This window comes from Sinohyriopsis cumingii, chromosome 14 (assembly GCF_028554795.1).
Source record: "Sinohyriopsis cumingii isolate HCF-2022 chromosome 14, ASM2855479v2, whole genome shotgun sequence".
NCBI classification, from domain to species: Eukaryota; Metazoa; Mollusca; class Bivalvia; order Unionida; family Unionidae; genus Sinohyriopsis; species Sinohyriopsis cumingii.
In genome coordinates, this window is record NC_142974.1 from 12,896,480 (window position 1) to 13,040,658 (window position 144,179).

A 144,179-nucleotide genomic window follows, 5' to 3' on the forward strand; every position below is an offset into this window, starting at 1 on the left:
TCTTTTCCATTCTGTCGTGTCGTTCTTGTTGGCATAGGTTCGTCCCACCACGATGCCACGGGCTAAACACATCTGGTCATGAGGATTGTGAATTTGGACAAGACTACGCTTAATGCTGCGAAGCTCGTTCACCAATAACATCTTTTTGCGTCCTGTCCCTTGAGGAAGAGAGACGTGGGCCATTTTCAGTGTGGCTTTACCATCGATGATGTCAAACTGGTCATTAGATTGTTGTACGTGTTGAATCTTGTCCATGATTTTGGAAGGGGTTAGTTCTGCAGGTCTGCTAAACTCGATCCAAACAGGGGATTTCAAACCGTCGTGATCTATGGATAGTGTCAAGCAATCGTCTTCTTTAGGTTGACATTGTCGCTTGAGTGCGGTGAGCAAAGAATCCCACATCTCGGTGATGAACCCTTCTGCTTTCTCCAAGGGTACGTCGGTCTTGAAATCTTTAAACTTCACCGTGTAGGTGTAAGCCGTGGTTCTAAATTTTCTAGAGGAGCGCTTTTCCGTCTCTCGAATGGAATAGTATTTTTCAGGGTTGACTAAGGGTGACGAACTTGGTTTAGAGGTTTCAAATTCTGGTTCACTCATGTCCTCTTCAAAATCACTGGCATGAATCTGTGCCAAGATTTCAGCCCTGGTACGAGGCGATAGATCACGTTTCTGCCTCTTACTTTCTTCTTCTTCTTTCTTCTCGAATGAATGGGATCGTTTCATCTTGAGTGCAAAACGTCAAATGACTCAAGTTTAAACACCATAGACTAATTTATAGTCTTGGCAAACCAGCGTATATAAAAAGGGTGTGTGTCTTGTCCTTTCACTATTCATTTCACTCTCAAGCTGAGCACAACGATGGAAGAGACTACCCAGATGGAACGTTTCGTCAGAGCTTTGCGAGGGGTCATTAGAAAATTCTCTTCAGACCAGCCGACAGACTACTCTCCTTCCTTTCGAGATAAAAGTCAAGATACTTGCTATATCTGTCAGAAGAAAGGGCATTGGTCTTCAGAGTGTCCAGACCGTCAAAAAAGAACAAAAACAGGGGCTAAAAAAGACAAAAGTCAAGATACCTCTTATTATTGTAAAGAAAAAGGACATTGGTCTCCAGATTGCCCAAAAAAGAAACAAGAGGAATCAGAAGAAAAGAAGGATTCTTCAAAAGAAGAGAGGGATTCTTCGGAAGAAGAGAGGGATTCTTCAGAGGAAGAAGAGGAAGAAAGAAGACAATTCTATTTAAAAGAGGCAAAGAAACAGGAGAAGAAAAGAAGAAGGGAAGAAAATGAGGAAAAAACGGTGAAGAAATTCAAAAAACAGAGAGACTAAATAATGAAAAAGAAGAAGTGTACGAACTTTTTAAAGTGTTCTGTGGTGATATGTGAATTGGATTGTAAAAAAATGGATAAAAGAATACATGAATGATATAAGGTAAGTGTCTTTGAGTTTTGATTTTAAAATAAGAAGCTACACTCACGCACTCATACACAGACACGTACTATAAGGGTAAAATGGGTGGGTTTATTTTTGAGTTATTGGCAAAATGAAATTGTATTTCTTTTCGAGAAATGAGGGTGGCCCTGAAAAGGGCCTTTTTTTCTTTATGGTGTAGGAGTGAGTTTAACCAATCAACTTTAACTGCCTTAAGCCTTTGCCACGGCCAAGGCCTACTTCTGATGATTGGGTTGAAATCACTAAGGGTGGTACGACAGGCTTAGTCACAGGGTTGGCGTGTTTAGCTCGGGAAGGTCGTATTCTCTTTGGTCGTGATAAAGAAGTCTGATACATTTGTTTCAGACTTCTTAACTCCGCTAAAATGTCCAACAGTACCGTAGCCGTTTGATTTTCACCCTCTTGTTTCTTTGCTGCTACTTCTTCTTGCTGTTGTTTTTTTCTTACCTCTTCTTGTTGCTGTTGCTGTTGCTGTAGGAGAAAAGCTTGTTCCGCTTCCTTTTGTCGTTGCATAAATTTCTCCAATTCTTCTTTCTGTCTCTGTCTAAAATTCCACAAAATCCCAATTTACCTCTTCTGAAAGTAAGTTCGGGTTCCCTTGGGCAGTCTCCCCTGCTGGTGCACCCCAATGGATCGTTTTCTGAGTTTCCGTCATGTTGAATCACTGTCGCATAGATTGACTGCACACAAGCGCTAGCGAATCTATATAGACCAACTAACGTCACAGACTACTCTCTTCGGATTGGATGCGGGCTGACTGAATTTTGTAACGCGTGTTTGGATTGGTGAATGAACTCAATCCGTTTCAATCCTGCCTCTACCTATAAATAAGCGCAGTTCAGTGCATTGATTCACCTGTTCTCGTCGCTTCAAGATGTGGACCGATGTGCAATCTTCTACGCTTGTGTCTTCCATGATGTTCCGGACGGACATACCCATGTATGTCCGATCCAAGTGGGCCGTTGTCCACAGGACAAACACCAGCCTGTGGATACGTAGGATCTACGTAGAAAGACAAGGATGCCTGAAAAGAGTGCTGATTTACGGACCAACAGTGAGACGTAGCCTAAGGACAAGAAGAAGACCAATGCGGTACCATTTATGTTAATGAATACATTAACATAAACCCAAAGGCCCTTTTCAGGGCCAGCCATATTTCTCGAAAAGAGATAGCCTTTCCATTGCCTACCCTTTTTTTAAATTTAAATTTAAATTTAAATTTAAAAAAACTTTAAAAAAAAAAAAAATCCCAAAAGCCCAAACTCTATTCCCCATGTTAATTTCCCTTGTCCCTAGACAGACCCAAACTCTATGTTAAATTCCCATTGTCCCTAAAGTGGCCCAGCGTTTTTCTCCATGTTAAATTTCCATTGTACGTATATTGTCCCACGATTTTTCTCCATGTTAAATCCCCTTGTACGTATATTGACCCACGATTTATTGCCATGTTAAATTTCCATTGTACGTATATTGTCCCAGGGGTCTCCGTAATGCTAATTCCCATTGTACGTATAGTATCCCACTTAACTACTATCGCGCAGCTGTCCAAGAGTCTACAAAGGTCACACCAAATTTGTTGATGCTTGGTATGGAAATGACCGTTACACTCGATATTCAATTTGGACGGCCACCATATACATATTCTCGAAATACCTTGGTTGAAAAGCTTTCGAAAACAATGCGTTCAGCTCATCAATTTGCAAGGAACCACCTTAACCAAAGTATGTTAGGTCATAAGAGATTCTACGACAGTCGATTGAAATGGGAACAGTTCAAACCAGGTGATTTGGTTTGGGTTTACACTCCCCAAAGGAAAACATGACTTTCAAGTAAATTGCAGTCTTGGTGGAAGGGACCATTTCAAGTTGTTAAAAAGACTCTTTGATGTGACATACCGCGTAAAGTGTAGGGGCAAATCGCAATTGATTCACGTAGACAGGATTATATCCTGTAAAGTCCGAGATAACAACGATATTGGGGATATGCGTCAAAGTGATGATAATGTCGATGAGCATGACAATGCTAGCTATACTAATCTCGATGATACATCCAGAAATAAGAATCTACCTTGGCCGTACCCTATGGAAAGTACCGCCTCGGAACACCCGTTACCAACGACCCAGAGTGGACGCCTAAGGCGATGCCCGAGCTGGTGGAAGGAATATACGTTTTAGATAGAAACTTTAATTTCAAAATTCGTATAAGTTACTCTAAACTTCAGCTGTGGAAATTTAAAAAGTAAAAAATGCTGAAAGTGAATACCATTAAGCTAAAATAGGACTTATCTTAAATATTCGGCTGGATATACAGTGTGTGACTATACATTTATAACTCTTGAATTGTACAATAGAGCTTGCTTATGCCAAACAAAAAAGAACTTGAATCGCATCGATTTTTCTTTTATAATATCTAGTCTTATGGAATATATTTTGAAGCTTTAAAAAAAAAAAAACTAAATATATTGCAGTTTTAGAGTGAGGACACACTTAGTCGGAGGCATGGGTAATTTGTAGCAAGGTATCTTTGCTGACTTTGTAAATAGTTCCCAAAACTAGCCTGTTAAGTGATAGAGGTCACACAAGGTCAGTCTAATTGTCTAATGGTACCGTAAAATGGAGAGACGATCTGAAAATTACACAGGCTGGCTGGTGCGTGTTCCTTAGGCAGTGATCTTGTTATAGGCTTCAGATGTAAGGTTAATGACCTTGTGATCTTGGAAAAGATTGTAATATGTCACTGTCAGGAAAAGTTATAGGAAGGATAGAAAAATCTGAGAAAATCTAGAAGTCAGGTTAGTATAACAGAGTACATTGAAAGATCTAGACCGGGTTGAATGCTAAACAATGCAACCGATGATGCAAATTTCGCGATGAATTCATCTTTGAAGATATTTTATAATAAAATATGATTTATTATGATTTGGACACAGTGGAAAGTTCAGTAATGAGAAACAAAAGCAGATAATATCCAGACGAGTCCACGAGACTTTATCTGGTTTGCATGCAATCAGGGAACCAGACTATATTTTAGCCTACATTTTTTTTTTTAGTAGTCTGGTTCTCGGAGCTCTCTATATTCTATTACTCTCTTCATAACGAAGATGACTAGTTCAGAGGTCAGGGAACCAGACTACAGTTTTAGTTCAACCGGATAGTCTTCGGCTATTTTTGTGAGACAAAAATATGATTGACCTCAAAGTTTCGAATGACCAAAGTTTACAGCTGGAAAGCCACGAAGAGTGCTCACTAACCAAGTATTACAATATTTTTCAGGTAGATCCTTTAATTGCTTGGCATTTATTGAACACGTGTTTCAAATTGTATCTGTTGATATGTGTTGCTTTTGACAGTTGACGATATGAATACATTTCTGGGGGAAGGTGAGTACTAGTTTGGTTCATGATCTCTGCCTAAGAATTGGTTTCGGAAAAAGAAATGTATTATGATCTACTTTCCAGATTTATAGAACAACTGATTCTCAGTGTCCTACTTCTTGCATCCTTTGTAACTGAACCTTTTTCCAGTTGATTAAATTTACAATTTATTCATTCATATGGTTTGTATGTATGGTGTTGTGTTGTGTTTTTAGTATTTTTTAATGATTTTTGTTTTATTTTGTTACATGTACTTTATTCATGATCATATATATACATGTAGGTCAAGAGTTCCCAGTTCATTTAATAAAAAGAAATAAAAAAATGAAATTTGGCTTGAAATTAGTGATAAAACAGTTTGCAATAGTGGAGCATTTTATATACAATGATATAATTTGATAATACAGATTAGTTATTTGACTGTTGTTTTTTTTTCTTCTTCTTTCTGAAAACCACATTGGATTATAGTATCTGCACACTTTCCTGTTTGTTTGTACCCCCCTACAGATTTAAAAGCATCAAGGATATAAAAAAATGCATGAACCTTAGTCATTTGATTCATTGATTTATAATTTGTAACCTGATTGCTGCCAGGGGTCTCTTATTTTATCAAATTATTGGTGTTTCAATGCAAACAGAAGCTCCCAGTGTAAACAGTCAGTCAGACTGCTCACTGTCCATTATACACTTGTTCAAAGAAATTGATTCCAAAATGTATAGAATTATTCAATATTGGTAAACTACTCACATTTATTGCTTGAAACACAGTCAGGCCCAAGCAGATATGGTGACCATGTTGCTAAAGAAACTCCTGTTGATTCAAAATGCCAACAAGTTGATGGGATGGTGTGATAATGCTATAGAACAAAATAGTTGGGATAATTGTACATGAGGACTTCAACAATCTCTCGTCTTGACTGCATACTTTTCTTCTCCAGTATACTGATTTCAGAAGACCTTTACAGCAAAAACACAGCAAAATAAATAAACATGATTTTTGTATTCAGTACCCAAATGAAAGACCTAGTGTGTGTGTATATATTGTAAAAATGGAATTTTCATCAGATACAGCCACCATACCTAGCAGTTTTAAGAAATATTTAAAACTGCTTTTTTTTAATCATCCTAGTTAATGTTCTAATAAATTTAAATTTACTAAACACAGTATCAGTCTTGCATTGTGAAGCATATATTTATCTGAGCCTTAAATACCCATACTACCCACTTAATTGAGCCAACTGTATAACCCGATTCCCATGACATTTTATGCTAAAACATGGGGCATCCTCATATTTAAAAGCCCACCTGTTTGAACTACATGTAACCTACCATATTTACATGGTTGAGAGGGTTGACACTTATGTAATGTGTTTTTAGGTCCTAATCTGGGGAAGGGGGGCCAATGAATGTGATCCTAGAAAATTGATGTCATCCAATTGAGAATATTTTTGTGTGAGCCTATGGAAACATGACTGGAAATTCAAATTTGAATGAAAGATTTATTTTCCTTGAAGCATTTAATATATTTACAAACAAAATATGGTTGGCAGGTTTATTACATTCATATTTCATCACCACACACAAAGATATCTGCACAAACTGCAGCTGTTTAAATATAAAAAAGTTTATGTCTTTAAAATCCATAAAAATAGAGACATGCAGTCTTTGCTCCTGCCATTAGATTATATGGGGATTTGATGTTATAAAATGTTTTTCAGCATGGAAAATGATCTCTCAGGATTGCTATTACAGTATCAAGTATGCAATGGCCATCCCAGCTTGATTTTTAAATCTTGGTTTTCTTGAAAGTACATTACAAACTCTCTTAAAGACATGGTCAAAATAGTGTCACCTTCCTTGTCATCAATCATTCATCAATCAGAACACAGCATTTGTTACTGTGGCATAATTCAAATACTTGGTGCAAATGCATTATTCATGATATTTGCTGTTTGTGTCCATTTGCATCTGGATTTCTGATCAATATCGCTATCCAGGATCATTTCCTTACACAAGTCTAAAAATAATCTGCAACAGAAAATGGCAGATTGTGCCTTTCACTAAAATTGCATAAAAGTTCTTCAGCACTAGTGACATCAACTGTCGAATACCTCATGCAAGCGTCTTTTAAGGTCTCTGCTCCATTCGTATGGAAGCGCCTTTTAACGCCTGCTGTAAATATCAGCTATTTTTAGCTTGTTTTTGTAGCGCCACCTTCGGGGAAATCCCCCTATTAGATACTACATTCATTTTTGCAAATGACAATTACGTTAGATCACATGGTCACTGTTTATGCACTGGTCGATATCTGCTGTTTAAAGTAACTGGGTCATAATCTCCACTCTCCTAAATGGCAGCCGCGGCCGCAGATTTCATTCAGTACTTACAAAGTTTTCACAGTTAGAATTACATATATGAAAGATTCAGTAACTTAGGTAAAGGCTCTGATAGTGATGTAGGCAGCTATTAGTTTTTATAAATTATCAAACTCAGATGACTTAGTGATGTAGACGCAGGCAAAAAACTTGTATATATTTCGAGTATGAGAAATTGCAGCTATGGTTGGTCACGCTGCCTCACTGATATGATGGTGAATGAGTTCTCTCAAGATTTTAAAGCAGATAAAAAATTCTTCTGTGAAAAATAATTTTACGGCTATAACTATTGGACTTTGCTCTTAAATTTTTCCACATATAATAGATGTGTACCAAAAATGTAAAATGGTTAAAATTGATGTTAAACGTAACATATACTACATTGCTTAACAGTTCACAGGCAGGCCTATGTGTATGCGGTCGACTAGGTAAAGGTGTTCTATTTATAGTGCGCTGTCCTTTGTCACTATGCTCTATGAGGTAAAGGGTTAAACATTCGTTACTGTTAGAACAATGCTCTGCATTAGTGCATTGTCCTGATGCTTGGTGGTGTTGGTATGGTGATGGATTTTGCACACTCCAGAATGACTGATGTTGATATGGTGTGTTTACAGTGCAAAGAATGCAGTTTAGTTCAAAATATCATACTCCATCTTGGATTTCTTAAATTAATTTTTGTTAGACTCTGTTTGCATGACATATGGCTCATCCATCTCTGGGTCACAGATGCAATTGTGACTTTTTGCCTTTATAAATGAATCACACTTGTAGACTGTTTCAACTACATGTACATGTTTTGTGTTTTAGACTGTATATCATGTAAATATGGAGCATAATCTGACTTCCAAGAAATGCTGCCATAGATCACAAACTTGCCAGTATTCTCTGGTAAAGATGGGTTAAGCATTCCAGTTGCAGACAATTTTTTGCTATAACTTTTCTCATTGATTTACCTAACTTCAAACTAATTAGATTGCTTCACATATGCAAATGATTCTGATAAACTATTTCACATCAGTTCTCTGAGAGGCTGCCTCACAGCATTGTTCAAAGGACTTAACGTGACATCACCCTAGGTACTGTCATTCAGTTAAATAACCTGTGAAATGGTGGTTGTTTATCTCAGACAGCATTATCATTTAATTGCCTCTGACAATCAGCTGTATAAATTGCCACATGTGCTCTAAGCAGGACTTTTTATGATTATACACATTACAGGTTGCAGGCATGTGTTATGGTGGTCAGGAAAGCTCTCACTCTGTTTCAGTCTCTTATTTTGTCAATGCGAAGATTACTGATTATCATAATGTTTATAAGCATGGTAGTTAAAAATAAATTTTCAAATGGCAGCTCATGTTATGGCCAGAATGGAACTAAATACTTCTTAACCACCATAGTTTAGATACATGAACTTTTACTACAAAAAGGGTATTTCTTGGGTCCCATGTTATGAGTCTCAGACCTGCATAAAGTTAGAAGAATTTAATTGGAACATTCTGTTCCTCCAGAGGATATAGCATTGGCTTGTTCTCACTTATAATGCTGAAATCCAAAGGAAAAATGGTATTAAAAGATCTATGCAAGAAAAACCAATTAAGCAAATTACCCAGAAGTAGTGATGAGCATAATCCTTGCTTTGCAATAATTATCATATATCATGTATTTTGTACTGCTGTAAAGGGTAGAAGGAAGGTGCATTTGATCGAAGTGAAATCTCACCACTTATCTTCCTAAACAGTATATAACTTTTATTCAGAAGTTTTGGCACCATTTTATATATACAGAAAATATAAGTACAGAAGTATTGGCATCATTTTATGTATACAGAAAACATAGCTATAGAAGTATTGGCATCATTTTATCTATACAGACAGTATAAGTACAGACAAACATTATAGATATAGATATTAGAGTTGGGTACAACAAACAATACAGCAGTATTTCTGAGCATGCTGCCATACATGCCACATTGTTCAGCTATTATATGAAGGACCAGCAATTCTGGGGCAAGGGCCAGGTACATGTTTAATTTCCGACGACAAGTAGGTTGGTCTTACTGATTTAAAAACAGCACCATATTATGTCCATGATATTATCTGCAAAAAATATTAATTGTCTTGAGATAAATGATATTTAAGATCATAATAAAATAATAGCTGCCCTCCCTGAAAATGAAATGGCCAACACCTTAAAGCAGATGAAATTGTTATGTGTATGTTAATTGTTATGTGTAAGTTGTTATGTGTATGTTAATTGTTTCTTTATGATATAATCTAAAAACTGAATGAAGCAGGATGATTAAGCGTACACTATAGCTGATATTGTGATAAACATCATGTTGGCCTTCGACTGTTGGTAAAAATAAAAGTGTTGAAACTGATATAATAGGCAGAGAAACTTTAAGTGAGATGCTGACATCTGTGCAAGATATTTTTCAGCAAAGGTCATTAACATAAAGCATAATGTACTTCCATGACTAATGAGAAAATATTTATTGGATTTGAGAAATTACCTAACAAACAGTTTACTTATGTCAGCTTAGCACATTAACATACACTAGTAAATAACTAACACATGACATTATAAAGAATATCTATGTTATATCTGTGTTAAAGATATATGAATTCAGAGGACAGTCAAACACTATAGATAAGGATATAGGAAGTTATAGTACAGTGAAACATGGTTCATCTCAAAGTGGTAGTTATGAGCAGGTGGTTCTTAAACAAAGGTAAACTTAAAATTGGTTTAGGATACTAATGGAACTTTAGGTCGGTATGCATAGATGGTGGTTACTTGCGCAGGTTTGACTGTAATTGCTGTTATTTAAATTGCATGTAACTTAATCAAATGGATTATTGAATAACACTGGACAACAAATTTTTACAAAAGTCATGTTACTGAAATAAAATTAGTCAATTCTTATCAATTTTTATGTGCTGAACACGAATATGACAGTCAAATTGCAAAATTGGCTCTAGTTTTTTTGTAATCTGCAAGAAATTAATGTTTACATAACGAAATGCATTCCAATAGTAAAAGGTCAACTGTAATAGCCTACCTATAAAAAATCAAGTCATTGACTACATCTTAGATTTCTTCGCCTGTCTCTTGTACAGCTGTTCGGGAGCATCTCTGAGGAGTGTCCAGCAGTAGTCAGCCAGCATTGTAGTGGACCATTTTCCCTGGTATCTTTGTTCCATTGTTGCGATATCTTGATGAAAACGTTCGCCGTGTTCATCACTAACAATACCACAGTTGCTAGGAAAGAAATCCAAATGGGAATGAAGGAAGTGAATCTTTAGAGACATATTGCAGCCAAGTTTCTTATACTTCATCAACATGTCTTCTACTAGTTCCTTATAGTTTTCTGCCCTAACATTTCCGAGGAAGTTTGTAGAAACTAGGCGAAAAGCATTCCATGCTTGTTTCGCGTCACCTTCCAGCAAGTTGTTGAACCGGTCATCTTTGAAAAGCTCTCGAATCTGAGGACCCACAAAAACTCCCTCTTTAATCTTTGCTTCGCTGAGTCGAGGGAATTTTTCATGCAGGTATCGGAATGCTGGCAAAGTCCGGTCAATGGCTTTCACGAAGTTCTTCATCAAACCTAGTTTGATGTGAAGGGGTGGTAGCAAGATTTTCTGAGCCTCAACCAGAGCTGGGTGTTGGATATTCTTCTCTCCAATGGCTACATTCTGCCTGTGAGTCCATTCCTTCCTCATGTAGTGCATTTCCCTTGCTCGGCTATCCCACTCGCATAAGAAACACATGTATTTTGTATATCCTTGCTGCAGTCCCATTAAAAGGGCAACTACCTTCAAATCACCACAGAGGTGCCAGCTGTACTTGTTATACTCAATGGAATTCAGTAGCTGCCTTAAGTTATCGTATGTCTCTTTCATGTGGACAGCATACGTTACTGGAATAGATGGAAGAATGTTTCCATTGTGCAAAAGCACAGCCTTGAGACTCAGTTTCGAAGAGTCCACAAATAGTCTCCATTCTTGTGGGTCATGAGTGATTTTTAAAGCATTCATGAGGCCCTCAATATCGGAACAGAATATCAGATTACTTTCCTTTCTGAAGAAAGGCTCCAATTGCTGGTGGCGCTTTCGATATGCAGTAATTGTGACATCTTCTTCTAGAAGATTCCATTGTTGGAGTCTTGATCCTAGCAATTCTGCCTTGTTCTTTGATAAGTCCAAATCACGAATCAGGTCATTTAGTTCTTCCTGTGTTATTCTGTGTGGGGTTGATGATGCACCACAGTGAAAATCTGGATCACTGCATGCTGATGGACCAGGAGAAGAACAGGTCGACTCACCTTTGTCTTCGTCAGATGAATCAAGAAAATATTCTGCTGGAGGTTCTGGAATAGGAAGTCCCTCACCATGTGGAACTGGTCTCAATGCAGACGGAATGTTTGGGTAGACTATTCTCGACTTCTTTCGCTTCGTTATTCCGCCGGAAAGAGGAGGAACCAAGCAGAAGTAACAGTCATTTAGGTGGTTGCTTGGCTCTCTCCACACCATTGGGACTGCAAACGGCATTGATGACCTTTTGCAATTCAACCACTGTGAAAGCTGTGTTGTACATGTAGCACAGCATATATGCGGAGCCCAAGGCTTGTCTTGGTCACCAACCTTGCATCCGAAGTAAAGATGATATGCCTTCTTCACTTGAGAATTGATACTTTTCTTCTGGTTGGCAAATGTCACTTCCCCACAAATATAGCAAAAATTGTCCGCGGTATTAACACACTTTCGAGGCATTACTGTTCTTTATTGTACGTAAATGGATAAAATAATAAGTTTTATGTAACAGTAGCTTGAACTGTCTCGCACAACGTCTAAAATATTTTAAATGCTGAACCTATCTGATTGGGCTTTATATAGTACACTGCTTACGTCAGCTTCAGCAGCCGCCTGGCATTAGTATAATAGGCCTACACATGTATAGTACACTGCTGACGTCAACTTACTTCAGCAGCCGCATGGCATTAGTATTGCATTGCATCAGAAAATGATGCAATCAACTGTGGATGATGTGAGCATGATGGTATTATGCAATGTTACATCATTATTCCGGATGTTGCTGCAGTCCTACTGTAGAAATTTACACAGTGAAACATAGAAAATGAGGTATATGAATATCTTCAAAACGAGAGCCAATACAAATTTTTCACGGTTATATTCGTGTTCAGCACACCAAAATACTACAGATTAAGGCCTTTTCAAGTCAGTAATGATTTCACTGTTGACCAGTGTAATTGGAACTACTACAAATCGTAAAGCATTTAAAGTCAAAGATAAAAGATACATTTAAATTTGTAATATTTAATGCCCTTCTTTTCAGGAAGAAAGATGATTTCAGTCAAGATTTGGCCAAGAAACAGCCTTTTGTTTGGACGGAGAATTTTGGGAAACCTAACACAGAATGGTTTGTTACATCATCATTTTTGTATGTGCTCAACTATGAATATTAAAGGGATTGTTAACCTTGCACAGAATGTCCATTATTTGATTGTTATTGTTGTTGAGTTTAATACCATTCTTCAGCACTTGATAGGTTATACATGGTGACCAGTATAAATGGTGGAGGAAGAACCTGATAAAGCCCTGGTAAGAGTCACCTACCCATTGGAAGCTATGTGCAAACTTTCTCACATACTCACATTGGCCAAACCGGAGACTAGAATCCATGAGGACATTTCTGGGGTGAATTGGATCTTTCTTTGTTTTGATTAATTGAATATCACTTTCCAGATTTGATTGCTATTGTTCATGTTTAGGCAAAGAAAGTATGTGTGTTTCTGGTTGGCCAACAGTCCCCATTTTCCTTACCAATCCTAGCTAACCCCCCCAGAAAAATGCAAAAACTTTCAGAAAAATAAAAAAGACCTGATTTGTGGATTATAATATATATATAATGCTTAAAATGAACTAACTGCATACCCTAATTTTAAAATCAGTGCAATAGGAAACACTGTTTTTCGTTTGGCCTTAATGTTTGATTGTACCATGTTTATAACCCACACATCAATCCATCATCTTTTCAACACAGCATTGCTGGCTACACCCATTGCCTTGCAAGTTAATCTATTTATGCTATCAGTGAATCAAGACTTCGACTTTTGTCTCTAAATTTGTTTTTTTTTCTGGATGGATTAATTCTGATGTTACCTTTATTTATTCATTAGTGCATATATTCCATATTTACCTAATGCTTGATCAGTACTGCTAATTCCTACACAGGACAAGGAAGCATGGTATTACCAAACTGTGTAATACTTATAATACATTAGAAGTTACTCTTAAATTTATGGCTATGTAAAATGAACAAAAGAAATAAATATTACCTTAGTTATTTTGGCATTTCATATGTTAATACATGTATGCATGATCTTCAAATTTAAATGTGAATATTTTAGGATAGATGTAAATCTTTACTGCTATATTTAACTATCTGAGATGAAATGAATGCAGTATTTTAGCAAGAACTGTGGATAAAGAATAAATGCAGATATGTTCAGTAATTGTGGGTATTTTCCTTTTTGAGCCCTGTTGAATTTTGAACTGATCCTCATGCACAGGCCTGTAGAGAGACTGCATTTTGTTGCTAGGAGGGGTGGTCTCTGAAGATAGGTTTTACTGTATAACATGATCCCACCAGAAGTAGATCAGTGGAATCTAAATATTTCTTACTTCAGTAACTGGGTGAAGGTTTGCCTGCAAGTCACTTATTGGGCATCTGTTGGTTGCAGTCATGCAACTTTGTGTATTGCATGCATAATGGTCAGTACAACCATCCTGGCAAAAGTTGGTAATTTTTTTTGGGGGGGGTGGGGGTGGCAGGGCATTTGTATTCTGTGAACACATTTATAACTCATGTTGCTCAGAGGCCACCTTAGGTTATAAAAATGGCATTTTGACCATCATGTCGCCACTTGATATTAAAATAATGGCTTTTTGACTATCAAGCAGAATCTGTTGTTTGTTATCTTCATTTTACCTGAACTCCCTTCTTCACTAATGGGACTTTCACATGGTCGAGCAGTTTCAGGCACTCCCTTTTACAGGTCAGTTGCACATCTCACTTCAGTCTGTGTGAGTTTGAGTCTCAGCTTCTTCTTGTTGTAGTTTTTAACGCCATTTCCAGCACACAATATGCTATACATGGCGGCCAGTATTAATGGTGGAGGAAGAACCCAGGAAAACCCCGGAAAGAACCACCGACCCACGAGAAGCTGCTGGCAAGCTTTCTGACATACCCCATTGGCCGAATCCGAGACTTGAACCCACGCAGACAGAGGTGAGATGGCAGTGATCTGTTCATGTCTTGGATTCGGCCATTGGGGTATGTGAGAAAGCTTGCCAGTATGGATTTATACAAACTAATTAAAGAGGAACATATCATTCATTGTACATTAGTATTTATGCAAACTAATTAAAGAGGAACATATCATTCATTGTACATATGGATTTATACAAACTCAATAAAGACGAACATATCATTCATTGTACATTAGTATTTATGCAAACTAATTAAAGAGGAACATATCATTTTGTTTTACATATGGATTTATACAAACTCAATAAAGACGAACATATCATTCATTGTACATTAGTATTTATGCAAACTAATTAAAGAGGAACATATCATTCATTGTACATATGGATTTATACAAACTCAATAAAGACGAACATATCATTCATTGTACATTAGTATTTATGCAAACTAATTAAAGAGGAACATATCATTTTGTTTTACATATGGATTTATACAAACTAATTAAAGAGGAACATATCATTCATTGTACATTAGTATTTATGCAAACTAATTAAAGAGGAACATATCATTCATTGTACATTAGGATTTATACAAACTCAATAAAGACGAACATATCATTCATTGTACATTAGTATTTATGCAAACTAATTAAAGAGGAACATATCATTTTGTTTTACATATGGATTTATACAAACTCAATAAAGACGAACATATCATTCATTGTACATTAGTATTTATGCAAACTAATTAAAGAGGAACATATCATTCATTGTACATATGGATTTATACAAACTCAATAAAGACGAACATATCATTCATTGTACATTAGTATTTATGCAAACTAATTAAAGAGGAACATATCATTCATTGTACATATGGATTTATACAAACTCAATAAAGACAAACATATCATTCATTGTACATTAGGATTTATACAAACTAATTAAAGAGGAACATGTCATTCATTGTTCTAGCATGGGGAAGTCAAATGTTTGAAAACATTTATTTCACACAGCTTTTATAATTGTAATCCTTAAGTATAAATCTGGCTGCACACTTGTAGACTATTTCAATTTTGTGGCCTAATTTTTTTGCCATGGCTGTCAAACAGACAAGCGTTGTTTCAGTTGTGGTTGAACATTATACAGCATGCTTGCACTCTTTACTTCAGTTTTCTGTATTAGCAGTTTTTATTTTTTTAATAGAATTTGAGTGCCATTTTTGTCAATTTGAGTGCCATTTTTGTCAATTTGAGTGCCATTTTTGTCTATTGGCACCTATTATTAGTCAGTTTTCAGCTTCTTCTTCTGAAAAGAATTACATGAGAAAGATAAACGTATGACTGTACCATGACCATACTATACACATAGAAACCTTGCATAAGAACAATAGGTTTTTTTAAGTAATTTAAGTCTGCACTCTACCATCACTAAAATTAGAAAAAACAGTAAATATACACATACCAGAGACCTGAAATAGTTGCCAGAAAAATGAGCTCAAATAAGGACTTGATCATATATTAAACTGTGTTATTAGACATAAATGAGGACTTAATGATATAAAACTGTATTATTAGACATAAATTAGGACTTAATGATATAAAACTGTATTATTAGACATAAATGAGGACTTAATGGTATAACACTGTATCATTAGACATAAATGAGGACTTAATGATATAAAACTGTATTATTAGACATAAATGAGGACTTAATCATATTAAACTGTATCATTAGACATAAATGAGGACTTAATCATATAAAACTGTATCATTAGACATAAATGAGGACTTAATCATATAAAACTGTATCATTAGACATAAATGAGGACATAATAATTTTATGTAACAGTTTATTGTTAGACATATGTGGATGGTGCCAGTCACTTTAGCATTCTATATTTCTGAGTTATTAAGTAAAGAATAATTACATAGCTTCCTTAATGTTAAGTGTGGCATAAAACAATGTCACAGGCTGAAATTCCATTGTAAGGTTAACTAAAAGAAAAACTAACCTTTTGTTAGTAAATAATCCATGAGATAACTATACAATAGTATACAGGGTCTATTCTAGGATGCATGATTGTAAGATTTATATTAATTTTTAAACAAAATTTACACCAAAGGTTTTATTTTATAATTTGAACTAAATGTGCAGAAATCATGCATACTAATTGAAAGCCCGAGTGTTTTGTTTTTCAGAAATGCCCTTAGATTTGGAAAATCCCCCAGTTGCACATGTAAGCGGGAGATTTCCCCGCAATGCACACTTTTTCATCATATATTATGCCCTGACTATAGGGAAAATAGCAGTAAAAGATTCCTAATACAGAATTAACACATTTTTAATTTAATAATGAAGTGTATTAATATTTTCATGTGTACGTACATACATACATATATACATACATGCATACATACATACATACATACACGCATGCATGCACACACACACACACACACATACATACATGCATGCATGTTTATACATACATACATATATACATACATACATACATACATACATACACACACACATCCATACATACAGCATGCATGTATACAGTTTGCCACTATCTGTCTCAGTAGATGGTAAATCTTGATCATCTAGTGCAGCATTTTCATATAAAAACCATTTTTATATTTCAGGAACTTGTTTATCATACTCAAGCACAGGACCAAACTCTCAGGAGATGGAATATGCATTTGAGGTAAACACTATGTTGTCTTATCTTTGTTGCAGTACATGAGGCAAGTGAGTCTGAATTGAATTTAATCTGCACATAAAATGCGACTTTAGAATAAGATGGGGTCATTATGCAATACTGCTTGATGCATATGAAAGGTATTTAAACTTTGTGAAGCGCATGCCAGTATTAGCATCAAATCAATTCCATGCCAATGAGAGGCAGTGTTGAGGGTCGAAAGGCTAGCTAGCAATGGCTGGATGACAGGCCTGCCAACCCTTTTAAGTTTGTCGTAAGTCTTATGTAAATGACCCATAAAATACAGACTTTGAGATTAAAAGCAAAAATTCATTAGTTCATTAACAGTGATTTGCATAGGCAGCAATGGGGACTCAATAAATATGTATGTAAGATTTATGAGATAATGAATCCATTACATATCAGATTACCACAGTGAGCAGAATAATATAACAATCATTTTCCCATTCTGTTCCATGTGTAAGACCTTCAGAATGGTCCTTACATTCTGTTCACCCTCGTAACTTAACATGTAACGCTTTTAGTACATACTGATACACTCTAGAAGTTTTTTGGTCAGTAGAGCCATTTTTATTCAAGAACAGTCTAAGACCGCTGTCATAAATAATGTTGTAAACAGAGTTGTTGTATTCATAAATGCATTATGTCATGTTAGGTATATTTAATTTTTATTACTTGTTGAATTTTCTTAGTGATTATATGGTTCATACATCTGTATTTTGTATGTGACTTTGTCCACAATCAAGTTCATAGTGTACCTAACTAGGGACATTTATTTTGTAAACAATAAAATAAAGTTAAAAGTTTCTCTTTGAGTGTGGATTTAGTAATCTGATCATTAGTAATGTAAACATATTCACCTAAATTTGAGTTAAAAGATAGCTTTAATTCTGATCTTAGAATCTTCTACAAAGGAAAATTCCATTAAGTGACAGAGTATTTCCAAAATACAGTAATTGTGATGTAGGTCAAGTGGGGGGTATATAATCTTGCTTATTTGAAAATTTACTCATTCTCGATGTAACATCTGTAGCAGAAATCAATTTTATTGTTGTTTTCATTTTTTCATTGGGTTGATTTATGTTTTCAAGAAATTATTCTCTGGAATTACAAAGTGCTCATCAATAATAATCTTGGACTGGAACATTAATTTGGAATTATAATGAATTCAGATAAGAACATTTTGGATTATATTATTGTGATAGATCAAAAGATTCTTTGCACATCATCACACTACAGGCAACTGGCACATTTGGACACTGCAGGCATATCAACACATTCTGTATTGGAACTTATTTGGAATACCATTGGAATTCAGTTAAGACTTTATACATTTGAACTTCGAAAAGAACATTTAGGACTGTTTGGGATTTAAGTCACAATACTGCAAGACTTTTCACTTAGTTGCAAGGGAAATAAATTATTTCTTTTATTTTACAAAAGTTATCTATTTTGTGCTCTTTTCTGTTATTTGGTTTAAAACCACTTGTATGTTGAAGAACATGCCACTACACAGTAAAATCTCAGATTTACAAGTGGAGTAAAGACTGAGCTATACTGCACTGATGGGTAATAAACATACTTGATTTCTGACCCATATCGGAGTTATACCACAGTGATGGGTAATAGACATAATTGCTTTATGACCCATGTCTGCATTATACCAAAGTGATGGGTAATAGACATACCATTCTATTTTCTGACCCTGACCCATGTCTGAGTTATACCACAGTGATGGGTAATAGACATACCATTCTATTTTCTGACCCTGACCCATGTCTGAGTTATACCACAGTGATGGGTAATAGACATACCATTCTATTTTCTGACCCTGACCCATGTCTGAGTTATACCACAGTGATGGGTAATAGACATACCATTCTATTTTCTGACCCTGACCCATGTCTGAGTTATACCACAGTGATGGGTAATATACATAATTGCTTTATGACCCATGTCTGAGTTATACCACATTGATGTGTAATAGGCATGCCGTAACTCTTTTATGACCCATACCTGAGTTATACCACACTGATAGGTAATAGACATAATTGCTTTATGACCCATGCTGTTACCACTTGCAGTAAGTCCATTTGTGATGTAGCAGTATTTCACAAACTGGTCAAGTAAAACCAACTACAGATGTTGAGCTGAGTGAAAGTTCAATGTGAAATTGCAGTATAGACATGACATTTGATAGATATAGTGAGCAGAGTGAAAGTTCAATGTGAAATTGCAGTATTGACATGAGATTTGATGGACATGGTGGGCAGAGTGAAAGTTCAACGTGAAATTGCAGTATGGACATGCGATTTGATGGACATGGTTGGCCGAGTGAAAGTTCAATGTGAAATTGCAGTATTGACATGAGATTTGATGGACATAGTGAACAGAGTGAAAGTTCAACGTGAAATTGCAGTGTGGACATGCGATTTGATGGACATAGTAAGCAGAGTGAAAGTTCAATGTGAAATTGCAGTATAGACATGAGATTTGATGGACATGGTGAGCAGAGTGAAAGTTCAACGTGAAATTGCAGTATGGACATGCGATTTGATGGACATAGTGACCCGAGTGAAAGTTCAATGTGAAATTGCAGAATAGACATGAGATTTGATGGACATGGTGAGCCAAGTGAAAGTTCAATGTGAAATTGCAGTATAGACATGACATTTGATAGACATAATTCACTGAAATACACTCAGCAATGCTGTCCATCAACTTGAGTGAAATAAGGATGATGTGGATACTGTGTAATATCTTGGAAAATTGTGGATTCAACATTTACATTCTGCTCCATCTTTACTCCACATTCATGTGGATTGTCTAAGTAAGAGAAAGGTGTGAAAACATCCATGTGGAATATCTAAGTAAGAGAAAGGTCCACAAACAGCCATGCAGAATATCTAAGTAAGAGAAAGGTATGAAAACAGCCATGTGGAATATCTAAGTAAGAGAAAGGTGTGAAAAAAAAACCATGTGGAATATCAAAGTAAGAGAAAGGTATGAAAACATCCATGTGTAATGTCTAAGTAAGAGAAAGGTGTGAAAACAGCCATGTGGAATATCTAAGTAAGAGAAAGGTGTTAAAACAGCCATGTGGAATATCTAAGTAAGAGAAAGGTATGAAAACAGCCATGTGGAATATCTAAATAAGGGAAAGGTGTGAAAACAGCCATGTGGAATATCTAAGTAAGAGAAAGGTGTGAAAACATCCATGTGTAATGTCTAAGTAAGAGAAAGGTGTGAAAACAGCCATGTGGAATATCTAAATAAGAGAAAGGTGTGAAAACAGCCATGTGGAATATCTAAGTAAGATAAAGGTGTGTAAACATCCATGTGTAATGTCTAAGTAAGAGAAAGGTGTGAAAACAGCCATGTGGAATATCTAAATAAGAGAAAGGTGTGAAAACAACCATGTGGAATATGTAAGTAAGAGAAAGGTGTTAAAACAGCCATGTGGAATGTCTAAGTAAGAGAAAGGTGTGAAAACACTCCTGTGGATTGTCTAAGTAAGAGAAAGGTGTGAAAACAGCCATGTGGAATATCTAAGTAAGAGAAAGGTGTGAAAACATCCATGTGGAATATCTAAGCAAGAGAAAGGTGTGAAAACAGCCATGTGGAATATCTAAATAAGAGAAAGGTGTGAAAACAGCCATGTGGAATATCTTAAGTAAGAGAAAGGTATGAAAACAGCCATGTGGAATATCTAAGTAAGAAAAAGGTATGAAAACAGCCATGTGGAATATCTAAGTAAGAGAAAGGTATGAAAACAGCCATGTGGAATATCAGAATAAGAGAAAGGTGTGAAAACGTCCATGTGCAATATCTAAATAAGAGAAAGGTATGAAAACAGCCATGTGGAATATCTAAGTAAGAGAAAGGTGTGAAAACAGCCATGTGGAATGTCTAAGTAAAAAAAAAGGTGTCAAAACAGCCATGTGGAATATCTAAATAAGAGAAAGGTGTGAAAACAGCCATGTGGAATATCTAAGTAAGAGAAAGGTGTGAAAACAGCCATGTGGAATATCTAAGTAAGAGAAAGGTATGAAAACAGCCATGTGGAATATCTAAGTAAGAGAAAGGTATGAAAACAGCCATGTGGAATATCTAAGTAAGAAAAAGGTATGAAAACAGCCATATGGAATATCTAAGTAAGAGAAAGGTATGAAAACAGCCATGTGGAATATCAGAATAAGAGAAAGGTGTGAAAACGTCCATGTGCAATATCTAAATAAGAGAAAGGTATGAAAACAGCCATGTGGAATGTCTAAGTAAGAGAAAGGTGTGAAAACAGCCATGTGGAATGTCTAAGTAAAAAAAAGGTGTCAAAACAGCCATGTGGAATATCTAAGTAAGAGAAAAGTATGAAAACAGCCATGTGGAATATCTAAGTAAGAGAAAGGTCCACAAACAGCCATGTAGAATATCTAAGTAAGAGAAAGGTATGAAAACAGCTATGTGGAATATCTAAGTAAGAGAAAGTTCCACAAACAGCCATGTAGAATATCTAAGTAAGAGAAAGGTATGAAAACAGCCATGTGGAATATCTAAGTAAGAGAAAGGTCCTAAAACAGCCATGTAGAATATATAAGTAAGAGAAAGGTGGGAAAACAGCCATGTGGAATATCTAAGTAAGAGAAGGGTCCACAAACAGCCATGTAGAATATCTAAGTAAGAGAAAAGTATGAAAACAGCCATGTGGAATATCTAAGTAAGAGAAAGGTCCACAAACAGCCATGTAGAATATCTAAGTAAGAGAAAGGTGGGAAAACAGCTATGTGGAATATCTAAGTAAGAGAAAGGTGTGAAAACAACCATGTGGAATGTCTAAGTAAAAAAAAGGTATGAAAACAGCCATGTGGAATATGTAAGTAAGGGAAAGGTCAGAAAACAGTCATGTAGAATATCTAAGTAAGAGATGTATGAAAACAGCCATGTGGAATATGTAAGTAAGAGAAAGGTCAGAAAACAGCCATGTAGAATGTCTAAGTAAGAGAAAGGTATGAAAACAGCCATGTGGAATATCTAAGCAAGAGAAAGGTGGGAAAACAACCATGTGGAATATCTAAGTAAGAGAAAGGTGTGAAAACAGCCATGTTGCATGTCTAAATAAGAAAAGAGCTGTAATTTGGTTTTATACCACACCTTTTAAATTATGATGCTGAATTATTATACATCAGACAACTGCATGTAGTATTTGTTTCAATATTTTTCAGATGGCATGCTCCAATATTCGCTATGGACCTGGTGTTACGAAAGAGGTTGGAATGGTAAGAATATAACATAAGAATAACATTTGGTAGAAGTAATTACAGGGTATTCTTTGATTTTGCTTTGTTGTACTCATGAACAGTAGTGGATAACCTTTACATTAATATAGCTTACACATATATATTTTTGCATAAATGCTTTTTGTTTTCAGGCTAATACGAAATAGTATAAGAAATTACACCACCATGGTATTGTTATATGCAACCAATCATGCTAAATTGAAATTTATTTCATATTTCCCAAAACAGACCTCATTTGGAATCTTAGCTCAAAATATAAAGTTATAAACATTGATATTTGCTTTGCATGTGTTCTGTTTGTGAATTTAAATGTGTTCATTAATTAATAAACAATAAAATAGTATATCAAGGACAAAGTGAGTAGCCCTCAGTTTGAAAATGAACAAGCAAGCTTTGAATTAAAATATGCAGCTGGAACAATTTACACACAAATTACCCTAGATAGGAATTTAGGAAAAGCATTGGGATTCATGTTGTCACCATCTTTTTAATTCACTTGAAGAAATATGGAATATCATAACTTTTATTTTCGTAATGGCACTATAAAAAATGCTTTATATTTTGACATGTTTACATATTCCATATTGATGAGAAAACTGCTGATGTCCAAATGTTGCAAATTTGGAATACATGCTATTTTTCAATGTTAAATTTTGATTGCTCCTTGTATAATATTTGAAGGTTTTTGTGGGTACAAACATAAATATATAATAATGAGACCCCTCTAAATCCAGAAAAGGTAATATTACTCCTTAGAAATGCATAATTCAAAATACCATGAGCATAGTTGGTAGCAATAGAAAAACCCATTTCCAACCAAGCTGGCTTTCACAACTGGTCTATGCCTGATGTTTGGAAGGTGACAGTGATGTTTGTATGTGTAATGCAGTTAGAATGTGTGTAAGGGAAAAAGTAGAGGCTGTTGAAAATTAGCTGGATGAGAACAGGACTATTATATATAGTGTATTGTGTATTAATTGAGACTGTATACAAATGAGGGCCTAATGATAATATTGGGTAAATTAAATCTCTTTAATGGATTATTTGCTTGGCAGTGTGAAGGATGACATTGCAGTGTAAATTTCTTTATCACTTGCAGGTATTTGTCTTTTTAGTAATGTATTAATTTTCACTTTATCAGAAGCATACCTTGATGGATGAAAACATCATTGGCTTGCATGCAAGGGTTCAAAACCAGATCATTTACTTGGGAGCAAGATGGAGACTAACAACATCTTCAGTTACAGTCTTGTATGTCAGAAGTAAGGACTAGCTACCTGGATAAATATCCCATTCTCAGTAATTGGACAGTGTCCTGTCAGTCAAGATGGCAATATTCCTTTGTGACTGGACTTGGCCATATGACTCTGATTGCATGGTTCACAACCATAGTCGATGATACAGCATTAGCCGCCAGGCAAACGAACTTGTCCAGTTCCATAACTGACATAGTGTATGATGCCCATTTTAGTGGCTCAGTACTCAAGAACTCAGTTCATAAACCCAGTTATATATGGATCAGTCTAACCTGCTTAGTGCTGCCAGACACTTTATCCAGAGGATGTCCAGTATATATAGGCATGCCCATGGATCAAACTGACCTGTACCTTTAGGCACTTCTGGCATACAATATCCATTTTTGGTGCTTTGTTTTTCAAGAGATGTCTTTTCACTCATCCTGAATCCTTTGCTGCCCAAAATGACGTTACCTAACTTATAACATGCTGCAATTATAGTAAGCTGCCATCCTTAATATTCCTCTCCAACAACTTCGCAGGTAGCACAAGGGACATCGTATTCATTACCTTAATCCAAAAACAACAGAAACTCTCAATTTTAATGTTATTAGATCTTATTATGAGGAGTGAAGCTCGTATATCACCTGTCTGGTCTATAGTTCCAACATCAGGTGATTATTGACTATTGAAGTTGATTTAACAGTCTGACAAAGTTACTAACATTATGGGCTACATACATCGTTGGTCCCAATTATGTAAGGGTGTCTTTTTTGCAGATACCTTTTCTCAGTGTATTGTCAGCAGTTCTACAAGCCCCACACACCAGTTTTCCATTTTGATACCCACTTCATAAACATACTAAGACCATGGCTGTAACAGTAGCTATGAACATACAAAATGTGGAACGAGAAGCATTGCTCTCTACCTCCACCTTTCTTAAGACCATTGTAGGCCAATCTACGATCACAACCTTAATCATCTAATCTCCTCTTAATGATCAGATTGATGGAATTTCAATAAGCCACCATCCATACTTTCCATCCCTCACAGTCTCGGATTGATGGAATTTCAATAAGCCACCACCCATACTTTCCATCCATCACTGTCTCAGATTGATGGAATTTCAATAAGCCACTATCCATACTTTCCATCCCTCACAGTCTCAGATTGATGGCATTTCAAAAGGCCACCATCCATGCTTTTCCATCCCTCACAGTCTCAGATTGATTGAATTTCAAAAGGCCACCATCCATACTTTCCATCCCTCACAGTCTCAGATTGATTGAATTTCAAAAGGCCACCGTCCATACTTTCCATCCCTCACAGTCTTGGATTGATGGAATTTCAATAAGCCACCATCCATACTTTTCATCCCTAACAGTCTCATATAGAGAGCAGGGATTTGCAAGGCAACCATCACACCTTCCATATTGCAAATCATGATATATGTGTTGTTAACAGTTGTACACACATCATACATAGATGAAAATATGTATAATATGTTAATGATTTGTTCAATATTGCAGGATTTGCAGAACTTGGGAGCAAAGAAGGTTTGCCTAATGACAGACAAAAACCTGAGAAAGCTGCCACCTGTTAAAGTTGCTATTGAGTCATTAGAGCGTCACAAAGTTAACTACAAGATTTATGATTCTGTAAGAGTGGAACCTACTGATCAAAGGTAATGTACGGTAGATGTAAATTATCACATATATGTTTGTGTTGACCTCGGTCCAGGTGTCTGCTGAAGTACAGTGCAAACACAATGTTAGTGCACAATGTTTAAATTTCATCATGTAAAAATAATATAAATGATCAGGCATGGGCATTTAAAGCAAACTGTTTTCTGACACCCTAAGTCAACATTTGGCATGCAGTTATCCTTTGTCACCTGTGCATTGATATCACCAGTGTACTACAGGTCACAATAAGGAAAGCAAATGCTAATATCTGGTCTTGGATCCAAACTCTCAGTGTTGTTCTGTCATCAATGGCTGATAAGCAAGAACTTGATTCCATTTGTTATTTTCTATTTGTGATTTATTAGTGAATTATCCAAAATGTTCATAAAAAAAAGTTGAGAATATCACGAAATTTAAATAATATTTGACAGGAAAATTGCTGTTGAATCATAAGCCAGTATTTAGTGAGGAAACACTATATAGAGGATATTTGCTTGAAACGAGTGAATAACGGATATATTTCATCGAGTTTTTCACCCACGAGATGAAATGTATCCGTTATTCACTCATTTCAAGAAAATATTCTTTTTATTTTATGCTCACATATGTCGGCTACCTAAAGTTTGTGACACAGTGAATTAGCAGATTTCTTGCGGTAATGTCAGCTGTTTACCGTACATGTTCTGCTGTGCTATGTGTACCTGCGCATAAAATTAGTTCCGCATCAGACTGATAAAAATTAATTGATGTTTCCAGAATAACAAACTACAAGTTTCAAGGATAACAGATATGGATATTAATCTGCTAATAATTAATTATTAATTATTAATTTGCTAAGGTGCAAAATCAAAGGGAGGTAAGTATGTTCTGACCCCAAAAAGTAGTTCCTGTAGTGAAAAAATATTATTTTTTCACTACTGTGAAATATCAATATTATTTTAATTAGAAAATCAAGTAATTTACTGCTTAGCATAAAATAAATCAAAATATTTTAGCATCAATACATTTTTTTCAAAATGTTGCAAATTCAGCATGGTTGGTATAGTTACAATTAAACATATATGGGACGCTTTAAATTTGCATAATAAGCTGATTATGTAATTCAAAATTTTGTACGAGTTTTATTAGAGATTGTTAGAGTACTCTAGCAGGACACTTTTATCCACTACTTTTCCTGGATATGATATAGTTTAATGGAAAGACCATTGATATATCATGTTTTTGTTTTTTACCATAATTTCATGACTTTTTTTTGTTTTGTTTTCAAATGTCATACATTAGGTCTGATCTTCATATTGTTAAACACAGTAAATATTATTTTTTCCAGTTTCAAAGATGCTATCAACTTTGCTAAGGCAAATGATTTTGATGCCTACTTGGCTGTAGGTGGTGGATCTGTGCTGGACACCTGTAAGGCAGCCAATCTGTATGCCTCAAACCCGAAGGCTGATTTACTTGATTATGTGAATGCTCCTGTTGGAAAAGCTTTACCGGTCACACACACAGTTAAACCTTTGATTGCAGGTACTATTTATATTAGTTGAATCATTTACAGTTAAGGTCTCACTGGACAGTTTATCTGGTGAATTTTCATCTGACAATGACCAATTACAGAAAAATGAGAATAAATTTACACTGAAGATACAAATAAAAATAAACTAATGATTTTTGTAGAAAGCATACATGTGAGATTTTGACTGCAGTAATCAGGTTAATTCCTGATGCAACTGCCACCAACCCCTAAATTTTACATTCATTTTTGACAAGAAATAGCTATTTTGAATATTTTTCTGTAACAAGGCAGCTAAAAGAATCAATATGTGCCTTATGCATGCATAAAGTTCACTAGTACTATAACAAATTAGCATACTTTTCATCACCCCTCAACCATCTAGATTTTTAGATATTTACATCTGTAGCAGACACACATAAATACATAAGCCAGTTCGGCAGCTCATTTGCAGCCCAAGTTACACATTTGATCTCCAATGCTCATCTCACTGTGACAGGCAGTCACCAACAAGCCAACCTATTTCCAAGCCTAACTCAAAGTAAATCTAAACCACATTATAGATTTAGCTTATGTGGTGAATTTATAAATGCTAGGCTTGCGATAATTAGGTTCATGCCTTCTACCTTAAAAATTAGGGGGGTGTCAAAATACGAAACTATCCAGTGAGACCTAAGTGCTTATGCAGTGTTTCCCTTTACGCACATTTGTGCATCAGGAATGCTCACTGGGGAAAAGTGACGCACACATTTTGTTGCCATGTGTTTTTTTTACGCAAAGGATTCGCATAATGTGATCAGGATTTATTTTATATCCAATACATTGGACAAGGGGTGGCATTGTGCATACTTTGAGCATAGGCATTGACTGGTTTCCCACTTTGCTTACTCCCTGTGTTGCACTCCTCTATTCGTATAGCGAAGTGCAATGCAAGGAACATACGAAATAAAGAAACAAACTAGCATAGGCAACGTTATGACGGAGTAGCTTCCCCATATTTCTTGAGCTGTCACGCCATTTCCATCAAGCTCAGCAAGATGTCATCTTGATGTTTACCCTAAATGCACTAGAAAGTGATCTCCATAATAAAATGCCGTGCACTAAGAATCATTAGCAAAGAAAGTGAAAGAAGCAAAACACAAAAGAGTAACTGTAGATCTAACTTTAATGAAAAATGGAGAAAATAATTCCCTTGACTGGAATACGGCACATCTATTTAGGATTAATACCGGTGTGACTTCTGATCGCGTGATTGCATAGACTGCAAAAGTGAATATTCCTTTTGTGACAGGGTTTAAGAATTTTAAATAATCTGCCCTCGTTCGCCACAAGATATCTGGAGGACACATTATAACCCAATACATTCTTTCACAACAAACAAATCAGTAAACTTGCAGAGACCAATGCGTTTATTTAGCTTACACAGTCAGGGGTTCATTGCAGATTTTGTTGGTTTTTAACTTTGCTGCAATAAAAGAAAGATCTTAAAGTTCAAGTGTAACTTATTAGAAACAAGATGAATCATTAGCCTCCTTGATTTTTGGATAAATTTGTTCTAGGATGAAGTACAATGAAACCGATGATAGTACACATTTTATGACAGGCAGTAAATTAACTGTCATTTGGTTAAAAAGATTTATTAGGCTGTTTGTATTGGCTTGTATGTAATGTGTTTGTCTATAATATTGCTTCGTAAAGATTAGGAGACTGTTAAAAGAAAAGTGAACTAATAAAATTATTCTTTGAATGGACAATGTATTTGTTTGTTAATTGTGCCTGTTGGTTTATTTGTATGTTTAGAGAGAAAGAGAGAGTATGTTGTGCAAGTTGCAATATCCTATTTCAAGCTGAAAAAGTACAAGTCAGATGAAAATTTGTCAGTAGATTTTTGACCCCCACATTTTTTATTTGACCCCCAGTTCTGACACCAAGTTTTTTTTACCCTCAGTTTTTTCACCCCTGGGGGATACGCTGTTATGGATATTCTTAAAATGGAATAAACCTAATAAATTGTCGGCTTATTCATATTGCTTTATTCTAGTGTCAGTTTATGACTGTTTGACAGTTTTTTTTTTTGCTCTTGTGAATCCATTTTAATTCCCAGACTTACGGTGTATTTTATTTTAATAACCGGACTTGTGGTTTGTTTTATTTTAATTCCCTGATTTATGCTGTGTTTTATTTGAATTCCCAGACTTGTGGTGTGTTTTATTTTAATTCCCACACTTATGGTGTATTTTGTTTTAATTCCCAGACTTATGGAGTATTTTATTTTAATACCTGGACTTATCATGTGTTTCATTTTAATTCCAAGACTTATGGTATGTTTTATGTTAATCACTGGACTGTGATGTGTTTTATGTTAAGTCCCATGACATATTGTGTATTTTATGTTAAGTCCCCAGACTAGTGATGTGTTCTATGTTAAGTCACCAAACTTTTTGTAAGTTTTCATTTTATGAGTGAATAATTGGGATCTTGCACTTATATTTTATGTTTTATATTTTAAAGTACGAAGACAATAAACTTCTATGCTTCATGGTGAAACCTATCATTTTATACTCATTAATTTTTTACTGTAACTATATCATCATTTTTTTACCAGCCTTTTGAAGTCACTATTATGCTTATCTTTTTAGTTACCACCACAGCTGGAACAGGAAGTGAGACTACGGGTGTTGCCATATTTGATTATCTCCCTTTAAAAGCAAAAACTGGTTAGTTTTCTCCTTTGTCTTCTAAAGTATTCATCTTTCTTATCAGTATCCTATGTCTTTGAAGTTCATAACTTCTTAATACTACATTTATACCTCACAATCTAAAGTGTGATCACAACTTCCTAATACTATATTTATACCTCACAGTGTAAAGTGTGAACATGACTTCTTAATACTATATTTATACCTCACAGTGTAAAGTGTGATCACAACTTCCTAATACTACATTTATACCTCACAGTCTAAAGTGTGATCACAACTTCCTAATACTATATTTATACCTCACAGTGTAAAGTGTGATCACAACTTCCTAATACTATATTTATACCTCACAGTCTAAAGTGTGATCACAACTTCCTAATACTATATTTATACCTCACAGTGTAAAGTGTGATCACAACTTCCTAATACTATATTTATACCTCACAGTGTAAAGTGTGAACATGACTTCTTAATACTATATTTATACCTCACAGTGTAAAGTGTGATCACAACTTCCTAATGCTACATTTATACCTCACAGTCTAAAGTGTGATCACAACTTCCTAATACTATATTTATACCTCACAGTGTAAGGTGTGATCACAACTTCCTAATACTATATTTATACCTCACAGTCTAAAGTGTGATCACAACTTCCTAATACTGTATTTATACCTCACAGTGTAAAGTGTGATCACAACTTCCTAATACTACATTTATACCTAACAGTGTTAAGTGTGAACATGACTTCTTAATACTACATTTATACTTCACAATCTAAAGTGTGATCACAACTTCCTAATACCATATTTATACCTCACAGTCTAAAGTGTGATCACAACTTCCTAATACTATATTTATACCTCACAGTGTAAAGTGTGAACATGACTTCTTAATACTATATTTATACCTCACAGTGTAAAGTGTGATCACAACTTCTTAATACTACATTTATACCTCACAATGTAAAGTGTGATCACAACTTCCTAATACTACATTTATACCTAACAGTGTTAAGTGTGAACATGACTTCTTAATGCTACATTTATAACTCAGTCTAAAGTGTGATCACAACTTCCTAATACTATATTTATACCTCACTGTCTAAAGTGTGATCACGACTTCTCAATGCAACATTTATAACTCAGTCTAAAGTGTGATCACTACTTCCTAATACTATATTTTTACCTCACAGTCTAAAGTGTGAACATGACTTCTTAATGCTACATTTATATCTCAGTCAAAAGTGTGATCATGACTTCTTAATACTACATTTATACCTCACAGTCTAAATTGTGATCAAATCATATCCATTGCATGAACGATGAAAAATTGAAAGGTTTATTTTAATTTAAGTTCTGAGATGTTAAATGAGATTCTGAATATATCACTGAAATAATGTAAAAACATGAAAGCAAATTTGTTTGGTTCTCGGCTACTGCCAGATTCATCAAAATCCCTGCACATCAGAGGTTTCTGTCATGAAAAAAACAATTGTTGCCTGCCTTCTTTTAGGGTAAAAGAATATAACTTTTGCCATTTTTGGGGCTTTCATAAATTTCTCCATCAGTGGAGTACCTTGTTCAAGTAAAAATACTTATGAATGCCAAAACTGAAGTGTCTCAGCCACAAAGTCTGATTGCTTGAAAAATGACAATTGTCATTCCCATAATTTTTCACATCATGGCAAATTAATGTTCACATCATGGCAAATTGCTGTTCACATCATGGCAAATTACTGTTCACACATCATGGCAAATTGCTGTTCACATCATGGCAAATTGCTGTTCACATCATGGCAAATTACTGTTCACATCATGGCAAATTACTGTTCATATCATGGCAAATTGCTGTTCACATGTCAAATTACTGTTCACATCATGTCAAATTGATGTTCACATCATGGCAAATTACTGTTCACATCATGGCAAATTACTGTTCACATCTTGGCAAATTACTGTTCACATCATGGCAAATTGCTGTTCACGTGTCAAATTACTGTTCACATCATGTCAAATTGCTGTTCACATCATGGCAAATTACTGTTCACATCATGGCAAATTACTGTTCACATCATGGCAAATTGCTGTTCACATCATATCAAATTACTGTTCACATCATGCCAAATTGCTGTTCACATCATGGCAAATTACTGTTAACATCATGGCAAATTACTGTTCACATCATAGCAAATTTCAGTTCACAGCATGGCAAATTGCTGTTCACAGCATGGCAAGCTGCTGCCTAAACCCCATGATGATAAGTGTTACATCCACTTCTGCTGTGAAAGAAGTGCGTAGATGAACTATACTGGGTGAAATTGATGGTGTCGATTGTTTGAGCATGAGAGAAAAATGTAATGCTTTCAAAATGAACACATAAACTTATTAACATGGGCAAAAGTTAAAACATCATAAGATATAGAACATAATCAGTTAGCTTTGAGCCTGAAGAAAAATCCAGATCAAATGCATTTGTAATACTATTTGACCATTTGTAATACTATTTGACCATTTGTAATACTATTTGGTCATTTGTAATACTATTTGACCATTTGTTCCAATGCAGTACTTCATATACTTTGCAATTCAAAATATCAATTGTTTGATATAAATGTACGTGTATTTCTTGTATCCAGATATGGTTGATACAGGGTACAGCTGTATGTTCATCATGGGTTGTTGTTGTTGTTGTTGTTGTTGTTGTTGTGTTTAATGCCATTTTTCAGCACACGATAGGCTATATGTGGCAGCCCTTGCAGACAGGTGAGCAGCCAGTATTAATGGTGGAGGAAGAATCTGGGAAAACCCTGGAAAGAACCACCAACCCACGAGAAGCTACTGGCAAGCTTTCTCGCATACCCACACTGGCTGAATCTGAGACTCAAACCAGCACAGACAGAGGTGAGATAGCAGTGATCCGTAACGGAGAGTGCTTTAGACCACTCGGCCACATTCATCATGGGTACACAAATTCATAATTTGGTAACCTAGGACAACTAAAGCAGCACAACCAAATGACTCAAAATTCAAAGCTCAACCAGACACTCAGTTTTTGTTGGCAATAGTTGAAAATAAATGTGTTTGCTCTCATGCAGAATCAATAAATTTTGGACTGGAATGTAAATTTTGACACTTAGTTTCACTGAATTTTAAAGAAATCCACTGCTAAATTTGGAATAACTGAATTATCATTTTTTTTCATTGGAATAAATTTGTACAGATTTTTCTCAGGTGTTGCCAGTCAAATCAATTGTTTTGGTCTTTTTCTTTTGTGGACAACCATGCTTTCTACAACAAGTTCTACCCATATAGATGTGCCTACAGGTATTTGCTTATTTCGTATGGCTGTATTGAAGTGCAAAATATAGTCACACTATTTTAAGTGTTGTAATAAAAGAATTGATAAACATGATGTAATTCAGTTTTGTCCATATTTTGGATTTCTGGTTCTGTGTGTAGGATATCCCATGCATCTATAATTGTGGAAAGGGAGAAAAATGTCTCTAAATGTCTATCCCTCACCAATTATTTTAAACCCTATTTGAGAACCAAACAAGTGTTTGTACAAGGCCTGAAGTTGGACTACAGTGTATCAGTAGAACAGATTATATTATTTATAAAACTGTAGTGAGTAGAGTGTACCAGAGTAGAACAGATTATATTATTTATATAATTATTGTGAGTACAGTGTATTGGAGTAGAACAGATTATATTATTTATAAAATTATAGTGAGTACAGTGTATTGGAGTAGAACAGATCATATTATTTATAAAATTATAGTGAGTACAGTGTATTGGAGTAGAACAGATTATATTATTTATATAATTATAGTGAGTACAGTGTATTGGAGTAGAACAGATCATATTATTTATAAAATTATAGTGAGTACAGTGTACCAGAGTAGAACAGATTATATTATTTATATAATTATAGTGATTAGAGTGTACCAGAGTAGAACAGATTATATTATTTATAAAATTATAGTGAGTACAGTGTATTGGAGTAGAACAGATTATATTATTTATAAAATTATAGTGAGTACAGTGTATTGGAGTAGAACAGATCATATTATTTATAAAATTATAGTGAGTACAGTGTACCAGAGTAGAACAGATTATATTATTTATAAATTTTTAGTGGGTACGGTATATTGGAGTAGAACAGATCATATCCTTTATAAAAATTATAGTGAGTACAGTATATTTGAGTAGAACAGATATCATTTATAAAACTGTAGTCGGTACAGTGTATTGGAGTAGAACAGATTATATCCTTTATAAAAGTTATAGTGAGTACAATTTATCTGAGTAGAACAGATATCATTTATAAAATTGTAGTGGGTACAGTGTATTGGAGTAGAACAGATTATATCCTTTATAAAAGTTATAGTGAGTACAGTGTATTGGAGTAGAACAGATTATATTATTTATAAAATTATAGTGGGTACATTGTATTGGAGTAGAACAGATTAAATCCTTTATAAAATTTATAATGAGTACAGTACATTTGAGTAGAACAGATATCATTTATAAAATTGTAGTGGGTACAGTGTATTGGAGTAGAACAGATTATATTATTTATGAAATTATAATGAGTACAGTATATTGGAATAGAACAGATTATATCCTTTATAAAATTTATAGTGAGTACAGTATATTTGAGTAGAACAGATATTATTTATAAAATTGTAGTGAGTACACCGTAATAGTATAGTGCAGATCAAAGAGATCATACCATTGATAACATTGTAGCATGTACAGTATATCAGAGCAGAATAGATTGTACCATTTATAAAAATGTAGTGGAATAGGATTGTTATTTCCTAAACCATTTTACTAACACTGTGTGTGTTGTAACAACAGCTTAAGGGATGAAACATAAAAGGTTTTTACATTTTAGTTTTAATGGATAGAGCTGAATAGTAAATGAAGAGTGACACTTAGGAAAACCATGAGAGACATTCCTATTTGTATCAGTGGCTGCTGATGAGAGCTGAGCTATAAGTGGATGGTTTTATCTGGGAAAATCTTGATGTTGTTGTTGCTGTTGTGGGGTTTAATGCCATTTTTCAGCACATAATAGGCTATGCATGGTGGCCAGTATTAATGGTGGAGGAAGAACCCGGGAAAACCCCAGGAAGAACCATGACCCACGAGAAGCTACTGGCAAGCTTTCTCACATACCCACATTAGCCGAATCATAGGCTCGAACCTACGCAGACAGAGGTGAGATGGCTGTGATCCGTAATGGAGAGCGCTTTAGACCACTCGGCCACTCGGGGCCCCTGGAAAATCTTGAAACATGATTACTGAGACAAGGTGACTGTTAGGGAACATCAACTGTATTTGATTTTGAAGGAATATTCTTATCCACTGGATTTAAGGTATAAAACATTTGATATAATTTAACATAAAATCCACTGAGATTTACCATCTGTTTCATGCCTTCACTGTGATTACAGGTGGAGCTGAATAGCCTGTCCGTTCATCCGTCCCAAAACTAGTATTGTACAATAGTACAAATATCCAGTATAGTAAAATAGTACAAAAGTACAATATAGCAAAGTAGTACTATGTTGCATAAATCCAGTATAGTACAAAAGTACAAGAATGCAATGTAGTATAATATTTAAAAAATCACATGCATGATATTAGTACAAAATTCAATATAGTACAATAATATAAAAGTTCTATATAGTACAATAGTACAAAAATACAATGTGGTACAGTAGTACAGAATCCAATGTAGTACATTAGTACAAAAGTCCTATATAGTACAATATTATAAAATCCATTATAGTAAAATAGTACAAAAATACAACATAGTACAGCAGTACAAAATCCAATATAGTACAATAGTACAAAAGTCCTATATAGTACAATATTACAAAATCCAATATAGTACAATAGTACAATAATACAACATAGTACAGCAGTACAAAATCCAATATAGTACAATAGTACAAAAGTCCTATATAGTACAATATTACAAAATCCAATATAGTACAATAGTACAATAATACAATGCAGTACAATAGTTACAAAAATCCAATGTTGTACAATAGTCCAAAAATACAATGAGCATTTGTTTCAGATGCAGGAGCTCACGGGTTTGCCCCCCCCCCCCCGCATCATACTAAAGACTTATAAAAATGCTACTAACAGCTGTCTCACAAGGCACTCAAAATTAAAAGGTTAGTGTTAGGACTGCTCAGCCTGGTGTCAGGATAATGTGATTGGATGGGATAGGATGCTAATGTCTGCGGCATGATAACCCAGTGCTAGACATCACTATAAATTGTCACACTGCAGGCATCTTAGTGATATGACTGAATTGCAAAAAAAAAGCTATATAAAAACCCAAATCACACACACACACACACACACACACACACACACACACACACACACAAATACAATGTGGTACAGTAGTACAAATATCCAAGAGAGTACAATATTATGAAAATCTAGTATAGTACAATCATACAAAAATCCAATCTAGTACAAGAGTACAGAGATCTAGCATAGTATAAAAATCTAACATAGTACAATAGTACAAAGATCTAACATAGTACAATAATACAAAGATCTAACATAGTACAATCATACAAAAATCCAATATAGTACAATAGTATAAAGATCTAATAGTAGTACAGAAGTCCAATATATCAAAATAGAGCAAAGATCCTATAGAGCAAAAAAATACAAACATTCTATGTAATGCAGTAGTACAAATCTAATATAGTAGAATAGAACCAAAACAATATAATACAATAGTACAAAAATCCAATATGTAGATTAGAACAAAATCCAATATAGTACAAAAATCCAATATAGTACAATAGTACAAAAATCAAATATAATACAATAGTACAAAAATCCAATATAGTACAATAGTAAAAAAATCCAATATAGTACAATAGTACAAAAATCCAATTCCAATATAGTACAATAGTACAAAAATCCAATATATTACAATAGTACAAATATCTAATATAGTACAATACTACAAAAATCCAATATAATAGTGCAATAGTACAAAAATCGAATCTAGTACAATATTACAAAAATCAAATATAATACAATAGTGCAAAAATCCAATAGTACAAAATTCCACATTAGTATAATAGTACAGAAATCTAAAGTAGTACAATAGTACAAAAATTGAATCTAGTACAATAGGACAAAAATCCAATATAGTACAATAGTACAAAAATCCAGACTACTCCAGTGGCCTGGTGGTTGTTGCATCCGCCTCGGATATGGAACGTCATGGGTTCGATCCCCAGCTGAGTCATACCAAAGACTTACAAAAATGGTACTAACAGTTGCCTTGCTTGGCGCTCAGCATTAAGAGGTTAGTGTTAGGACTGGTCGGCCTGGTGTCAAGATAATGTGACTGTGTGGGACATCATGCTGCATGTCTGCAGCATGATGCCCCAGTGATAGACATCACTATAAACTATCACACTGCAGACATCATAGCGATATGACTGAAACATTGTTAAAGCTACATTAAAAATCCAAATCACACACATGTACACACAAAAATCCAATATAGTACAATAGTACAAAAATCCAAACTAGTACAATAATACAAAAATCCAAAGTAGTACAATATTACAAAAATCCAGACTAGTACACCAGTACAAAAATCCAATATAGTAAAAACACTAGTACAAAAATCCAATATAGTACAATAGTACAAAAATCCGATATAGTAAAATCACTACTACAAAAATCCAGTATAGTAAAAAATGCTAGTACAGAAATCCAATATAGTACAACAGTACAAAAATCCAAAATAGTACAATAGTACAAAAATCCAGTATAGTACAATAGTACAGAAATCCAAATTAGTAAAAACACCATTAGACTCAGAAGTATCACATTTTACACTTTTTATCCAGTAGATAATCTGAGTACCTATTTAAATTTTGTGGCCATTACAAAAAGATTTTATTTTAATATACATTTTGTGGACATTTGATAAAAGCCATGAAACAATTCAGCAATGCAGACAAATCAAATAAGAATACTTTTTGGTACTATGCAATGTAGAATTGTCTACAGCCAGGGCCATAAGTGTTTTGTAAACAAAAAATGAAGATTTATATGTAGATATTTTTAAACAAACACATTCAGTAACATTGAAGATGTTACATTTGATTTAACATTACTTTTGAAGGTATTGCTAGTCGAGCCATAAAGCCAACACTGGGAATTGTGGATCCAGACAATCTCAGCACCATGCCAGAAAGAGTTACTGCCTACAGTGGACTGGATGTCTTGTGGTAAGACCATTTTACAGAATAGTAATGTTTGATAATATTTTCGTGCAAGAAATCTGCAGAATGTTTGCTTTATTTTTCACATGCATTAATAAATTGCAAGACATTGTGTTGACTTTTCTATAAGTGTTGTTGATCACAGCATTACATTTCTGGAATGATATTTTGTGTTGCAATTTTAGGCAAATGACACTTATTCTACAGTGTAAGTTTTGTTTAACTGCAAACAACATAGATCCTTAATGCACTGGCAGATTAGGGTCCATGATGTTTGTGGTACTGATTAGGCCCAACAGTCTGCATAGACCTATATATACCAGTTCTTGTTTCAGTGTCAGATCTATGTATCCACATTTAGCTGTTGGATGCAAGTGATGATCCTGCCTCCATGAACTCTGGTCATACAGTAAGGTACAAAATCAAATACAGTGGGGTTACATCAAAGTTAAGGTACCATGATCTGTTGTACCCATGTTTAGGTCTTTCCTCGCTGACCATTCAGCTGTTGTACCCCAAGTCCTGTAAAACTGATATTGATATTTACAAGCCATCCCATGTCGTACCATAAGGCACAAAGTCCCTGTCTTAACCCTTTACCTCATAGAGCATAGTGACAAAGTGCAGCTCGCTATACATAGAACACAGGTTACCTAGTCGACTGCATACGCATAGCTTGCCTGTGAACTATTAAGCAATGTAGTGTATGTTACGTTTAACAGCAATTTTAACCATTTTACATTTTTGGTACACATCTATTACATGTGGAACAATTTAAGAGTAAAGTCCGATTGTTATAGCTGTGTAATTATTTATCACGGAAGAATTTGTTATGTGCTTTAAAATCTGGAGAGAATTCGTTCACCGTCATGTCAGTGAGGCCGTGTGACCAACCGTAGAGCTGCCATTTCTCATACTCGAAATTTACAAGTTTTTCATCTGTGTCTACATCACTAAATCATCTAAATTTGATAATATATAAAAACTAATTGCAGCCTATATCAATATCAGAGCCTTTACCTAGGTTATTGAATCTTTCATAGTTGTGATTCTAATCATGAAAACTTCGTAAGTACTGAATGAAATCCGCGACCGCCATTTTGGAGAGTGGAGATTACGACCCAGTTACTTTAAATAGCAGATATCGACCAGTACATAAACAGTGACCACGTGATCTGACGTAATTGTCATTCACAGAAATGAATGTAGTATCTAATAATGGGTTTTCCCCGAAGGTGGCGCTACGAAAACCGGCTTAAAATGGCTGATGTTTACAGCAGACGTCAAAAGGCGCTTCTATGGGACTTTTGTAGAAGCGTCAAAAGTCGCTTCGATGCGACTTTTGTAGAGGCGTCCAAAGACGGTTGTATGAGGTAATGGGTTAAAGGATGTAGGAGTTATTGGGTAACAGTTATGCAGGGACACAAATGAAACAACAGATTGGCAGGATATGCATTGTACTGCAGTATGTCTACCATGTGAAGTTGAAATACTTCAATTTTCTGTGAATTTATTATACTATAATGGATCCTGTAGAAAAGAATATTGGAAAAATTACATGTTTCTGTTCTTACATTCAGAGACTTCATAAAACATATTTCAAATCCTGCCAATATATAATATGTATGGTTTGACAATATCACACATTATAAGCATCATCTAACCCCACCCCTCTCTTGCAGTCATGCTATAGAATCCTACACAGCAATTCCATACCAAAGCAGAGGCCTGAGACCTGCCAATCCAAATCTTAGACCCGCCTATCAAGGAAGTAACCCAATCAGCGACATCTGGTGTAGACATGCCCTCCAGATGACATCCAAATATCTGAAAAGGTAATATGTCCTAGAGGCATTCTTCATAATCTTAAATAAGTCAATCAAAGTGCATTTTTTAACACCAAAAGCAATGTCGCAGGTTTAAGGTCATTATAATGCATTTGTTCATCTGTTAAAGTCATCTGTTATTAATAAATCTTTGAAGTTCATTACTGTCATCCTGTATCTCATTGCTGTCAGCATGTATCTTGTTGCAGTCAGCATGTATCTTGTTGCTGTCAGCATGTATCTCATTGCTGTTAGCAAGAAATTTACAGTTGTCTGTATGTGTCTGATTTCAGCATGTATCTCATTGCTGTCAAAATGTATCTTGTTGCAGTCAGCATGTATCTCATTGCTGTCAGTATGTATCTTGTTGCTATAAGCATGTAGCTTATTGATGTCAGCATGTATCTTATATTTGTCAGCATGTATCTCATTGCTGTTAGCAAGAATTCTATTGTTGTCTTTATGTGTCTGATTGCTTTCAGCATGTATCTCGTTGCTGTCAGCATGTATCTCATAGCTGTCAGCATGTATCTCATTGCTGTCAACAAGAATTTTATTGTTGTCTGTATGTGCCTGATAGTTTTCAGCATGTATCTCATTGCTGGTTGTATGTATCTCATTGCTGTCAGCATGTATCTCATATCTGTCTCATACCTTTGATTGTTACCTGGACAATAAGAATGGACGCAAATAAGATTACTAAACAAAATAAAGTACTCAGAGCATGTACCTAACATAACTGAAAAAGGTGTTTGTAATAAATGTAGTAATTTCATTAGAAAAGAGCTTAAAAGATTTGCTGACTTTGAAGAAAAGGGCCAAGATAAAATTGTGAAATTCAATAAAAGTGTCCATTACTTATGAAGAGAATATCACTGTGTATGGACTTCCCACATTGGGTTTATATGGCCCACTTGAAGGCAGGGCACCATGACTGTGTACGGACTTCCCTCACTGGGTTCATATGGCTCACTTGATGCAGGACACTATCTCTGTGCATGGACTTCCCTCATTGGATTGATTTAGCCCACTTGAGAGCAGGGCACTGTCACTGTGTATGGACCTCCATCATGGGATTGATTGAGCCCACTTGAAAGCAGGGCAGCATCATTGTGTGTGGACCTACCTCATTGGGTTCATATGGCCCACTTGAAAGCAGGGCAGTATTATTGTGTATGGACTTCCCTGATTGGGTTCATTCAGCCCACTTGAAAGCAGGGCACTGTCAATGTGTAAGGACTTCACTCATTGGGTTCATATGGTCCACTTGAAAGCAGGGCAGTATTACTGTGTATGGACTTCCATCATTGAGATTATATGACCTATTTGAAAGGAAACGATATGTATAATTTTATTTCCTCTTTTGGCAATAATGGTGGTTGCTGCTGATGATAATGATGGTCATCTTTTTATTAATTGCTATCATCAAGCTTCATCAATATTATTAACAAGAAGGGTAAAGTTTATTATGTGCAAATATAGTTGTATAAAATGGTGTGGATATAATTGTAAAAGAAAGCATATAAAACACATTATACAGTATAGCCATATTAGTCCTTCTTTTACAATGACACATTACACAGTATAGCCTTATTAGACCTATTATTACAATAACACATTACACAGTATAGCCATATTAGTCCTATCATTACAATAACACATTACACAGTATAGCCATATTAGTCCTATCATTACAATAACACATTACACAGTATAGCCATATTAGTCCTATCATTACAATAACACATTACACAGTATGGCCATATTAGACCTATTATTACAATAACACATTACACAGTATAGCCATATTAGTCCTATCATTACAATAACACATTACACAGTATGGCCATATTAGACCTATTATTACAATAACACATTACACAGTATAGCCATATTAGTCCTATCATTACAATAACACATTACACAGTATAGCCATATTAGTTCTAATATTACAATAACACATTACACAGTATAGCCATATTAGTCCTATCATTACAATAACACATTACACAGTATGGCCATATTAGTTCTATTATTACAATAACACATTACACAGTATAGTCATATTAGTTCTATTATTACAAAACACATTACACAGTATAGCCATGTTAATCCTATTATTACAATAATACATTACACAGTATGGCCATATTAATCCTATTATTACAATAACACATTACACAGTATAGCCATGTTAATCCTATTATTACAGTAATACATTACACATTATGGCCATATTAATCCTATTACTACAATGACACGTTACACAGTATGGCCGTATTAGTCCTATTATTACAATGACACATTACACAGTATAGCCATATTAGTTCTATTATTACAATAACACATTATGCAGTATAGCCATGTTGGTCCTATTATTACAATGACACATTACACAGTATAGCCATGTTAGTCCTGTTATTACAATAACACATTATGCAGTATAGCCATGTTGGTCCTATTATTACATTGATAAGTTTGCAGTTCTTTGACCTTAGCAAAGACTTTAAATCTGTATAGTATTTAGCAAGTGGTTTAATTCAGTTTATGCCAGTATAATTGGTCTCTGTTATGTATTTATCTCAATTTGTTTACCTTATATACATTAATTTACTTGGAATATTTGATCAGAGGTTGAAAATATTCTTGAACTTTTGCAAAAGATGAATATTAGCTTCAAAGCAAGGTGTAAATTTGGAGCCATTGTCTTAAAATGGACACAACTTGTATATATGTCTAACCATCATGATATTATCTCCATCAATTTAACCCCCTCAGTAGGGGGGCCCTGAGTGGCTGAGTGGTCTAAAGTGCTCTCCATCATGGATCACTGCCATCTCACCTCTGTCTGCGTGGGTTCAAGTCTAGGATTCGGCCAATGTATGTATGTGAGAAAGCTTGCCAGTAGCTTCTCGTGGGTCGGTGGTTCTTTCTGGGGTTTTCCCGGGTTCTTCCTGCACCATTAATACTGGCCGCCATGCATAGCCTATTGTGTGCTGAAAAATAGCGTTAAACCCCACAACAACAACAACAACAACCCCCTCAATAATTTTTAAATATTAACTTTTGATGTCAACAAGGATGTGTGTAAACCTGATGAAGTAGAAGTAGTAATGGGAGTTGATATGTGGACATGATGGGAGATCCTGTATCAAATGGGGTGTTTAGCATTTGAGTAATTGGATGGGATCTCCTTAGGGACTCAGTGGGAAATCCTATGTTAAAAATTTGACCATAGATTTAACATGGGTGAGTCTCCATAGGGATAGGAGTGGAAATGTAATGTTATAATGGACAGGAACAGGATTGGAAATTTAATGTTAAAAATGGTCCATAGGTTTGTCAGGCATGGATCTCATTAGGGACAAGATGGGAATGTTAAAAATAGTTCATAGGTTTAATATGCATTGATATATATAAAGTCAAGATGGGAAATGTAATGTTATTAAAGGTTCATAGGTTTTTCATGCGTGGATCTCTAAAGGGACAAGATGGGAAATTTAATGTTGACAAATTATCCACAGGTTTAACTTGCATGTATCTCTATAGGGATAAATTGTTGTTGTTGTTCTAGGGTTTAACGCCATTTTTCAGCACAAGATAGGCTATTCATGGCAGCCAGTGTAACTGGTGGAGGAAGAACCCTGGAAAACCCAGGAAAGAACCACCGACCCACGAGAAACTACTGACAGGCTTTCCCACATACCCATGCTAGCCGAGCCTTGGACTCAAACCCACACAGACAGAGGTGAGATGGCAGTGATCCAGAACAGTGAGCACTTTAGACCACACGGCCACTCAGGGCCCCTTATAGGGACAAGATGGGAAAAGTAATGTTAAAAATGATCCATAGGTCTAACATGAATGGATCTCTATAGGGACAAGATGGGAAATGTAATTTTAAAAATGGTCCATTGGTCTAACATGAATGGATCTCTATAGGGACACGATGGGAAATATGTTAAAAATGGTCCATTGGTCTAACATGAATGGATCTCTATAGGGACATGATGGGAAATATAATGTTAAAAATGGTCCATTGGTCTAACATGAATGGATCTCTATAGGGACAAGATGGGAAATATAATGTTAAAAGTGACCATGAGTTTAACATGCATGGGTCTTAATAGTGGGGAAATGGGCATGATTATAAAATCTGAACAAACTTGGAAAAAACATGTATATGTCTCACTTTGATGATATTAGCATCTCCATTAATTTAAACTCCTGAATAATTATAAAATATTCACTTTTGCCGTAAACAGGGCTGTGTATAATTCTGATGATACAGAAGCTAGGTCAGCCATGCATCTTGCAAGTTGCTATGCAGGAGTGGGATTTGGAAATTCAGGAGTGCATCTATGGTAAGAATTATTTCCCGTTTGTAGCTCTTAGTAACACTGATTATCTCTGGCTTATATACCTCAATACATTACCAGGAGGAAGTTGAGAAGCAAATCAAAATCACACACACACACACAACGACAATTTTTTCTTGGTTACAGATTGGTTACAGAATTACGTACCATATATACTCTTATTTTAGGTCCAGTCCAACTGCAAACTCAACAGATCCAGATCTGTCATCACATAATGTGCAAGTAGATATGGGTGTATGATGTTTGTTCATAGTAATCAGTAGAACAAGCAGCATAGACCCTGATCTGCTAGCACTGACAAGTTATATTACAGCAAATCAGGGTCCATATTGTTTGCACTTGGACTTATAAGAATGCATATATGGTAGTTTCCTAACGTCATGTCCTAGTAATTTCCAGGAAGAAGTCTGAAGAAGATTTCTTAATGGCCACTACACTGAGTAGTTTCTAACTGTCTTACATATTTACCTGTATTTATTTCCATGGATATGACAGTGCTTTATTTTTAATTAGCAGTTTAGAAAAAGTGTAGGTTGCAACAGTTTTTTTTCTTAGGATGTGATCTGTTATGAATTGTTTTTGTCTGCAGTAAATAGCACATACAAGACATAACATGAACACAGAAGTCAAAATTATATAACTTTGTATCTTATTGATCAGTTATAAGCAGCAAATACATGTGGTCATGGTGCTTATAATTACTTAATTAAGTAAATTGTTGATTCTTGTTAATGAGTTTGCTAGGAACTCTTGAAACTGGTTTATATTTTAAATATCAAATATAACAATGATGACTAAAATAAATACTCAGTGGTGGAGCAGTCACTTGTTGATACTGTATAAAATATCCACCACCCAGGAGGATAATTGTCAAAGTTCATCATGGTTCTCTTCCTCATTTGTAATGTTGAGAATTTTAATTTTGCTTAATGCTTTAAGATGTGATCAGTGAGATTTGTTGCATTCCTTTTCAGTCATGGTATGCCCTGCCCAATATTTCAGCTGGTAAATGCTTTCAGAATTGTTCAGTATGATTTGTTTGAGTCCTTTTCAATTATAATATGCCCTTCAGAGTATGTGGACTGAAAGTAAGTTACAAAGTGTTTTATGAGGTTTTTTACATTTCATTTCAGCCATGGTATGTCCTACCCAATATCTGGACTGGTAAAAACGTACAAATCTAAGGACTATAGTGATGACCATCCTCTTGTTGTAAGTTGAGATTTTTGTGCAGTTTGTTTTATTCAGTTAAAAATATTGTCTAATTTGTGTCCTTATGGCATGTAATGATGAAAATATAGCAACCACTTTATCTCCCTGTATGTCATTCCATAAAGGTGGTAATTGGTGGCCTAGTGGTTAGAGCATCCGCCTCGGATGCAGGAGGTCATGGATTCGATCCCCGGCCGAGTCATACCATATACTTACAAAAATGGTACTACCAGCTGCCTTGCTTGGCAGTCAGCATTAAGAAGTTAGTGTTAGGACTGGTCGGCCTGCTGTCAGGATAATGTGACTGTGTGGGACATCATGCAACATGTCTGCGGCATGATGCCCCAATGCTAGACATTACTGTAAACTGCCACATTGCAGACATCTTAGCGATATGACTGAAAATTGTTAAAGCTACATTAAAAATCCAAATCACATCACATCACATCCATAAAGGTGGCCCCGGATGACCAAGTATGTCTAAAGCTTTTGCCTTTATCATTCACTGCCATCTCACCTCTATCAGTGTGAATTTGAATCTCTGGCTCAGCTTATGCAGATGTTGAGAAAACTTTATAGTAGTTTCCTGTGGGTTAATGGGTCATACCAAGATTTTCCCAGGTTCTTCCTTCTCCAGATATGCTGACCATCATGTAAAGCCTATCATATACTGACACCATCATGTAAAGCCTATCATATACTGACTATCATGTAATGCCTGTTGTATACTGACCATCATGTAAAGCCTATCATACACTGACCATCATGTAAAGCCTATCATATACTGACCATCATGTAAAGCCTATCATATACTGACCATCATGTAAAGCCTATTGTATACTGACACCATCATGTAAAGCCTATCATATACTGACCATCATGTAAAGCCTGTCATATATTGACCATCATGTAAAGCCTATCATATACTAACCATCATGTAAAGCCTGTCATATACTGACCATCATGTAAAGCCTATTATATAGTGACACCATCATGTAAAGCCTATCATATACTGACCATCATGTAAAACCTATCATATACTGACACCATCATGTAAAGCCTATCATATATTGACAGTCATGTAAAGCCTATCATATACTGACCATTATGTAAAGCCTATCATATACTGACACCATCATGTAAAGCCTGTTGAATGCTGACCATCATGTAAAGCCTGTTGAATGCTGACCATCATGTAAAGCCTGTCTTATACTGACCATCATGTAAAGTCTATCATATACTGACCATCAAGTAAAGCCTATCGTATACTGACACCATTATGTAAAGCCTATCATATACTCACCATCATGTAAAGCCTATCATATACTGACACCATCATGTAAAGCCTATCACATACTGACCATCATGTAAAGCCCATCATATACTGATCATTATGTAAAGCCTATCATATACTGACACCATCATGTAAAGCCTATCATATACTGACACCATCATGTAAAGCCTATCATATACTGATCATCATGTAAAGCCTATTGTATACTGACCATCATGTAAAGCCTGTTGTATACTGACTATCATGTAATGCCTATCATATACTGACCATCATGTAAAGCCTATCCTATACTGACACCATCATGTAAAGCCTATCATATACTGACCATCATGTAAAGCCTGTTGTATACTGACCATCATGTAAAGCCTGTCATATACTGACACCATCATGTAAAGCCTGTTGGATGCTGACTGTCATGTAAAGCCTATCATATACTGACCATCATGTAAAGCCTATCATATACTGACCATCATATAAAGCCTATCATATACTGACACCATCATGTAAAGCCTATCATATACTGACCATCATGTAAAGCCTATCATATACTGACCATCATGTAAAGCCTATCATATACTGACACCATCATGTAAAGCCTATCATATACTGACACCATCATGTAAAGTCAATCATATACTGACCATCATGTAAAGCCTGTTGTATACTGACCATCATGTAAAGCCTATCATATACTGACACCATCATGTAAAGCCTATCATATACTGACCAACATGTAAAGCCTATCATATACTGACCATCATGTAAAGCCTATCATATACTGACACCATCATGTAAAGCCTATCATATACTGACAGTCATGTAAAGCCTATCATATACTGACCATCATGTAAAGCCTATCATATACTGACACCATCATGTAAAGCCTGTTGGATGCTGACCATCATGTAAAGCCTATCATATACTGACCATCATGTAAAGCCTGTCTTATACTGACCATCATGTAAAGCCTATCATATACTGACCATCATGTAAAACCTATCACATATTGACCATAGTGTAAAGCCTGTCATATACTGACCATCATCTAAAGCCTCTCGTATACTGACCATCATGTAAAGCCTGTTGTATACTGACCATCATGTAAAGCCTATCATATACTGACCATCATGTAAAGCCTATCATATACTGACACCATGATGTAAAGCCTATCATATACTGACCATGATGTAAAGCCTGTTGTATACTGACCATCATGTAAAGCCTATCATATACTGACCAACGTGTAAAGCCTATCATATACTGACCATCATGTAAAGCCTATCATATACTGACACCTTCATCAAAAGCCTATCATATACTGACACCATCATGTAAAGTCTATAATATACTGACAGCATCATGTAAAGCCTGTCATATACTGACCATCATGTAAAGCCTCTTGTATACTGACCATGATGTAAAGCCTGTTGTATACTGACCATCATGTAAAACCTATCATATACTGACCATCATGTAAAGCCTATCATACACTGGCCCCATGATGTAAAGCCTATCATATACTGACCATGATGTAAAGCCTGTCGTATTCTGATCATCATGTAAAGCCTATCATATACTGACCAACATGTAAAGCCTATCATACACTGACCCCATGATGTAAAGCCTATCATATACTGACCATCATGTAAAGCCTATCATATACTGACCATCATGTAAAGCCTATCATATACTGACCATCATGTAAAGCCTTTCATATACTGACCATCATGTAAAGCCTATCACATATTGACCATCGTGTAAAGCCTGTCATATACTGACCATCATGTAAAGCCTCACGTATACTGACCATCATGTAAAGCCTGTTGTATACTGACCATCATGTAAAGCCTGTTTTATACTGACCATCATGTAAAGCCTATCATATACTGACCATCATGTAAAGCCTATCATATACTGACACCATCATGTAAAGCCTATCATATACTGACACCATCATGTAAAGCCTATCATATACTGACCATCATGTAAAGCCCATCATATACTGACCATTATGTAAAGCCTATCATACACTGACACCATCATGTAAAGCCTATCATATACTGACACCATCATGTAAAGCCTATCATATACTGATCATCATGTAAAGCCTGTTGTATACTGACCATCTTGTAAAGCCTGTTGTATACTGACTATCATGTAATGCCTATCATATACTGACCATCATGTAAAGCTTATCATATACTGACCATCATATAAAGCCTATCATATACTGACACCATCATGTAAAGCCTATCATATACTGACCATCATGTAAAGCCTGTTGTATACTGACCATCATGTAAAGCCTGTCATATACTGACACCATCATGTAAAGCCTGTTGGATGCTGACCATCATGTAAAGTCTATCATATACTGACCATCATGTAAAGCCTATCATATACTGACCATTATATAAAGCCTATCATATACTGACACCATCATGTAAAGCCTGTCATATATTGACAGTCATGTAAAGCCTATCATATACTGACCATCATGTAAAGCCTGTTGTATACTGACCATCATGTAAAGCCTATCATATACTGACACCATCATGTAAATCTTATCATATACTGACCATCATGTAAAGCTTATCATATACTGACCATCATGTAAAGCCTATCATATACTGACCATCATGTAAAGCCTATCACATATTGACCATCGTGTAAAGCCTGTCATATACTGACCATCATGTAAAGCCTCTCGTATACTGACCATCATGTAAAGCCTATCATATACTGACCATCATGTAAAGCCTATCATATACTGACACCATCATGTAAAGCCTATCATATACTGACACCATCATGTAAAGCCTATCATATATTAACAGTCATGTAAAGCCTATCATATACTGACCATCATGTAAAACCTCTTGTGTACTGACCATCATGTAAAGCCTACCATATACTGACCATCATGTAAAGCCTATCATATACTGACCATCATGTAAAGCCTGTCATATACTGACCATCATGTAAAGCCTATCACATATTGACCATCGTGTAAAGCCTGTCATATACTGACCATCATGTAAAGCCTCTCTTATACTGACCATCATGTAAAGCCTGTTGTATACTGACCATCATGTAAAGCCTATCATATACTGACCATCATGTAAAGCCTATCATGTACTGACACCATGATGTAAAGCCTATCATATACTGACCATGAAGTAAAGCCTGTCGTATACTGACCATCATGTAAAGCCTATCATATACTGACCAACATGTAAAGCCTATCATATACTGACCATCATGTAAAGCCTATCATATACTGACACCATCATGTAAAGCCTATAATATACTGACACCGTCATGTAAAGCCTGTCATATACTGACCATCATGTAAAGCCTCTTGTATACTGACCATCATGTAAAGCCTATCATATACTGACCATCATGTAAAGCCTATCATACACTGACCCCATGATGTAAAGCCTATCATAAACTGACCATGATGTAAAGCCTGTCGTATACTGATCATCATGTAAAGCCTATCATATACTGACCAACATGTAAAGCCTATCATATACTGACCATCATGTAAAGCCTATCATATACTGACACCATCATCAAAAGCCTATCATATACTGACACCATCATGTAAAGCCTGTCATATACTGACCATCATGTAAAGCCTATCATATACTGACCATCATGTAAAGCCTATCATATACTGACCATCATGTAAAGCCTATCATATACTGACCATCATGTAATGCCTATGCTGTGCTGATAAATGGCATTAAACCTCCAACAAAATTACCCATACATTGATATACAGTTGTTATTAGAGCTTGATATTACTGTTATATTATTAGCTTTTGTTGTGATCATTATTGTTATCATGATTAGCTCCATTCATCATAGATTCCTCCTAAACTACTTGGAGAATTGCCATGAAACTTTTGTCTTGTTGGTCCTAGGTACAAATGGTTATGCTATCCGATCTGTTATGGCCACAATGGTAGCCATCTTGAAAATCTTGTTATTGCTACTCCTACTGAATGAATGGTCATATCAGCATGGGGTTTCACTGAAAGACTTATGATGTCCGATTGATTCTAAATGAAAATGCTGCTGGTCTTTCTTCCAATATGTCTGCCACAGCAGCCATCTTGAGTATCTTTTTATTGGTGCTCCTGTTTTCACTATAAGACTTATGATTCCAGCTTGATCCTAATTGAAAATAGTTCCAATCTGAAATTGAATCTGGCTACAACAATAGCCAACTTAAAAATCTTGCTATTGCTACTTCTTCTAAATGTATGGTCATATCAGCTTGGAGTTTTCACCAACATACTTCTTGTAATGTCTAGTTAGTCCTAATGAAAATGTATGGTCATATCAGCTTGGTGTTTTCACCAACATACTTCTTGTAATGTCTAGTTAGTTCTAATGAAAATGTATGGTCATATCAGCTTGGAGTTTTCACCAACATACTTCTTGTAATGTCTAGTTAGTCCTGTATGAAAATGTATGGTCATATCAGCTTGGTGTTTTCACTAACATACTTCTTGTAATGTCTAGTTAGTCCTGTATGAAAATGTATGGTCATATCAGCTTGGAGTTTTCACCAACATACTTCTTGTAATGTCTAGTTAGTCCTGTATGAAAATGGTGCTGATTGAAGGTCATACTTGGCTGTCACAGCAGCCATCTTGGGAATGTTTGTATTGCTACTCCTCCTGTATGAATGGCCATATCAGCATGGAGGTTCACTAAAAGACTTTTTTATGTCTGTTTTTGTCCTCTGTAAAAATGGTGTTGATCTGAAGTACAATATGGCCATAGTACCATCCATCTTGAAACAGAGTTTAGGAGTTGTTATCACAACACCTCCTGAAGAGAAAGTTACATTGACTTTGGGTTTTCATCAAAAGACCTTTTAAGATATCTAACCAGTTTTAAATGAAAATGGTACTGACCTGACATCCAGTATGGCCACCACATAATGGTCATCTCGAAAATCTTGTTATAGCTACTGCAGAATGGATAGTCATAATCAATATGTCCAAGACAGCAATTAATTTGAAACCTTAATATTGTGGACAAGACAGCAGCTAATTTGAAAATCTTGTTATTGTGGACAAGACAGCAGCTAATTTGAAATCTTTTTATTGTGGACAAGACAGCAGCTAATTTGAAAATCTTGTTATTGTGGACAAGACAGCAGCTACTTTAAAAATCTTGTAATTGTGGACAAGACAGCAACTAATTTGAAAATCTTGTTATTGTGAACAAGACAGCAACTAATTTGAAAACCTTGTTATTGTGGACAAGAGAGCAGCTACTTTGAAAGTCTTGTTATTGTGGAAAAGACAGCAGCTAATTTAAAAATCTTGTTATTGTGAACAAGACAGCAACTAATTTGAAAACCTTGTTATTGTGGACAAGAGAGCAGCTACTTTGAAAGTCTTGTTATTGTGGAAAAGACAGCAGCTAATTTAAAAATCTTGTTATTGTGGACAAGACAGCAACTAATTTGAAATCTTGTTATTGTGGACAAGACAGCAGCTAATTTGAAAATCTTGTTATTGTGGACAAGAAAGCAACTAATTTGAAATCTTGTTATTATGGACAAGAATCAGATGGTTTCCTCACTCAGCAGTTAAAAGGATGAAATGGTCTTACATTGTATTCCTATAAATTATTTTCGGCCAGTAGAGTGGCAGGCCCTTCAAGAGACTATTATTATTATTATTATTATTATTATTATTAATAATATTGTTGTTGTTGTTGTTGCTACTATAATGATTGTCATTGTTATTATTATTATTATTATTATTATTATTATTATTATTATTCAGCCTCATGGACTTTCAGTTATAATCACTGCCCCTGCTGTGTTCAACTTCACAGCCTCAGCTTGTCCAGAAAGGCACATTGAAGCTGCACAGATGCTGGGTAAGTGGAGTTATAAACTGTTCAGCATGGGTTTAGACTCTACATTTTGTTTATACATAATTCCTTTAAAGTTATTTCATGGAATTATTCAATATTGCAAGTTAAAGCTTAGAGTAGCAGCTCATGTGCTAAAATATAATTTAGTCTGTTATTGCACTGTTATATAGAATCTAATTAGCACTTGATTTTATAATCAGAGAGAGCCACCTACATTATGATCATCTACCACAATGTACATTCATGATTAAACAGAAAACAGGTGTACAACAATTTTTATGTCAGTAAGCAGTAGTATAATTATTATTTTATATCAGAAAACATATTTGTACAAGAATTAACTCATAGTAATATTTGCAGTACCTTAATGTTTTAAGTTAATACCATTAGAAAATCATTTCAGTCCAAGATAATACCATTAGAAAATCACTACAGTCCAAGATAATACCATTAGAAAATCACTACAATCCAAGTTATTACCATTAGAAAATCACTACAATCCAGGTAATATGGTTAGAAAATCACTACAATCCAAGTTAATACCATTAGAAAATCACTACAATCGTAGCATTTTACACATCCTCTGAGTAACTCAATCCATTGTTATCAGTGATTATTGTATTATGATTCTGTGGTCTTAAAATAAGTAATAGAAGAAAACAAAAACCAATAAGTTTGTAAAATTCGACAAGTAATTTATTTCCATAGAATAAAATGAAAATGTAAAAATTATTTACAGAATTGAAAATTAAATCCCAAATAATCCTTCAATCGCTAACAGAAGTCCTAATGAAAAAAAACAAAGGTCAGAATAAACTTTAGTGGTATTTTAGATAATTTCCAAAACGTTGCGTTTATGAACCTGGAGTGGCTGGTAATTTCAATGTACCAATAGCCTGAATTGTACTGATGTGCCAACAGTCTTTTGTTGAATCACTATAATATAATCCAATGTTTCTTTGTTTGAATTCACTTTTTCCAGTTAATGTCTCTGATCAAGAATGCAATTGAGTACTTTGCATTTCCAGAGAATAATTAATAATTTCACCAAAATCAAAATATGAATGCAACCATATAAATGATTTATGCCCAGATGTTGCATAAAATTAAGACACAAAATTATAACCCAGATGAGGGACAAAAGTTCATTCCTAGAAAAAATCTTAGTAATAATTAGAAGGCCTATTACTAAAATTACAATAAAGAACATTTCTTTGACAAAAACCAAGATAAATAAACAAAATTCTATTGATAATGATCTTAATATTAAAACCACACTCAGGGAAATAACTGTTAGTTATGTATTAGTTATTTATCGAATAATAAAGAACAATGATTTTGGTCAGGTAAACAGTGGACTTCATTTTGGACAAAGTCAGCTACATGATACAATTTTATATAACCCACAGCATATAATGAATGCAAAAAAACTAACAAACAATGCAAAATAAATATACATAAAAATTGCAAATTTTAAATTGAAAATAAATAGTAGATACAAAAATATACTTGATACCATAATTTACTTTCATAAAGTTGCATTTGTTTTGAAAGGACAAACACATTGGTAAGTAAAAAAAATGTACACATTTATTTTATCTCGACAGTTGTGACACAGAAAATTAGAAATGCACATTTATTTTATCTTGAAGGTGGTGATACACGGAAAATAAAAAATGCTGATGCTGGAAAGTACCTAGGGGATCTTCTACGAAAAATAATGTTGGATGTAGAAATTCCAGATGGTCTGAAAGCATTTGGCTATACATCTGGAGATGTGCCAAGTTTAGTGAAGGGAACACTTCCGCAGGTAATGTCATGTTAGGCTTTTCAAAAATATTATGCAGATCAGTTACTTTTTGTATACATGATGAATTGAAAATTAAACATTATTAAAATGTTAATGTTCCTGCTTTCTTCAGTACACATTCCCAACTTTTAGTTGCTGCTAAAATCAAATTATCCAAAGTGTGTAGATGTATACACCAGTTAAGTACAAGAAGTTGTTTTATTCACAGTACATATAGAGTTAATACTAAGTTGTTTGTCCTGGTTCCTATAGAGACCAGGAAATGTGGTTGTAATCTGTTTTCATCTTGAAGCCAGTGTTGAGCAGCTCATACTGTTTCCTATAAAGTCTAGAAAATCTGGTGATGATGGGTCTTTAGCTTTGTCGTCAGTCTTGGATTATTTCTGATGTGTCTCACAGAGACCATGAAATTGTAAAAGTATTTTTTATCATTTGCAGTGGTTGACAAAAACATGGTGGAGACTCTAATTTTATTTCCTTACATGTTGCAGTTGGAAAATAAAGATCATTTTATGTTTGTGAACAGGTCTCAAATTGTGAATCTCTAGTCGGAAGAGTGGTTGGGTTACTTCCCTTTAATTGACCTGTGTTGTTAGTGCCTCTAATGGCTTTATTATTGTTAGACAAGTACATGTTTACTGGTAGCATTTAAAGTTGAGAGTTATAATACTTTACTGGACCTATTATTTATGACCTGTCCAGAATGAATTTCTGACATTCAAAGGTAAAAATATGCATATCTTTATTCCTTCTGATTTAGTATGATGGCTCAAGCAATCCTACAATAAGAAATTTATTTTAAGAAAATATATCTCAAAATGAGAAACAAGACTTCTGGTATCTTTAAAATTTTGTTTGTCCTGAGAATGGTTTTGTTAGAATGTAATACTAAGGCGAATTTTATACAAAACTTGCCAGATGGGCTGGCTGGGAGTTCAGTTGAGAAAATAATAAAACAAGTTAATTATAGTCAATCTTAATGAATAAAACAGTCACCATCTTCTATATATATTTCCAATTTTACACTTATTCCTTTTTTTGAATATGAAAATGCTTTATTTCTGTTTTGTTAACCTTTCTTTCCAGCTAGGTATTTTTTAAACTTGTTGAGAAAACTATTCTTCAGTGGGATTCAGCTTTTGTGGTGTCACAAGGTGAAGCAAGGTTGGGACTGGATTAGGGAAGACACCAAAAGCAACTGCGTTTATAAGATGTTTATCTATAAGCACAAATTAAATATTAACAAATCTGACACCATTATAAACAAAAAGATAAAGAAAATTATAAAGGTCCTAGCATGGAACCATCAACAACATGTAACTCAATGAGAAAAAACTCAAACATGAATTCAACAAATGGAATTTCAAACAAATGTGAATTAAGTCCTATCACCAATCAACAAAATAAAAGTATATGATCTACACCCCAATATAAACAAACTTGAATGTATTGTTCATACAACGATATTGAAATGCATGTAAATTTGAATGTTTCATTCACATAACGATTTTGAAATGCATGTAAATTTGAATGTATCGTTCATAAAACGATATTGAAAAAGGAATGAATGAAATTATGAACCTATCAATCATTCACATAACGATATTGAAATAGGAATGAATGACATTATGAGCTTATTGATTGTTTATATAATGATATTGCAATAGGAATGAATGAAAATTTTCTCAGATAGCAATAGTGAAAATAACAACATGGAACACAATATATATAACTATCGTGGCGCCCATTTAACATCGAAGATTTAACTCTGGTTCCACTCTCTCTAGTCAATGGTCTGAGAAGCGCCCACGCATGGTCCGTCCGTCTCAGTCTGTTGAAGGATCCCTCGAGAGACCTGGCATTTAACACAGACCCGATGGTCGCGAAGCTTTTGTCCCTCGCATTGAGAAAAACCAGAACACTCTTCCGATCCAACGTCACCATAACACAGCGTATGTGTCACACAAAACCACACAGAGTTCTGTGACTCCACATCAAACCATGTATAAGGCATGGCAGCATGTATAAGGCAGCTAAAAGTATAACATCTAAACCGTGTAGTACATATGACATGGTTAAGTACTTCTACATTGATATATGTTGCGCATGTGTGCACATGAATTCGTTACCCATTACATTTAATCTTTTAATGCATGCAGCGTATAATTAAATTCAATTTGTCTGTTCAGTTACAACAAATAGCTAACTCAAACCAGACTATAGTATTTCTAATACAGCATTGTATAACCTAGGTATTGACTCTCTCTAGAATTTAGAATAAATTATAAAACATCTAAAGTATGAAACAATTCTGTTATGTAAATGAATAGTAATAAAGAATGCTTAAATTTCATTACCTCCACAGCTGGATATTTGCTCCCGTAAAGGGATAAGCTTCCTGACAAGACTCGTAGTGTAATTTGTTTATAGAGAATTTGCTGTATATGTATACTAGCTGTGACTTATGCACAGCTAGGTACTTAGGTTTTCCACTGCAGGCAATTAGCACATGCAGCATGGTCTGAGTTTTGCTCAGGATTTCAGAATAACTTGAGCCAATAAAATATACCACTCTCGGGTGAAACTGTACGCGACAACGAAAACCTGAGTACATTTTTGACAACATATACATATTGATATAACTTATACACAATTTTGTGACATGTGGGTCCAGGGCTAGTTATTGAAGGGCCAAAATATGCACATCTATTGGTAACTGGGGGTTTAAAACTTGCTTTAGAGGGTCTGAAATGTACTGAAGTGCTGTACAGAGACCTGTTACATTGATATATTGGACATTATAATCTATGGCATGAGAAGCATACAAAGACCTACATTGATACATGTAACAGATAATTTTCTCTAGATTATAGTCTTTGTTTATATCATTTTGTCTTATAGACATGCCTGCCATAAAAAAGTGTGTCACACCAAACAACTTCTTGCTTTTAGAATCACACACTGACTTTTTAGTCTGATTAAAATGACACTGTCAGGAGATGGCAGGTATACGTAGAGTGACATAAAATTGTATTGGTAGGTGTAAGTCCATGGTTCAAAGGAAAAAAGAAAATAAAAATTGGTATCCATGAATAACAACAGAATGGCTGTATTTGTAGTTGCAGTTCAGTGCAACAGATATTGGCCATTGTCTTATCAGTCTGACAATAAAATATGCAAACATTGCTAATCTAGGGTTTTGGACTGTTCAGCGAATGTAACCATCAGAAGTACATAATATGTCATAGAGGTATGAGTGCTGAATTTCTGAGAGCGTTGGTCAGTAATAAATACATCTGTATATAGAAATTGTTGGTTCAGGCCATCATGGTGGTGATATGTTGTTTTTTTCTTCCTCTTACTGAAAACTTTAGTACTAAGATCTGCAACAACTGCTGGTTAAAAAAAAGAGACTTTTTTGAATGCATCAGGATTACTCTGTAGAGACAAACTTATTGAGCAAACATATCCAGCAAATAAATTGAGGCAGCTGATTGCTTAATGATGGTTTGTTTCACTTTAATAAAGCTTTAGAGAACCTACCAGAGTATGAGAATTATGAATAAAGGTGACTGCATTGTTGATGTGGTCTTTCTTGGATATTTTAATATGTAATTCATTTTTTTGGTCTTGTTTATATTTTGCAGCACAGGGTGATAAAACTTGCTCCAAAACCTACAAAAGAGGAAGATTTTGCAGACATGCTGGAAAAATCAATGAAAATTTATTGAGGAATATGCTGATAGATGTCAGAAAAAGACAGAAGTATTTAGATTAGAAATATTTATCGAGAATATATATTATTGCTGTAAAAGAATTAAATTTATTATGTAAATGCTAAGGAAAATAATTGATTAATAGTTTGTTAATTTTGTATGATTGACAGGAAAGGTTTTGTTAGGCTTGCATTGTCAGGGGCTCTTCATAGGGATCACTTTAGTGGCTGTGTGTGTTCATATGTCTGTATATATCCATCCATACCCTCAAATAACATTAGTATTCAAGTAGTACAGTTGTTCACATAGTCATCTTTTATGGTATGTGCTTGCATCTTGAGACATATCCATTTACGGAAAGCTTGATACATACCCGTTTACGAAAAACTTGATACATACCCGTTTACGGAAAGCTTGGGTGTATTTTTGACACATAGTTTGAGGCCAGCTTATTGTTAATTTAAATGAGTGGCTAATGAGACTAAGTCATTGGCAAAGTATTCTTTCAGTAATAAAAGATTCAGTTGAATTTCATAATGGATATTACACTTCAAAAGGGAAAGATAAAATCAAAATATTAATACAGTTTCTCATTATATTTCATTAGGTGCTCTTTCAGTCTTATTACTTGCATTAGTCATCAGGGAATACATTTATTTGAAAATAGCTCGGCAAAATATCCTTCCACATACGTTGAATCTACCAAATAAATCATTTGAAATTATTAAATGAAATCTACACTGAAATTTCCATTCCATAAACAGCTAGAAATTTTCTGTTATATTAATATCTGGTGATTGTGCTGTCCAGAATATGCATTTTATATCATTTTCTGTTTTATGTTCCGACAAGATCTGGGCATAGTGAACAGGTGCAATGTATTCTTGAAATAGATCTGAAATATCTTGCCAGGACAGGCCATACTTTGGTGTACAGAGTTTCATGGTATTTCTCTGCATTTGTGTTTGCATTTATAAATGTACTAAGACTGTGCATACAAATACACCTCCATACCAGGACTTGACATTTCCAATTACACTTGGTCAGAACCAAGCCCAGCCTCCAACTTTTGCCACTCCTTTTCCAAATATAAACAAATTGTTCATTTCCAACAGCTTTCTGACTTTTGCCAGAAAATAACACTCTGTATAGGTACAACCAGTTTTCTTTCCTTGCGACACCATGCAATACACTTTTTACAATTTATCTCCCTTATTACAAGTTTTGTCCTGGAAATGCTGTGTTTAAATTAATGGCTATGCAAATTATGTTGAACTGTTCTACAGCAGGAACTTTCCTGTTTCCATTGAATTTGGCAGTTATGTGACCAATTGTATCCTTTCTGCTTTGTTTCACAAGCCTTTCCAGTTGATAGTAATCTCTTTAAATAAAAAACCAAGGCCTGTCACTTGACCTTTTTCTAAAAATGGTACCTCATGGTCCAAGCAATATGATTTCAATCATTTTCTTGTGTCCTAATACAAATCCATGGGCATATTTAAAACATTAAAGGTGAGCTGTGACCCCTTTCTTCCTATTGTTCCTTTACTGACCATATTTTCACTGTAAGTGAGAGACGATGGCGAAAGATGTAGTCGTTTTCATTATTCACTTGACTTTTCTATGAATAGCTATACAAGTTATTTCACAATGTGCTTTAACTTATTGTTAGAGTTGTGACATATTGTAACTTCTCTTCAAGCATAGTATAATGGTGGTTGTGCTACTAAATACAAATTGTATATGAGCCTTGCATGTGTATCAGTTTCTAACAAACAGTTGTTGAACCCTGAATGTATCCTTTTAAGTACATTGACATTTTATATATTTAGCAGTATTATTATTACTTATATTTTGGTTGAGAGATCATACCTTTGTGGATGATCTTTTGTAAATTCAGTACATCCCAGATGAAATAGTATTGTAGCTTTACTATAACAGTGGCAGGATAGGACGTTGCAGGCATTTACATGTATAGATTGATAATGGTTCAGTCATGACCAATGAACACTTTGCTTTTTCTTATTTGATTCAATGCTAAGCTTAAATTCATTTTCACTCAGTTGCATAAGGTTTGTCTGTCTGTAACAGCATGCATGAGGTCGTGATTCATTTTCTAGACTTGAAGAATAGTCTTGATATTTTTTTTACTGTTTTTGTCTGCTTAAAGCATTCAGATATGTCATGCTTAAATGGTACAGTTTCCATTGTATTAAGGCAAGTTTTCTAGTTATTATTTTCAGGATACATGATCCTTATAGTTACCACCATTTCCATCCATCTTTCTGTTCATCCGTTCACAAATGTTGTAACATGGATAGTTATATACCCCTTAGACCTGGGTGTATTGTCTATGAAATGTAGATGTGCCTTGTAATGTTACTTTTTCTGAGGTACAATTTTGAAATAGTTATTGCTCCTTTTCCATCACCATTACATTTCCACTGCAGACTATCCTTGTAACCAAGTGGTATCATTATTTCACATTTTATGCACAAGCAGATGATTGTTGCACAGAAACATGTTTATGTCTGCGGTTGTAGGGTTTGACGCCATTTTTCAGCACATGATAGGCTATACAAGCGGCCAGTATTAATGGTGGAGGAAGAACCCGGAAGATCCTCAGAAAGAACCACCGACCCTTGAGAAGCTACTGGCAAGCTTTCTCACATACCCACATTGGCCGAATCCGAGACTCGAACCCATGCAAGCAGAGGTGAGATGGCAGTGATCCGTAATGGAGAGCGCTTTAGACCACTCGGCCACTCGGGGCCATCTGTTTATGTCTGCAGGTTTCAAGATTAAATTTTGGCCAGCAGTATACAAGATGCGCTGTCCATCTTTTGGGGTCTGTTTTATCTGTTAACCAAATTTTTTATAGTATATAATTTGTGAGAATTTGGTCTGTTTAATATGATATTTGGGGTGCAGTTGTCTTAGCCTTATATGTGAAAAATATGTGGTCTTGTTCAACATAGTTTCCTATACAAGAGTTATGGTTCCTGATTGCCTATCCGTCTGACTTGTTCTGTAGCATAAATTAACTAATCTTTGTTGCATTACAACTAAATCTGACATTCAGCTTTATATTGTTGAGATATTGTATGGTATTAAATTTTATTGTTTAGAAGAGTTATGGCACCTAATTTCCAATCATCCTAACTTTAATTTTGCAACATAACTTTACTAAGGAATTCACATTTCTATCAAATTTAACATGTGCCTTTATGTTGAAGAGAACTTGTTTTAGTTTGATTTCCAGAATTCTGTGCCATCACTTAGAAGTGTTATGTAGGTTAAATTTACACACGAATCTTACAGTGCCCTTTTTTTTGTGGAGAATTTGAGAAATTTAGAAACAAAGTGATGGTATACTTATTTTTGAAATGATGGATCATCTTTTTAAAGTTTTATTACTGACGTTTTGTGTATAAGGAACTTTAGCAGCATAAAAAATCTTTGACAATTACTTTAATTAGTATTAAATATTTATGAGATATGATTATGAGATAAATATCAGTCAACTTTTGTTGTATTTAAACAAAACTGTAACAGTTATATTGGTCAATGGTGGTAAATTGCAGCATGGAAGGTAATGTCTGAGGTTTAATGTAACTGATATCATCTTAGTTTAAAGCCAAATCATACATTTCTATTTACTCCATGTCAGTTAATCATATATAATCATGTAGTTTTTGTCATTAATTCACAAATATTAATTATGTTTATTAAAAAGTGCTTACATTTATAATACGTGGCATCATATATTATATAACTGGGTTTTAGTGACATCAGCAGGCATTCTTTTGAAACTTAACCAAAAATTATGTATTACTTCCCCTTTTATGTTACATAAATATCCACACTATATGACATTGTTAATGTGATTTTGAAATATGTACATAATTCACTATAAAATACATGTCTTTCAGATCACTGTGTTTTATAGTTGTACCATTTGTTATGAGTACTGTGATTCAATATGAAATTTTATACAAATTGCAATCATGATTTTTTGAAAATAAAGACTACATTTTAAAACCTTTAATGGCTCATCTTTTCATAATCCTACCTGAACACAGTTTTCAAAACAACATTGTGTTTGCATATATAATTATTCCCAATTTCCTCTTTTAATATTAAGCTCAAAATCAGCTTAGGTCTTTCTGTTGTAAACAGGGACAGGACTGTGACCATTTTGGTGACTTCCCTTGTTAATCACTGTACAATGGCTGTGTCGCAAGTGTGACTCAAAAAATCAAACAAAAAGTTCATTGCTATTAAGCACTATAAGCTTCCATTCATGAGATGTAGATATCAAAATTAAATTTGTTAGCAAATAAAATTCATTAAGAGTGAACAGTGTGGATTTGCAATTACACTGAAAGGGAATATCATAGACCATGATCTGATGGTGTATTATCAGACATAATATTTCTCCATTTTAAAGTGGAATTCCGCTTTTCTCCTGACATAAGATTTTTCTTGATATAGTCTGTTTTTTATATCATCTCTGATCCATTTTTTTAAAAAACGGTCTGCCCAGTCCCATTCCACAACGACACTTGTACAGTATTCGTTCCATATATTAGTTAGCACAAGAATCTGAATCTTGTAAAGATTATTCTGATTGGTCAAAAGTTTAAATTCCTCCAATGAATCTTTGTGTAATGGAAACTGATGGCTGTGGTATGAAGAAGCATGCTTGCAAAACATGGCATCATGAGTTGAGAGAGGCTATGTCACAAAATGTTTAGATGAAGGTTAAAAAAATGTATGGGAATGGCTGGAATGAAACGTTTATGGAAATTTAGTTGAGAAAAAGTGCAATTAATTACTATAAGAAGAAAGAAAGAGAACAGATGTAGCCCTCTGTCAGAATATGTGTACTGCATGTTGCCAATACAGTATCAGCTTGAAAAGAAAAAGGGTATTGTTGAGAAGAAAAGAAATGATTGCACATTGAACAAAAAACGTCAGTGGTGACAAAAAGGAAGGCTAAAGAAATCTTTGCCAAAGCCGCAAAAGAGCAAGACTGGCATATCAGCAGGTTGTGTCCATTGGAGAAAAAGACAAGTGAATATATGAGATTATTTGTACATAGTTGGTGTACTTGGGTGTTTATTTTACAGATTTGTTATGAAAAGTCCCTGTGGCTTATTGGCAAAAATTCAGAAGCTATAAAAAAGCTGGACAAGCATTGAATTTGCAAGAGAAAAGGAGCAGTTTTTTAATAGATGGTGCTTAGCCAAGAAAGTTGAACAAGATTACGAAAGTGTTAGACAACTTGTATCACTTGAAGAGATCAAGAACTGTGTCCATACTGACATAAAACCTTATCTTGATGAGCATAAGGTAAAAACCTTAAAAATTGCTGCTCATGCCACTAACAAGTCTTCCTCAGCTCATGCAGTTCCTTTTGTAGGCAAGTCTTTCACTCAGCAGTCTTTTAGTAGAAAAGAATTTCAGCCTAATACAAGCCCTTCTAAATCTCAACCTGGCACAATTTTTAAAAATCAAGCTTCTGATAAGCTTGATAAAAATAATCATTGTCTCTTCCTTCATACACTTATTGCAAGAAGAAAGAGCACATTATTTCTGATTGCTACAATTTGAAAAATAAGCATCAGAATCAAGGCAGACCTATTCCAAATGCTCTTATTTCCAAGAGGTCAAGGTCACGGTCATGTGTTGAAAGCAGTGCATATGTTGGGTCTAATAAAACCCAGTCTGACTTAATTATGGAGAATTATGAACCATTCATGTTGAAGGGTTCTATATCACTCTTGAGTGATTCGCCCAATCCCATCCCTGTAAAGTTTTAAGGGACACAGGAGCTTCTCAGAGTCTTTTTATTATCAGGTAGTTTACCTTTTTGAGAAGTAATCTTCTAATGAAAGTGTTCTTGTTCAGGGAGTAGAGTGCAGTTTTGGTAATGTTCCACTCCATTGTGTAAATTGGTCAACAGACTTAGTCTCAGGACCCTTGACAGTCAAAACAGTGTATGCATTACCCGTTGAGGGCATTCATTTATTAGTAGGCCATGACCTAGCCGGAGACAAGGTTATGGTTAATCTACTTGTAACTGACAAGCCTTGTTTGGATCAGAAAGTCGATCCTATTGAAAAAGAATTCCATGATTTATACCTAGCTCGTGCAGTTTACTAGAGCTATGGTAAAGAAAGCTCTTGAGGATGATGTTGATAAGGAAATTATTCCTTTAGCTGACACATGTATTGGTCAGGCTTTTGATGAGGTCACTTTTATTCCTTGTTTGGATCAATCAAAGGGAGTTTATCACAGTGATCCTCTTTTAACTATTCATTCTCTTTATTCAAATCAGGGAGACAAACGACAATCACTTGTCATTGACTAGGAAAAAGATCATGAGATCTCCTGTTTGTTTTAAAGTGCCATTGGTGAAACTGAATCCACATAAGTACCTATCTGATATTTCATTAAAAATGGAATTCTTATGAAAAAATGGAGACCTACCAAGGTACCTGCTGTTGATGAGTGGTCAGTGAACTATCAAATTGTAGTCCCAAAATCATACAAACAGGAAATACTAAGTCTAGCCCATGAAATTCCTTTGGCAGGTCATTTAGGGATTAACAAGACTTATCACAATATCTTGACTCACTTCTACTGGCCAAACCTTTAAAGTAATGTTTGTAAATACTGCAAATCTTTTCATACTTGTCAAATGGTAGGACAACCCAATCAGAAGATACCTAAGGCTCATCTGCATTTGATGAACCATTTAGCAGAATAATGGTAGATTGTGTTGGTCCCTTACCTAAGACCAAGTCAGGTGACCAATACTTTTGGACCATGATTTGTGTGTCAACAAGGTTTCCAGAGGCAATTCATTTGAAGAAAGAATATTAAATCTAAAACAATAGTAAAAGCGTTAATAAAGTAGTTTACTCAATTTGGCCTTCCCATATCTATCCAATCGTGTGAAGGGTCAAATTTTAGATATGGAACTTTTCAGCGTTTTCTGCTTGAATTTGTCATCCAGTAATTCAAGTCAAAATTGAAATTATGGTTTGATAGAACCACAATGGAGAGAACTTTTGAGTTTGGTAATAGAGTACTGTCTCTCTTGCTCATTCTTCAAAATTTTCATCAGATTAAGTATTATGGCCCTTACAGAGTTAAGAAGAAAATGAATGAGTTAAGTTATAATAATAGTACTCCTGCGATCTAAATAATTTAAAAGAGTACCAGTATACTGAGAGAGATAGCCAGGTTAGTCATGCAATTAATTTAGTTGTACCTATCCAACTCTACTGATTTTGGAGCGACAAATCTTAGGAATTCAGAACTTATGAATGACCTTTGCCAGAAATGTTCACCTTTGCAACAGCAAGAGAGGAATGAACTAATACAGTTATTATTTGAATATGAGCACTTATTTCAAGCTGTTCCTACAAGAACAAAACAAACTTTTTCGTTACGTGCAAATTGTAAATTCCACACCTGTGAAAGGAACACACATGCAGGATGAACCCTTTGAAACAGGAATAATTGAAAAACGAAATTTTTTTAAAACATGTACCGAATGTAAGTGTGTAAATATTATGAACATATTACGTTGATGTTTAAAACTTGATTTCTTAATAGTGCTTGCATTTACTGTGACGTTTTTAGTAATTTAGGTGTCATTTTGATGTCTGACCTCCTGGAGACATAATAGAACACCTAACTTCCTGTTTCCTTTCTCAGTACCAGATCTAAAAGTTTGAATAGGATATAACCTTCCCTGAATTGAAACAGTCTCAATGCACATGACTTTCTGCAACCGTTCCGACTAACAAAGTCTTGAAGAAAATGAGTATGTTATCTTTATTCCTTCGATGGAGGAAAATCATGCATCAATGATTCCTTCTCCAATTTAGCAATTGAAATTAAATTGAGAATCATACCTTCTTACATTCTGAAAGAATGTCTCAAGCAGGCTTCCCATCCAATACCAGACATGTGGAACTTACTTGCCTGGTTCATATTGAACAACCCCTTAGAAAAAAGTTCTCAGCATAAGTGTGTAGAATTCCTCATTTAAGAATACTCACATTCCATGACCTCATACCCGTTTTGCCATCATGGAAAGGAGAATGTAAGCCAGAACAAAAATATTGCCAATTTTGACCTGTTTCAATCAAAGGCTTCGGCTCTGTATCAAAAGCGGAATCTATCATGAATTTTGAAACGGCTGAACAAGGCTCATTTTAAACCTCTGTCCAGGTAAAGTCTAGCTTTCATACCAGACCTGTTTCCTTGTCACTTTAGCTACAGCAGGAAGAATCAGATCAACACCCTCTGCGATAAGGGTATTTTTTGTCCATGGTGACCCTTGCTTTTGTTGCCGGGATACGGTTCCTGCTCATTGGAAGTCAGGCATTTGTCCAGAAACCAGATATTTGTTTTGTACCATTCATCCCAAGGGCACGTAAAGGACCTCGTCAGGGCATCAAAATGGAAGTATAAAGCCAGTTGAGCTGATCAGAAGAGGGATATAGCGCTTGCTCTTTCCACTCAAGGTGTGTGGTATTAACTTTTGAAGAAAGAACAGTCTTGTAAAGTTAAATTTGCTAGATTTGCTTATATGCTCTCTGATGTTATTAAGTGTACTTGTTCAAATGACAGCTCAGTCTTGAGAAATATTTTTTTCAGTGTGCTACTTGCGTACACTTATACCATATTTTGCATGCACTTACTTTGAATCTATTCCTCTTTTGAATTTCCATTAAACTTTCTCCAGGGTATTGTGATGTAACTTTCGCAACCTCTTATTCATTTTTCTATTGTATTATGATCGGCTAATGTTTTTGAAGAAGATAACTAACTGTAGTAAGATACGTTTCTTCGATAATACTTACCTGAACATCATACAGACACAGCCCCCCCCCCCCAGCTAGTCCTTTCCTCTATATACATCACTGGAAGACTGCATTGCTACTCCAGTAGTAGTTGATAATTGGCAGGATTTTGCGCCAACCCTCTATCCAAGGAAAAACCAGTCAAAGCTTGCTTTCGACAAACAAACAACGTTTTAGCACTTTTATTGCTGACACAATCCAGCTGACATGGGGGTGGGGTGTTGGTGGCCTTAGGTTGTGGATGTTTACCCAACATCTTATGATAGGTTAGGTATGGAAGAAACATATTTTACTCCACGCTTATGTTTCTTCTTTTTTATGGCACTATACATCATGAAGGGACAATAAACCCGGATAAAGAATTTTTTTTTAATTAAAAGAATAGCCAGACCAGCCTTTTCGTACTGTACTGTCTCATCAGGCTCCCATAAAATTATGTTAAGTCGCAAGCACTATAGTTTCTCAGAAGTTACTAATATGGGATACAAAGAGCTTTGAAAAGTAATTTAACATGCTGAAAAAGGTTCTGATTGATCGCATAATCAACTTATCAGTCATTTAGAGTTTGTTGCAAAATGACAGGCATTTAGTTAATGCAGCGTAGCGAGTTAAGGTAGCAACGCATTTTAATATGAAAAGTGAATACATAACAATTTATTGCGTTTGGAGTGTTTATTATGTTAACAGCTATGCAATGAACGTGTTTTTTTTAATTAAAAAACTAATCTTATTAAACAAAATACGAAATAAAAAGTACCACTGATATTAAAGGCTAGCGTACAACTATATTTATTGTAAATTAATAGTTGTCCTCTTGAACACACACACACACACACACACACACACACACACACATGCACGCACACAATTGTGCAAGAGAAATAAGTGCTTGAACATATAGGACATGAATATAAATTATGTACAACAGAAAACAAATCACATCGCTTTACTTCTATAAGTTTTCTTCAAGCAATTTCTAAACTTTGAATATATGTTTTTTTTAATATCTATCTATCTACCTATCTATATATCCATAAATCTATCTCTAAATCTATCTATCAATCAAACTGACCACAATATTACAATAGTACAATAGGCCTTGTGTAATGGCGTCTACATAGTTTAATTGGTCTGTCTCAATATTCAAGGTGTTCCAGAAAACAGATTTAAAATCCCTTTATATACCGTTTACTTATTTATAATTTTTTACAGTCACACTTTAGTAGTTTTAGCTGAATCATCTCGTCAAAATGTTTGTGCATATCCATGAATTTTAAATAGCCTTACATCTTTAGGGATTACTAGTCACCTTATTGTACCTCCAGGGTAAAGTGACCATCATCATATAATACCACTGATCTGCGCCGTTTGCTGTGTAACATTTCTGGTGTCAACCTCGGATCTGTCCACCGTGTTCAAATTTGCCCAACGCCATGGAATATTGTGAAAGCCTTCGATTGTTCTTACTATACCGTTCCCCATCCTGGTGGCTCACAGATAGGCGTAGTATATTTCTGATCGTACAGGACACTTCGCACCAATCGTCCAAAGTTTGGCTGATATGTCTATATTGATGCAAAACTGATATTTTAAACATGGTGTTGACTAGTTTCTGTGAAGTCAAATTTCTGAACGGACGTATAATTCAAATAGGTTCATGTTAGTCACCTTCGGCTGTTCTCTTCTATCTCATTCCACTCAGTTTCTTGTATATTTTCCTTGCATACTTTCTTCAATCAATCTGAATCCTGACTGGACGAATTACAGGGCCTATTTTGAGTTCTTTTATAGTAGGAAAACTATACTGTTTCATTTTCAGATTGAATTCGATTAAGTCCCAACAAATTGCTGTATGTTGTAAATGGAAAACGAAAGTAGAACTAACTGCAGAGAAGTAGTTCTCCTAAAAGCGACACGAAAATGAAATAATATTTTGCATGGACAATGAAATTAAAAAAATGTGTTATATCGTTTAGATTACATATGATGCCAGGAAGAGATATAATATCCATGTCCCATCATTGGCGAACTTATACTATTTTGAACGATAGTCTGTTGTGCCACTTGAGAAAACAGAAGGTCACATGAATAAACTTTGAAGTTGTACATCAAATTGGTGTAGTTTCGCTTCTGTTCCTTTGAAGGGGATTTAAAGCTTAAATCAGGGGTACATGTGGGCGACGGTTAAGTATAGCAACTTTGTGCCAAACGAAGGTTGGGTTGTTCTAAGTACTAAAAGTGGTTAATTTTAATTAGAACAGTAACATCAGAATGTCCAACTTGCACCCTTGACTTCGGTAAGGTTTTCTTTTTCTCCACGTTTCGTGTTATACTTCTATTAAAATGCAAATAATGCTTCTATTTCATGCCATTCTGTTTGCCTGCTTGTTTGTTTATTTGTTTGTTTTTCGTGGTCTTGATGATACTTTGTAATATTGTGAGCATCAAGATGAGCTAGTAGAAAACATTTTCAACTCACTTCGTATATGGTTTAATTACTGATGAAGAATTATAAATAGCAAGCACTTATAGCTCAGTTTTAGCTTGAAAAGCTGTGGCCAAAAACATCCACTACAATCCCGAATCGTAAATAGTCTCACATCTTTTACGGGCTACTTTTCACCTTCTTGTACCACTCTCCTCCAGGAGAAGACGATCTTAACCTTAGAAATTCTACTGACCTGCCTTTATTTTCCGTGGAAAATTTTCTGCTGTCAATCTCGGATCTTTCCACCACGTTCACAGTAATCTTTCCACACTTGCCCAATGCCTCCAGTTGTTTAAAAATCCAAAGTCTTCTGTTGTCCTTGGTGTACCATTCCTCATCATGGCGACACACAGATATACGGGGTATGTCAGTGATTGTACAGCGCCCTTCGCACAGGTCGTCTAATGTTTGCCCGATAGACCTATATGAATGCAGACTTCTCCTGTCAAACATCGTGTTGATCGCCTTTTGTGAAAAACGAATTTCTGACGGATATAATTCCCTTACGTCCATATCATGCAACGTCGTCACTTCTATTTAATCTCACTGCACCAGTTTCCTTGTATACTGCGCGTATACTTTGTTGTGATTGGCCAGCTGTTACAAATTTAGAACAAGGAAAGTCCAATCTATTTTAAAATACTCATGAACGGACTTTTATATCGTCCAAAAAGAATACTGAGATCCAATATATTCAAGATGCAATTATACAATAGGTTTATAATAAGAACACTGCTTCTTTCTATCCGTGGAAACGTTCATGCCTATGGACATATTTTCGCCTTTTGAAAAAAATGTTTTCTATATTTACTTCATTCATTTGGGATCCCAACTAGACTGACTCCTATTTTAGCATTCTGATAAACATAACACGTTCATGTTTAAGTTTCAAAACTTCTGCGCAGAAGCCCTAATAAATGTTTAGAAAGTAAAAGGAAAACGAAAGTTTAACTCACTGCAGAGGAATAGTTACATTAAAAGTAACTCTATAGTAAAGGAAACCCAAAACATTTCGCATGGAAACTAGAAAGGTCAAACGGTACGTGACATAGTTTTGGTTTCATGTGATACTTGGAAACGATTCAAAAAGTATATTCAAAAAGTAAGCGAAGGGGTGAACATCTTTAAATGTTAGTCCATTTTGCCGATTAAGAAGACTGCATAGATACATCTGCTGTACAAGTCATCCGCCTTTGCATAATCTTTGATTTAGTCTCGCTTTTTAACTTTGCACGGGATTTAAATGTTCAACACAGAGCTATATGTGGGTAATGGCAAACAATATTTAAAAAATGTTGGGATAAGAGAATGATGGGCTGTTATAAAGCATAACCAGTTTCGTTAGAATTTTATCAACCTCGATCGTAAAGGTTTAATAAGGTATAATAGCTTCCCGTATACTATCATTACACACACACACACCTATTAAATTTGAAAACTCCTTTATGCATGAGATAAAATCATAGTAATACAAGAAATATGATAATTTTAAGTGATTTAATGACTTCAATAGCCATTTTCTTTTGTTACGATTCAATGGTTTTAAACTAAGCAATATAAAGAAAGTAAAATCTACAAGTTTTGTACAATTCAAAGAATAATTTATGTTTTGAGTGCTAAGTGAAAATGTAAAAGGAATTTACAGTATTGTGAATTAAATCCAAACTTATTCCAAATGTTATATCACAAATTCAAAAGTAGAGAGTGTTCCGAATGAATTTATTAAATGCCGCCTGACATTTGTCAGACCAATGAAATGTGCATTTCTTACTAAATAAATTAGTCAGGGATGTTACATTATAGAAACATTGGAGCAAAATTTCCAATAATATCCAGCCATACCCAAAAGTTGCATCAGGTACTTTTTTGTAACATGCACTGGGAATTCAGAGAAAGCTTGATCTTAACTTCTACAGTTTTAACTTGGCAATGCCAGTATTTCCAGTAAATGTAATACATGCATGTCTAAATTCAATTTCGCATAAATTAACTGCTCGATTTGCATATGATTTTTTCAGGTATTCATGGCTTTAGAAATAAATCCGTTTAACTGACACTGTTAACGTTTCTACAGTCATTAAATATTCGGAATGTACTACCTGATGCCTTGTGCACAAGTACAGATTGTGAACTCACAATTACAATGTAGCAAAACAACGAACAAGACACAGTTGCGAACAACTATTTTGAAAATCAGAATTATACAGTTATAGCTTGAACCATTCTCTCCAGTAGTAGCGAAGTGGGGTACTTTAGCTTTAATGGAAATTAGCATTACAGACCCCTATGGGGCACTTTAGCCTCAAGATTTATAGCCTCAAAGGGAATTAGCATTACAGACCCCCCCCCCCTTGGGCACTTAAGCCTCAGAAGAGGTCCCGGCACTATAGCCTCAATGGGAATTGAACATGGGACAATTGGGTCTGTTTACGGACAAGAAGTTTGTATAGAATCTGACGTCACGGCAGGGGAGATTAGTAACAATGCTGAAACTATGGGAGAAGACGTCACAATCTTGAGCAAAGAGCGGATGTACAGAGAGATAACACAGACAAGAGACAAACACTTATACATACAACATTTAAAAAAAAATTGGAGGCAAGAACGTAATTTCTTTTCGAGGCATATGAGTGGTCCTGAAAAGGGCCTTTGGGTTCTTGTTCTGTTTTCTCCAGCTCTTCAGCCGTCTTCTAAATTGCCTAATATTTCTTTCTTCTTCTTCTTTATCTCTGTCTCTGGCATCCAGTCAGGATGGCCTATAGCTCTGAATTTCTGCTGTATCCTTATCCAGTTGTTATTGAGTCTTTCAAATTTTTATTTTGTCTTTCTATTCTCTTCTTCTTTCCTTTCCTTTGACCACTTTTCTTTTATCTTCTTCACTTCTTCTGTCAGCACTTTCCTTATCAGTTCATCTGCTTTCATTATTTGGTCTAAACCCCACTTCACAAATGACCACTCACTCCATTCCAATATATCTTCGAGGAAGCATCTGACTCTCGTGACATGATGAAGGGCTTCCTTCAAGCTACCAACTCTCACATACTAAGGGTCAATGAATCTTCTTAATTTTTTACTTCCTCTTCTATCATGCCCTGGAGAAGATCCATGGCTACTTTTAGACTGATCACTTGTCTTGTCACAAAATCCTTGGTAACTGGATACCTCCATTCCTTCTCAAGCCTTTCCACCACGTATGTCCCATCCACTATCCAATACCAACAGTCATTTAGTTCAATGAACAGCTGTATGCTCATCTTCTTTGCTTATTCCGTAGAATGGCGTGAATGACGAACGCTTTGAGTTTTTATCTGTCTAGCACGGACGTGAAGGAAAACATCCCCTACACTCACTTCACATATTATCTACTATCCACACAGAGATGAGGAGACAAAAAAAATAACCACATTATATACTTTCCACACACGCGAAGAAGCAAAATTAAAACCCAAATCTACTATCCACACACGCGAAGAAGCAAAAACATAACTACAATATACTATCCACACATAGGAAGGAGAAAAAAAAACAAAACAATAATATGCTATCCACACACGTGAAGAAGCAAAAACAAACCCCAATTTACTATACACACACACACACACATACACACACACACACACACGAAGAAGCACAAAAACTATCCATAATATACTATCCACATACGGGAAGAAGCAAAAACAAACCCTAATATACTATCCACACACACGCGAAGAAGCAAAAAAAAAAAATAACCTTAATATACTATCCACACACGCAAAGAAGCAAAACCAACCACAATATCAACTATCCACACACGGAGGGAGAAAAGGCATAACCATAATATACTATCAACACGCGGGAAGAAGCAAAACAAAACCTAATTATATTATCCACACAGAAGGGAAGGTTAAAAACCTCACACTCTGCTATCCACTTAAACGTACGTGAGCGCTTACAGACCTCAATAATCTACTATCCACAAAAACGTGCGTGAGCTCATGCAAACACACAGTCACACAACACACACAAGTAGTGAAAGGGGTGAGATTAGCGACAATGGGAATTAGCATTAAAAACACCCCCTGGGTAAGATTAGCGACAATGGAAATTTAACATTAACCACCCTGGGTAAGATTAGCGACAATGGAAATTTAACATGGGCAAAAAACCCTGGGTAAGATTAGCGACAATGGAATTTAACATTGGAGAAAGGAAAAACAAGGAAATATTGATTTTAGCGACAAAGGCATTCGAACAATGGAAAAAAATATCGATTCTAGGGACAAAGGCAATTGAACATGGGGAATAGAGTTTGGGTCTGTCTAGGGACAAGGGGAATTGAACATGGGAATAGAGTTTGGGTTTGTCTAGGGACAAAGGGGAATTGAACATGTTAGAAAAAAACTACTTTAGGGACAAGGGGAAATGAACATGGGATTTTTTTTTTTTTAAAAATAAATTAAAAAAGGGGTAGGCAATCGAAAGGCTATCTCTTTTCGAGAAATGTGGGTGGCCCTGAAAAGGGCCTTTGGGTTTCTTCTTCTTCTTCTAACTTCACTTCTTCCACCAAGTCCTCACTTTTTCCATTATTCCTTTCTTCTTCTTTTTCTCCTCTGGCATCCAGTCTGGATGGCCCAAGGCTCTAAACTTTTCCTGGACTTTGATCCAATTCTGATTTAGCCTTTCAAAATCAGCCTGTTTCTTTTTGTTTTCCTGATCTTTTCTTTCTTTATTCCATCTCTCTTTAATCTTCTTTACCTCTACCTCCATCACTTTTCTCATCAACTCCTCTCCTTTCCTCAGTCTTTCCTGACCTCTCTCCACAAAAGAGCACTCTGTCCCATGTGACATATTTTCAAGAAAGCACCTGACTTTGCTTGCATTGTCAAGTGCTTCCTTTAGGCTTCCCACTCTGACATAGGTGGGATTTATCATACCTCTCAATCTCTTTTCCTCCTCTTCTATCATTTCTGCTATAACTTCTTTTGCTACGTTTAGGCATTTAGCGAGGTCCAGATACTCTACTATCTTCCATTCTTTTTCTAGTCTCTCCACTACATATATACCATCCATTATCCAATTGTATATATGTACCAAATTGTTGAACAACTCACTTGCAACCACCATCTTCGTTTTTATTATTCCGTAGAATGGTTCGAACATCAAACCTTGTGGGTTCTTAAGTTAAAGTACGGACGTGAAGGAAAACATCCCCTAAAAACATAAAATTGATCTAACCTAGATCATGACCAAACAACGCGCGGACGTGAAGGAAAACATCCCCCTACTTTTCTCAATTCATATAATGTACTATCCACATAAGTGAAGCAACAATAAACTAACCCCAAATCTACTATTTACACATGCAAATCATTAAAACAAAATCCATAATCTACTATCCACACAATCGTACGTGAGCGGTTACAAAACCCAAACTATACTCTCCACATACGTTAAGAAACAATAAACAAAATCCCTAATCTACTATCCACACAATCGTACGTGAGCGGTTACAAAACCCAAACTTTACTCTCCACATACGCTAAGAAACAATAAACAAACCCATAATCTACTATTCACACAAACTTACGTGAGCGGTTACAAACACAAACACACAAACACATACACTCGCACTATGAAAAAGAGTCAGTGTTTATATTCACACTACTCTACCGACACACATCGGCAAATTGATGGTTATTTCTTTTCTAGAGTGTTGGGTAGCCCTGAAAAGGGCTGTTTTTTGGAACTTCATGGACACCTGGTTAATGATGGCACCTTCCAGGCCTGGCGCCACATACACATCTTGTTCTCCAGTTGCTTTTTACTTTTTTTGGGGAGAGAGCAGAGGGAGGATAAATAGCTTCAGAATCCCAATTTTCTGTCTCTGGGATTCTGAAATTTCTTCTCTCCTTTTCCTCCTCTTCTTTGTTTCTTCTCTTCTCCTCCTCTTCTTTGTATCTTCTCTCCGCCTCTTCTTTGTATCTTCTCTCCGCCTCTTCTTTGTATCTTCTCTCCTCCTCTTCTTTGTTTCTTCTCTCCTCCTCTTTCATCCTTCCCTCTTCCACAATGGCTTCCGCGGCCAGTTCGTTCAACAGGCGCCTGGCATAATCCAGATGCACATGAAGTTCCAACAGTTTCGCTAGTCTGGTGTTCATTCTGGTGTTGATCAATCAACAAGGGTAGCTGGACTGCCGAACGAGTTTCAATTTATACTAAAAGTGCGGACGTGAAGGAAAACATCCCCCTAAAAACATAAAATTGATCTTACCTAGATCATGACCAAACAACGCGCGGACCTAAAAGAAACACTCACTCACTTTTTTTATACTACCCATTCCTATTCTAAAAAATTTTTTCATTAATCACTTCAATATACTATTCACATACGCAAAGCAATCCAATCAAACCCCTCCAAATCTACTCTCCCGACACCTCAAACAGCCAAAAAAAACCAAACATGATCTTAATCTACTATCCACACCAACGTACGTGAGATGTTACAAACACAAACACACAAACACATACACTCGCACTATTAAAAAAAGAATGTTTATATTCACACTACTCTACCTATACACATTGGCAAATTGATGGTTATTTCTTTTCTAGAGTATGGGGTAGCCCTGAAAAGGGCTGTTTTTTGGGGGGTTTTTTTTGTTTGCTATGGCAATCTTTTAGTTTCTAAGAATGTGATGTCCTCTGAGGATAGACTTTCTGGCGATAGGTCTGCTTCTTCGGAAAGAGAAGAAGAACTCTTTGGTGTCGATACGACAATCGACAAAGCCTCTGTCAGGTTCAGGTTGCTGCTGCTGCTGTTGCTGTTGTTGTTGTTGTTGCTGCTGCTGTCTCTGAAGTCTGTACTTCTCTGTCCATTCTTCTTTCTCCCTGTTCACTTCTTCTCTGAAGAGCTCTTCTATCAGATCTTCAGTAACTTTTAACATTCTCACAGTCTCTATCTCTTCAGCTTTCGGTATCAGACTGTGTCTGACCCTATGCAAATTCACGTAGGCTTCGTTTAGCTTAGCTAGTTTAGAGCACATCTTCGTAGGAGGATGAGTCGACAATGGATGGTTAGACTGGAAACAACCCGGTTCTTAAAGTCAAAGCGCGGACGTGAAGGAAAACATCCCTCTACGGTTTTCGAGCCGCAACGGTCAATGAGTGTCATGACAGGGATAGTAAGAAGTCAAAGAGCATAAATCAACATTCTTTTAGCCAAACAAACCACAAAGGCATTTTTTTCAAAACACAACATTTTTTATTCAAAATCACTTAACATTAACCAACAACTCTAACATTTTTTAACAATAATCCAACAATATAACATCAAACATTTTTTTCAAATGACAAACATTTTTTTTAATTTACACTCTACTTTAAACAGGGTTGGCAAAGTTGTAAATGAAATTGTGATTTCCACTGTTGCAAGTCATTGAGTCATGGATGGACACTACGTTTCCTAGCTGAAGACAACAAAATAAGCATACTAGTCACAAAATCAACGATTTACTTTCTCATCGTTTCTAGAAAAATCACGATCAAAATAAGTCACTAAATGTACTTTTGCTGATAATAAGTGATCAATTTCGATCTCGACTTTCTCTTTGAATTTGTCAAAGAGGGCTTTGATGTAATGGATGTCTCGAGTCGTTAATGGAGGACAGAAATGTTCACGCAAGTCTTTATACCACCAACGTAACACGTCTTTTTTAAACAGACTCCAAGCTTCGTCCAGATATTCGTTGAATTTTTCTTCTTGACTGATGTTTTGACATTCATAGTAATCATGCTTCATCCATATCGTAATTGTGTCTGCCAGGTATGTAGCACAGTAGGAGACCAATTGCTGTTCTTGTTCTGGACATCTCGACTTGATCAAGATGTCCTTTTCGTCTTTGTGTTGGGATTCTCCTTCCACGGTCTCCTCACATTCCATCTTCAAAGCTTCTCCACTAGGTAAAGAGGGAAAACAGTCTTCCATGGCTTCTAATAATCTAGAATGACTTCTCTCAAATTGTTGATTTCTATCGTATTATCGAATTCTGCATACAGGATGACGTTCACTGTCTTGTCCAGTGGTTCTGCAAACTGAAGTTCCACACGAATCTGGCCGGATTTTATAGGGTGGAAATGTCCCTCGTCGCTGCCCTGGTCTGGAGTGAAATCGAAAGCCCACAAAGCATAGCCTCCTGCGTAATCTTCGTACGTAATGCCGTGACTGGTGTTGGTTCCTAACTGTCCGGTGGCTTCGTACAAGGACAAGTACGATCTCAAGTAATTCATTTTATTGGGAGAAAAGTTAGGTTCGAAAGGTCGGGTACACAAGGTCTTGCCATCGCGACTGACTTCGATTTTCTTCACGTTGAAGTGTTGAAAGTTGAAAGGATTTTGATGGAAGGCTCCGTTGAAGGCTGAATTCAGGACCATACCAAGGATTAAACGTTTGGGTAACTGTCCTTGAAACAGATGATCTTCGATCATGGAATGATGGCTAGCGGGAATGGTGAACGTTTTCACTTCCACGCGTCGTATGGGATACTTGGCGGTCGTTCTGCTCAACGTTTGACTGATGTCATTTCCCACTTTGGGTAACACTTCCACGCGTCGTACGTAGAGTTTGACGTCCTCGATTTGGCTTTTAGGATTGCCAGCAGCAGTATCAGCCAACAAATGGAAAGCGGTACTGCTGCGATTCAGTCTCAAGCGAACATTTACCCCGTTCAGCAAATATTTCTCTTGCAACCACATGTCCAAATGCAAACGATCCATCAGTTCTAAACTCTTCTTATTTAAGATTTTGCTTCGTCTTTCCTCAAAGCCGTCATTGTCTTTATCTATTTCGTCAAACTTGCCCGCTTCGTCAGGTTCCCATAGCACACAAGCATTGAGATGAGTATTCTTGGCATCTATTCCGTACGTCAAGAGATTTTCCAGGTAGGCACGGTAAGGGTAAGTATCCATGCTGCTGCTGACCAGTTTGTTATTCAAGTACAAGTCCACTGAGCTGAACAAGGAATGCATGAAATTGTTGACGGGAGCTATATTCTCAGTGTCTTCTACTGCACCATCATCCTTATCTAGAAATTTGATTTTCAAGTACAAGTAACTGCTATTCAGATCGATGTAATCTTCGGGCTGTCCCTTGATATCAAACTCGATGGGCGCGGAATCGGTCAGTGAGGAGACGGGATGAAATTCCACCCATTGGGATTCTTGCATGGTCATCATGGTGGGCGGCATGGCAAACAGATCCAGTTCCGACTTGGAACAGACGCATGACTCACGGTGCATCATTTTTTTGTTGCTGTGTCTCAATAATCGAAAACGTCTAAGTCTCGAACGGTTCTTCTTTTCTTGGCCTTTCTAGTTTTAGAAGTGTGAAGTCTGGTGAAAGGGTGTTTTCTTCTTCGTCTCTTTCTGCCTTGTCCTTGCTGAATGCCTGACTCGGTAGCGTGCAGGGCATTTATAGGTGTGTCTCGTCGGCCCAAAAGGTCTTTACCCGTTTGCAGCAAGACATTTTTGCCTGCCCTCATGAAAGCTTCTTTAGGGTTTTGTTTGTCGATGATGACATTTTGGAGAAATTCTTTGCCTTGCGTCAGTGCCGCATCTTTCAAGGCGTGCAATCCGCGTGTCACCATCGGTTCAACACCGGAGCCACCGAACGAAAGGCCGATTTTAACATATCTCCTAAACCGTGTCCTCGCTGTCGAGCAACCCCTCGGTACACTGGATACATGATTTACGAGTCGTGAGAGAACCGTTTTCGAAAATGGAATTTCACCGTGACTTTTCCTTTGGTGAATGGAATATTTTGTCCCAAATCTCCTTTTATAGCAATGTTGACCGTGTCCAAATACGACTTGCTGACAGGCAAATAGTGAGGATGGACAAATTCGCGGTGGACGTGATAAGTGTTTCCACCTTCCTCGTCAGTGACCGTGGCAGAATTTGCTTTGAAAGGAATGACACGCAGTAACGGCACAGAGGTTTGTCCCACCACCTTATACTCCACCACATCGGAGTACACAAAGATCAAATTCAGTCCTTGGTTCAGTTCTACCGGGAAACGAAAGTACCTCGCAAAATGTCCGTTGTTGTCAATGTCTGCTATGTGAATCTTTTTGGTCTGCTTATCCGTGACCATATTGAGGTCTCCACCCAAAATGTCATACAATTCAGGGCAAAATTTAATACGTATACTTTTTTCCTCACTTTCAAATCTGATGAGTAGACAGTGAGACAGTTTGTGGTACTCCATGGTGACACGTTTATTTAGTTTGGTCAGAACTTTGTCAAATGCTGCATAGAATTTGTCCGCGATGGCCTCCACCAGATGTTGACCACTAAAATAATGGCCTGAGTTAATTTTAAAGTGATAAACGTAAAAAGGAGAAGTGTCACTGTTGAGTATTGGGGTCTTGGGAAGTGATTTATGTTGAGAAGTGGTCGTCATGGTTTGCTGCACTGTTGGGTCCAGAATTTCGACGTCAAAAGTGTTTTGCGTTTCAGTGATGTTTTTGATTTGTGTTGGGTGAATCATTTCTACCAAAGCCACTTCCCAATGGGCTTCGTGATCTAACGGGATGGCCTGAGGTAATTTGGCCGTGTAACAGCACAACGTGTTGTGGGGAAACACCTCCATGGAACTGTCACTGGGTAAGGTTAAGTAAAATTGGTTTTGGTGACTCATAATTCCAGAGTTCTGTGGCTGTCCAAGGGGTTACTGGAAGTCAGAGGCGTGTCTCCGCTCAAAATGGGGATCTGGTTGTGGTTGGAGTGGTGACTGGCACTGGAACTTAACACAAGGTTCCCGTGGTTCCCGTTGGAAGAGAATTTCAGGGAGGGATTGGGAAGCAGGTAACCGATGCAACTGCTCAATAAAATGGTACACAATTGTTTGTCTCCTTGTTGCAAACTCAAATTGGCGATGGCTGCCCCGATGACACAATACACCACGAAGATTTGACAGAAAAAGACGATTTGCGTTTTAGGCATACGTTCTCCGCACCACACCCACAAGGGTTGTTTTTGTAAATCTTGCAGAGAAGAACTAGGTGAAGGAGTGGTCGACGTAGCTGCGTCTGTGTGAAAGGGCATGATGGTCACTTCTTTTAATAGTCGATGACTTGCGAAGCGTCGATCCAAGAATCAAAACTGGGTGGATATCCTTTCCAACGTACTTTGACTTCTTTGACACGTCGTTTACCCACCTTACAGGTTCTGCGTTCGAGAATGCTTTCGATGTCGTACACGTCGTCTTCTTTTTTGGTGACACGTTGTAACTCGGGCAAATAAAACATTCCTTTGAGCACTTCTCCGTTCATGTCTTCCAATTTATAGACGGCAGGATGACGGCCATGCACTCGTCCAGTGACACGAAACAATTCGGTCGTCCAGTTAGGTAAGTAACCTTTGTCGAAAGTGCGTTTGGTTTTGCCAATGCGCACCCAATCTCCTACGGCCAACTCTCCACTTTTCTTGGGGACAGCCCTCGTCGGGGACGTACCAAACAGGCGCTCAAACACCAACACTTCGTTCTCGGGAGTCACTTCTTGCGGGGCACGTCCGATGCTTCGATGGTAAGATTGGTTGTACGCTTGCACCATGTGCGTTAAGATGTCGATGTACTTCAGAGTGTGGTGATGCGTAAAATATTTCCACATGCGTTCTTTCAAAGTGCATTGAAAACGTTCCGCGATGCTGGCTTTGGTTTCGGGATTCTCGGTGGTAAAAAAATGAATGTCACGTTTCTTTAATTCTTTTTGGAAAGCTTGGTTCAGAAATTCGGTGCCTTTGTCCGTTTGCCATCGAAGAGGGTGATGGCCACTTTGTTTCAACACTCGTTGCAGGGCTCGCACTAACTCGCTGCTCGATTTGGAAGTCAAGGGCACGACCCAGGCAAATTTGGAAAAGACGTCGATGACACAAAACAAATATTTGTAGCCACGATTGTAGCTGGCCAAATGAGAGACATCGTCTAAATCGGCTTGCCATTGATGATCGATGCCTTCCACTCGGGTGCGACTTCTGGCAAACTTGCGTCGAATGGGTTTGTGTAAAGTGTAGGTAGCTTGTTCTTGTAACCATCGTTGCACTTGAGGTAAACGGATACTTTTCAGTCGCGTTTTGGCAGCACGATACAATTTTTGAACTCCTGCGTAACCTGCAGGATGCGAGGGATCGTAGTAAATGCTGGCTAAGACTTTTTCTATATTTTGTGTTGGTTGGTGTGTTAATAAGACACCCACTCTTGGAGGATGCTACTCTTTTTCTCTTGGGGTATTTTCTTGGATTGCAATGCTTTGCGTGTGCGACCGGCAATAGGTGTTGAAGAGGAGGATGTCTGAGCGGGGGATATCGGTTCTTGTTTCACTTCTGTCTTCACTTCTGTCTTCACTTTCTTTTTCTCTTGTGATGAAGAAGGGGTGGCCATCATCTTTTTAATCCATCCAATTCTGGAGGTAGGTGGTGTTGTTAACTTGCATACTTTTTCTGGTGGAGTTTGGAACCCTTCTTCTTCTTCTTCTTCTCCTTTTTCTGTCTTGGTCACTGGTAGTGGTGGTACTGGTACTGGTACTGGTGATGGTGCTGGACTTTTCATCAAGATCTTAAAATCTTTCAGAGTGGGTAGAGCTGTTTCATCTAAATCTTTCTGGTGAAAGAGTTGCAGTCGTTGCAAGAGTTGACCGTACTTTTGCGATTTTTCTGTTTCGGACAAATCTTGGCGATCCATCAAGGACTGCAATTCGTGTTGTAACTGGGACATCTCGCTCAAATGGGGACGGGGAGGTAAATGCGGGGTGCGTTGTTCTTGCCAACGATGGTATTCCATCCATCGTTTGTAAGGCACTAAAGCTAGTTTTCGTCCTTCCATGGGGTTGTCAGGGGTCGATTCTGAAATCTTGGGACCTCCGAGGGCCTTTTTATCTTGCTCCCACCAGTCCTCCCAACATGGTTCCCAAGACTCCTTTCAGTAAGGGGCCTAACAAGAGAGGTAAAATGCCTCCACGTTGGACCAACATCTTCTTTTTTTGACTAATCGGAATTTTCTTTTGAACCATTTGGCGAAGAACGTGACGATGTTTGCTTAAGCATTGTTTCTGGTGTTTGGACAAAGGGATCGTGCCTTTCAAGACGTTCAAACAACATTCGCACACGGTATCGATGACCTCTTTGGAGGCCGATTGAATGAGTTTTTCTCGTAGAGGTGGAGAAGCTTTGGACAGGACAGATAACATGTCCCCATGTTTGACTAAACGTGGTGGTAGTCCTTTCCTTTTCTTTCCTTGGGGTTTTCTGGAGGGTGATATTTTTGAGTCTTCAGGAGCACCAAAAAAACACTGATACTCTACTTGGTCACACACCTTTTTTATACTGGAACGCGTCGCCACTGATTGTCTTTACGTCGTATCAATTTGAGGACAGACATGACACGTCGTGCAGGGGTACGTAACGGACTAAATCGAGCCAGTTCTTGCTTGGACAAATACAGTAAACTTTGTAACATGCCCGATTTTTCTTGAACTTTGATTTTGGGAGAAGGTACTTTGTGAGCAGCAGCCACTGCCACTAAATTGGAGGGTCCTGCCACTGGGGAAGTAATTTTTGGGGTCATCAACGGAGAAGTTCTTGGTGTGATCAACGTCTCCAAATACTCTTCAGTTCTTGGTGTCATCAACGGAGAAGTGGATAAACGTGAGGCTGCCGGAGATACGGTCACCGCCGTGGCAGGTCGTGGTTTGCGAGTGTAAAGTTGCGTCCTGGCCGAAGTGCCTCTCTTGCGACTAGTTTTCTTCTGTGGACTTTTCTTTTTCTGGGGACTTTTTCTCTGTTTCTTTTTCTGGGGGCTTCTTTTCATTTTCTGGGGTGGTGTCTGGTAAGAGGAGGGTCCCGCCACTGGAGAAGTTCTTCTTGGGGACCTGGTCTTTTTCTTCTTCATGGGGCTTCGTTGGACTTTTTTCTTGTGGAGAAGTTTGGGGACATTAGGATCCCATCTTAAGAGAGAGCGAATGATGACCCCTCCTAGAGTACCGCTCCCTCCAGGTTTCAAAATGATTTGTTTTTTGGTTTGAGTGTCGATGCGGGGATCGGCCAGTTGGACCAAAGCGACTTTGTTTCGATCGAAAAAGAGTTTGGTTTGATGAGGAATCTGAATGATTCCTTGGAGTAATTGACGTGCCGTCACCGTGAACCATCGTAAGACTTCTTTGAGACTAGCTTCTAAGACACGAGCTCGTATTTGTGGATTTTTTTCTCGACTGATGCCATACAAGGCACGAATCAATTTGACGGGAAGATGCGACTGAAGGGACGTCATGTTGACGCTGTGTGAGACAGACGAAAAGGGTCTGAGGTTTTTATAGATTTTTTTGTGGAGTGAAATTAAGTCGAGGACGGAGACGTGTACAGGACAGGCCCTCCGTCTTGGCATCAGTGGTGAAACAAGTGGGTACGAAATCGCAAATCCTCCGGGGTCGTAGGTTTCAAATCGAAGAGTAAATAGGGGTGTGGAGTTTGAGTGGCATTAACGTGGAATAAACACAAGTGTCTGTACAACATGTTTTGGGCAATGTTCTAACCAGTTCTATAGTAGGGGGTAAGGTCACACAAGTGTCCTCCCGAAAGGGTCTTTCAGGCCTGTCCACGACAGTCCCGTCCTGGGTGACGGGTTCTTCTGGCACCGTCACTAACACAGGTTGAAAAGTCGCAAGGCTCACAATCGCATTCCACTTCAGAAGCCCCACACTTGAATTGTGCCTGTCTAAACTTGTTTTGTGTTTCTCTGAAAGTATTCATCTTGTTCGCTCGGTCTTGGTAGTCACAATGAACTATCGATCTTGCCTAGGGTTCCTTTTTATATACAGACCAATACCGACGTGTCCATACGGTAAGGTGAAATGATTGGGAAGTCGCACTCGCTTCTGGTACACGATTTGATAGACTTTTTCCAAGGGTCGACTGACGATGTGGTGAGTGGGTAAACGTACAATTTTGTTCGGTTGATAGGTGGTCACTTTAAAGTTTGCATCCTCTCCCGATTGCAAGGCTTCTTTCAATACCCCAAAGTTCACCACACGACTGGTACGATAATTCAGAGTCAATCCTTTCACTTTACACGTCGTGTGCAATTCTCCTTGTGGGTCCCGGTATTCGTAGCCGTAATTTTTGGGACCACCACTGACGAAACTTAGAATCTTGTCGTCGGGATGTTCGTCTGTCCAGGCTCCTAAACGGTCTCCTTCGATGTCAGGGTGCTGTTGACTCGGGTGATGGATGTAAATGCAACTGTCCGTGTCAAAGTACAGGACACGTTCCCCTAACAGTTCTAAAACTTCGTACAATTTTAAGCGAGCATGAGCTGCCACGTAAGCCGCAATGATGACATTTCCAAAGGGGTCGTCTTGTACAAAGTCCAGATCTTCTTCGTAATTGACCAAGATCAAATCCTCCCGAACAACGTCCACGTGTTTCATGTATTTGGTTTTGTCGTGAATCATCTGAAAGTAGCGGGAAGGTTCTGTCAAATATTCCGTCTTGGGTAAACACGGTCGTTGTGCCATTTTACCCCACAAGCAATTTAACATCACTTTGGCAAACGACCGCCTGCCTTCGTTTTTCTCGATGTGGTCTAAAGAGATGCCTTCTTGTTCATAGTATTTCTCTTTGAATGTCTTCTCGTCTTCGGAAGTGTGACACCAGGAAGGATAGCCGCTGGCTTCTTGCTTCAGTTTCAAAAAGGCATCCACGTAGTCGGCGAAAATGCCTTTCTGCGTTGGGGTCACCCTTGTGGTATTGTTGTGTCTTGGGAAAGTGGCAAATTTCGTACACTTCTAACAGTTGGTATCCCATGTCCAGAGCTTTGAACAATTCTACGCTGACCCAGGTTCCCGTCAAGGCCCGTTCTTCCTGGGTGTGCTGACAAGGTTGGTCTTGGTTGCACGTTTCGGCACAAGTACGGCACAATGGAAACATCAGTTTGCCTTGACAATGGTGAGGAAGACGGGATGGTATAGGTTCGTGGGAGGCAAAACTTTACACTTGGTCAAGCCTTCGTATTGTCGAATGTTTTTCAGCTCGATGTGTTCCGTCAACAATTGTGGGTGCCCTGCAGGAAAGGGACAATATTTGCACACGTAAGGATACAGCGAACACACGTCCAAGTATTTCATTTCTTCTCCTTTCTCTTTGTCGGCTTGGTACAGCAAACAGGTGGCATTGGTCCTTCCTCCGTGCAAACTATCCCTCGGGTTTAGGGGGTCCATCAGATTGTAACTTTCCACGGCACGTTTAAACTCGGGATCGGTTTTCATACGGTGATCGTACTCGTGTTCCCACATTTCCACCACTTGGTATCCTTCCTGTTCTAACTTTAGGCGTCGCTGACAAGTGTCCTCGTACAAGTCTTCCATGGTTCGTTGTAAAAACTGATTTTTAGTGCTACGATCAGGGTAACAGACGGGGCATCCGTGAAATAAGCAACCGTTAAACTCGTACACGATCTTGGGGTTTTCTAAGTCCCAGCCATCGACCGAATACGTTCTTATGGTCTTTTCGCCTCCTCCGTTGCGGGCATGCTGAATCCATTTGTCTTCCTTGTCGCACAAGTAAGGTAACCAACGTAGGGCTTTGACCGAGTATTGACGTTTGACATAGTGGGTCGTTTGAGGACTGATGACAGCCACGGTGTTTTCAGGCATGAATCGTTGTCGATACACTAAGGAACACGCTTTGGCAATGGTGCAAGTTTCTTTCAAAGGATCGACCCCTCCGTGTTCCATGAACAGTTCTCGAAATTTTCCACAGCAACGCCGTAAAATGTCCACGTCAGAACGACAATACTTTAGCATTTCTTCCTGAAAGTCGAAAGGGTCGGAGGCGTGAGTCTGGTACCAAGCGTAGAAAGCTTCTCGTTGTTCGGTACGCATGTTGTCGGGGTAGTAATAATGAGCCTCAGGCAAATGAGGTAGAACGGCGTGTTGATTGGCTTCCGTATTGAAAAAGTGTGGAAAGTACCCTTTAGCCATTTCTATCATTCCAAACGTTTTAGGCATTCGACTCAAAGGCATGGCCAAATAGCTCATCGAATCTTTGAACTGCACTTGTCCCACTTGCATGAAAATGATTTTGGCTCCGTTCAAAGTGACTTTAGGACGTTCGGTGCCTTGTTCCGTATAGTATCTGAGAAGAAACTGTCCATCGTATCCGGAGAAATTGTGAGCCATCACTGTGGCATGACGATGACAATCTCCGTAACGTTCGATGTCCTCTTGGCTCCACATCTTGTCGATGGGATCTAAGACCCATTGGGCAAATTCGGCTAACATGTTCGGTCCTCGAAAGATTTTTTCACGCCCTCCGGGAATCTTGCTGCAGTGAGGGCAATGACTGAAGATAGGTTCTTGAATGCACTTCTCGCACGCTCGATGAGCCACGCAGAAATTAGGAATGTGAATGCCGGTCTCTTGCATGCATTCGAAATCGAAAAAGATGAAATTGCCTTTCTTCTTGTGACCGTCCTCTTTCTCTGGTGGGGGTTGGTATTTTTGCACGTAGCATTCGTGTTCCAAGTCCACGATGTGGTGACAAATGTGACATTTTTTCTTTCCTGAACATACGTGTGCCTTGGCATTATTGGTACGTAGACCTTGTCGACACTTAATGCACAATCTCAGCAGTTTACAAGCACATTTCTGCTGTGAACCTTGCGTCTTCAGATGTTGTTGGTAACAGGCAGGGCTGACAAACGTGCGCAGACAAGCAGGACATTGTACTCTTTCTTGTCCTTCGCTCAGACAGGGTGGAGAGGCCAAACATCCTGGGCATTTCCATCCGCAATGTTTGTGTTGCTCTCGATTGTTATAGCCATAGTCACATTTCTCACAGTAATAACTGTATCCCAGGAATCCAGTGATAGTGGTAATGGTATCGAAATGGTCATCGTGATAATAGACATGAATGTATTTTCCGTCCTTAAAGTCTTTCCCTCGAAACAACAGAGGTCCGCGCATTTCTTGAGGGTGCACTTTCAAGGTGTAGAGTGGAGCTAGGACATCTTGCAATTTCTGCATCTCAGGAATGCCACAGGGTTTGTCTTTGGACAGTCCGGCTTGTTGTAACAGGAGTTCTGCTTCGTTTCGTTGTTTGGCTCGGTCGGATCGTTGAATAGTTTTCCAGGCTCTTTTCCATTCTACCGTGTCGTTCTTGTTGGCATAGGTTCGTCCCACAACGATGGCTCGGGCTAAACACATCTGGTCTTGAGAATTGTGAATTTGGACGAGACTCTTTTTGGTGCTGGGAAGGTCGTTCACCAATAACACCTTATTGCGTTGTCCGGTCCCTTGAGGAGGAGAGACGTGGACCATTTTCAGTGTGGCTTTACCATCGGTGATGTCAAACTGGTCATTAGATTGTTGTACGTGTTGAATCTTGTCCATGACTTTGGAAGGGGTTAGTTCTGCGGGTCTGCTGAACTCGATCCAAACAGGGGATTTCAAGCTGTCGTGATCTATGGATAGTCTCAAGCGATCGTCTTCTTTGGGTTGACATTGTCGCTTGAGTGCGGTGAGCAAAGAATCCCACATCTCGGTGATAAACCCTTCTGCTTTCTCCAATGGTACGTCGGACTTGAAATCTTTAAACTTCACTGTGTAGGTGTAAGCCGTGGTTCTAAATTTTCTAGAGGAGCGCTTTTCCGTCTCTCGAATGGAATAGTACTTTTCAGGGTTGACTAAGGGTGGTGAACTTTATTTAGAGGGTTCGGGTTCTGGTTCAGTCATGTCCTCTTCAAAATCACTGGCATGAATTTGTGCCAAGACTTCAGCTCTGGTACGAGGCGATAGATCACGTTTCTGCCTCTTACTTTCTTCTTCTTTCTTCTCGAATGAATAGGATCGTTTCATCTTGAGTGCAAAACGTCAAATGACTCAAGTTTAAACACCATAGACTAATTTATAGTCATGGCAAACCAGCGTATACAAAAAGGGTGTGTGTCTTGTCCTTTCACTATTCATTTCACTCTCAAACCGAGCACAACGATGGAAGAGACTACCCAGATGGAACGTTTCATCAAAGCTTTGCGAGGGGTCATTAGAAAATTCTCTTCAGACCAGCCGACGGACTACTCTCCTTCCTTTCGAGATAAAAGTCAAGATACTTGCTATATCTGTCAGAAGAAAGGGCATTGGTCTTCAGAGTGTCCAGACCGTCAAAAAAGAACAAAAACAGGGGCTAGAAAAGACAAAAGTCAAGATACCTGTTATTATTGTCAAGAAAAAGGACATTGGTCTCCAGATTGCCCAAAAAAGAAACAAGAGGAGTCGGAAGAAAAGAGGGATTCTTCAGAAGAAGAGAGAGATTCTTCAGAGGAAGAAAGCAGCCAGGTGAAGAAAAAGAAACAGGAGAAGAAAAGAAGAAGGGAAGAAAGTGAGGAGGAAGAGGAGGAAAAGACTGTGACGGTGAAGAAATTAAAAAAAAAGAGAGAGTAAAAAAAGAAACAGAAGAAGTGAATGTAATTTATAAAGTGTTCTGTTGTGAATTGTGAATTGGATTGTAACTATGGAGAAAAGAATACATTAATTATATAAGGTAAGTGTCTTTGAGTTTTGATTTTAAAATAAGAAGCTACACTCACGCACTCATACACAGACATGTACTATAAGGGTAAAATGTTTTTTTTTTGTTGTTGATTTTTGAGTTATTGGCAAATTGAAAGGCTATCTCTTTTCGAGAGAAGTGGGTGGCCCTGAAAAGGGCCTTTTTTGGTGTAGGGGTGAGTTTAAGCAATCAACTTTAACTGCCTGAAGCCTTTGCCACGGCCGAGGCCTACTTCTGATGATGATGATTGGGTTGAAATCACTAAGGGTGGTACGATAGGCTTAGTCACGGGGTTGGCGTGTTTAGCTCGGGAAGGTCGTATTCTCTTCGGTCGTGATAAAGAAGTCTGATACATTTGTTTCAGACTTCTTAACTCCGCTAAAATGTCCAACAATACCGTAGCCGTTTGATTTTCACCCTCTTGTTTCTTTGCTGCTACTTCTTCTTGTTGTTGTTTTTTTCTTACCTCTTCTTGTTGCTGTTGCTGTTGCTGTAGGAGAAAAGCTTGTTCCGCTTCCTTTTGTCGTTGCATAAATTTCTCCAATTCTTCTTTCTGTCTCTGTCTAAAATTCTCCACTTGCGGTAATGAAGAATGAGACGAAGGTTCCGGAACAAATTCTTGCGAGGTAAGAAAATCCACAAAATCCCAATGTACCTCTTCTGAAAGTAAGTCCGGGTTCCCTTGGGCGGTCTCCACTGCTGGTGCACCCCAATGGATCGTTTTCTGAGTTTCCGTCATGTTGAATCACTGTCGCATAGATTGACAGCACACAGGCGCTAGCGAATCTATATACACCACATGACGTCACAGACTGCTCTCTTCGGATTGGATGCGGACTGACTGAATTTTGTAACGCGTGTTCGGATTGGTGAATGAACTCAATCCGTTTCAATCCTTCCTCTCCCTATAAATAAGCGCAGTTCACTGCATTGATTCACCTGTTCTCGTCGCCTCACGATGTGGACCACAGTTGAATCATCCACCCTTGTGTCTTCAATGATGTTGAGGACGGACATGCTCATGTATGTCCGGTCCAAGTGGACTGTTGTTGATAGGACAGATACTAGTCTATGGATGAGAAGAGTTTACATAGAAAGACAAGGATGCCTCAAGAGGGTACTTGTGTATGGACCTGCAGTTAGAAGGAGTTTAAGAAGAAGAAGATGTGACAGATGCCGTCTATGTTAATATTAATATTAACATAAACCCAAAGGCCCTTTTCAGGGCCACCCACATTTCTCGAAAAGAGATAGCCTTTCGATTGCCTACCCCTTTCTTTAATTTTTTTTTTTAAAAAAAAAATCCCATGTTCAATTCCCCTTGTCCCTAAAGTAGTTATTTTTTTCTAACATGTTCAATTCCCCTTTGTCCCTAGACAAACCCAAACTCTATTCCCATGTTCAATTCCCCTTGTCCCTAGACAGACCCAAACTCTATTCCCCATGTTCAATTGCCTTTGTCCCTAGAATCGATATTTTTTTTCCATTGTTCGAATGCCTTTGTCGCTAAAATCAATATTTCCTTTTTTTTCCTTTCTCCAATGTTAAATTCCATTGTTGCTAATCTTACCCAGGGTTTTTTGCTCATGTTAAATTTCCATTGTCGCTAATCTTATCCAGGGTGGTTAATGTTAAATTTCCATTGTCGCTAATCTTACCCAGGGGGTGTTTTTAATGCTAATTCCCATTGTCGCTAATCTCACCCCTTTCACTACTCACACACACACACACCACACACACACAAACAAACAAACACACACACACACACACAATATCATTAGTAAAGGAGTGAGTGTTTATATTCACACTACTCCACAGTCACACAAATTGCCAACTTGAATGGTGCCTCTTTTCTAGAGTTTTGGTTAGCCCTGAAAAGGGCTGTTGTTAGGAACTCCAGATGCACCTGGCTAATGGCGACATCTCCTCGGCCTGGCACCACAGACACATCTCCTACTCCAATCATTCTCCCAACTCACTCGTGTGGTTGGGAGCGCTGAGGGAGGATGACTGGCTTCACTATCCCAGTCTTCAAAAACTTTGGCTTCGTATTAATACTCTCTGCCGAGAACATATCTCTCTGATAAAGATTCCCCGCCTAACGGACACAAGCAATGTCTACAATAATATTGCAATTCCTTACTTTCTTCACCTTATTTACACAACGAAATATGTTGCGGATCCTTGCACACGCATCTATTCTTTATTCTCATGCGTATTAAAATATGGGGATACAGGAACAAAATACTAACACTAACCTCATGTTGTTCCTAAGCAAATATATACGCACACATATATGCGAACAAAATGTTTTACTCCTTGTTTGATTTTCAACCATTTTTAGATCTGTTTGCTTGAAGAAGAGATAGAGATCGAGGCGACACACGAGCTATAGATAAGGAGTAGCATGATGACAATTAATAAAAATAATGCGACTCATTACATAGGCGTAACTGAGGTACCCTCCGATTAGGAAACAAGAAAGTGAGAAACCATTTAAAGTACAAACAAAAAACCATTGGCTTTAGTTTAATTTTGTAGATATGGCAATTGGTTCTCATTCTGGTAAAACTTAGAAAATCAAATTTAAAAAGTTGTGGGGAAAATCAGGAAACGAGGAAAGAAAGAAAAAATACATTTTTTTCACTAAATGATCAAAGAAAATTGTTTTAAAAAATTAATTTATGAATAGACAACATGGGTACAAGTCTATTTATTTCCGTCTTTACAACATCATCTATAGCATACAAATATATATAGCAAATACACATATAGCAAACAAAGGACTTAGAGGATCCTTGGCAAAGTCACAAACAACAGTTAAAGGGATTCCGCATCGGACAACACAATCCTAACCCCATAGATAGAAGAACCAACCCAATCGCCCCCCCCCCCCCAAAAAAAAATAAATAAAAGGGCGGGAAGGAATTCTTGTGAAATTCTAGTTTGTATTTGGAACATATCTTGCCCGACTTTGCCTTACTCTCGTAACTAGAGTTGTAAGATTGATTGATTAGTATGTGCCTTTTTATTTATTAGAAATCGAATGTTCGGTGTTTAGTGAATTGCTAACATGCAAGATTGCTGGGTTGTGTAATTTACTATGTTCCACAGTAATGCATGACTGAATTTATTTGAGTTGTATTAGAACTTGTACTTGCTTTATTAGTATTATTATGAATTATGCAGAGTTAATCATTGCACATATAATTAGATATGAATTACGCAGAGTAAATCATTGTACATAGAATTAGGTATTTGTATATTGTATGTGTCGTTATAATTGGTAGGGTAGGAAAGCCAATGATTGTTATTGGTGATGAGAGTTTACTATATCGAGAAGTTAACAATTAATGATGTATATGCGTGAATCAGAAGACTTGATAATATTGTTATTGTTATAGCACAAATATTGTAGAACCATGCGTGTATGGAATATTTAGATGTGAGTGTGTGAGTTGACCTGATAATTTATTCGCCATTATTTTTTATTAGAGCAAAGAGAGCAGATTATACGTCCCTTCTGATTCCACAGGAAGCTTTCCGGGTGGGAGGGAGAAGAAACACCAGAGAATCGGAGAGAAGGAAGACACGTTGAAAACACGTGGGAGGTATATTGTGACGTAAGCAGTTTGGATGGAGTCGTAGTACCGGAAGTAACAGTGGAAGAGAGTTCCAGAAGTGCAAGGAGAGCACGGAGTCGAGGATACCGGAAGTGCCAAGGGAGAGAAACGAGAGACGGACAGATGAGTAACAGAATCAGCACCGAAGGGAAAGACACTCTCTTGAGGCTTTGATTTCATATGAGGATAGTAATTGGTAACTGTGATAAGGTCATTGTTTGTATTTATCGAAAGAATTACCGTTGAGAAATTGTCGATACGTTGATATTTTATTAAACTTATACCTTTTTTTGTGTGTGTGTACTTACTAGGTTTCTTCTTTAACATATTTTGTATTTTCATGATCTTGCGTGATAATATGTAAAATACGTCATTGCAATGCTACATATTTATAAGAATTAATGCTTTTATATGTAATGATGCAGTTCCAATTTTGCATTGCAACACAGTTTCATTTCATTACACGGTTTATTATACTGCTGAAATTATGTTTCAGCTGTTAAATGTATCTTCAAATCAGTTTCCTATTTACAGAAAATTTTATAAGACGAATAATGGGTACATTTTGACTCTAATTATGTTGCGTGTATTATCTTTTCAACATGAGAACAATAGGTGACCTTTAATATTCGATGCAGAGGAAAAATGAAAGTATGACATAAATACAGGAAGTTTACTTTGAAATGTGTTACAAGAATAACATTGCTCATGTCTAGTGAAACTTTCATGAGATAATTCTGGTACTCTTCTACCGACTAAATTGACTCTGATGAGCCCTCTTTGATTTGTACAATATTCTCTAAAACAAAAGTGAAAACCAGTTGCAGGATCAATGGATGTTAAAGATGCTGTTAAGCTTGTTTTCACTCTATGTATGTATGTATGTATGTATGTATGTATGTATGTATGCACGTATGTACGTACGCATGTATTTATGGTCAAACCTCTTCAAAAAGTTTACCTTTTGAAGTAGCCATTATCCTTTCTAACTGATGATTTCTTCGTTTGCTGACCCAAAATGTGCTATGACCTTGCTTCCTGAGAATAATCACCTGATTTGGACGTCATGAATTTATTTTGGTTAAACTTTTATCTGAATTTTTTATTTTAAATATTATCTTAAAATTATGCAAATAGGTAAATAACCAGCAAAGTTAATTGTAAGCCAAATATAGTTTAACTGTAGTAAAAAGCTATATTTTGGAATGATAGGTAGGTAAGCAGGTAGGTAGGTGGGTAGGTAAATATCCTTAGATGGGTAGATTGTTAGACAGAAAAATATATTCTTTCCCACTGTAATACATCCACCCAGAGTCTGTCTTTTCACTGTCCGGAAGTCCGCGTTTGTAAGAAAGGGATGCCATGCAAAAACGTTTTTCTGGATGGTAAAAGACTGATATACAGGAGGAATCGTTGGCGCAATCCATCAGACATGTCATAACTCTTGATGACGTTTTGCTCCATATCACCACGGATGTGTTCAGGTAGTCATGGTAATTAATATCTAAGGACCAATAGTATCCCTTTTCCACGACTGCAAGTCCACAGGAAAAATTACAAAATTTTGTATGACCTTTTCAAAGTCAACAAATATCTATAATGTATGCATATTCGCGACCTAATTTAAGATATATAATTTTTGAGTATTCTTATACATGTAAAACGAATGGAATGTTTCATATTAAATACTGTATAAATAAAATGAAGAGAATGTTCCATATTGATGACTGTACAAATACTGTGAAAAGTTTATGACGGATTGTGCTAATTTTTGAGGATCCCTGCTTTCTTTACTCGGTCAAATAAATGTTGAAAATAACAGTTATATAAAAGTTGAAACGTTTGGAGAAAAATTGCATTTTTAAAATTCATTATAGTACTAATTAATATTCAAACCGTGTTTACTGCGACAATCATCGAAATTAAATTCATTATAACTGTACACATACCTTCAATGCAGTGTTCCATATTAATGACTATACAAATACGACGAATGGTATGTTCCATGTGAATGACTGTACAAATGCTATGAACGAAATGTTCCATGTGAATGACTATACAAATACTATGAATGAAATGTTCCATGTGAATGACTGTACAAATACTATGAATGAAATGTTCGATGTGAATGACTATACAAATACGACGAATGGTATGTTCCATGTGAATGACTGTACAAATGCTATGAACGAAATGTTCCATGTGAATGACTGTACAAATACTATGAATGAAATGTTCCATGCGAATGATTGTACAAATACGATGGATGGGGTGTTCCATTTGAATGACTGTACAAATACAACGAATGGGATGTTCCACATGAATGACTGTACAAATACTATGAATGAAATGTTCCATGTGAATGACTGTACAAATACGATGGATGGGGTGTTCCATTTGAATGACTGTACATGTACTATTCCAATTCGAATTCGTTTGTAAACAGATTATGGAACGGAATGAATATTTTGGATCAATGCAAGCATTTTGGCTTCTAAATGTCAGATGCAATGGAATCCGCTTAATATGTACTACGTTTAATAGAAATACTGTTTATACGAGATTTAACAATGTTCACCCAACAATTAATTTTTCATATTGTTGTTTATCAGCCAGTTGGTATAAATATTTCATTACTAAAAAACCCTAACCCAAAAGATTTTGTGTTTATCTTGTTACTAAATAAGTTATAACACTGTTGACAATACGAAAGATGGAAATATGGCGATTGTAATTATTGTGACAACAAAATACCTCATTCAATAATGACTGATTCTCACTAATTAAATATGTTGCAGACATTAGAAACGTATGTAATAACTGTTATAATTAAGACGGCATGATGATGATGAATAGAAAGTGTGAACTACAAAACACAAAGGTGGAATTACAACATCTTTATAACAGTTTGCAAAAGGACGCAGCTATTAATGGTAAATCGCTTTTTAAAAAAAATCGGGAAATCCATATGCATATAAGTAAAATATTCCAAACGAAAGATGATATAGAAACACCAGTCAAAGACTATTTAATGTATGTGTGTGTCATTTAAATGTTAACGTAGTTTTAACAATTTTTCAGTCATATCGCTACGATGTCTACAGTGTGACAGTTTATAGTGATGTCTAGCACTGAGGCGTGATGCCGCAGACATGTAGCACGATGTCCCACCCAGTCACATTATCCTAACACCAGGCCGACCAGTCCTAGCACTAACCTCTTAATGCTGAGCGCCAAGCGAGGCAGCTGTTAGTACCATGTTTTGTAAGTGTTTGGTATGACTCGGCCAGGGATCGAACCCGCGACCTTCTGCGTCCGAGGCGGATGCTCTAACCAATAGGCCACCGGAGCGGTAACTATTTAATATCAATATCGATTTTATTGGCCTCAAATAGAGCAAAATATAACATAGAAGATTATTTCAATCCACAGAAACCGTATAAATGTCATTATGTTAATATTCTTTGTTGTATGGCAAGCCAACAACTCTTGTTTTCTGTTCGTAAGAAGATTCTTCTATTCGGTACCGGCTATCACTCTTCAGCCTTTGATTGATTTCTCGTTTACAACCGGACGTACCTGTGCGGCGAGACCATAGCATCAAAATTGTTACAGGTTCTAGCCTGTTGTTATGTATAATTTATACATACGTGGAAGAAACAAGATATTTTTCTCGTTTTAATATGTTCCGGTTATCAGTGGCCTGCATTTTTCAATATGGAGTTTAATGTTCCACCTCGCATAGGCTGGTGGCTGCAGCTCGCAAAATCATTTTTTGTGTGCGATGAAAGCAAACCTGAAACTAACTGGCAAAACTGTTCTGTAGTCTAAAAAGAAAAATAAGAAAAGAAGGAATACATGCAATACACCTTAAGATATTTATATATACGAACATATATTCATTTGATTGCTTCAACATCAATGTAGATTCAGAGAATGGTTCCTCATTTAAGCAGCTGAGTCTATCCCAAGACTGAGTTTTAACTCCGTTAAAAAATATTTTCCTAAGATGCAATCTGCACTTTACCCATATCATGGCGTGTTTCTTTTCCTTCTTTTAACAAAATATTTCTACTAATAACAAAGCAAAACAAAATGCATACCTGATTCCACCTGGAGCGAAAAAAGCAAAATGGCAACAAATGCAGATTTCTGCTTCAGAAACTTTGGCTGCGCATTAATACTCTTTGCCGAGAACATATCTCTGTTATACAGATTCCCCGACTAACGGACACAAGCAATATCTACAATAATATTGCAATTCCTTAGTTTCCTCAACATATATACACAACGAAATATGTTGCTGATCCTTGCACACGCATTTAATTCTTTATTCTCGTGAGTAATCAAATTTTGACTAATGGAAAACGTGTTTTTTAAAGCCTTCATGAATGATTCTCTCGGGAATCTCTCGCTGAGGCTAATCGATGGATGTGAAATTATTACAGTTGAATAATATATACGTTGTATTGTTACATATTACGGTTTTGTACATGATGGTGTCTATGACATTCTGGTGCAGATAATAATTATTAACGTCAATTATCAAATTATGTCTCCACTAACATGACTGATGGAACCAATGGTGACTCGAGTAAAGAAACAAAATATTAATAAAATCTAATTGTCTCTACCCAGATTACAAAGACAAATGCTAGAAAAACATAATTTTGTGATGACATTCTTTCTTGGATGAAATTCCTAAAATTATTCCAATTTTTGTTCTTTTCAGATAACGACATATACACTACACGCATAATTTAGGTAAACAAATATTAAAAACATTGTCGTATATTGTTTATTTTACCATGGGGATGACTTGTCATGTTTATATAGAGCAAGATTTGTTTTAAAAGTGGAAAATTTTCTGCTACTATACGCATACGTTATTTGTCATTTTGGAATTAAACTCAGGTTCCTAAATTTTCTGTTATATTTGATCATGTTGCAGCTTGATTATATAGCCTACTAAGAAATGACACACCCATGTTGCAACGCATCTATCTTTTGATCAAGTTCCGAAGGAACAATTCACAATTTAATAATTCATGAGAAATTCTGTACATTTTTATTAATTCCAATACAGAAACAATCGAAACAAAATTAGTACATTACAATATCCAATTAAAATTATTACATTTAGCATATATGTTGCAACATCCAATTAAAATGAGTACATTTAGCATACATGTTACAACATCCAATTAAAATCAGTACATTTAGCATATATGTTACAATTTAGCATACATGTTACAACATCCAATTAAAATGAGTACATTTAGCATACATGTTACAACATCCAATTAAAATGAATACATTTAGCATACATGTTACAATATCCAATTAAAATGAGTACATTTAGCATACATATTACAACATCCAATTAAAATGAGTACATTTAGCATACATGTTACAACATCCAATTAAAATGAGTACATTTAGCATACATGTTACAGCACCCAATTAAAATTATTACATTTAGCATATATGTTACAACATCCAATTAAAATGAGTACATTTAGCATATATGTTACAACATCCAATTAAAATGAGTACATTTAGCATACATGTTACAGCATCCAATTAAAATGAGTACATTTAGCATACATATTACAACATCCAATTAAAATGAGTACATTTAGCATACTGTATAATCAGGGCGCTTTTAGGATACTCTGTCACATATATCAATGTCGACTTTGATAATGTTTACTGATCTTTATCTCATGTTGGTCATTTAATACAAATATGAAGCGCCTTGTTCGGTTTAAATGTATCCATAACCATGGAAGATAGCCTAAGTTTTGAATGACTGTTGTCTGCGATTGGTAAGAGAGAAGTAGATTATGTGAATAATATAATTGACAAATATGCTGAATACACCGTGAAAAATATTTTTAATATCGGACACATTAATGCTTCAGCCGTTTGAAATAAACTGATGAATCATATGAAATTCAGAAAGATCTGTGATGAATGTGTCTGGCATTTGTTCGAAGCTGACCAAAAACAGACTCGGGGTAAAATCACCAAACAGCTTGTCACCAAATATGAATAAAGTTACTTGAAATATGAATACGGTGACTTGAAATATGAATACAGTGACTTGACATATGAATACATTGACGAAATATGAATACAGTGACTTGAAATATGAATACAGTGACTTGAAATATGAATACAGTGACTTGAAACATTTAATCTAGATCGTCAAAGGTGATAATACATGAATTTACTTTTATGAACCGGACCAAAAAATAAAACAATAAAGTCTCTGTGGGTGAGAACTAAGAGACAACAAATCGCCCTTCCGTTATCCCGCTGTCAAGAATGTCTTTTTCGTATATTTTCCGTGTAACAAAAACTCGTCCTTCCCAATATTGTTATGTCTCCAACTTCACAACTTCAGTGAGTCTAGAACAAAGTTTCTGTGGAATTCAACAATCTTTTCATGGATGTTTAGATTTATCAAACAATCGGTGTTCTCTCTCTCTCTCTCACCCTCTCTCTCTCTCTCTCTCTCTCTCTCTCTGTGCATCGCTATAATTAAAGACCCTGTCAGTGGTATGTTTTATGTTGCTTTTGCATAGTAGCACTTATGTCAATATTATCTACTCCCAGAAGTGTTCACACAGGTTCTGACAACATGTGTTGCATTGCCCAATCCTAGAGTTGAGTCTATGGCTCTAGAGCAGGTGTTATGTATCGACTCAAATTCTACATATAATGGTGTTTTCATACTTGCCACTTTTGTTCAATATTTGGGATGCGTTTGTTACAATAATTTTAAAATGGTCTACTCCATTGAGAAGGTAATCATTGTCACGTCGCCCCTCATGGACGGGCGACGGACTCAGACAGGGCCCGTCTTGTCATCAGCGTTTGGTTCACTTGAGGATATAATATTGTATTCTATAGGAAAGGTCTTATTCTAAGGGTGCAATTAATGAACAGAGGCGTCAAACGAAGGTAACATTATTTAATGACAGAAAAGATGAGCCAAGCAATTCAAGTAACTTACATGAAATATTTGTGAACTTATAGCGTAAAACACATTATGAAATGCAATATATTACGATCTAAAGTAATGTTAGTGTAAGCTGAATCTGTTAGTAGAACACAAATTTATTCATAAAGCTTGTTAACATACGTTATGACTAACAGGAAGCAGCAAGTAATTACATATGCTTTTCTAGTTGAATGTGCTTTTAAATGCAGATGTACAGAGCTGAAGCATGCAGGTGGATGATAATGCAGCGTGTCAATCAACTAATTAGCAATACAGACTAAAATACTCGTGTATCTTATTATATCTTATATGCATGGTTAACATGGTTAGTATTGAAAAGTGCTGAGTCACGCAAGCTATTGGTGTTCAATATTTTCTCATTTATTCTGTATTTATTCATAATGGGGGAAGGGGTAACATAAATAAAAAAATCTAATCTGGGTTAAAGGTTTACTATTGTTGGTGCACCATAGTCTTTGGTGCTCAGTGTGTCTAAGGTTTGGGTCCAGATGCACCCAAAACATATGGTTCTGGTTTACAGTTTCAGGTTTGGGTGCAAGAGTGCACCAAGCATGTCTGATTCACTGCCTTTATGATTTATTACCCATTTTGGTACAATGGTTTGCTCACATGCAGACGACATGCAGACGACAAAGTTCTATTTTTGTAATTTCACACAAAGTGTACATTCTATAAAAGGATTAAAGTATCAATATAATGTTTGTGAATTTAGAATAATAAATTATAGACGGACTGAATATAACTATAGTTGTTACATACAAATGTATGTTTTTCACCTTCTACTTCAATTCCAAAAGAAAAAAGTTTAAAACATGAAATTTTGCTAAAGTCACAGAATAACACTCTGCTTGGGTTATGTTATGCAATGGAATCCGACAACTTTAGCGTTTTTATTTTACCATAGCCACATCTGATTTTAAGGCTGGTTGAGCCATTTTGTATTTAGCGCTTTCGACAAAGACTAGGAAGTGACCATGGTCCTAAACGCTGACTTCATTTTATACTAGTATTATTGAGCAATCAGAAGTTAGAACTTGCGATCATCGGGTAAGAAAGAATGACTGACCAATTAAAATCATGCATCAAACATTCTATGCTGAACGTGACGTAAACGTATAAGCATGAAGACCCAAGAATACGAGACACGCTAAAGAATTATTTCCACAGATTTCCACACGAATGATTACAAATAAAATGCAGCTACACAAGGCGTCATAAATTTAAGACCTAAATAGACACGCCGTGTAATCAAAATGTCAATTCAATTTAAAATACGTTCCTGGCAACATCCGTCGACAACACATCGTAGCTGTAACACACAACATGTGCCCCGCATGAATGAACTTTCAAAGCACGTCTGCCGAAATAAGTCGACATATATGTGAATTAAAGCTGGGGCATTTTTAAGCGTAACAATTACGTATAATCTTTTTTTTTCTTTTCACATTGGATTATTGTATGGTGTTTAGTAAAAGTGGCATTTTTTGCGCAGTGGACATAGTGGCGCTACTCTGACCATACGCCGTCTCACCGCAACCTCTCATGTCAACCATGCATTATGCAATTATTTGAAGCAGAGGCTTTGGATTTTTAGGGAGCCTAGTTTGACCCAGTGCCCCCATGCTATGTCCCAGTTTACATGAATATTCTCTAGCTCTACCTTGCATTTAATTTTACTGGTTATTACCTCTGTTATCCATTTATAAGTTAGTTTTTCATTTGTGTCCCATAATCCCTTGTTGTCCCTATATTTCTGTAAAAGTTCTTTGATACTCCTGAATTTTCTAGGCACCTCTAATCTTTTTGTTAATCTATTGTTCTGATAAATTTCCTTCTTATTACTCATGAAAAACCCAATCCAATAAATGCATAGCCCTTCCTATGGTATTTTCGGTTCTGCGTGCAATCTTTTAAATCTGTTTAGTATGTTTGCACATTTAATTAGTATGGGGCTAGGTATTGCTAGCCCCACTCTCTCTCTCTCTTGCTCTATATATATATATATAGTTTCTGTAATAACATTATGGGATTCAAAGTCCCATATGTAATTGGTCATTTCGCTATCAATTTTGTGAAGTATTTCATTGTTTATAACAATTGAATTAATGTTTGCATACATGTATGTTTTTGCCACTTGGGCCCGTTCCATGTATAGCTCAGTATAGTATTCTTTAATGTGTTTTAGGATTTTATCTTTATCTGTTGTCTTCTCATTATTATCTAGTTTTAAGCTCTCTAGGTATTTGTCTACCCCTCTCATTAGTTCTTCTTTTTTGTATAACCCATACGCCCTTCTATTTATTTCCGTAAATTTCCCTGCTCTGATTTCTTTCCCTTTTTGTTCGTCTTTTATTATTTTTATCCAGTTTACCTTTTAGGTTATTTTTGAAATCAAGTGTAATGTCCTGATTTAATAGGTTTTCTATCGATTCTTTTTCTAATTTTATTTTTTCATTTCTGAGTTTTGAGAATTCAATTGCCTTTTGTTTAAAAAATTTCTTTAGCATGTCCCATTCCTCTATAATATCACTATAAACCTTATGTATAAAATTTTGAATATATTTTTTTATTTCTTCAACAAAATCTGATTCCTCAAAAATTTTATTATTAAATTTCCAGCTCCCTTTTTCCCATCTAATTCTATTTTTGATTCCTAATTCCAGAAAAATGAGTTTATGGTCGGATATTTGAAAGTCTCTTATTTTTGTTTCATTATATATGTGTTTCTCAAAATTTGTTCCAGGAAATTTATCAAGTCTACTCCCATTTACTGTTTTATATTCAAAAGTAAATTCCATTCTTGGCATATTTAAACGTCTGTAAATATCTACCAGGTTTCTGATTTAAATCTTAAATCATTAGTAGTTAAATGTCGTATTCTGTCAATGTTGTACCCTACCCAATTTAAATCACCCCCTAAAATTAGATCTTCAGTTTTATATTTCTCCATATATTTTGATAATTTCTCAATGAATTGCTGTTTGTGCTATTTACTGGCCGGAATATAGGTATTAACAAAATGCACACCATCTAAAAATATATGTATCAACCTCCCTTTCAGAAATTCCCCTTCCTCCTTCCTTTCCCATGTAACCCTTATTTTATTTCTTATTAATGTGGCGACTCCCCCTCTTACATCTTTCTTTTTAAATCATTTAGCATTATAATTCCATTCATTTTTTTTCTTCACAAAGTGTGATTAGCTCTTTAGTAAAGCCATTATGTGTTTTCTGCAGAAACATTACTTAATGTTAAAAAAATCCCATTTATCGACAATAAACGAATGTTTTTGCCTTCCATTTTTGTCTTCTCTCCAGGTAGCCGCTTTTATTATTATATTAGTAGTGGGGCGCATTAGCCTCAAGGGGAATTAGCATTAAAAAAACACCCTGGGGTAATATAGCCTCAATGGGAAATTTAACATTATGGAAACCCCTGGGGTAATATAGCCTCAAGGGAATTTAACATGGGAAAAAATCTTGGGCAAGTTGAGCCTCAAGGGAATTTAACATGGGAAAAAATCTTGGGCAAGTTGAGCCTCAAGGGAAAATGGAACAGGGTTGGGACCCTATTTTAATATGGTCCCGACCTGATGGGTCTATGGAAAGGGAACAGGGGAGAGGGATAAAACACACACACACACACACACACACACATATAAAATAAAAAAATGGGGTAGGCAATTGAAAGTCTATCTCTTTTCGAGAGACAGGAGTGGCCCTGAAAAGGGTCTTTGGGTTTATGTTAATATTAAGGGTATATTAACACAGAGGGCACCGCATTGGTATTCTTCTTGTCCTTAGGCTGCGTCTCACTGTAGATCATAGATTAACACTCTTTTGAGGCATCCTTGACGCTCTACGTAGATCGTACGTATCCATAGACTTGTGTCTGTCCTATGGACAACTGTCCAGTTGGATCGGACATACATGGGTATGTCCGTCCGGAACATCATCGAAGACACAAGCGTGGAAGATTGTACGTCGGTCCACATCTTGAGGCGCCGAGTAACAGGTGAAGGAATGCAGTGAACTGCACTTATTTATAGGGAGAGAAAGGATTGAAACGGATTGAGTTCGTTGACCAATCCAAACACGCGTTACAAAATTCAGTCAGCCCATATCCAATCCGAAGAGAGCAGTCTGTGACGTCACGTAGTCTATATAGATTCGCTATCGCCTGTGCGCAGTCAATCCATGCGACAGTTTTTCAACATGACGGAAACTTAGAAAACGATCAATTGGGGTGTACCAGCCGTTGAGACTACACAAGGGAACCCGGACTTACTTTCAGAAGAGGTGAATTGGGATTATGTGGATTTTCTTACCTCGCAAGAATTTGTTCCAGAACCTTCGTCACCTTCTCCTTCATTACCACACGTGGAGAATTTTAGACAGAGACAGAAAGAAGAATTGGAGAAATTTATACAGCAGCAAAAGGAAGCAGAACAAGCTTTTCTCATACAGCAACAGCAGCAAGAAGAAGAGGTAAGAAAAAAACAAGAAGAAGAAGAAGCAGCAAAGAAACAAGAGGGTGAAAGTCAAACCGTCACGGTACTGTTGGACATTTTAGCGGAGTTAAGAAGTCTGATACTTCTTTATCACGACCGAAGAGAATACGACCTTCCCGAGCTAAACACTCCAGCCCTGTGACTAAGCCTACTGTACCACCCTTAGTGATTTCAACCAAATCATCAACATCAAAAGTAGGCCTCGGCCGTGGCAAAGGCTTAAGGCAGTTAAAGTTGATTGCTTAAACTCACCCCTACACCAAAAAAGGCGCTTTTCAGGGCCACCCACGTCTCTCGAAAAGAGATAGACTTTCAGTTGCCAATAACTTAAAAAAGCCCCATTTTACCCCTATAGTACGTGTCTGTGTGTGAGTGCGTGAGTATAGGTTCTTATTTTAAAATAAAAAACCCAAAGACATTTACCTTTTATAATTAATTTATACTTTTATAAAAATTTACAATTCAACTCACAATTCACAACAAAACACTTTAAACAAGTTCATACACTTCTGTCTCATTATTCACTCTCTCTGTTTTTTAAATTTCTTCACAGTCACAGTCTTTTCCTCTTCTTCCTCCTCCCTTTCTTCCCTTCTTCTTTTCTTCTCCTGTTTCTTTTTCTTCACCTGTCTGCTTTCTTCCTCCTCTTCTTCTTCCTCTTCTTCTTTCTCTGAAGAATCCCTCTCTTCTGACTCCTCTTGCTTCTTTTTAGGGCAATCTGGCGACCAATGTCCTTTTTCTTGACAATAATAACAGGTATCTTGACTTTTGTCTTTTCTAGCCCCTGTTTTTTTTCTTTTTTGACGGTCTGGTCACTCTGAAGACCAATGCCCTTTCTTCTGACAGATATAGCAAGTATCTTCACTTTTATCTCGAAAGGACGGAGAGTAGTCCGACGACTGGTCTGAAGAAATTTTTCTAATGACCCTCGCAAAGCGAAACGTTCTATTTGGGTAGTCTCTTCCATCGTTGTGCTCGGCTAGAGAGTGAAATGAATAGTGAAAGGACAAGACACATACCCTTTATATACGCTGGTCTGCCATGACTATAAAGTAGCCTATAGTGTTTAAACTTTAGTCATTTGACTTTTTGCTTTCAAGATGAAACGATCCAATTCATTTGAGAAGAAAGAAGAAGAAAGTAAGAGGCAGAAACGTGATCTATCGCCTCGTACCAGGGCTGAAGTCTTGGCACAAATTCATGCCAGTGATTTTGAAGAGGACATGAGTGAACCAGAATCCGAACCCTCTAAACAAAGTTCACTACCTTTAGTCAACCTTGAAAAGTACTATTCCATTCAAGAGACCGAAAAGCGTCCCTCTAGAAAATTTAGAACCACGGCTTACAAATACACGGTGAAGTTTAAAGATTTCAAGTCCGAAGTACCGTTAGAGAATGCAGACGGGTTCATCACCGAGATGTGGGATTCTTTGCTCACCACACTCAAGAGACAATGTCAACCCAAAGAAGACGATCGCTTGAGACTTTCCATACAACACGACGGTTTGAAATCCCCTGTTTGGATCGAGTTTAGCAGCCCTGCAGAATTGACCGCTTCCAAAGTCATGGACAAGATTCTACACGTGCAACAATCCAATGACCAGTTTGACATCACCGATGGAAAAGCCACACTGGACATGACCCACGTCTCTCCTCCTCAAGGGACCGAACAACGCAGAAAGACCTTATTGGTCAACAACCTTCGCAGCACCAAAAAGAGCCTCGTCCAAATTCACAATTCTCAAGACCAGATGTGTTTAGCCAGGGCTATCGTGGTGGGACGAACCTATACCAATAAAAACGACAGGGCAGAATGGAAAACAGCCTGGAAAACTATTCGACAATCGGACCGAGCCAAACAACGAAGTGAAGCAGAACTCCTGTTACAACAAGCCGATTTACCCAAAAACGAACCCTGTGGCATTCCTGAAATGCAAAAATTGCAAGATATCCTAGCTCAACGCAACACCCTGAAAGTGCACTCTCAAGAAGTGCGTGGGCCTCTGTTGTTTTGAGGGAAAGAATTTAAGGATGGAAAATACATTCACCTTTATCATCACGATGACCATTTCGATACCATTACTTGTATCACTGCATTCCTGAGATACGGTTATTACTGTGAGAAATGTGACTATGGCTATAAAAATCGAGAGCAACACAAACATTGCGGATCGAAATGCTCAGGATGTTTGGCCTCTCCACCCTGTCTGAGCGAAGGACAAGAACCAGTGTATTGTCCAGCTTGTCTGCGTACGTTTGTCAGCCCTACCTGTTACCAACAACATTTGAAGACGCAAGGTTCACAGAAGAAATGCGCTTGTCAACTGCTGAGATTGTGCCCTACGTGTGGACAAGGCATACTTACCAGTAATGCCAAGGCACACGTATGTCGAGGAAAAAAAAAATGTCACATTTGTCACCACATCGTGGACTTGGAACACCAATGCTACGTGCAAAAATACCAACCCCAACCAGAGAAAGACGAAGAAAGGCAATTTCATCTTTCTCGATTTTGAATGCATGCAAGAGACCGGCATTCACATTCCTAAGTTCTGCGCGACTCATCGAGCGTGCGAGAAGTGCATTCAAGAACCTATCTTGAGTTATTGCCCTCACTGCAGCAAAGATTCCTGGAGGGCGTGAAAAAATATTTCGGGGACCGAACACGCTAGCCGATTTTGCACAATGGGTCTTACACCCCATCGACAAGACGTGGAGCCAAGAGGACATCGAACGTTACGGAGATTGTCATCGTCATGCCACAGTGATGGCTCACAATTTCTCCGGATACGATGGACAGTTTCTTTTGAGATACTATACGGAACAAGGCACCGAGCGTCCTAAAGTGACTTTGAACGGAGCCAAAATCATTTACATGCAAGTGGGACAAGTACAGTTTAAAGATTCGATGAGTTACTTGGCCATGCCTTTGAGCCGAATGCCTAAAACGTTTGGAATGACAGAAATGGCTAATGGGTACTTTCCACACTTTTTCAATACGGAAGCCAATCAACACGCCGTTCTACCCCATTTACCTGAGGCTCACTACTACGACCCTGACAACATGCGTACCGAACAACGAGAAGCTTTCTACGCTTGGTACCAGGCTCACGCCTCGGATCCTTTCGACTTTCAGGAAGAAATGTTAAAGTATTGTCGTTCCGAGGTGGACATTTTACGACGCTGCTGTGGAAAATTTCAAGAACTGTTCATGGAACACGGAGGGGTCGATCCTTTGAAAGAAGCTTGCACCATTGCCAAAGCGTGTTCCTTAGTGTACCGGCAACGATTCATGCCTAAAAACACCGTGGCTGCCATCAGTCCTCAAACGACCAATAATGTCAAACGTCAATACTCGGTCAAAGCCCTACGCTGGTTACATTACTTGTGCGACAAGGAAGACAAGTGGATTCGGCATGCCCGCAACGGAGGGGGTGAAAAGATCATCGGAACGCATTCGGTCGATGGCTGGGACTTAGAAAACCCCAAGATCGTGTACGAGTTTAACGGTTGCTTATTTCACGGATGCCCCGTCTGTTACCCTGACCGTGGCACTAAAAATCAGTTTTTACAACGAACCATGGAAGACTTGTACCAGACCACTTGTCAGCGACGCCTAAAGTTAGAACAGGAAGGATACCAAGTGGTGGAAATGTGGGAACACGAATACGATCACCGTTTGAAAACCGATCCCGAGTTTAAACGCCTTGTGGAAAGTTATCAGTTCATGGACCCTCTGAACCCGAGGGATAGTTTGTACGGATGAAGGACCAATGCCACCTGTTTGCTGTACCAAGCCGACGAAGAGAAAGGAGAAGAAATGAAATACTTGGACGTGTGTTCGCTGTATCCTTACGTGTGCAAATATTGTCGCTTTCCTGCAGGACACCCACAATTGTTGACGGAACACATCGACCTGAAAAACATTCGACAATACGAAGGTCTGATCAAGTGTAAAGTTTTGCCTCCCACGGACTTGTACCATCCCGTGTTACCTCACCATTGCCAAGGCAAACTGATGTTCCTTTGTGCCGTACTTGTGCCAAAACGTACAACCAAGACCGGACTTGTCAGCACACCCAGGAAGAACGGGCCTTGACGGGAACCTGGGTCAGCGTAGAATTGTTCAAAGCTCTGGACATGGGATACCAACTGTTAGAAGTGTACGAAATTTGTCACTTTCCCAAGACACAAGAATACCACAAGGGTGACCCAACGCAGAAAGGCATTTTCGGAGACTACGTGGATGCCTTTTTGAAACTGAAACAAGAAGCCAGCGGCTATCCGTCCTGGTGTCACACTCCCGAAGACCAAAAGGCATTCAAAGAGAAATACTGGGCACAAGAAGGCATCACTTTAGATCACATCGAGAAAAACGAAGGCAGGCGATCGTTTGCCAAAGTGATGTTAAATTGCTTGTGGGGGAAAATGGCACAACGTCCGTGTTTACCCAAGACGGAATATTTGACCCAACCTTCCCGCTACCTTCAGATGATTCACGACAAAACCAAATTTATGAAACACGTGGACGTCGTTCGCGAGAATTTGATCTTGGTCAATTACGAAGAAGATCTGGACTTTGTACAAGACGACCCCTTTGGAAATGTCATCATTGCGGCTTACGTGACAGCTCATGCTCGTTTAAAATTGTACGAAGCTTTAGAGCTGTTAGGGGAACGTGTCCTGTACTTTGACACGTACAGTTGCATTTACATCCATCACCCGAGTCAACAGCACCCTGACATCGAAGGAGACCGTTTAGGAGCCTGGACAGACGAACATCCCGACGACAAGATTCTAAGTTTCACCAGTGGCGGTCCTAAAAATTACGGCTACGAATACCGGGACAAACAAATCGTGTACCAGAAGCGAGTGCGACTTCCCAATCATTTCACCTTACCGTATGGACACGTCGGTATTGGTCTGTATATAAAAAGGGACCCTAGGCAAGATCGATAGTTCATTGTGACTACCAAGACCAAGCGAACAAGATGATTACTTTCAGAGAAACACAAAATAAGTTCAAACAGGCACACTTCAAGCGTGGGGCTTCTGAAGTCGAATGCGATTGTGAGCCTTGCGATGGGAATGATGCTGTACGCTGTGACATTAGTGATTGCCTAAAGCATCATGGGAACTTTGTTCTCACTACCCCTATCATGGAAAGTGATGCTGTGCGTGCCAAACCTGAGGGATGCGAAAGCCATGCCGCTGTCCTCTTGGACACTTTACTGGGTTTCGTTTTAAAGGTGGATGTTCACCTTCACGTTTACCTCCCTACAGATGTCATCCAGCCCTGAGCAAACTCCTGTCCATATCACCCAACCCTCATCGAAACGAACATGTGAAAGACGAATATTCGTTCCCTGTGCGTTTGTCGGAATACTGCGACTTTGAAAATCGTCTTCAATCGTTCAAAGGAAAATGGCCTAAGTATTTGGGAGGTCCGACCCCCGAAGAATTAGCCAGAGCCGGATTTTTCCACTTGGGTGAAGGAGATAAAGTCAAGTGCTTCAGTTGCGGTGTGTTACTTCACCACTGGGAACCGCAAGATTCGGCCTACCTGGAACATGCTCGATGGTCACTGAATTGTCATTACTTACCCTTAGTGGGACCGAGACATTGAAGGAACTTAACATGTCGTAGAAGAAGAAAACACCAGATTGGCTAGGAGTCAAATGTTGGACATCACCGAGACCAGTATTTAAACTTCATTTCAAAAACGATATTGAATCATTACCTAAAGAACTGCAAGAGAAGATTTACAAGGAAGTTTGGCAGGGACTTGCCAGAGTGAAATCTCAATGGGTAACTGTAGAACTTTTATGTAAAGAAATTCACAAGAGGAAAGTGAAAAAAATTAATCAATGTGTTAGATTTCTCTGGGTCAAGTGGGCATTCATCCTATTATATCACTCTAGACCGTTTACATCAAAAGGGTTCAATGAAATTCTTGGACGTTACCCCGAATGGCAGTGGTCAGAAATTACTCACTATGGGAATTACTTTTGCCCTAGGAGAAGATTGTGAATTGTACTGACTAATCTGTTTATGGATACTTTACAAGAGAACACTCGTGCTTTGCCTGTGGAGTTGAGAGAACGCATTTACCGAGAGCTGGTCAAAATACAAGTGAAACGTAAAGAACAATTGCATCCGTTATATCACCGGTGTTTGAACCACTGATACCTGAATGCTATACAAGGACTGATTCAGTTGAAAGTGTTCCATTGGACAGACATTGATCAACGACACCCTGGTTTTAAAAAGGATTGGTTTGCTATTGATGATTCTATCTACTACATTGTAAACTTACTGCATCGAATTCCAGAGGAAGCGTTAACGAATTACCAACATCTTTTACACAATGTCAACTTATTGAAAGAGGAAACTTCTGAACGAATTGTAATGTGTAAATTAGTGATTAAACGTTTTAAATTCGACACTGAAGTAAAACCATGTCTGTGCAAACGGTACATTTCTTGTGTCAGACAAAAGAGGATTTAGTATGACCTATTCATGGATACTTTACAAGAGAACATTCGTGCTTTACCTGTGGAGTTGAGAGAACGCATTTACCGAGAGCTGGTCAAAATACAAGTGAAACGTAAAGAACAATTGCATCCGTTACGTCACCAGATCTTTAACCACTGGTACCTGAATGGTAGAAAAGAACTGATTCGTCACAAATTGTTTCAGTGGTCAGACCTTGTTAAACACTTTGAGTTAGTGAATGAACTAAATGTTCATAATTTTGGTTACTTCGAGATTCACCTAGAGCAACGGACTGAGAAAGAGAAGTTAAAGGATTACCAACATATTTTACGTGGAATCTGCTTAGCGGAAGAGGAAACATCTAAACAAACTCTGAAGTGTAGGTTATAGTATGCAAGATTTAGATTCCCAACTGGAGAACGAAGATGTCTAGTTAGAAAGTACCTTTATTGCTTCCGAAATAAAGAGACTATAAAATCAGGAATCCATGCCGCGGCTTATTTCACATGTAATTGAACAGATTCCGTGGAAGGAACTCAATGACCATATTCAAACCGTGGATCATTACCATCAATTATTACAAGAAATGTATCCATTCAATTTGGGTCGACAAGTGGTGTGTGTCTTAGTGACTTGTTTTCTGGAATTTCGTTTACCAGTAAAGGTTTTATTTTTGCAGTAATTTACATACCAAAGACTTATAAAAATGGTACAGCAGCTGTCTCGCTGCTGGTACTTCTGTCTGCAAGGAAACATATGGACCGCTCCGGTGGTTAGAGCATCCGCCTCTGCAGCGGTTGGTAGCGGGTTCAAACCTCGACGAAGTCATACCAAAGACATAAAACTGGTCTTAGCAGCTGTCTCGCTTGGCGCTCAGCATTAAAGAGTTAGTGTTAGGACTGGTCGGCCTGATGTAAGGATAATATGACTGGGTGGGACACCATGCTACATGTCTGCGGCATGATGTCCCATTTCTAGTCATCACCATTAACTGTCACACTGCAGACATCGTAACCATATGACTGAAAAAGTGTTAAAGCTATGTTAAAAATCCAAGTGAAACACACACACAGAGTAATTTAAATAGATTTTATATTTTTTATTTATTAAATTTCTCTGATTTCCTCCACTTTTTTAGTTCTTATTTTGCCAAAACTAGCCATACCGTATCAATGTTTTTCTCAAAACAGATTGCTGGAAAGATTGTAAAGATTGAAGTTATTCAAGAATTGATTACATTTTCAGAGGAGATAAAAAAGTGTAACACTATTTTTTGATGAAAGATGCTTACCATATATAATTGCGTGCAAGTCCATACCAACTGCAGTCTGTACAGACCAAAATCTGCCATTTCGACCTGTAACCTAATACAAGTGAAGGCAATCAAATATTGATCATAGCTAAATGTAAACATAATAAAAGTAAATCCAATCAAATATTGATTATAGCTACTTCTGAACCTTGTAAAAGTGAGTACTGTATAATATTGATTTTATTCTGCATGCAAACCATGTAAAATGAATTCTGTTTAATATTAATTATAGCTACATGTAAACCATGTAAAAGTGAGTACTGTATAATATTGAATTTAGCTACATGTTAACCTTGTAAAAGTGAGTACTGTATAATATTGACTTTAGCTACATGTTAACCTAGTAAAAGTGAGTACTGTATAATATTGACTTTAGCTACATGTTAACCTTGTAAAAGTGAGTACTGTATAATATTGACTTTAGCTACATGTTAACCTTGTAAAAGTGAGTACTGTATAATATTGATTTTAGCTACATGTTAACCTTGTAAAAGTGAGTACTGTATAATATTGATTTTAGCTACATGTTAACCTTGTAAAAGTGAGTACTGTATGATAATGATTTTAGCTACATGTAAACCATGTAAAAGTGAGTACTGTATAATATTGATTTTAGCTACATGTTAACATTGTAAAAGTGAGTACTGTATAATATTGATTTTAGCTACATGTTAACCTTGTAAAAGTGAGTACTGTATAATATTGATTTTAGCTACATGTTAACCTTGTAAAAGTGAGTACTGTATAATAATGATTTTAGCTACATGTAAACCTTGTAAAAGTGAGTACTGTATAATGTTGATCATACAGTAAAATTAGTGTTATTATCATAGACGACGGAGCCCCGAGTGGCCGAGTGGTCTAAAGCACTCTTCATTACGGATCACTGCCATCTCACCTCTGTCTGCGTGGGTTCGAGTCTAGGATTCGGCCAGTGTTGGCATGTGAGAAAGCTAGCCAGAAGCTTCTCGTGGGTCGGTGGTTCTTCCCGGGGTTTTCCTGGGTTCATCCTCCACCAATAATACTGGCCGCCATGCATAGCCTATCGTGTGCAGAAAAATGGCGTTAAACCCCACAACAACAACATAATAGACGACCTTGACCTTTCTCTAGCGATGAACAAATGAGTACTATGGGAACAAATAAGAACCTGAATTATGATGATCTGGTGGCAGTGATAACAGACATTACACAGACACATAGCAAGAATTTCTATCATTCATTGTTGGGTAGTCTGAAAAACTGCTTCAGGTATGTTTCTTTTTTTTAATTATTATATTAGTTATATGTATTTGTATTGTTAATGTTTTGCTATAATTTGATGAATATTTCTAAAGGTGATAGAAACATGATCACATTATCTATCTGTCTGTTTATCTGCCTGTTCACATTTAGATGCTAATAGATCATTACTGGGATTGGCACTGACACAAGGAAATGCCATACAAGGGTTGCAGTACTTGTTTTTCTCAGAATATGTGAAGCAAAACTACAATTATGTAACTGTAAAACTGGAATGTTGTGTCTCACTGCCAAACTCTACACTGATTACTTTACTGTCATTTTGCTTATAAATTATTTTATGAATCATTGATATAATATAAATTTTAATTACAGAATACAATCATCGAAATTTAGTATTTATTATTGTGTACATATTACCAAATAGTCATCCAGATTTGGTATTTATTATTGTGTACATATTACCGAACAGTCATCCAGATTTGGTATTTATTATTTTGTGCACATATTACCGAATAGTCATCCAGATTTGGTATTTATCATTGTGTACATATTACCGAACAGTCATCCAGAATTGGTATTTATTATTGTGTACATATTACCGAATAGTCATCCAGATTTGGTATTTATTATTGTGTACATATTACCGAATAGTCATCCAGATTTGGTATTTATTATTGTGTACACATTACCGAATACAATCATCCAGATTTGGTATATATTATTGTGTACATATTACCGAATACAATCATCGAGATTTGGTATTTATTATTGTGTACATATTACCGAATACAATCACCCAGATTTATTATTTATTATTGTGTACATATTACCGAATACAATCGTCCAGATTTGGTATTTATTATAGTGTACATATTACCAATTACAATCATCTAGATTTGGGATTTTTTTGTGTGTACATATTACCGAATACAATCATCCAGATTTGGTATTTATTATTGTGTACATATTACCGAACACAATCATCCAGATTTGGTATTTATTATTGTGTACATATTACCGAATACAATCATCCAGATTTGGTATTCATTATTGTGTACATATTACCAAATACAATCATCCAGATTTTGGTATTTATTATTGTGTACATATTACAGAATACATTCATCGAGATTTGGTATTTATTATTGTGTAAATATTACCAAATACAATCATCGAGATTTGGTATTTATTATTGTGTACATATTACCGAATAGTCATCCAGATTTGGTATTTATTATTGTGTACATATTACCGAATAGTCATCCAGATTTGGTATTTATTATTGTGTACATATTACCGAATACAATCATCCAGATTTGGTATATATTATTGTGTACATATTACCGAATACAATCATCGAGATTTGGTATTTATTATTGTGTACATATTACCGAATACAATCACCCAGATTTATTATTTATTATTGTGTACATATTACCGAATACAATCGTCCAGATCTGGTATTTATTATAGTGTACATATTACCAATTACAATCATCTAGATTTGGGATTTTTTTGTGTGTACATATTACCGAATACAATCATCCAGATTTGGTATTTATTATTGTGTACATATTACCGAACACAATCATCCAGATTTGGTATTTATTATTGTGTACATATTACCGAATACAATCATCCAGATTTGGTATTCATTATTGTGTACATATTACCAAATACAATCATCCAGATTTAGTATTTATTATTGTGTACATATTACCAAATGCAATCATCCAGATTTGGTATTTATTATTGTGTACATATTATAGAATACAATCATCCAGATTTATTATTTATTATTGTGTACATATTACCGAATACAGTCGTCCAGATTTGGTATATATTATAGTGTACATATTACCAAATACAATCGTCCAGATTTAGTATTTATTTTTGTGTGCATATTACCGAATACAATCATCCAGATTTGGTATTTATTATTGTGTGCATAGTACCGAATACAATCATCCAGATTTGATATTTATTATTGTGTGCATAGTACCGAATACAATCATCCAGATTTGATATTTATTATTGTGTGCATAGTACCGAATACAATCATTCAGATTTGGTATTTATTACTGTGTGCATAGTACCGAATACAATCATCCAGATTTTGGTATTTATGATTGTGTAAATATTACCGAATACAATCATCCAGATTTTGGTATTTATGATTGTGTAAATATTACCGAATACAATCATCCAGATTTGGCATTTATTTTTGTGTACATATTACCGAATACAATCATCCAGATTTGGCATTTATTTTTGTGTACATATTACCGAATACAATCATCCAGATTTGGTATTTATTATTGTGTGCATATTACCGAATACAATCATCCAGATTTGGTATTTATTATTGTGTACATATTACATGATCACTTTTTGAAAGAATTTATATTAACTCTATGAGTGCTTTGGTAAAATTGACATATCTCAATATATCCAGTAATTATCTTGTAATCCATATTATTCCAATGGTTTTCTTCTTTTCTCTCATCAAATCAGTGCATTCCAATAACAACAAATATTTCAGGGACCACTTTGTTTTTATATTGAGTCTCTTCACATAACATTACAGTGTCTAATCCATCCTGGACCATAAACAAAGAGTTCATGAGGGCCAAGTGATTTTTACTGAGTAGTTCATGAGGGTCCAAATGATTTTTACTGAGTAGTTCATGACGGTCTAAATGATTTTTACTGAGTAATTCATGAGGGTCTAAATGATTTTTACTGAGTAGTTCATGAGGGTCCAAATGATTTTTACTGAGTAATGAATAAGGGTCCAAATGATTTTTACTGAGTAATGAATAAGGGTCCCAATGATTTTTACTGAGTAGTTCATGAGGGTCCAAATGATTTTTACTGAGTAGTTAGTGAGGGTCCAAATGATTTTTACTGAGTAATGAATAAGGGTCCAAATGATTTTTACTGAGTAATGAATAAGAGTCCCAATGAGTTTTACTGAGTAGTTCATGAGGGTCCAAATCATTTTTACTGAGTAGTTAATGAGGGTCCAAATGATTTTTACTGAGTAGTTAATGAGGGTCCAAATGATTTTTACTGACTAGTTAGTGAGGGTCCAAATAATTTTTATTGAATAATGAATAAATAAGGGTGCAAATGATTTTTACTGAGTACTTAATACGGGTGCAAATGATTTTTACTGAGTAATTAATAAGGTTACAAATGATTTTTACTGAATTGTTCATGAGGGTCCAAATGATTTTTACTGTGTAGTTCATGAGGGTCCAAATGCTTTTTACTGAGTAATGAATAAGGGTCCAAATGATTTTTACTGAGTAGTTAATGAGGGTCCAAATGATTTTTACTGAGTAGTTAATGAGGGTCCAAGTGATTTTTACTGACTAGTTAATAAGGGTCCAAATGATTTTTACTGAGTTAATAAGGGTCCAAATGATTTTTACTGAGTAGTTCATGAGGGTCCAAATGTTTTTCACTGAGAAGTTAATAAGGGTCCAAATGATTTTTTCTGAGTAGTTAATAAGGGTCCAAGTGATTTTTAATGAGTAATGAGTAGTACTCCTATGTGACTGAGATAAAAAGTTTTTACCAAAATGCTGCTGAGAGGAAGGCATAGTGACAAATGAAATCTTCTGTCTCATAGATAAAAACATCAGCTGTGTCAGCAGCATTTTTCAAAGTTTCCATTTTGTGCTTAGGTTAGGTCTTTAAATCACTGTGGTTGCATTTCTTGAACTCTTCAAGTATTATAAGCTGTCATCATAGTCTTTATTAGCCTCCTGTCTGAGCACCAACTGTCAAATACTTGTTCTTTTTCCCTTGCAAATTTGACTGGAGTTTGTCCAGTTTCTTTTCTACAATTCTTAAACCTTTGGCAATATGCCTCATGAGCTTTGCCAGTAATAAAGTCAAATGCTACTTGGGACATTTCAATTTGTCTCCATTTTTTCTCAAACTGAGAAAAGTATTTATCTGCTTCTTTTCTTTGTAATGATGGTACTAACCTAATGGTGACATTAAAACCTGAACATGGTACTAACCTAATAATTTTGGTGACATTAAAACCTGAACATGTAGGTAAAAAGAGGGGGGGGGGTCTATCAGATCTAAAATTTTAAATCTGTATTGCATTTCACCTCTCTCTCTCTATATCTCTCTCTTTTTTTCTCTCTCTCTCCCTCTCTCTTTCTGTCTTTCACTCTGTCTGCATTTGCTTTTCCTCTCTTTGAATTTGAATTTCATTCTCTTCTCTCTTTGTGCCTCTTTCCCCCTCTTTTCTCTGTCTCTCCATTAGTTTTCTCTTTGTTTTCCCCCCTCTCTCTCTCTCTTTCTCTCTCTCTCTCTCTCTCTCTCTCTCTATTTGCATTTGCATTTCTTTCCGAAGCTGAAGCTTTGCTGACAGATCTAGTTAGAGTTGTGTGGGATATTCTGTAAGTGCTCACTATGGACAGATCTAGTTAGAGTTGTGTGGGATATTCAGTAAGTGCTCACTATGGACAGATCTGGTTAGAGTTGTGTGGGATATTCTGTAAGTGCTCACTATGAACAGATCTAGTTAGAGTTGTGTGGGATATTCTGTAAGTGCTCACTATGGACAGATCTAGTTAGAGTTGTGTGGGATATTCTGTAAGTGCTCACTATGGACAGATCTAGTTAGAGTTGTGTGGGATATTCTGTAAGTGCTCACTATGGACAGATCTAGTTAGAGTTGTGTGGGATATTCTGCAAGTGCTCACTTTGGACAGATCTAGTTAGAGTTGTGTGGGATTTTTTGTAAGTGCTCACTATGGACAGATCTAGTGTGAGTTGTGTGGGATATTCTGTAAGTGCACACTATATACAGATCTAGTTTGAGTGGGGTGGGATATTCTGTAAGTACTCTTTACTGAAAGATCTAGTTGAGTATAGTGGTGTATTCTGTAGGAGTGAAATGATTCATTGATATAACGATGCATCAGTACTTTTGCTGGAACGATACACATATCGATACAAGAGGAGAATTAATTCAAAACGATACTTAGCATATATAATTTTTTGTGTTTTCAGCAGTTATGAATAATTATTATTAGTTCACCGTCTTATTATTTAAATATATAATTCATCAGAAACAGTAGTTGTGGTCGTAGGCACTCATTTTTATTAGTAAAAAGAAAAAAGGCTATTGAGGATACTCGGTAATTTGAACAAAGTCACATGGTTCGCAGTCTTCCCCCACCCCCATTCCATGCTAATTATCTTATACCAGCAGTATGTACAGCATAAAGGATACATTCCAGACATGTTCCACATGTATCATGAATATAAGGAAGTACTTTACTCATCATTAAATAACCAATTGTACACAAAGTTTCTACGTTGAATTTCATCTTGTCTACTTTAGTTGATTTGAAAGCTACACTACTCGTGTGTTACACAGCAAAATATGTTGCAATCAAATCTTATTGGTTGTTGCTTGTTCTGGTTGAGGTTGAATAATAACTACCAATCAGCAATCAGTGTAACTTATACCCTGTGTGACAGATGGGAAGTACTAGCAAAGCAAACAAGAAACTTTGCTCTAAAGTCATTGATATATAGAGTACTTGAACAGAGATGTCGTCAGGGTGTGTTTTTGCATGAAACATGCAAAATATGTACAAATTCGCACACTTGGAAAACAGTGATGCGCGAGAACTCTCACAAATTAGTTGAGAGTCCTGCATATGAAAATACACTTGACGTAGTATATCCTTATTATTACGTTTACACATCTAAGGTCTTCAGGCATGACAAAAATGGTTGTTAAACTAAATTTGATAGGCACATATTGCTCTAGAATAAGGGTTATGGCATAGTGTGAGCCCTCCGTGAAGGAAGTTTTACAAATGCATGTATAAAATACGGGCCACCTAGAAAACCCAAGATGTCTGATTCCCAGCGTGGTTCATTATGTTTCCTTTCACCAAATACTGTTTGGTGATAGTGATGAGGACAATACTTTTTAACGTTATGATGGAAATTGGAATATTGGATCTGCGAAATTGTTAATACAGATACCTTTGATTGATTTTGAGCCAAAAATGGTGCTAAATATGAGTCACATGTACGTGATAGATGGACTAAAATAGAAGGTATGATGGTCAGTCTCCCTATCAGCGGTATTTCAAATTAAATGTAAACAGGGCAGAATATTGAGCCCAAGTAAAATACAGACAATTTAAAAGTAGAATGCAATTTTAATTTTTGTATCAGTCCGTTTAGCTCTATGAATCATATGCTACATAACCATATATCCATATCAGTTTTAAGATAAATTGAATAAATAAGGATGAATAAAATGAAATTAAGAAGTAAAGATATTTATTTTGAATACCTCTCTCTGTACAAGCCGACTATGACATTTGATGGACTGAAAACCCTAATACAGCATTATGGAACAGATAAGAAATCTGGCATGGTAGTCAGTAAGTAAGTAAGTTTGTATTAATTAAAAATTCTATTTTAGAGCAGATTTATCCAAAAGATAATATCTGTAAGCTGTGGAAAATTCTATAGAAAAGCCACAAAGATAAGTTTGCCAACATCTTCAAGCTGACAAAGCTAGCTGTGCATGTGTCTTTTCAGAAGGAACAGAGTATGCTCAGAAATAACTAACAGATTAATACTTATACAACTAGAGGTGACATCTTTTAAAGATTTTGATTTGATTTCAATAGAACTCTCAAAGATGGAGTATTGAAGTGTTAGGTAAATATTGAACTGTGATGTTTCCTCATCCCCCTCATTCTTTTCTACTCTGCACTGCTTTTGGTGACAAGGGGTAAGTCCCCCTTAAGATATAATCCTGGTAATTTTGGAATTTCTCTTTCTATGCCGATTTAACCAGTGAATGAAGGAGCTGATGGAATAGATAAATACAATTATCACAGAATCAGCTAGGGGAACAGATTTGAAACAGATGAGGTTTATCACCTTTTGTAAATTTTAAAAAAATAATTATAGAATAGGACTGGGTTTTGTGAATAGTTTTTCGGGTTCAAAGCAGTCTTTTGCACATGCAGGAATTATAATGTGACAGATTTCATTGGCATTCATTCCTCATTCCCATACTCAGATTTGTTCTAGATGAGATTTTCTTTGCACAAGGAAATTGCTTATCTGCTTCTGTTTTGAAGATAACATCATAATGTCTTCCAAGTTTAAGTTAGAAATGAAATTGATAATAAGTTGTTTTCAATGTATTCATGAAGTGCAAAACAAAGGGTTTGGTGGCTAAAGTGAGTTAAATGGAGCCACCATTAAATGGCCTAAAATGCTGAATAAAACTGGCAACCAACAAGTAGTCTGTTTGAAATTATTTTTGTTTTCATGTCATTTTTTAATATTTGTTTTTTTTCCTTATTTATTTGTTTTAGGACATGTCAGTACAATGAAAATGTTAATATTGTTAATTTGTAAACAATTGATTTTTAAATGTTATGTGATCAAAGATCTGCTTCCAGCTGAGTCCTAGATGTCAGGTGTTTCAGTTTCATTGTCACTGTGTCATCAAACCATAATCATTATATATTAACTTTTGTAATTTTTTAAAAAATGTGGTAAATTTCATTTAGGGACTCCATGATAACATAGTTGTATTGTTTTAAGTTTAGCATTGTCGCAGTCTGGGGCTTGATGCCAGGTTCCAGCATGTTAATTTGCTAGAGGTGGTAATTGTCCAGTCCTGGCTAAAGGTTGTCCAGGCCATAACTATTCATGATGTTATTTTCAGCTTGGAGTGTGAAGTTATAAGTCACCTTCTGTCAGCCCAGATCCAGATGTCAGTATGGCAGTTTTTTCCTTCATTAATACAACTTCACCAAGCCCACACAAAGCTAATTAGCTGGGGTGCTAGTGCTCAAGCAAGGGAGGTAAGTGCATTTGTCTTACCTATTTAAAAATCAACTTTCTTTCTTTGTAAATTAAAATAAATTATATTTCATTAACTCAAGCATGTAGAATGTGTAAGGTAATGTGCATTTTAAACCTATTCCCATTGTCTTACCTCATAATATTCTGTACGGAATAGCAATAATTGTGTGCCTCAAACAGGTATCTCGTACATATGTCATGCTACTATTTGCTGACATCATTTTTAAGACTGATATAATTATGAAAATTATTTAAAAGAATTTACCAGTTTGCCTCTTTAGAATGTTTTTTTGCTGCATTTATTTATAGTGAAAGTTATAAGCATTTCATGGTCAAAAAATTTACAAGCATGTTGTAATCAGGCTTCTTAAAAACTTAACTTCTAAATACCTACTAGGCTTTGGTGTAAGTATGTACATGTAAATTATGATTGTGAATTCTTGCCATATATTTTTAGCTTACCTGATTTCCTTTAAAGAGTACTTATGCTATATCCCCTGGCAGTGACAGTTTTGTATGCAGAATAATATTGCAAAACTTGTATTTACCACTGCTGCCAGATATATGTATTAGTTGTTATTGGAACTTGATATGGATTACTTGCATCATGCAGAATCACCTCAGTCAAAAATATGTCATTGTGACCTACTTTTTGTTTGCTGATGAATATTTTATTAAAGGTTAACCTAATGTAAATGTGTTGTTTTCCAGGCAAATTTCTGATTGTAGGATTTGAATGTTTATGGGACTTGTGATTGTATTTCTTGCATTATTCTAAGCCACTATAAGGGAATATAGGTCACACACTTGAGTGAATATAGGTTGCAGTGACCTGCATTTCTCATCTTACAGTAATTAATGTTGTTTCAAGGTTAACTCTTGTTCAAATATTTTGTATTTTTCAGATTTCAGTTGTAGATATGCTTTGTTCATGGAACTTGGTCATAGCGTTTCTTGCATTATTCTAAACCCCCCAGGAAAATATAGGTTACACACATGCTATAGTAACCTGTTTTTTTTAATAATTCTACAATAATTAATGCTGTTTATAAGTTAATGCTTGTTTAAATGACAAAGTGGCCAGCCTGATAAAAAAAATTACAGTCGGGGTTGTGTTATTATCATTTAAAGATATCTTTGTTAAATATTTTCCAAATGTGAAATGGACATTAGGCTTATCAAAAAGTCATGGGGTCTTCCATTTAATAAATATGGTGCTTCTGTATTGAAATGATATCAATTAACACAAATGCTAGAAGTTAAATGCACATTATTGTACCCCTTTAATGGAATGATATCAAATAACACAAATGTTTGAGGCTAAATATACATTAGTGTACCCCTTTACTGGAATGATATCTAATAACACAAATGCTTGAACCTCAATATAAATTATTGTACCTTTTTATTGGAATGGTATCTAATAACACAAATGATGGAGATGAAATATGCAACAGTGTAGATTAAACTCCTTTGATTCATTCAGCACTACTTAATAAAATGTATAACTTCTTTATCTGTACATGAATCTTGCCAATTTATTTTCCTGATTCATACAATTTTTCTTTCTTGTTGTAAGGACCTAGATATAATCTTTGTATATTAATAATATTAAATTTGCTAATGATTGGGCTTAGCTATCAGAAGTTGATGATTTGGTAAGTGCAACAATGCTTATTTTCTTCAGTGATAAGCCAGGGGAGGGGCAGCTTTTATTTTTCTTTTTATCCAGGATTTGCCATTCATTGGAGAAAAAAAACGTTGTCCCATAAATGATTTGGTGAAATTGTGTAACCATGTGAGATGTTTTTATCAAGTATGGGCTTATCATGGGAAATGAATGCATCCAAAAATCTATAAAAGACACTGCTTTCAGTAGTATCATGAAGCATGTACTGTGTTGATGTTGTCTATGCAATGCTGAGTCTCATTCATATGACCTGAATGATTGCCGTTAAATGGGCACCTTGAACAATTTTTCAAGTGACAAAGTCCATTCAGTGGCATGGGGTTTAATAATATCAATTGGATAGCCATACATCAGGTTTCAACACAATTTTTAATTTGCAGCAAATTAAAGGGTAGTTCTGTCTGTATAATTTATTCATCTTGGATTCCCTAGTTAAAACCCAAAGTTTCAGTAACATACCTATCATAAACATTTAGGTTCATTGGTGGGGGGGTATAAAATGAATTTCAGCATTTATCCACATTTCTGGCATCATATTTGAAAAATAAATTCATAAACAAAGTTTACGGCATTTGTTTAATATATATTTGGCATCATGTTTGAGAAATGACTTCATAAGCATTTTTACAGCATTTATTCATATTTCTGACATAATGTTTGAGAAATGACTTCATAAACAAAGTAGGATTAATGAGACAAGACTTTTTTTTACTTATGTATCAACATATTCTAATAAAATAAAATGTTGTGTTCTTCAGATGTTAATTTGTATATTGTCTTCATACACAATCATACTTAGGTACTTGATACATGAGCCTGCATAATTTGAATGAATACATCCCACGATTCATGTATAAAAGATAATTATAATGTACCTAGATTAAAATCAGTATATCATCAAAAAAACAAAACAACACAGACCCTGATATGCCATGATATAATGAGCCAGCAGATCAGGGTCTGTATCATTTGTTCCACTGATCATTTCTAACAAACTTCACAGATCTGCATAATTCAGTGGAAGATATGTGCCTATGAAGTTTGCACAGATCTGCATAATTTAGTGGAAGATATGGTCCTATGAACTTTGCACAGATCTGCATAATTCAGTGGAAGATACGGGCCTATGAAGTTTGCACAGATCTGCATAATTTAGTGGAAGATATGGTCCTATGAACTTTGCACAGATCTGCATAATTCAGTGGAAGATACGGGCCTATGAAGTTTGCACAGATCTGCATAATTCACTGGAAGATATGGGCCTATGAAGTTTGCACAGATCTACATAATTCAGTGGAAGATATGGGCCTATAAAATTTGCACAGATCTGCATAATTCAATGAAAGATATGGGCCTATGAAGTTTGCACAGATCTGCATAATTCAGTGGAAGATATGGGCCTATGAAGTTTGCCCAGATCTGCATAATTCAGTGGAAGATTTGGGCCTATGAAATTTGCACAGATCTGCATAATTCAGTGGAAGATATGGGCCTATACAATTTGCTAGGGTCAATGAGTAGAACAAATGATTTACACCAGTTTCATCATTTAAGTATTTCTGACAAAGTAGCAGACAGGTGATTCATTTATCAATTAACATATTAGTGTCAGGAAAGAAATCAGATAGTTAATGTATTATGCAGATATTGCACCCTGTTGTGATGATTTTTTGAATAAAAGATACAGTATTGCACTTAATTAACAATTTCAGTCAGTTATTAGTTCAGGTCCCATACCATAATGCCATTGTCATTTGCATCAGATGCAGTTGATTTTTAAAATGTCTATTTGATATTCCTATTTACTTTCCAGTATTCATATTGACTCTCAAGTATTCCTATTCACTCACCAGTATTCCTATTGTCTGGTATTCATATTGACTGTCCAGTATTCCTATTCACTCTCCAGTATTCCTATTGTCTGGTATTCCTATTGACTGTCCAGTATTCCTACTGACTGTCTGGTATTTTTATTGACTGTCCAGTATTCCTATTCACTCTCCAGTATTCCTATTGTCTGGTATTCCTATTGACTATCCATTATTCCTACTGACTGGTATTTTTATTGACTGTCTGGTATTCCTATTAAGTGTCTGGTATTCCTTTGACTTTCCGGTATCCTTATTCACTGTCCAGTATTCCTGTTGACTGTCTGGCATTCCTATTGGCTGTCCGGTATTCCTGTTGATTGTCCAGTAATCCTGTTGACTGTCCAGTAATCCTGTTGACTGTCCAGTATTGTTATTGACTGTCCATTATACCTATTGACTATCTGGTATTCCTATTAACTGATATTCTTATTCACTATCTAGTATTCCTATTAACTGTCTGGTAATCCTGTTGACGGTCTGGCATTCATTTTGACTGTCCAGTATTGCTTCATATTGTTTGGTATTCTGTCTGGTATTCCTATTGACTGAAGCTTGATTTTTTTTCTCATATTATTCATCGAAATGTGCCAATACTTAATATTTTTTTGCAAGAAAAAAACAACTTGTGTTTATGTTGTTTGCATTAGTACTCACATTGATTCAATGCGTGTATTATCTATTCATTTTTCTTGTGTTTGGTTATTTTTCCTTTGAAGCCATTTAATTTACTGCATGAAACACAAGTGAAAAAATGAACAGACTAATCTACAATATTTGTTGGGTTTATTCTTTTCATGTTAATTCTGCCTGTTGTGTAAAATGATAAGCATTTTTAATTTTTCTTCATTCATGCATCTTTTGACATGTAAATTGTGTACAGAATTACCAATTTTTACACAATACACTCTGTACAGTTTCCATATTTAGCATTGTACCCTCCATACAAAGTTGCAGTATTTTATGCAATACTCTCTGTACAAAGTTAACATATTTTAAACAATACACGCTGTACAAAGGTGCCATATTTTACAAACTACACTATACAAGTTATCAAATTTGATGGTATAAATTCTTTTCAAAGTTACCATATTTTACACAGTACACTGGACAAAGTTGCAATATTTTACACAATACACTCTGTACAAAGTTTGGGGCCCTGAGTGTCCGAGTGGTCTAAAGCGCTGTCCGTTACGGATCACTGCCATCTCACCTCTTTCTGCATGGGTATGAGTCTTGGAATCGGCTAATGTGGATATGTGAGAAAGCTTGCCAGTAACTTCTTGCGGGTCGTTGGTTCTTTCCGGGGTTTTCTCGGGTTCCTCCTCTACAATAATACTGGCCGCCATGTATAGCCTATTGTGTGCTGAAAAATGGCGTTAAACCCTACAACAACAACAACTGTGCACATTTTCCATGTTTTATGCAATACACTCAGTACAAAGTTATCATATTTTATACAGTACGCTAGACAAAGTTGCAATATTTTGCACAATACACTTTGTACACAGTTTACATGTTTTTTGCAATACACTGTACAAAGTTGCCATATTTTATACAGTATGCTAGACAAAGTTGCAGTATTTTACACAATACACTCTGTACACAGTTACCATATTTAGCACATGTATTGTTTACAGATTTAGGATATTTTACATTGTGTCCATGGTTACTGTATTTTATGCATTGTGTACACTTATTATTTTTAGTATATGTTGTGAGCATAGTTACTGTATTTTTCACATGTATACAAAGTCAGCATGAAAAAGTCTATTCCTTAACCAGTTACCATAATACATCAAAGTTTTTAAGTACAGTCAGAAACACCCACTGTACATCGTGCAAACTGGCAAGAATTGCTTTTATCTATTCAGAATATTTAATTATCAGAATACATTTCCCTTAACAACAGAAGTAATCATTTGGGTGTTAGGCTTCATCCCTAATATACTTCCAAGATAAGTATATGTGAAAGGTGCATGAATTTCACCTGTTTTCATATGCAGATTGATATGAACAACTTACGCAAAGGTTGACACTTTTCTTCACTGACAGAAAGTGTGATACTTTTCTCCAGAGATGAGTTGCTGGACTTATTTACAACTTGATTTTACTTAATTTTTCTGAATAATCAAGGCTTGGTTGTTACAGCTCTCTGCCAATTTAATTTCTGTTAATTTTCCTAATCATTCTTTTTACCATTTTTTTATATATGTTTTTTGCCCTAATCACGAAGCTGACTTATATGCACTGCAATTTAAGCATTATTTCAACATTCTAGTGTGGATTTTAATCTAAATCATTTTCCTAAAAATACATATTACTTGGGTGGCACAGTTTTGCATCAATGTGTGTATTGAATTCAGTAAACATTATAATTTATGTATATGAGTAACCATTACATTATTAATGATGATATGGCCTTCAGCTATATTGGACTGGTAATACAACCTTCAGTTATACTGGACTAGTAATACAACCTTCAGTTATATTGGACTAGTAATACAACCTTCAGTTATATTGGACTAGTAATACAACCTTCAGTTATATTGAACTAGTAATACAACCTTCAGTTATATTGAACTGGTGATATGGCCTTCAGTTATATTGGACTGGTGATATGGCCTTCAGTTATATTGGACTGGTGATATGGCCTTCAGTTATATTGGACTAGTAATACAACCTTCAGTTATATTGGACTAGTAATACAACCTTCAGTTATACTGGACTAGTAATACAACCTTCAGTTATATTGAACTAGTAATACAACCTTCAGTTATATTGAACTGGTGATATGGCCTTCAGTTATATTGGACTGGTGATATGGCCTTCAGTTATATTGGACTGGTGATATGGCCTTCAGTTATATTGGACTAGTAATACAACCTTCAGTTATATTGAACTGGTGATATGGCCTTCAGTTATATTGGACTGGGGATACAACCTTCAGCTATATTGGACAGGTAATACAGCCTTTGTCTATATTGGACTGGTAATACAGCCTTCTATTTTGGACTGGTAATACAGCCTTCAGTTATATTAGACCAGTGATATGACCTTTCTCTATAATGGACTGGTGATACAACCTTCAGCTATATTGGACTGGTAATACAGCCTTCATTTATATTGGACTGGGGATACATCCTTCAGCTATATTGGACTGGGTAATACAGCCTTATTGGACTGGCAATACAGCCGTCAGCTATATTAAACTGGTGATATGGGCTTCAGCTATATTGGACTGGTGATATGGGCTTCAGCTATATTGGACTGGTGATACGGCCTTCAGCTATATTGGACCGGTAATACAGCCTTCTGTATTGGACTGGTAATACAGCCTTCAGCTATATTTGACTGGGGATACAGCCTTCAGCTATATTGGACTGGTGATATGGCCTTCAGCTATATTCGAATGGTAATACAACCTTCAGCTATATTGGACTGGGGATATGGCCTTCAGCTATATTTTTACTGGGATACAGCCTTCAGGTATATTGGATTGGAGATAGAGCCTTCTGCTATATTGGACTGGTGATACAGCCTTCAGCTATATTGGACTGGGGATAGAGCCTTCAGTTATATTGGACTGGGGATACAGCCTTCAGCTATACTGGACTGGGGATATGACCTTCAGCTATATTGGACTGGGGATTGAGCCTTCAGCTACACTGGACTGGGGATAGAGCCTTCAGCTATATTGGACTGGGGATACAACCTTCAGCTACACTGGACTGGGGATGTGGTCTTCAGCTGTATTGGACAACGTCAAATGGTTGGAATGAATTTCATATATTCTATACCCATGGTCTTTGTCTTTCATCATTACCATTTGTACATAATATCATTTCTTAAGTTTCTACTACTATTATTATACATATGCACACATACAGATCCTATGAATAACCTGTTCATTTACCTATGCTGTATATGAGTGACCAAGCCTCATAAATGGATAGAAACTTGGGTTAATTAGGATAGAAACTTGAATATTAGTTATGATTTCCAATAAATCATTTTCTATATGAATTGTTCTGTCAAACTTGTAACATTAACAATGTTTCCCAGTTTCTAGAATCATGGGCAACTCATGTGGTGCACCTCCTGACCTCTTTATTTCACTATTGCTTTGCATGAGCTTTACAAAGACATTAAACCTTTTGTCAGTTGTTATATTCCATGCCATTTCATCCAGTAATCAATACCAGTCATGCGAATTATCAGAATGACACAAATGCAGCAGATTATGGCAAATCAGTAGTGTTATCGATAGAATTACTGTATATCTATAGCAATCGACAGTATCTATAGAGTAGATGTGTTAGTGTTTCTGTTCATGTTTAAAAGTTGGTTTTTCAATAAAAGTCTGAGAGTGAGAAACCATGCTATAGATTACATCTTCCATAGAACTAGGCTCTTCTTCAAGACAATTATTGATTGCACCTTCTTCCAGAAACCATGCTATAGATGACATCTTCCATAGAACTAGGCTCTTCTTCAAGACAACTATTGATTGCACCTTCTTCCAGAAACCATGCTATAGATTACATCTTCCAAACAACCATGGGGGCCCCGAGTGGCCAAGTGGTTGAAAGCGCTCTCCGTTATGGATCACTGCCATCTCACCTCAGTGTGCGTGGGTTTGAGTCTCGGATTTGGCCAATGTGGATATGTGAGAAAGCTTGCCAGTAGCTTCTCGAGGTCTGTGGTTCTTTCCGGTGATTTCCCGGGTTCTTCCTCCACCATTAATACTGGCCGCCATGTATAGCCTATCGCGTGCTGAAAAATGGCGTTAAACCCTACAACAACAACAACTAAAGAACCATGGTTTACATTGCATCTTCTTCCAGACAACTAAGTTACATATCACAGCTACTTCCAGAAAACTGTTACATATTGCATCTTCTTCCAGACAGCTATCTTACGTATCACATCTTCGTACAGACAGCTATGTTACATATCACATCTTCCAGACAACTATGTTTCATATCACATCTTCTTCCAGACAACTGTTACAAATAACATCTTCCAGACTGCTATGCTACATATCACATCTTCTTCCAGACACCTAGGCTATACATAAAATCTTCTTCCAGACACCTAGGCTATACATAAAATCTTCTTCCAAACACCTATGCTGCACATCACATCTTCTTCCAGACAGCCATGCTATAGATTACATCTTCTTCCAGACAACTATGTTACATATCACATCTTCTTCCAGACACATATGCTACACATCACATCACATTCCAGACAAATATGTTGCATATCACACCTTCTTCTAGACAGCTATGTTATAGATCATATCTTCAGACAACTATGCTACATATCACATCTTCCAGACAGCTATGTTACATATCACATCTTCTTCCATACAGCTATGCTGCATATCAAATCTTCTTCCATACAATGATGTTACATATCACATCTTCTTCCATACAGCTATGTTACATATCACATCTTCTTCCATGCAGCTGTTACATATCACATCTTCTTCCAGGCAGCTATGTTACATATCATATCTTCTTCCATACAGCTATGCTACATATCAAATCTTCTTCCATACAATGATGTTACATATTACATCTTCTTCCATACAGCTATGTTACATATCACATCTTCTTCCAGGCAGCTATGTTACATATCACATCTTCTTCCAGGCAGCTATGTTACATATCACATCTTCTTCCATACAGCTATGCTACATATCAAATCTTCTTCCAGACAATAATGTGACATATCACATCTTCTTCCAGATATCTATGCTACACATCACATCTTCCAGACAACTATGCTACATATCACATCTTTTTCCAGACAGCTATGCAACACATCACATCTTCTTCCAGACAACTATGTTATATATCACATTATCTTTCAGACAGTTATGTTGCATATCTCATTTTCAGACAACAATGCTACATATCACATCTTCTTCCACACAACTATGTTACATAACACATCTTCCAAACAGCTATATTACATATCACATCTTCCAGGCAGTTATGTTACATATCACATCTTCTTCCAGATAACTATGTTACATCTCACATCTTCTTCCAGACACCTATGCGACACATCACATCTTCTTCCAGACAGCTATGCTACATATCACATCTTTTTCCAGACAGCTATGCGACACATCACATCTTCTTCCAGACAACTATGTTACATATCACATCTTGTTCCAGACATCTATGCTACATATCATATCTTTTTCAAGACAGCTATGTTACGTATCACATCTTCTTCCAGACAGCTATGTTACATATTATATCTTCAGACAACTATGCTATATACTTTCAGATAATTATGATATAGATTTATTCCAAACAGTTGTATGCTGTTATAAAAGTATTTCTATAAGCTGCATTGTTCCTTGCCAACATTTAAAATAAATAACACCATTCTGATAGCTGACATTTTTGGTCATGACTAGAGTCTAAATGGATCCTCCAAAATTGTTTTTAGGATGATAATTAGGGCTAGTTGTGTAGTTTTTCTATTTATATTTACCATGCATATTCAATTATAAGTCAAGTTAACTGCAAACTTTACAGACCCAGATCTATCATCAAATAATGTGCAGGCAAATCTGTTTGTATGCAATTTGTTAGTTGTAATCAGTAGGAAAAAACAACAGATCCTGATGTACTGGTGCATTGTACAATAGTAGATCAAAGTCTGTGTTGTTTGCAGTTTTATTGAACCTAAAGTACTATATATGGTAATATAAAATGTCCAATTTCTCAACATAATTCTTCGGGGGCCCCGAGTGGCTGAGTGGTCTAAAGCGCTTTCCATTAGAGATCACTGCCATCTCACCTCTGTCTGCACTGGTTCGAGTCTCGGATTCAGCCAATGTGGGTATGTGAGAAAGCTTGTTTGTAGGTTCTCGTGGGTCTGTGGTTCTTTCCAGGGTTTTCCCATGTTTTTCCTCCACCATTAATACTGGCCACCATGCATAGCCTGTCATGTGCTGAAAAATGGTGTTGAACACCACAACAACAACAAAAATCAACATAATTCTTGATTAAGTGCTAATACAGGTTTTAAAGAAAATCCTTTTCACATAGGTAGGTTGGTGCAGAACACCATTATTTTGTAATATATTTTTTCCCATTTTTAAGGATCTTTACATTGTATAATTATGTTCTTGAGATTAACACAGCCCAGTGTTAAGTGTGCAAAATTATGAAATTGTAATTTCTTTACAGTCTAAGAAGTCGGCATTTGGGGGCTCTAAAGCAGTAATAAGGCCAGCACTTTGCCAGTGGTTACTGAAATTTAAATGTCTTTTAGTTTCAAAGGTAAGTTGTTTTTGATTCCACACAAATTCACTATTCCTTAAATTTTTATTTGGTATTTAACCAGTGAATGTATAGTTTTAGAAACTATTCAACAATATTCCTTAAATTTACATTTATGTTTTTATTAGTTAATATAAAGTACATATATTTTTACCAATGGAGATATGAGAGGATTCAGGTTGGGAAAGGTGGTGGTTTATAAATGTCATTGAATAGATTGGATTGTATCAAATCTGCTCAGAATTTCAAACAGTACAGAACCTGATTTATCAGAATGATCAAGAGACAAACAGAATCTGTCTGAATGAATAGATTTGATTGTAACATATCTGCTCAGAATTACAGACAGTAAAAAACCTGATTTATCAGAATGATCAAGAGGCAAACAGAATCTGTCTGAATGAATAGATTGGATTGGATCAAATAATGATTTAATATTCAATGTATGATACCAGTTGAATACTAATGATTTAATATTCAGGGTATGATACCAGCTGAGTAATAATGATTTAATATTCAATGTGTGATACCAGATGAATAATAATGATTTAATATTCAGAGTATGATACCAATTGAATAATAATCATTTAATATTCAATGTATGATACAAGCTGAGTAATAATGATTTAATATTCAGGGTATGATACAAGTTGAATAATAATGATTTAATATTCAGTGTGTGATACCAGTTGAATAATAATGATTTAATATTCAGGGTATGATACCAGTTGAATAATAATGATTTAATATTCAGTGTGTGATACCAGTTGAATAATAATGATTTAATATTCAATGTATGATACCAGTTGAATAATAATGATTTAATATTCAATGTGTGATACCAGTTGAATAATAATGATTTAATATTCAATGTATGATAACATTTGAGTATTAATGATTTAATATTCAGTGTGTGATACCAGTTGAATAATAATGATTTAATATTCAATGTATGATAACAGCTGAATAATAATGATTTAATATTCAGTGTGTGATACCAGTTGAATAATAATGATTTAATATTCAATGTGTGATACCAGTTGAATAATAATGATTTAATATTCAATGTCTGATACAAGTTGAATAATAATGATTTAATATTCAATGTATGATACAAGTTGAATAATAATGATTTAATATTCAATGTATGATAACAGCTGAATAATAATGATTTAATATTCAATTTATGATACAAGTTGAATAATAATGATTTAATATTCAATGTATGATAACAGTTGAGAAATAATGATTTAATATTCAGTGTGTGATACAAGTTGAATAATAATGATTTAATATTCAATGTATGATAACAGCTGAATAATAATGATTTAATATTCAATTTATGATACAAGTTGAATAATAATGATTTAATATTCAATGTATGATAACAGCTGAATAATAATGATTTAATATTCAATTTATGATACAAGTTGAATAATAATGATTTAATATTCAATGTATGATAACATTTGAGTATTAATGATTTAATATTCAATGTATGATACCAGTTGAGTAATAATGATTTAATATTCAATGTATGATACAAGCTGAGTAATAATGATTTAATATTCAATGTATGATACAAGTTAAATAATAATGATTTAATATTCAATGTATGATACAAGTTGAATAATAATGATTTAATATTCAATGTATTATACAAGCTGAGTAATAATGATTTAATATTCAATGTATGATACAAGTTGAATAATAATGATTTAATATTCAATGTATGATAACAGTTGAGTAATAATGATTTAATATTCAATTTATGATACAAGTTGAACAATAATGATTTAATATTCAATGTATGATACAAGTTGAATAATGATGATTTAATATTCAATTTGTGATACCAGTTGAGTAATAATGATGTAATATTCAATGTATGATACAAGTTGAATAATAATGATTTAATATTCAGTGTATGATACAAGTTGAATAATGATGATTTAATATTCAATTTGTGTTACCAGTTGAATAATAATGATTTAATATTCAATGTATGATAACAGCTGAATAATAATGATTTAATATTCAATTTATGATACAAGTTGAATAATAATGATTTAATATTCAATTTATGATACAAGTTGAATAATAATGATTTAATATTCAATTTATGATACAAGTTGAATAATAATGATTTAATATTCAATGCATGATAACAGTTGAGTAATAATGATTTAATATTCAATTTATGATACAAGTTGAATAATAATGATTTAATATTCAGTGTATGATACAAGTTGAATAATGATGATTTAATATTCAATTTGTGATACCAGTTGAGTAATAATGATGTAATATTCAATGTATGATACAAGTTGAATAATAATGATTTAATATTCAGTGTATGATACAAGTTGAATAATGATGATTTAATATTCAATTTGTGTTACCAGTTGAATAATAATGATTTAATATTCAATGTATGATACAAGTTGAGTAATAATGATTTAATATTCAATTTATGATACAAGTTGAATAATAATGATTTAATATTCAATGTATGATAACAGTTGAGTAATAATGATTTAATATTCAGTGTGTGATAACATTTGAGTAATAATGATTTAATACTCAATGTATGATACCAGTTGAATAATAATGATTTAATATTCAATGTGTGATACCAGTTGAATAATAATGATTTAATATTCAATGTGTGATACCAGTTGAGTAATAATGATTTAATATTCAATGTGTAATACCAGTTGAGTAATAATGATTTAATATTCAATGTATGATACAAGTTAAATAATAATGATTTAATATTCAATGTATGATACAAGTTAAATAATAATGATTTAATATTCAATGTATGATACCAGTTGAATAATAATGATTTAATATTCAATGTATGATACAAGCTGAGTAATAATGATTTAATATTCAATGTATGATACAAGTTGAATAATAATGATTTAATATTCAATGTATGATAACAGTTGAGTAATAATGATTTAATATTCAATGTATGATACAAGCTGAGTAATAATGATTTAATATTCAATGTATGATACAAGTTGAATAATAATGATTTAATATTCAATGTATGATAACAGTTGAGTAATAATGATTTAATATTAAATTTATGATACAAGTTGAATAATAATGATTTAATATTCAATGTATGATAACAGTTGAGTAATAATGATTTAATATTCAGTGTGTGATAACATTTGAGTATTAATGATTTAATATTCAATGTGTGATACCAGTTGAGTAATTATGATTTAATACTCAATGTATGATACCAGTTGATTAATAATGATTTAATAGTCAATGTGTGATACCAGTTGAGTAATAATGATTTAATATTCAATGTATGATACAAGCTGAGTAATAATGATTTAATATTCAATGTATGATAACAGCTGAATAATAATGATTTAATATTCAATTTATGATACAAGTTGAATAATAATGATTTAATATTCAATGTATGATAACAGTTGAGTAATAATGATTTAATATTCAGTGTGTGATAACATTTGAGTAATAATGATTTAATACTCAATGTATGATACCAGTTGATTAATAATGATTTAATATTCAATGTGTGATACCAGTTGAATAATAATGATTTAATATTCAATGTCTGATACCAGTTGAGTAATAATGATTTAATATTCAATGTGTGATTCCAGTTGAGTAATAATGATTTAATATTCAATGTGTAATACCAGTTAAATAATAATGATTTAATATTCAATGTATGATAACAGTTGAATAATAATGATTTAATATTCAATGTATGATAACAGTTGAGTAATAATGATTTAATATTCAATGTGTGATAACATTTGAGTATTAATGATTTAATATTCAATGTGTGATACCAGTTGAGTGATAATGATTTAATACTCAATGTATGATACCAGTTGAGTAATAATGATTTAATATTCAATGTGTGATACCAGTTGAGTGATAATGATTTAATACTCAATGTATGATACCAGTTGAGTAATAATGATTTAATATTCAATGTATGATACAAGCTGAGTAATAATGATTTAATATTCAATGTATGATACAAGTTGAATAATGATGATTTAATATTCAATTTGTGATACCAGTTGAATAATAATGATTTAATATTCAATGTATGATACAAGTTGAATAATGATGATTTAATATTCAATTTGTGATACCAGTTGAGTAATTAATGATTTAATATTTAATGTGTGATACCAGTTGAGTAATAATGATTTAATATTCAATGTGTGATACCAGTTGAGTAATAATGATTTAATATTCAATGTGTGATACCAGTTGAGTAATAATGATTTAATATTCAATGTATGATAACAGTTGAATAATAATGATTTAATATTCAGGGTATGATACCAGTTGAATAATAATGATTTAATATTCAATGTATGATACCAGTTGAATAATAATGATTTAATATTCAATGTGTGATACCAGTTGAGTAATAATGATTTAATATTCAATGTGTGATACCAGTTGAATAATAATGATTTAATATTCAATGTGTGATACCAGTTGGGTAATAATGATTTAATATTCAATGTGTGATACCAGTTGAATAATAATGATTTAATATTCAATGTGTGATACCAGTTGAGTAATAATGATTTAATATTCAATGTATGATACCAATTGAATAATAATGATTTAATATTCAGAGTATGATACCAGTTGAATAATAATGATTTAATATTCAGGGTACGATACCAGTTGAATAATAATGATTTAATATTCAGGGTATGATACCAGTTGAATAATAATGATTTAATATTCAATGTGTGATACCAGTTGAATAATAATGATTTAATATTTAATGTGTGATACCAGTTGAGTAATAATGATTTAATATTCAATGTGTGATACCAGTTGAATAATAATGATTTAATATTCAATGTGTGATACCAGTTGAATAACGGGCCCCGAGAGGCAGAGTGGTCGAAAGCTCTCTCCATTATGGATCACTGCCATCTTACCTCTGTCTGCGTGGCTTCGAGTCTAGGATTCGGCCAATGTGGGTATGTGAGAAAGCTTGCCAGTAGCTTCTCGTGGGTCGGTGGTTCTTCCCGGGGTTTTCCAGGGTTCTTCCTCCACCATTAATACTGGCCGCCATGCATAGCCTATCATGTGCTGAAAAATGGCGTTATACCCCACAACAACAACAACAACCAGTTGAATAGTAATGATTAAATATTCAATTTATGATACAAGTTGAATAATAATGATTTAATATTCAATGTATGATAACAGTTGAGTAATAATGATTGAATATTCAATGGGTGATACAAGCCAAATCTGGACATTATTCAGAGGGTTTTATCAATTTAATATGAAATCAATACCCATTTGAGATTCTCTTTATCGTATTGTTTTGATATTAATGGAAATAGTTTAGAGAAAAGAAGAAATAATTTCATTAAATCCAACTCATATGCTGCACCTTTTATTTGTTATACAAAAAAAAATAGACTCAGATTCAAAGACTATAGCTCATCATCATCATCAATCTCTTGACCTAGTGTGGTCGTCGAGGCACTGTGCAGCTGAACATCTGATCATGTCCCTCCACATGTCTTGATCATGTGCCAATGCCTGTGTCTCCACAAAACTTTTCCTGGTCCATTCTGTGATGTTGTCAGTCCACTTCTTTCTGTTTACCTCTCCTTCTGCCACCCTGGACGCTGCCGTGCAGGACTGTTTTGGATAGACTGTTGGCTCTAGTGACATGGCCATACCATTTCAGCTTTCTCTTTTTGATGGTGGTGAGGATGTCCTCATATTGGCCTACTTTGCACCTAATGGTGTTACGCACTTCTTCATTTGTGATGTGGTCCTTGTAAGAGATGCCAAGGATGGTTCTGTAGCATCTCATTTCAGGTGACTGGATTCTTCATTATAATTCTGCTGTCAGGGTCCAAACCTCACATGAATACAAAAGATTGAGATGACTAGAGCTCACAATTGTCTGATTTTAGTTTTCAGACATTGTCTTGTCTCTCCAGATGGGTCTTAGCTTTGACGTAGCTGCCATTGTTTGTGCTGCTCTTGACAAAATTTCTGCTCTTGATCCCTCTTTGGTGATTATGGAACCAAGATATTTGAACTGGCTCACTGTTTCCAGTTCATGTCCTCTGATTTTAATCTTGGCTGAGATTTGTTTGCCACTATTTGTCATCAGCTTTGTCTTCTCAGCGCTTAACTCCATGTCGAATCTGGAAGATGTTTCATCCAGGTTCTTCACTAAGGTGACAAGCTCGTCTTCGCTGCCTGCCAGCCCATCAATGCCATCTGCAAAGCGGCGGTTGGTGATGTTGCACCTTCCAATGTGACTGTCCCACAGTGGTTTTCCAGGGCTTCGCTCATGATGCACTCTAAGTAGATGTTGAAAAGCCTGGGTGACAGGAGACAGCATTGACACACTCCCACTGTTGTCTGGAACCAGTCCCCCATAGAACCTTGGGCAATTACTGCCCTGGTAGCCTTGGCATACAGCTGCTCAATGGTATTGGTTAACTTTTGACCCATGTTATACTTTTTCATTGTGGCCCACAATGTCTCATGGCACACTCTGTCAAAGGCCTTTATGAAATCTATGAACACATGATAGATGTCTTGTTGTTGTTGCGAGTACTTTTCACACAGAACTCTGAGATTGAATATTTGTTCTGTTGTGCTTCTTCCACTCCGGAACCCGGCCTGTTCTTCAGCGATTATTTCTTCTACTTGCGGTTTCAGTCTGTTCAAGATGATCTTCAGCATTACCTTTCTAGCAACATTACCTTTCTAGCATGGCTGATCAAACGGATAGTTCTGTAATTTTTGCACAGCTGGAGACTGCCTTTTTTGGGGAGTGTTATAATCAGTGACTGGGTCCATTGTGTTGGCCATTCACCTGTCTGCCAGATCTTGTTGCAGATTTTTATTAGTAGCTCTTTCACTGATTCCCCCCCCCCCCATTCTTGATAAGTTCAGCTGTTCCCATTCTTCGGTGCTTTTATTGCTGACTCCACCTCTTCTTTGAAAATGGGGAAATCATCATCATTTGAGGAGTTTGGAACTTCAAGCTCCTCTGGGTCTCCTGTGGAATGATGGCTGTAGAGTTCTTTGCAATACTCAGTCCATCTTTCTGCAATGTCACTTGCTTCTGTGAGGAATTTTCCATTTTTGTCTTGAATGGTACTGACTCTTGGTTGTTTCTCTCTGGTGAGGTCTTTCACAATCTGAAATGCCTTTTTGCTGTTTTTCTTTATCAGACTGCTCTCTATTTCCGTGCACTTTTGTCCAATCCAATCTTCTTTTGCTTTCTTAAAGTTTTTTCTGATATTCTTGTTTATTTCTCTGTACTCCATTGCCCCTGTTATGTGTCTTGTGTTTTGAGTTCTCTTCAGGTATCACACAACTTCAGAATCTCTTCTGTAACCCAGGGTTTTTTCTGATGGAAGTCACTGATGTTATTGGCAGCTGCTGTCATGACTGTGTTGAAGGTGTCTGTCATCCCTTTGACATTACCATCCATCACAAGGAGTGGAGCAAATTTTCCTCCAATTGTGGCTTGGAATTACTTGCAGATGTTAGGGTCCTTCAGTTGTTCAAGGTTGAATTTGAGCCTGATGTTCTTTGGCTTCTTAATTTTCTTCAGCCTCACTCAGAAGTTCATAATAACGAGGTCGTGATCACTCCCAACATCAGCACCTGTGAGTGCTGATTCACCCAGGTTCTATAGCTATTAACATTTAAAAGTAGATTTTTGTACACATTATAAATAAATGAGCTACTATCCTGATGAATAAATAGAAAATTTAAAACAGACAACATCCTTTTTCAACATAGTCATATAGATGTCCCATAGTTTGATTTCGTGTTAGGGTATATGATTAATGTTCACAACTAAAGTGTGGCAGTTTTGCTACTAAATAGTCCAGTTGTGGGTTATTCATGTGAAGGGATGCTTACTGGATGCAGAAATTATTCCAGATTTACTGTAATATATTTCTGACTAGATATTTGCATGATTTGATTTGGAACAGTAGACTACAGTAGACATAGACAAGTTTTATTTAGAGTTGGAATTGCACCACATAATAAAAAAACATTAGCATATTGGATCTATTTTACCACATAGAAATGCTGTTTTTGGATAAATCTCTGCCAGTTGGAAGACTGGTTTATGTCCACATTCTTCTGTGAACAGAGGTGAATTTATTTACTGTTATAAGTTAACATTTAAACAATGTTTGTATATAGGGTGGATTTTATATTACAGGTATAATGCTCCCCTCCCCCCATGTCTACTGTCAGTTGAAAATAGCCATTGTTTTGTTTGTTATAAATGTTCCTGTTTTATGGCTATACTTAATTATTCAATGCAAGATATGTTTGCTATATAAGGCGTAAATGAGACCCTGTGATGGAAATTGGCCATATTTAGACTCCTGTGACAATTTGTTTCCCCAATTCCCATTGGGCAGTTGATTAAAAAATGGCCACCAGAATGTTGATAGTAATAGTAAAACCAGAGTTCCAGGAAAGTTTCATGATCACACAGCCATTTACACAGCCAGTCAGTAAAAAGAATACTGCACAAGACTTTTACAGGCTTAATATGTGGCACAAATGTATCACATAAAGTGATATGTTAACATGTTGTCATATCAGAAATATTAAACTATACACTTTATCTAAAGTGCGCTGAGTATGTGATAAACAAGGTTCTATTTTTTATTGTTTGTTAATATACTTATGTTTCTCAAGTTTTGTAATATTAACTTATTACATGTTCAGTCTTGATTATTACTGGCATTTTGGTCACTAAATGGATGATGTTTTAACCAGTTTCCATCTTGATTCTTGCTGATCTTTTGGCCATGAAATGGATAATGTTTTCACCATTTTTCATCATGATTCTTGCTGGTATTTTAAACTCTAAATGGATGGCAATTTCACATTTCCATCTTGATTTTTGCTGGTATTCAGTCACTAAATGGATGCTAATTTCATGTTTCCATCTTGATTTTTGCTGGTATTTGATCACTAAATGGATGATAGTTTCATCTGTTTCCTTTTCAAATACATTATTCAGCCATGAGATATTAGTAACTAGTTGTTCCTTGAAGCATGCTATTTCTTTGGGCTTTGTAAATACTGAATTCACTCACTTGTGCTTTTTTATCATTTGAGTTACTTGAAGTTGTCTTACCTCATGAAAGTATATGTGAGTTATTTTGCTGTCTTTTTCTTGTTCTATCTTCATTGCTGATTAATATTTTCACATTTCAGTTGTCTGACAATGTCATATGATAATTGTATTGTTGCCATCTGACTTGCTTGCCACATGGTCCATGTTAAACTTTGTCAAATGAAAATTTTATTGTTGTCATTTTGCTTGCCCCATGGGTCCATAGTACTTTCACTTCAACCCAGTACTGGACCATTCATTGCATTTGTTCTTTTATTACATGCTAAGTCATTTATGTAATTTACCTAGAGATTTTTGGTTCACCTGGACATAAGGACAGTTATAGCTCTATGTCATTTGTCATGCTTTGTGCATCATGAGTTGTCTGTCATGCTTTGTGCATCAAGTCTTCTCTCATGCTTTGTGCACCTTGAGTCATCTGTCATGCTTTGTGCATCATGAGTCATCTTTCATGCTTGGTGCATCATGAGTCATCTATCATGCTTTGTGCATTGTGAATCATGTCATACTTTGTGCATCATGAGTCATCTGTCATACTTTGTGCATCATGAGTCTTCTGTCATGCCATGTGCATCATGAGTCATCTGTACTACTTTGTTTATCATTGGTCATCTGTCATACATTGTGCATCATGAGTCATCTGTCATACTTTGTGAATCATGAGTTATCTGTAATACGTTGTTTATCATTGGTCATCTGTCATACTTTGTGCATCATGAGTCATCTGTCATACATTGTGCATCATGAGTCATCTGTCATACTTCGTGCATCATGAGTCATCTGTCATACTTTGTGAATCATGAGTCATCTGTAATACTTTGTTTATCATTGGTCATCTGTCATACATTGTGCATCATGAGTCATCTGCCATACTTTGTGCATCATTAGTCATCTGTCATAATTTGTGAATCATGAGTCATCTGTAATACTTTGTTTATCATTGGTCATCTGTCATACTTTGTGCATCATGAGTCATCTGTCATACTTCGTGCATCATGAGTCATCTGTCATGTATCTTTCAACAGTTCCTTTATTATCTTCTTCTTACCTGTCCAATGTCAGAAAATTTGGCACAGATTATCCTGTTAAGAATTTGTATAAAAGTGATGCTGATCTGCCAGATGTGTCACAGTTTGTCAATAAAGGTAATTAAAATCCTTTACACGGCTTCTATCAGATTGGACATAAAACATCCTGGAATGAAAATCTTTTAAATTTGTGCAAATAATGTTCATCTGCCTTCAACTGTAACCACCATTGCAACAAATAAGTGAGCCACTGTCTCAAAAAACATTGGTAAACTTTTAATTGAATACATTTCCAAAAACCCATTAAATAGAATTTGACTAAACTTGAAAGTATCATGGCATGACCGCCTTTCATATTTATAAAATTATATAATACTAATCAGCCTTCAAATATGGCAGTTGTTGCTAGGATATAAACACCTTTTAATGACTTAATTTGATGAAATTTTACAAAAAGTTAGAGAAACTTGAAACAATTTTTTGAAAACCTGTGAACTAAATTTGAATTTTTTTAAAGAAAGCATCCTGACATAGAGAACGCATGATAACCAGCTATCGAATAAGGTCACAAGTACAAAAATTATAAAAGTTTTAAACAATTTCTCAAAACTGAAAATGAAGTTTACCAAAAACTTAGATATAATTTCACCTAGTTTGAGGTCCAAAATTCAGTTTCTAAATAGAACTGATCAGTTTTGAAAACTACTGAAGTTTTGATGTATAGCTCAACAATTTCAAATGTTATGGCCATGATAGTTATGATAGTTATTCTGTAGCTTACATAGGAGATGCACATGTGGTACACATCTGTACTGCTAAATGACACAACCATCCTCAGATGATAGTTGCTGTCTCCAGATACCTACTTTATGGTCTGATAACAGGATACCAACGTGGCAATAGTCATGCCAGCAGCGACCCAACACATAATATAGGGAAAGAACATTTTAGTTTTGATCCAACTTATCTTCCCAGAAACCTTCTTTTAGTAAAAATGCTATGCCTATGTTACCATTTTTCAACTACCCTTGGAAGAAGTCTTTCACCCATCAATATGAAGTTGGAGAAACTCTGCCCATGGCTCACTAGAATATATACTATCCTCATAGAAGCAGCAGTCCAGTTCCTTCATAGGCACACACACACACACAAGTTCATACTTGATGCCTTTCCAAGGTTGTAGGACACACAGTACTAATTATACAGACAAACTGTGAACCAGTCTAGAAATGGGTGAACAAATAAGAGTATATATGGGTTTGGTGGTCCATAATTGGTTAATAATGAAAATTTTAAAAAATTTTAGTAATAAAAAAAAATCTGTTGAGAGCTTATCCTATCTGTAATTTTAAAAAAATACAGACAAAATTATATTGATGCAATTTTAGTATTTTTACAGGCTTGACTTAGGAGTACTCAGTAATTAAGTAGCACTTGATTCATTTGGTGCAGAATCAATAACATGTGTTTCATGCACATGTAGATTTTAAAAAATGCCATGGGTCATATGGTGTTTTCCACACAGAAGCTTGCACCAAGGATAGTTGTGGATGGAGAAATATGTCTGATCATCAGCACCCTGAAATTTAAAGTTATTGAATTTTGAATATGATGGTGTTTCCATATGTTTACTATGGGAGTTGAATTAGTACCGTGACTCCTACAGCTCCCTGAGCCAACAATTTTGAGCTTCCATTTTCAGCATGTGTATTTATTGGCCATATCTTTGCTGATAGAGTGTCCGATGCATAATGCAATGTTTGAAGTGCCATTTAAAGCAAGCAACATAGGTATCTCAAGGTCCTTCCCCATCGCTCTTTAGAGGGAGACCTTAAAGGCCTAATGCACACTATAAGCACTTCTTTGCAGCAGAAGTTTCCCAGGATTACAAAGCAATCTAAAGTGCTTGCCCTTACTGATGACTGCCACCTTACCTCTATCCATGTTGACATGAGTCTTGGGCTCAGTCTGT

General features: G+C 36.0%; 2 protein-coding genes across 4 annotated transcripts in view; both read left to right on the forward strand.

Moving 5' to 3' along the window:
* The first annotated feature begins 4,065 nt into the window (after positions 1-4,065).
* Positions 4,066-62,115, forward strand: LOC149783273 (hydroxyacid-oxoacid transhydrogenase, mitochondrial-like). 3 transcript variants are annotated; one of them, XM_089931504.1, is made up of 14 exons: positions 4,066-4,243; positions 12,556-12,639; positions 17,138-17,199; positions 22,434-22,487; positions 25,273-25,427; positions 26,756-26,952; positions 29,578-29,655; positions 37,828-37,933; positions 39,610-39,762; positions 44,019-44,117; positions 45,266-45,344; positions 52,455-52,551; positions 54,201-54,358; positions 58,006-62,115. In XM_089931504.1, the coding sequence occupies exons 2-14, from the start codon at positions 12,564-12,566 to the stop codon at positions 58,087-58,089; spliced, it is 1,398 nt and encodes a 465-aa protein (XP_089787630.1). In that variant the 5' UTR covers positions 4,066-4,243; positions 12,556-12,563; the 3' UTR covers positions 58,090-62,115. The 3 variants fall into 3 exon arrangements, with proteins under 3 accessions (XP_089787630.1, XP_089787629.1, XP_089787631.1); XM_089931503.1 differs by lacking the exon at positions 4,066-4,243 and adding an exon at positions 4,614-4,724; XM_089931505.1 differs by lacking the exon at positions 4,066-4,243 and adding an exon at positions 4,622-4,724 and having other exon boundaries at positions 12,560-12,639.
* Positions 62,116-113,113: 50,998 nt separating this feature from the next.
* LOC149783274 (KICSTOR subunit 2-like) overlaps positions 113,114-144,179 on the forward strand; it is a 55,119-nt gene continuing 24,053 nt past the window's right edge. Inside the window, exons 1-3 of the mRNA XM_089933088.1 lie at positions 113,114-113,243; positions 120,982-121,120; positions 131,897-131,989. Of these exons, the coding sequence (XP_089789214.1) occupies positions 113,116-113,243; positions 120,982-121,120; positions 131,897-131,989 (360 nt within the window). The 5' untranslated portion in view covers positions 113,114-113,115. The remainder of the gene's footprint in view (positions 113,244-120,981; positions 121,121-131,896; positions 131,990-144,179) is intronic.

What these genes read in the sequence shown, in the direction of transcription:
- LOC149783273 (XM_089931504.1), top strand. Translation starts at nt 12,564, where the DNA reads ATGATTTCAGTCAAGATTTGGCCAAGAAACAGCCTTTTGTTTGGACGG. An exon ending in AGATGGAATATGCATTTGAG is followed by an intron (nt 17,200 to 22,433) that starts GTAAACACTATG and finishes AATATTTTTCAG; the next exon opens with ATGGCATGCTCCAATATTCG. An exon ending in TTACGAAAGAGGTTGGAATG is followed by an intron (nt 22,488 to 25,272) that starts GTAAGAATATAA and finishes TCAATATTGCAG; the next exon opens with GATTTGCAGAACTTGGGAGC.